This window comes from Archocentrus centrarchus, chromosome 13, assembly GCF_007364275.1.
Source record: "Archocentrus centrarchus isolate MPI-CPG fArcCen1 chromosome 13, fArcCen1, whole genome shotgun sequence".
NCBI classification, from domain to species: domain Eukaryota; kingdom Metazoa; phylum Chordata; class Actinopteri; order Cichliformes; family Cichlidae; genus Archocentrus; species Archocentrus centrarchus.
In genome coordinates this window covers 14,415,592-14,559,770 of record NC_044358.1, presented here as the reverse complement: position 1 = coordinate 14,559,770, position 144,179 = coordinate 14,415,592, and the positions used below count along the sequence as shown (strand labels likewise).

The 144,179-nt window shown below is 43.2% G+C and overlaps 4 protein-coding genes across 8 annotated transcripts; 1 reads left to right on the top strand and 3 right to left on the bottom strand.

The window, feature by feature from the left end:
* Positions 1–73,412: 73,412 nt before the first annotated feature.
* Positions 73,413–81,352, bottom strand: treh (trehalase (brush-border membrane glycoprotein)). Of its 2 annotated transcripts, XM_030743595.1 has the most exons (16): positions 81,204–81,352; positions 80,453–80,553; positions 80,222–80,369; positions 80,046–80,133; positions 79,779–79,879; positions 79,518–79,610; positions 79,211–79,327; positions 78,869–78,991; positions 78,722–78,771; positions 77,751–77,951; positions 77,430–77,647; positions 76,911–77,022; positions 75,210–75,306; positions 74,944–75,056; positions 74,798–74,851; positions 73,413–74,534 (listed from the first exon to the last, which is right to left on the bottom strand). In XM_030743595.1, exons 1-12 carry the CDS (start codon positions 81,341–81,343, stop codon positions 76,981–76,983), a joined length of 1,422 nt encoding a protein of 473 aa, XP_030599455.1. In that variant the 5' UTR covers positions 81,344–81,352; the 3' UTR covers positions 73,413–74,534; positions 74,798–74,851; positions 74,944–75,056; positions 75,210–75,306; positions 76,911–76,980. The 2 variants fall into 2 exon arrangements, with proteins under 2 accessions (XP_030599455.1, XP_030599454.1); XM_030743594.1 differs by lacking the exon at positions 75,210–75,306.
* An 835-nt stretch (positions 81,353–82,187) lies between these two features.
* ddx6 (DEAD (Asp-Glu-Ala-Asp) box helicase 6) lies at positions 82,188–92,751 on the bottom strand. Of its 3 annotated transcripts, none has more exons than XM_030743591.1 (14): positions 92,573–92,751; positions 91,249–91,827; positions 91,063–91,126; positions 90,704–90,808; positions 89,689–89,818; positions 88,942–89,088; positions 88,051–88,145; positions 87,809–87,931; positions 87,594–87,722; positions 87,266–87,382; positions 86,813–86,876; positions 85,933–86,034; positions 85,661–85,840; positions 82,188–84,427 (listed from the first exon to the last, which is right to left on the bottom strand). In XM_030743591.1, the coding sequence occupies exons 2-13, from the start codon at positions 91,443–91,445 to the stop codon at positions 85,665–85,667; spliced, it is 1,449 nt and encodes a 482-aa protein (XP_030599451.1). In that variant the 5' UTR covers positions 91,446–91,827; positions 92,573–92,751; the 3' UTR covers positions 82,188–84,427; positions 85,661–85,664. The 3 variants fall into 3 exon arrangements, with proteins under 3 accessions (XP_030599451.1, XP_030599452.1, XP_030599453.1); XM_030743592.1 differs by lacking the exon at positions 92,573–92,751 and adding an exon at positions 92,369–92,485; XM_030743593.1 differs by lacking the exon at positions 92,573–92,751 and adding an exon at positions 91,911–92,031.
* A 16,012-nt stretch (positions 92,752–108,763) lies between these two features.
* Positions 108,764–111,171, top strand: cxcr5 (chemokine (C-X-C motif) receptor 5). Of its 2 annotated transcripts, none has more exons than XM_030744329.1 (2): positions 108,764–108,879; positions 109,899–111,171. In XM_030744329.1, exons 1-2 carry the CDS (start codon positions 108,835–108,837, stop codon positions 111,006–111,008), a joined length of 1,155 nt encoding a protein of 384 aa, XP_030600189.1. In that variant the 5' UTR covers positions 108,764–108,834; the 3' UTR covers positions 111,009–111,171. The 2 variants fall into 2 exon arrangements, with proteins under 2 accessions (XP_030600189.1, XP_030600190.1); XM_030744330.1 differs by having other exon boundaries at positions 108,811–108,867.
* On the bottom strand, positions 111,095–140,210 carry bcl9l (bcl9 like). Its single transcript, XM_030744328.1, has 9 exons — positions 139,849–140,210; positions 121,124–121,197; positions 120,630–121,032; positions 117,796–117,918; positions 117,325–117,499; positions 117,149–117,233; positions 114,191–116,585; positions 113,815–114,069; positions 111,095–112,880 (listed from the first exon to the last, which is right to left on the bottom strand). The coding sequence occupies exons 3-9, from the start codon at positions 120,943–120,945 to the stop codon at positions 111,721–111,723; spliced, it is 4,509 nt and encodes a 1,502-aa protein (XP_030600188.1). The 5' UTR covers positions 120,946–121,032; positions 121,124–121,197; positions 139,849–140,210; the 3' UTR covers positions 111,095–111,720.
* Between the last annotated feature and the right edge of the window lie 3,969 nt (positions 140,211–144,179).

Below are 144,179 nucleotides of genomic sequence, written 5' to 3'. Positions count from 1 at the left end.
CCTTGGAGGAAGGATATAGCGCTCTGGGGTCATGTTGAATGCATGATCTGTAAGTGTAAATTCTCTGGCTTTATATGCAAAAAAGAATTATTGCTCTATCGTGTGTGGTTGCAATTTGACAGGCATTTAACAGACTTGACTTTGTTTTTACAGTTGGAAGATACACAATAACAGAAGTAAAAGGAAATGCTGGTTTCTTGTTAAGATGTGATCAATTAATTTTACTGCCTCCTTCATATAATTACACAGATATATGTGAAGAATCCCATTCTTACTTAAAATACAGAGAGGCAGTGTTCAGATCTTCTGGTTTATCACTACTTTGAAAAAAAAAACATCTCTAAAATTTAAATATTATATATTGTACAGTATGTACCCTTTAACTTACATAGTCAATGGTACACTTGCTAGTATAGGGTTGGAGCCGCTTTGGCCTCAGAACTGCTTTAATTCTTCATGGCAAGGATTCAACAAGGTGCTGCAAACACTGCTCTGAGATTTTGATCCATATTGACGTGATAGCATCACAGAGTTGCTGCAGGTTTGTCAGCTGCACATCCAGGTTGTTAATCTCTCGTTCCACCACATCCCAAAGGTGCTCTGTTGGATTGAGAGCTGGAGACCGCGGAGGCCATTTGGGTGCAGTGAACTCGTCGTCATGTTCAAGAAACCAGTTTCAGATGATTTCAGCTTTGGCATGTTATCCTGCATGTGTATCCAGGAGAAGATGGGTACATTGTGGTCATAAAGGGATAAAGGGACACAGTAAGCAACATTGCTCAGGTAAAACTGTGGTGTTTAAATGATGCTCAGTATCCCTCCCACACCGTTACACCGCCAGCAGCATTAATACAGGCAGGAAGAGTCATGTCAGTTCAGATGCTTCATGTTAATTTCTGATCCTGCCATCCACATGTTGCAGCAGAAATTGAGACTCATCAGACCAGGCAACACTTTTCCAATCTTATGTTGTCCAATTTTGGTGAACCTGTGCAAATTATAGGCTCAGTTTCTTGTTCTTAGGTGGCTGGAGTGGCACCAGTGTGGTCTTCTGCTGCTGTGGTTTGATGTGCTGTATGTTCAGAGATGTTCTTCTGGATACCTTGGATGAAACAAGTGGCTATTTGAGTTACTGTTGCAGTCATTTTAGCTCAAAGCAGTCTGGCTGTCCTCTGTTGACCTCTGGCAGCAGAACTGCAGCTCGTTGGATATTTTCTTTTTCAGACCGTTCTCTGTATTCTGTAGTTGTCCCGGAACCGTGATTAGGGTTTATAGATGAGCAGATTCAGAAATATTCGGACCATGCCACACTCAGAATCACCTTTCATCCCCTTTTCTGATGCTCAAGTTGAACTTCAGCAGGTCATCTTGATTATGTCTACATGTGCTGGGTTGGTGCTTTGTGATTTTTTTTTTTATTTGCAATAAGAACCTAATAAAGTGGCCAGTGAGTGTACTGTCTACACCCTGAGGGGTGAATGACAGAGTTCACTGTAAAAATTAGATGTTCTGTAAAAATCCTTCAGTGAATGTAGGATCCTGTGGGCGTTACACTTTTCAGAGCTCATTAGATTTCCTGTAATAAGTCATTTAAGAACATGTCCAATTACATTCAGTTTTATGTATACAGCACCAAAACAGCATCTCAAAGCACTTTAAATATGCACAGAGTCGAAATAAGCAGCATCTTTCAATTCAAGCATCTGTGCAGACGTTACCATGCAGGTGGAGTGAGTGTGTAACAGGGTACACTCAAGTATAATTACAATATCCCAAACTATATAATGATAACCTTAACCAACCATAACCACCATGCGACTGAACCAGCTCTGATTAAACAGGCCTCGTTTGTACAACGTGTGTTCAAGGAGTTGGAAATTAAACTTTGCAAAATGAATCATATGTTTAAACCAACAGCTAGCACTTTAACATAATGACAACATTGTCTTTCTAAACAAAACACACGTGCATCATCACACAGAACACACGGTTAGCAAATATTCACAAACATGAATCATTTCTGTTCCTGCTGCTGTGATCGGCACAGCTGTGGCACAAGACAAACAATGCCACTGATATTGATTTGTCACAGCTCTCTCCAATTTACATGCATTTCCCTTCTCTCTTGAATAGTTCACTATGCATATGATTGAAACCTGCAGCAGCAGGTTAGGATGCTGTCATTATCCTTACACGCAGGAACATCTGCTTTGTGCAGTTGTGTTTTTGTACTTTCAGACTTCTCTGTGTTGGCTAGGACCTCGGGAACCCCGGCTGACACAGCTGCGACTCGCTCTTTGCTTTGTTCACACTATTTTTATTTATTTATTTTACCAAGTTTGAGACCAATTTACAGCTCTAATAAAAACTAGGATGCTACCAGACATCTAATTTGTGACTGTTACTGTCTACTGGTAACTTGAGTTGCAGCTGTGATACAAGAAAAGAGTTCATTAAAGCTAAAAAATTAAAAAATTAAAAAAAAAACCTTTAAATGCATGTATACAAAACTTCATTACAATATACAGGGTTCGTACACCTTTTCCAGGATCAAATTCAAGCACCTTTTAAGCACTTCCAAGGTCAATTTTCATGATTTTCCAGCACATTAAGGGGTCATTCACAATTATCAACATTTTCCAAAGTTTACTCTTTTTCAGACCCCCTCCCCAAAAGTGTACAAAGAAAATGTTGATATTTTTTCATGACATTTAATTTCTCCTGGTTTGGTGGTATTTTAATGTAATAGGAAGTATTAAAAACACATCCCGGTGTTGAAAAATTCTGGATATCTTGGTAGTAAATATACTCTTGCCTATCCATTAAAACATTGTATTGCACTGCATGTACGCAAAATGTACATGGTTTAGGGGAAGGATCCAAAAAGCTCTCTCAGAGATTTCAGCTGTCAGTTTCCACTGTGAGGAACATAGTATGGAAATGGAAGACCACAGGCACAGTTCTAGTTAAGGCCCAAAGTGGCAGGCCAAGAAAAACCTCAGATAGGCAGAGGAGAAGGATGGTGAGAACAGTCATAGTCAACCCACAGAGCAGCTCCAAAGACCTACAACATCATGTTGCTGCAGATGGTGTCACTGTGCATCATTCAACTATTGAGCGCACTTTGCACAAGGAGAGGCTGTATGGGAGAGTAATGCAGAAGAAGCCTTTTCTGCACACACGCCACAAACAGAGTCGCTAAAGCATATTTGGACAAGCCAGCTTCATTTTGGAATAAGGTGCTGTGGACTCATGAAACTAAACTGCGTTATTTGGACATAACAAGGGGCGGTATGAATGGTGGGAAAAGAACACAGCACTCCAAGACAAACACTTGGTGCCCACAGTAACATTTGGTGGTGGTTCCATCATGCTGTGGGGCTGTGGGGCCAGTGCAGGTACTGGGAATCTTGTTAAAGTTGAGGGTCACATGGATCCCAGTCAATATCAGCAGATTCTTGAGAACAATGTTCAAGAATCAGTGACAAAGTTGAAGTTGTGCCGGGGCTGGATACTTCAACAAGACAACGACCCTAAACACTGCTCAGAATCTACTGAGGCGTTCATGCAGAGGAACAAGTACAACGTTCTGGAACGGCCATCTCAGTCCCAGACCTGAATATTATTGAAAATCTGTGGTGGGATTTAAAGCGGGCTGTCCGTGCTCAGAAACCATCAAACCTGACTGAACTGGAGATGTTTTGTAAAGAAGAACAGTCCAAAATACCTTCAACCAGAATCCAGACTCTCATTGGAAGCTATAGGAAGAGTTTAGAGGCTGTTATTTCTGCAAAAGGAGGATCTACTAAATATTGATGAAATTTTCTGTTGGGGTGCCCAAAATTATGCACCTGCCTAATTTTGTTTAAATAATTATTGAAGACTTTCTGTAAATCCTGTAAACTTTATTTCACTTCTCAAATATCCCTGTGTTCATCTGCTTTATGATATATTTAACTGAAACTGCTGATCTGAACAACCAATGATTTATAAAGGAAAATCATGACAATTATCAGGGGTGGCCAAACATTTGCATACCACTGTATCATCTGAATAGCGGGTCTTGTGCCAAAAAATGATTTCCAGTATTTTCCAAAAAAATGATTGCTGGTATTTATATAGTTGTAAATTACTTGCTGACGTATGGTCTGTCAAGCATATCTCGAATATTATCTCTCATGAATGATGTCAACTCATTTTGAGTCATAAATAACACTCCTGTCACATGGTAGAAGCTGCAGTTTTTGGCAACACCGGCAGATAGTGTTGCCAACTTAGTGACTTTGTCACTTGGACTTTTCAGACCCCCCTAGTGACTTTTTTTTTTTGTCCAAAAAGTGACCAGCATCAAATTTAGTGACTTTTCCCGGTGTCATCTGGGACTTTTGAAGAGTTTTAGAGATATGCCGTGTTGTTCCAAAAAAAATGATTTCCAGTATTTCCCCCTAAAAAATTATTGGTTGTATTTAAATGGCTGTAGATTAATTTTTGGCCTAACATCTGTGAAACATCTGTATCAAACACATCTCTCGTGAATGATATTATGTCATTCTGAGCGAGAAACAACACTCCTGTCACAGGTAGAAGCTGCAATCACTTCTTGGCAAAGTGCCTTTCATATATTCTTTATTAATGAAGGTAAAAATTATCATTGACATTAAAAATGTCTTTTTTCCTGAGAGATCTGCCAAGAGGGCTGCAGAAATTGCAACAAATGTAACATTATAGTTCTATAAAGATTATAATGCTGATACAGTAATGCAGTCATAAATATATTTGCAAAACAAGTCATTTCTTCATTTTATATATAAGCCCTGTGCAGCAGCACGGTGGCGCAGTGGTTAGCACTGCTGCCTCACAGTTAGAATAACATCTGGAAGGCCTGGGTTCGATTCCACCTTGGCCCGGGCCTCTCCCTCTCTCTGTGTGGAGTTTGCATGTTCTCCCCGTGCTTGCGTGGGTTTCCTCCGGGTACTCCGGTTTCCTCCCACATTCCAAAGACATGCACTTACTGGGGTTAGGTTCATTGGCTACACTAAATTGCCCATAGGTGTGAATGACAGCATGAATGTGAGTGTGAAAGGTTGTTTGTCTCTGTGTTGGCCCTGCAACAGGCTGGCGACCTGTTCAGGGTGTACCCCGCCTCTCGCCCTGTGACAGCTGGGATAGGCTCCAGCCCCCCCGCGACCCTGAACAGGATGAGCGGAAGCGAATGGATGGATGGATAAATCCTGTGCGCCACAGTCTATTTACCGATATAAGAAAGATAATACAGTAAAAAAATAAAATCGGAAATCACTTTTTGGCACAACACCGGAAACATGAAAATTCCGTTGTCGCCGTGTTTTGTGTACATACAGCAATACTGCGGCCCTTCCTACGCTGTGGCATCGCCCGGACCTCTCTTCGGCACCGAGGGGGACACCTAACCCCACCCCCGGTCCTCGATTCGTCCTTTGGCGAGTTTTAAGACAGCCAACAGCGAGTTTTCTTACACAAAACTTGGCAGCAGTGCCAGCCGCCAATCACCAGATTGCGTACAAATATAAGCATAGATGACAACACGCCAGGAACATATAGAATTAATGTACATACCTTCTGAATAAAATCCATCATGGTTTTCTGCGGTTTACTGCGTACGGCTTACATTTTTGATTCAGCTTTTTGGAACAATACTTCCGCTTCCTTGTTGAATTTATCTTCGGCGGTTTTGGCCTCTTTCCACACCTGCTGCGCCGCACTCACAGCTTATTCCTGTCTAATATCGTTATTGAGTCTTTCTGTGAATCGATGATGGCCTATTTTAGAAAATTCAATGAAGCCTTTGAATTGATCCGCCAGATCGGAGGCCATATCGCTGCAGACCACAGAACGGCGCAGTGGTGTACAAGTGAACGAGAGCGCCTCCGTGGATGCGCTGAGTTCTACGCTGTTGAATTTACTCGCGAGGAATGACATTATTTGCGGGGATTATGTTTGTAACTTTTGACTTAAAAGTATTCCATATTCGTCTGATCCATAATTGGAGTTTGCAGTTTTCCAGTGAACACTCATTAAAACGGCCACTCTCTGTCTTCGGGGGAGGGGCGTGGTCACAAACAGACTGACAGATCACATGCAGACGGGCAGGCCAGACCCACGCGGAGAAATTTTCATTTTAGACTTTATGACTCATTTTATTTCTCCGTTTCATAAGCGAACTGTTCAACCAGATAGTTATATTTTTATTTACAAAAAAAAGCGGTTACAATTTCAAGCACTTTCAAGCACTATATCCAAAATTCAAGCACTTTTCAAACCTTGAAAGGACAATATTAAAATTCAAGCATTTTCAAGGATTTCCAGCACCCGTACGAACCCTGAATATATTTAATTTTTTGGTAATAAATGGAAACTCATATTATAGGTCTTTAATAATGAAGTGGTGTCGGGCTCACGGTTAGGATCCCTATAATGAGTGTGTTTGGATCGTCGTCACAGTAAGAAGATGCAGATGATTACGGGTTTAGATCAGAGCTGGAGGGTTTCGATGACAGCGGCACTGCTGATAAAGATATATGAATTAGTTTTCATAACATTTCTGAACCACAGCCTTTAAAAGCAAAACCGGTGCATGGAAAAATGACATGGCTATTGATACAGCACAAAGACCAATGAGGACCTCCAACTCACTGAATTTAAACAGGCCTGATTTCCAACATGGGGACCCAGAAGATCTCAAACACCGTCTCCTTCACTGATACCATCCAGACTCATTTGACTTTAGCAGATTTCCTCACAGTTGGCTGTGAGCAAGAAGAGGAAGTGCAGTATCATAAGAACCTCTCTCCACACTGTTGTAAAACTCAAAATATTCCAAGCAATATTATTTTATTCATGGCCTAATCTACCAAGCCTAATTACAAACCTGGTGCATCTAATGTCAGAAAACATGCCGTGCGTTAAAGGGTTAACTGAAGATTTTATGGTGCTTTCTAAATCCATTATCTTCCTACATGAGCATGGAGAAATCTTTAATTTTCCAAGTGCACCTGCTCTTATTAATCTGGCATCTCTGCAGTTCAATTCCTGGCTAGAATTATTATTCCGGTGACATTTTTGCACTCTGTTATGAAAGTAAATACTGAGGGAAATAAAGCGAGAGTAAGTGCAAAATTGAAACATGCTTGAATGAAAACTGAATGAAGCTGGAACAGTGTCCTGGTGACCTTTTCTAATTGAGTGACGGGGGTCACGCTGTACGACTGTAGATGACATTTACATACACACGAGGCATTAGAATGCAATCCAGGTTTTAAATGAAACCTGTACTGTATTAAAAGCAGCTGAAATATAAAATCAGCACATTTCCTGTGGCGCACAAAGAGAAATCGAAACTACCGTCAAAAAGTAATAAAAAGAAAATTAAGACATTTTGTGATTGTTGTGAATTTCAAATATCATCAGACAGAAGCCCTTTCTTCTATAAACTGCACTTGTAATAAATAGCAAAAGCAATTACTCTGAAGGAAATGACACTTCCTATCAGCATAACCATGGATGCTGCACACATTTAGATCCATCCACTCTCTTCCGCTTGTTCCACTCACACCTACGGCCGGCTCAGAGTCGCCAAACAACCCAACAAATGTCTCTCTGGACTGTGGGAGGAAACTGGAGCGCCTCGAGAGAACATGCAAACGCCACACACAGCGGCCGCAGGTGGATTCAAACTCAGGGCTTTCTCGCTGTGACGCAACAGCGCAATGCCACCACGTTTAAAATGAACCACTAACAGTTCATCGACTGACATGAATTTTGCCTCATGCTGATACTGACAGTATTGGTGATATAGGCCCTTCGACTTTCAGAGACTAACATTCATAAAGGTTTTTTCTGCTGGTGTTTAGGCACTTGCAGCACTTAATTAGTGTTAGAAATGATGCTGCGGTTTAATAAGAAGCAGAAGAGCCTTGAGGCTACGAACAGTTATTCAAGATTAAAATGAAAATATTTAACTCCATATGCAAACCTGTCCAGCCCCTCACCTCGCTCACTTTATTTACCTGCTGTCTGTCTCTGCTGGCAGCAGGTCGTCTGCATCAGTGAAACAGGTTTTAATCTCAGCGACCTAAGCAGCCTAACACGACAGTGTCAGGTTAAAAAGTCCGATTTCTCCAGTTCAGTTAAGAATGGAGTTAGTTATTAGTCTAATACACTGTAGTTATTTTTGTATGTCACTGTGTTGTTCTTACAAGGTGTACAGATGGGATATATTTTACTGACCGTCTTGAATTGGTTCCTGATTCAAACACTGTGTGAATCATATTAACCCCTTAACTGGCAAGGGCCCGGTGACGGGCCGTTTGTAGTCCCTTTTATATGGCAGGCTAGACCCTCCCATTTTTATTGACACGTCATTCGGCCAATCATGTAACTGGCTGCACCAAATCACCTGACAAAGCTACGTGACGCCCTCTGAGTATTATTGGCTCTGGGAAACCCATTTCTTAACATTATTGGCCGAATGAGGTGTCAAGTCAAAATGGGCGGGTCTAGCCTGCCATATAAATGCACTTCATTCGGCCCGCGGACCAGACGCAGCCGATTAATAGGCTATGAAATGGGTTGTTCAGAGCCAATAATAACCAGAAGGCGTTATGTAGTTTTTGTCAGGTGATTTTTTTGCTGCCAGTTAAGGGGTTAACCGAAGCTTTGTTAAAACAGCATCTTCTAAATAAAGTATTATACCCAAATGTAAAGGTTTTTATTTTCAAATGTAAGTGTATGCAAACAGAAAGATTATGCCCGATGCAGATTTCTTGTTATTCTGTTATGTGATTCTTGGGGAGAGCACAGCTGTTTCAGCAGGCAGCCATCATCAGTGCCACCAGATCTGGGATCGGCTTTTTGCTGTTTGCAAACAGTAACTGTCTGAGAGCAGCAACTTAAAATTCATTATTTGTTTTCTACAGGATTGTTTTTGTATTTGCATGTGCCATCAACCCCTTGAGGAAAAAAAAAGAGAGAAGAAATATGGTGTTGACTGAGCATCTGGTTTTGGTATTTAAGGATGTGGTTGCAATCCTAACCCGTCAGTAAAAATAACACTGCTTTCTTTTAATCAGGGCGCAGAGAAAGATGTCATGTTTTAATTTCCTATTTGTTTTTCACTCATTTCCTCCCTCTACCCTGCTTCAAATGCCGTTATCTGCGACACCCACCTCCCTCCACTGTGGTCTTTTCATTTTTCCACAGACAGCCTTGTAAGTGTGCACATGCTGACATTTTGGGGACAGGATTACACAGGCAGACTGACGCTTTCAGAGATGGCCTTGAGTAATGTTGTCACAAATTGAGACAAGTGTCAACCTGTATAAATTCATCACAAAATTAACACCCTGAGAAAGAAAACCATCCCCGTTAGTGTGTATGTGCGTATATATTCTGTAAGTAAAAAGGATAAATGAGGCATCTCTTCACTATTGACTCCCTGTGACCCTCGAGTGCAGTGTGACGCTTCAGCTCTTGCAGTTGACTGAAATAAATGTCTTCTGTGGTGAGAGCTTGAGCTCAGTTCTGCTACCTTCGGTGCCTGAGAGGGGAAAAGCACCATTTGTTTTAAAGGACACCGACGTGAATGAATCACTGCATCGTTCACTCTTTCACTCTGTCCTCATAACAAACACCCAACGTGGTTCTCCATAGTGAGAAATACATTTTAGATAATACTCAATCAAAATCATTTTGCAGTGGCACTGGCATGTGTTAAAGCTCCATCACAGACAAGAGAAGGAAAAAAAAAAAGAAGTAGCTAAACAAAAGGTTTTAATTTACTGTATGAGGCGAGATCATGAAGTAAGACTCGAATTACTAACTGCTTTAAATTTGGCTGTTTTCCCCTTGATGGTCAAATATTTTTGGACTCCTTCCATCATTCCATGAAAGTCCCACTCTGATCAGGAACTATGCTTTCTGTTTGGGGCCCAAACATCAAACTGACCCAACTTTCACGTCAAGGATCATCACTGCTGAGGAGAGCTGGGTCCCCAGCTACAACCCACAGGCTGAGCAGCACTCTTCAGTCTGTAGTGTCCAATCCCAAAGGGAACACGAGTGCTTTCTTCTTCTTTTCCAACATTCGAGGAGATGTGCAACCCCTCAGGTTCAAACAGTGAGGTCAGCGTTCTAACTTCTGCCACGTGTCCTGTGTTGCGTGCCGTTGTGCACACGGTACATGTGTGTTTGACCTCGATGACTCAATTATAGCTCGCTCACCAGATTTGGCTCCCTGCAAATTCATCCCCTTCCCCACAACGGCTCTCAAATGATGAAGCTGCCATTCTGACACAGAGCTGATGTCACAGACGTCCAGGTTCATGTTCGCAGAGCCTCCAGGAAGCAACATGAAAATAACGGCCACACCGAGGGATACACAGCTGCCCGAGGAGAGCACCTCGAAGGGCACGCCGGTCAAGTCTGAACAGGGTTTGGATTTTAAAAATCGATCACTCCTTTTAAGCTCAGCTCACGACTTAAAATTGGATTTTTTTTCCTACCTGAATTTTACTCTAAGAGCCCTCAAGCTTTCAGATCCAACATGAGATTTAAAAAATAAAAGGGACCTTTAGGACACAAAATATTTGAGGTCACATTTGTTGACTGGATGCAAATGAACTTGTTTTTTATTTCTAATCCAACAAGAAGAAACAAGCAGAGATTTATGTAGGCATCCACCTTTTTCTAGACACACACTTGTATGAAACAGGAGTCTCACTCTCAAAGGATCATGTAAAAAAAATGCAGGCACAATACAGCGTAATAATATTCTAATAAAAAATGTAAATGCATCTCAAAGCAGAAGGTGACATCTTCAGATTTCTGCTTTTTCCAAAGGCGCTAAAATATTCAGCACATTATGCAAACATTATAAGTGGTACAACTCCACAAAATAGCACAATATTGATATTAAAAGAACCTGTTAACTCTCGTTTTTCTTACTTTGTCTTCTCTTGCAGTGCAATGTCTATTTGCACTACTAGAAAAATATGTTGCTAGGAAACAAAATTCCCTTAAAGCTAACAGTCAAACTGAGTTAGTGCTGCAGAAAGCTTGTCTCTGGGAGACAAGGTGAAGTGGTTCCCTTTGAAATAACAGCCAAACAATCAGTCATCAAAAAGCAGCTTTCATTTGTCTAATTGATCATTCAGAGCTCAGGACATTTCAATAAACAGAAGACGTCCCCATTTATGTGGGCACCTATTCAATATTTGGAGAGGCTGATCATAGACAGCCAAAAACACAAACATGGGGAAACAACCAAATGACATCATGGGTGGAGGTAAAAAAAAAAACTGCAACAGTATGTTTGGATGCTGCAGTTTGGATTCACAAAAGACAAACCTGAAGCGAAAGGATGAGAGAGCAGTCAGAGCAACTGTAATGTGAAGCGGCGCATCACAACAGCCACCGCAAACAAGTAAACATGTTGCCCCGCAAATGATGATGTGGAGCGGTAATGGGGCAAGAAGCTGAAAATGTGTTACCTCGTGTTTCTTACACACCAGGGTGAGCAGGGAGACGGCGCAGTTTGGTGCAGGCAGCAAAAATGTGCTGATGCACTTCTGCGGCCAATCAGTGCAGTTTGAATGGAGCAGAAAAGATGAATGAGACGTGTCATTCCCCAAAAGCAGTGATAAAATCTGACTGGCGGTGTCCCGAAGATTGTGTTTCAGTGAGTGACAAACAGACGAGCTGCCAGTGCCCTCACCTGATTTTATCATGGAGGACAAAAAACGGGGCTGTGTCACTGCTCTGATGCTGCTGTCTACCCATCACGGTCAGCTCTGAACCAAAAAGCAGAGCATCCTCTGCTGTTTCCTGGAAGCAGATGACAAAATAGTTTGTGGACACCCGCAGTGGAAGACAGTCTGAAAAAATGACACCGGAGCGGATATATTAGTCTCCAACTGATCTCATTTACAAAGTGATTGGTTTTGTGTGATGCTTACATGTCCTGCTGAGATCACAGACTGAGGCACAACCAAAACTGAATTCCTCTTTGTCACATCCTCCTCACTCAGGCTTGCTTTGTGAATAGCAATCACGCAATAACAAAAATACAATAAACGCATTGCTGGAAGACCGAACAGAGATTCAAGCTCAACACAAGTCACCGAGTCGGCAGCGAGGTGGCTCAGACATTCTTATTAATGCCTTAAAGAGATGAGCTTATACCTGCAGATGGTGGGGGCTATTCGCTAAATAAGAATCATCCACACCAGATTTTTTTCCAATAAGTGTAACCAAGCTTTTTGTGGTTGCATATGGAGCCCATCCCTGCCAAGAAGGATAGGTGTTTCTTGCATTTTGTCAGATGGGATGAATACAGTAGATGATATTTGGCTGGAAGTCTGGCCGTGAGAAATGAAATCTGTTTCCTTCCTTAAAAATTTCAAAGTCACATGTCCCTACTGATACATACATACATGAATATTATTCATATTCAAGTTCACATTGATTTCAGCTGTCTTTATAAGCCCTGCATTAGGCTATAAAGATCCTCAATGTGGATGCAGCATAGATTGTGATATATGATGATGGTATTAATGCACACTTGAAACATGTCACACTACATTTATATCCCTTTTTTTTTTTTTAAATACTATTTTTGTACTTGCAGAACTGACGTTGGAGCCAGGTAGCATCTGCCTGACCTTGTTTTACTAATGAACTGGAGCCTGCTGCGCACTCACAATGTTTATGTTCTTTCATCCACCACAGAAAGGAGTAATTGTGCAGAGGTGAATGTTTGCAGTGGAAGTGTCTCAGATGTGTGTACTCAAAAGGAGAAGAGTTAACCCTTTTTCCCCTCACCTTATGTTATCTTCCCTTTATCATCAATAGATGCTGACTACAGTTATTGTGGTCACACAGAGCATCTATGGAGCCTAAATGAAGTCACAAGAGGTGCAGCAGAGTCCTGCAGCCACCCAAATAACTTGTTTTGCTTTACCCCATAATGCAGAGTAGAACTGGGATGATACTGATGATTGGCCAGTTCAAATGCTGGTTAATTTTGGGGGGGTGTAATTTTTTGGTATTTACATTATTGATTATTTAAACAGTCAGTATTAACTACTGCTGCAGAAAGCAGCCATGTGAAAATCTCCTATGTCTAAAAAATTTCCGAGCTAACAAGCTGCCCTGGAGCCAATGCTAGGAGATGTAGATGCAACACCACCACACACACAGTAACAGGCGTTGGTTCACTTACAGTTTCTCAATATGTGGGGCGCTGGGTCACGACAGGTGGGGCGCTGGGTCACGACAGGTGGGGCGCTGGGTCACGACAGGTGGGGCGCTAACGACTTGCGAGAAAAGTCAATTCTCACGGTGAAACAAGGAAATTACATTAGCATGTTAGCAGGTATGTTAGCATAGCAACCAGCGAAATTCTCCACCGTCTTTTGTATACATAGAGCCGTTGTGTTGGACCCGCCCCGACCCCCCCACCACCCCTAACCTTGCTTTGTGTGAGGCATGAAAAAGTATGGCATGACGGAAAAAGTTTGAGAACCACAGACCTGCAGGCTGTTGGGCATCGTTCATCTGATTAAATCATTTACATCCTTTGGCTTGTGGGATTTTTGTCCAGTTTAAAAAATTATATATAGGTGATTATTCTTTGGTGGTTGTTGGATTCCAAATGAATCCATGGTTATGAAGTTGCTGTTTTTTTCTCAAATGTCATCCATCCATCCATCCATCCATCCATCCATCCATCCATCCATCCATCCATCCATCCATCCATCCATCCTCTGCCGCTGATCTGGGTTCAGGTCTGGTCAAATTTTAACAGGTAAAATGATGTGGTTTAAATATCAAACATTTACATTATGAAAGCCCACATTTGGCAATGTGGCACAGCACGAGATTCAAACAGGCATTTGCTTGTCAGACATTAATCCACAGCTCTGCTCATGGCCAGAAACTCCACAGGATATTTTAAACATTGCATAATGCTGTCAGATTTCTTTCTTATCAGCCTCTGCAGTTACAGTATTTGGTTAAAATATATCTGCTACATGTTTTCTTTGGTGTGTTTTTGCAGCAGATCTGAATTCAGATGCAGGTTTTATGTTGGCGTGCCCTCGGTGTTACTCTTGAATGAGGTGAATGTGCTTACGAATAACACAAAAACAAATTAAAGCGGAAGCACAGTTGCTCTTTAATTTACCTGCACGCTCCCCACTGTTTGCATCACCGTTCTGACATCAATCAACTGGCATATTGTTATCGGGAGTTTTCATAATCCATGCCCTTTCAGACAAAAAACAATAGATTTCACCTTGTCATTTTCAGATAAATCATTATGGCAGAAATAAAACGGTGAAACTACAAGGTGTTCATATTTGTTTTTCTTTGTTCCGTAGTTATTTTGTTTATTGGAGTGTTGGCGTTTTCTCTCAAATCAATTTGGAGGGAAGAAAAGTGTTTAAAGCAGAGGTAGCACCACTGCACTGCCACTCACTATGTGTCATCTGAGTGCTGGGTCTTATCTGTGACCTTTCCACGGGGCCCATGCTCTGAGATTCTATCTGCTTCATGAAAAAGGGACAAGTGGGCAGTTTAAATTTGATCTGAAATTGCCTTGATATTGTCTTAGTCTTTGAATGGATTATAGCATCAGGGAGTGGAGTTGTTTTCTCTTGGCCCATTTCTCTCTCTCCTTTTTCCCCTTTATATATAGGCAATTTTTCATTTTTCTATCACTGCCTCTGCAACTTTGTTTTTCTCTGTCCTTGACATTCCTTTGTACCTAAGTGACTTTGCATTTCACTGCCCAGTTTGCAGTATGTTTTCACCACTTACTGTGAACAAAGATGCAGTTGCAAAGCTAGCAATAAAATGGCACTAGTTTTGAGTAGGTGAAGTTTTTTTTTTTTATGCATTTATGAATCATAAGGGTTTCCTAATGTCCCTCCTGTTAAAAAAAAAAGAGGGGAAGAGAAACAAAAGGCAGCAGGCAGATGAAGGACTGTGGAGAACGAACAGGAAATGAAAGCTGGAAGATGTTGAGGGATTTTCTGGAAGTGATTGGCTCGGCTGTCTTTGTGGTCTCAGGTTTTTATAATCCCATCCTGTGATGCTCTAATCTCCCTTTTCTTTTGTACAGAGTAAATACCCTCATTACATGGGGCAGAGCTGACGACTTGTTATAAAAATGGAAATGAAGAGCCAAGAGAAAGCCTTTATTAAATACTTGCCTTCCTATGCACACCCTGTCAGGCCACTGGAACCCACACGATTACCATAAGAGATCATCTCAGTACAGCGCGTGGGAACCAGTGTGCTCAATGAGCAACTTTGAGGCACTCGTGAAACAGCAGAGCAAACAATGGTGGCCCTGGATTTTCTCACCCCACCTTCCTGTCAACATGTTTTTTTGTGAGCTATAATTAAATGGGAGAATTAGCAGTTATTGTACATTTGATCCTCTGGGGAATCAGGTCGCTGATTTTTCTCTTTTTTTTTATCCGCTCCATTTTCTAACTCACAGTCAACCACAACTGCCCTCATTTCTTTATAAATCTTTATAATAAACCATTTCCTGGTCAAAATGAAGTGCGAGTGTGAGTGGTTTTTGTGGGATGAAGGTCAGGGGACCTTGCTAAAGGCAAAGACGGGCTCATTTCCATAATGTTTCATCTCACATCTCTCGGCTTATAATATGAATTGTGAGTGTTAAAGCTCAGCACCTGTGGCGGGAAGTGCTGATGATGAGTGTATATTAACATGATTATTGATTCTGGCTTTTTTCACTCCTGTTAGATTGAACTGCAGCACGTGTGTTTGAGGTCATCTATTCATAGATACTGTATAAAGCACATATATTTCCATTAACCATTAGGAAATACAGCTGAGGTAAATCAATATAAAACTGATATGTGTATATGAAGAAATGGGTAATCATGATATCAGTATACGCTGAGGTGCCAGTTGATCAGGTCACTCTTACTAAAGTAACGCAGAGCATGAAAGCATGCCTGTAACGAACCTTCGAGAGTTCTTCTTCAACTGTAACAGATTACTTACCCTTGAGTTCCTAACTTACAGTGTTGCTTTACACATTATATCGCACGCAGACACTGTAAGGTTTAAAATAATTATTTCCCCACTTTAACTGGAAAAATCAAACTTAAACTGATATTTTGTTCCTTCAGTCTGGTAACAATTCAACATTTAGTCCACAATAATATTCCGCCAAACCAAAATAAACACGTTGCTGGCCTGATTCGGGGCGAGGCCAAAAACTTAGCGGTCGTTTCACTCACTCGGAGCAAACATAAAGAAGAACGGTACCTTCTGCCAAACATGGCGGTGCAAGAGGTCACCAGGCACACGTGATCCGTCCAGGAGCGGGGATGGAGCATCAGGGCGTACCCGTCGAGGTGTCGTTTTCCAGCGTTGCCAGAGGAGCCCTGAGCACTCCTGGTAGCTCAGAGCGCTATCTGGGTGCTTCCTCTCGTCCCTGGGCTTCAAGGAGTCAGACGAAGCCTTTGCGTTCAGCTGTGTTAGCTAACCGCAACTTTCAGCTAATTAGCAATGCTAGTTACCGCTAGCTTAGCCAGGGACAATTAAGTCCAGCCACTCTCGGGAAGAAATACTGCACCTCGTGGAAACCTTTCCTCCTTCCTATTATCTTACTGATATCTGACACGGAGCACAAGTTTAACCAACAATAATAAACTTTTAGCTGACCAGCCAAAGCCACACACAGAAACTCTGGTCGCTCCCCCTCCTCTTTCTGCGCACGCTCACACCTCCACCAATTAGATGTCAGTCCAGCAAACAGGTGACTAAACAGAAATTTGCAAAACGTCTTACATTGATTTTCCCTTTACAACAAATTAAATTAAATATATAATGGCATTTTAACACTCCTAACACAGGAACAGTCATTCACATTTATGACCTTAACCCACATTTGATCATCTTACATTTGTACTTATTATTCCGGTCTTTTCCTAATATGTATTCCTTTCCTACAGGGTTACACAAGTAACGTTCAAATGGAATCATTTCTCATTCCTTTTGTCTTGGGTGACTCTGGGGTGGTTACCACTGTCGCCTCACAGCACGAAGGTGCCCGGTTTGAACCCCGGCTGAGGCCTTTGGAGTTTGCATGTTCTCCCTGTGGTGAATTGGTAATTGCTGAAAAATTCAGTTCAATGTTATTTATATGGCACCAAATCACAACAGTCACTTCAAGGTTCTTTATATTGTGGGGTAAAAATCCCACAATAATATAGAGGAAATGAAGCCAACGTGGAAGTGCCAAAAATTGCAGTTCCTCTAGGTGCCACTTGAGGCTGGATCCATAGACTACCATGTAAAAATACCCAATTTTATAGCATTAAAAGCATATTTGCAGCCTGATACAGAAAAGGTTTCAACCTCTGTGGATAGTTTCCCCTTTTGTAAGAAGTCTGAGTGGGCTGAGTTTTTTTTTTATAACTCATCCACCTGGATACAGGCGTTTGGGGCATGGATGCCTTAATTGACAGGTATCCCGACACAGGCAGCTGGAGCCCATTCGTGTCTCTGAAACCTCATCCATTACTTTGAAAACCTCTCTACTGTGTTTGTGCAGTTGCTGCCTTTTGGAACATTTCATCTAACTATAATATATACCTTGCTGTGTGGAACAGATCATCCAGTAAGTTTGTGCTTCATTTTTGGTGAGTGAAATTCCATTATTTTATGAGTCTGGTGTGTCTGTGCATTGCACCCATACAGTAATACAGTTCACGGATGCAGCTTGCTAGCTAACAAGGCTAGCTGGCATTAGCTGATACACCGTACTGCCAACAGAATTTGTTGTGTGTTTATGGGAATTTCTGACCATTCTTCCAGAAGCACATCTGTGAGGTCAGCACTGATGTTGGAGAGAAGGCCTGGCTCACAGTCTAAGGTTGAGGCTGAGGTCAGGACTCTCTGCAAGCCAGTCAAGTTCTTCCACACCAAACTCCCTCATCCCCACCCCACACCATAACCCCCCCTCCACCAAAGTTTACACTTGGCACAATGCAGTCAGACAGGTACCGTTCCCCTGGCAACCACCAAACCCAGACTCCTCCCTCTGATTGGCAGATGGAGAAGTGTGATTCATCCCTCCAGAGAACACGTCTCCACTGCTCTAGAGTCCAGTGGCGGCATGCTTTACACCACTGCATCAACACTTTACACCACTGCATCAACACTTTACACCACTGCATCAACACTTTACACCACTGCATCAACACTTTGCATTGAGCTTGGTGATGGAAGGCTTGGATGCAGCTGCCATGGAAACCCATCCCATGAAGCTCTCTACACACTGTTCTTGAGCTGATCTGAAGGTCACATGAAGGTTGGAGGTCTGTAGTGATTGACTCTGCAGAAAGTTGGTGACCTCTGTGCACTATGACCCTCAGCATCCTCTGACCCCACTCTGTGATGTTACGTGGCCTACCACTTCATGGCTGAGCTGCTGTCGTTCCCAATCGCTTCCACTTTGTTATAATCCCACTAACAGCTGACTGTGGAACATTTAGCAGTGACTGGACTTGTTGCACAGGTATCATCCTATCACGGTACCACGCTGGGATTCACTGAGCTCCTGAGAGCGACCCATTCTTTCACTGATGTTTGTAGAAGCAGTCTGCATGCTGAGGTGCTGGTTTATACACCTGTGGAAGTGACTGGAACACCTGAACTCAATGATGAGGGTGGCTGAATGAATACTTCTGGGAATAAAGTGCATCTTTATGGTAACTTCTGGCTCCCCAAAACCAATATGGTAGCAGCCAAAATGCTAACATTGAGGCTTCAATATATGAATGAATGACATCATGTCCATTTTTGGTCATTGTAGGTTTAATCAAGTTCAAGATGCCTGAAAATGCTGGTAAAATCTTATTTTTAAAAAGGAAAAATTACATTTCCTTTTGAAAATGTCATTAAAATCAATAGTATTCTACAACTGTTCATGTGTTAACTGTATGTCTACAAAATCTCCTTACTTTAAAATCCTAATGTGCTGTAGTGTAATCATATAAAGATTTTATCAGCATTACCCACTGATAACGAACCTTTATTATAATTTTGTGTGTGTGATTTATTTCTGTGATATAAAGCACATGTTCTGTGTTTCTGATTGTGATTTCTTAAACCATATTCTTCCTGATGTTTTTTGGTATGAAGCTGTTCTATATTAGCTCTCTTTGTTCATGATCTGAATGGTAAATTGTATTCATGGAGATGCTGCTCCCCAAGAGAGAAAAAAAAGAAGATTTAAAGGGATGCGATAGCTGCTGCAGTCCATTACTGCGGTAGAAATGGAAGAGATGCTCTGACTCCTCCAAAGGCTTTTTCATTTATGTGCAGGAGGCTTATTCATTTACACAAACTTATCAAGTGGGTTTTGTCTTACACTGTTTATATGCACACAATCATTTATGCCCCAGTGTGGATTATGAGAAGAATTTCAGTAAGCTGTTTAAATGCATTGCGGTGGAAGTTAATATTTTCACTCAATCATCCACACTGCAGTTTTTAATTCAATAGATTTGTCGCATAATGTCTGCCTTATAGCACACAAGCCCTGTCAGTCATTTTCCCCCCTCATTCTTTCCCTGTAACTTTTTTTTCCCAGAATTATTTATTGCTCAGGCTCCAGACTGGAAGTGTGGATGTAAATACAGATAGTGGCCATAAAAATTAACAGCCCAGTGAATGCTGGGCAAGTGTCGCAACTCGCATGATCGGTGTGACTCAGAGTGAAACATCAACATCTGTACAAACTGTTCAATAAACGGCAGCACTTGATGTCTTAATGCTCGAGTTAATGCTCTGAATATCGCCTTAATTGAAGCTGCATAATTAGATTAACATGTTCACGTGACGTATAGCAAGTCTACCTCATCATTCTCATAATCACATTAACATCAAAGCGTTAGTGTGCGTGAAAAGAAAATGTAGGGATTTCTTTATGGAAAGCGTGCTTCTGTTGAATTTAATATCTTAAAATGCCAAGCTTTACCTCCCACAGCCAGGTTTTCCCTCAGGCAACTTATTATGCAACAGAAAGTGGACCGGCTATGTGAGGCACAGTGCGCTTTGTATATATATATATATATATCATGTGCACTTTAATTTGAAGCTTTAGAGACTGCAAGAGAAAGACAAGGCCACTTAAAGACCCTTTCACCCTCTTCTGACAGCATCCTGTTTTCTCTGCACTGCATTGGTGACCCCACTCAAAACTGTGAGAGAACTGAAAACAAGAAAAAGCTTCTCAAAAATTCCTTTATCTGCAGGGAATATTCTGCTATTTTTGAAAAGTTTTCTTGAAGCAAAAGGAGTAAAAACACTCAAACTTTCTGTGGTTTCAGCTTCACGTCACTGTAAACTGGTATGTGTGAATAAAGCCATGTGGGCATTCTGCTCTCCTCCACTCTCTACTTTCATACTTTCTCTATGTTAAGTGTTTAAAGTTATGCAAAATACACTCACTGGCCACTTTATTAGGTACACCTGCTCAGTGGCTTGTTGATGTGAATATCAGATGGCTGCAAATGAGTGCATTTAGGCACATGGACGTGGTCAAGACAATGTGCTGAAGTTCAAACTGAGCATCAAAATGAGGAGGAAAGATGATTTAAGTGACTTTGAACGTGACAGACATGCTGGTGTATTTCAGAAACTGCTCGTGCATCTTTGGAGCGTGACGTCCCGCCCCTGGGGGTAATCTAGGCATAACGTGAGATGCGACTCTCTACTTCAACCACTCCCAACAAAAGGGCAGCAACACAGAGCAACTGAGGATGCTAAGCAGCAGTGTAGCTGCTTCAGTAGTGAGCAGCACCCAAACAACAAACAAATGTTTCTAATGTTCCCTCTTCTTCCCTAACCAAAAATAAAAGGCAAACAAAAGCTGATTCTCTCACCTAAGCTCCTAACAAAAAAGGCTTCTCACTGCTACTGCTGCTGCTGTGCTAAATATATACACTGGATACATATTTACAATTTTCTATCTACAAAACCTGGTGGCTTACAATAACAATACAAGGAATACAAATGACCTCACACTATTCACCCAAGGATTTCAGATCAGGAGTCACACACTGGCAAATGGTTGCATGGTTGTTGGGTTTGGAGGGGGGGGCGAGGGGGGTGGGGTGGCTGTTAGCTGGTGGATAAGAGGCTGCTGTCCATCCAGTCATCCAGTCCAAACTTGGGCACTTATTCAAACTGGCCAATCAGCAGTCTCCACCTGTCTCAGCCAACACACACACACACACACACACACACACACACACACACACACACGCACACACACGCACACACACACACACCTTGGAGTGAGGAGAGAAAAAAGCACACACCCTCACACTCTCTGGTGGGAGAGGCCAAACAGATAAACAACATGATACATGATCCTGGATCATAACATACCCCCACCACCACCCCCCCACCCCAAAAATCAAACATTTCTGTGGTTTAAAGAAAATGGTCCAAAAAAGAGAAATCATCCTGTGAGCGTCAGCTCTCGAGGCAAAAATGCCTTATTGATGTCAGTGGAGAATGGCCAGACTGCTTCAAGTTGAGAGGAAGGCACCAACAACCACTCGTTACAACCAGGATATCAAGAGGAGCATCTCTGGATGCACAGCACATCGAACCTTAAAGCACCAGAAGACCACACCAGCGGCCACTCCTGTCAGTACAGAGCAGGAAGCTGAGGCTACAGTTCACGCAGGTTCACCTAAACTGGACAGCAGAAGACTGGAAAAACACTGCCAACTCTGATGAGCCTTGATTTCTGCAGCATTTGGATGGTAGGGTCAGAATTTGGATCCATCCTGCCTCGTATCAACAGTTCAGGCTGCTGGTGGTGGATATTTCCTTGGCACACTTCGGGCCCCTTAGTACCAACCGAGTGTCCTTTATGACCACAGTGCACCATCTTCTGATGTACACATGCACGATAACATGCCAAAGCTCAAATCATCTGAAACTGATGACAGTGAGTTCATTATACTCAAATGACCTCCACAGCTGCCAGATCTCAATCCAACAGAGCCCCTTTGGGATGTTGGTGATGATGGAAGACTGCAGGCAACAAATCTGCAGAAACTGTGATGCTATAAAATCTCTGAGGAACGTTTCCTTCACTTTGTTGACATGAAGATATAAAGCAGTCCTGAAGGCTAAAGGGATTCAACCCAGTACCAGCAACATGTACCTAATAAAGTGTCTAGTGAATGTACATATTCTTGAAAACTTCCCACAATTAGGGAATGGCAGCATTCAAGGCATGTACAACATGTTCTGCTAAGATTCTCATTATGCAGTATAACTGACTGTAACTGCTGCTCTCAGTGCTCAAGCACAACAATCATGACTGAAAAGTGTTTTAATTTGCAGCTTTTAAAGAGGGAATTGTTTTTACATCTGTTCTCTGCTGCTCTTCTTCTAGAAGCAGGTCTCAGCTGAGATGAACAATTTCTTTCCCCTAGAAGTTAAACCTGCACCGCCATCTTTGCAGATGATGAATCCTCCCATACGTCTCAGTTCAGGATTCTTTGAACGTCTTTGTTTGTAGCTTCATTAAGTCTCATCAAGAATGAACAGCTCCAAGTTCATTCTGCATCACAACAACAAGTCCAAACGTACAGAGTCGTCACAATGAGTCATAAACATCTCCAGAGAAAAGAAACACAAGGAGCGCAACAACAGATGGTTTTGCCCCACGCAGAGACGAATCTCAACACCGTGCAGTCGCTTTGGGATTATGAAGAGAAAGAAGACATGAAGACACAGTTGATCCGTTACTTATAAAACATTTTAAGTGCATAATTTGTGCTGGTACAAAAAAATGTGGTTAATCACACGAATAATGATTCAAGTCTGTTTTCTTTCTGTTTACAGTACTTTTGTGTGAGGTTTTGGTCTGTTCTACTCTATTTGATTCTATTTGATTCTACTCTCTCTCTTGCTCAGATGTGATTCAGGCTCTAATATTGGCTGTGGTCTGCACTCATTTGCTCTGTGTGGGGTGTCTGTATGTGTGGGTGTTTGGTTAGGAAGAGGATATGAGAGAAGTTGACATTATAAACTTGAATGTTGTTTCTACCAGACACTGTATTAATCATGCATAGAATGAGCTGCAATACCTGATATATTTTTTGCTCCTCATTCTGTGAAGCCGGTCGTGGCCGTTGCTCGAAGTGCACCTATTGCTCGGATGCTGATTTCTGTGCAGCTCGTTTATTTGCTGATCATAGGATGCAGTTTCATCAAACTCCTGCTGATTTACATTCTTGTCTCTCTGGAAACTTAAGCGCCTTTATTGGTGAGCCTGTTGGGTTTCAACTCGCAATCTATTGAGAATCACTCAAAGAAATCTTTGCTTTTTAATTAGAAATTCTCACTTATAAAATCATCATCCTCTGACTATGAAGTTTACTGTGTTGGGCTGGGTACATCTGGGGTACTGGTATCAAGGAGGGTAGCTGACATCAGTTTATATAAAAGGTGATGATGGCGATTAGATTCTCTCACTGAATTCTAACTTATACACCAGGTTTATGGTGCGCAGCGGTTGGAAATCACCCATAAAGCTCACGTAACATCTGCTTATGTCTTGTTGAATTCCGATAAATCCAAAAAGGGCAGAGAGAATCGGAGCAGCAGCACAGGTCAGCCGATCAAAGAAAAATCTACTGGAGCTCCAAAAACAAATGCTTATGTGACTTATTTCTAAGTAATTATTTTCCCCATACTGCATCACTACACCCGTCTGCCAAATCCCACTTTAACCCCTGCTAGTAAAGTGATGGAATAAAAATATGGAGCTTGAAAGGGGCATAATAGGTCCACTTTAAGTGATCCTCATGAAAAGTGTTTTTCTGTGTTTATGGCAACAAAATATTTTTGACTGAATTTATTTTAATTCTCTACTGACTTCACAAGTTTTAATATTTAAGACTGTTGAGTGGTGTTGGAAGTGTGTGTCAGTGTGTGTGCGCGCGCGCACAGACATTAAACTCAGGTTCATGAATCAGTCATTTGGATTTAACACAGTATCATAATAATGTGACTCTGCTGAAAGTAAAGCGGCCTGTTTCATCACGGTCTGCCCCTTCAAACATGTGGTTTTATATTTAGCATCAAAATTAACTCAAGTGCCAGATCCAGATCAGAGTTCCCGACTCTGTCCCAACATCGCTTGAAACTGTTAAACATTTCTGTTAGATATCCTAAAAGACAGACAAACAGGATGGATGGATGGACGGACGGACAGACAGATGGATGGATGGATGGATGGATGGATGGATGGATGGATGGATGGATGGATGGATGGATGGATGGATGGACGGACAGACAGACAGATGGATGGATGGATGGATGGATGGATGGATGGACAGACAGACAGATAGATGGATGGACGGATGGACGGACAAATGGATGGATCGACAGACAGACAGACGGATGGATGGATGGATGGACGGACGGATGGATGGATGAATGGACGGACGGATGATGGACGGACGGATGGATGGATGGACGGACGGATGGATGGACAGACGGACAGACAGATAGATGGATGGATGGATGGATGGATGGATGGATGGATGGATGGACGGACGGACAGACAGACAGACAGATAGATGGATGGATGGACGGATGGATGGATGGACGGACGGACGGATGGACGGACAAATGGATGGATCGACAGACAGACGGACGGATGGATGGACGGATGGATGGATGAATGGACGGACGGATGATGGACGGACGGATGGATGGATCCTATAGCGTATCTCCTGTAGGGCTCTCACTGCGACGCTCTCTCTGTTTTCTCCGTCTGGTTTCCCTCCAGCTCTCTCTCTGTGTGAGGGGCTCTTACTCCTTATTTGGCAGTGCTGTAAATTGTTTCTGTCAGCTTAGATAAACGGACCCCTGGGTTTGTCCATCTCCCTTCAACACACACCTTTACACACACATCCTAGCACAAACATACACACAGCAATCCTCTCCCACACAGAGACACGCGCACACACACACACACACACACACACACACACATATATATAGATTATGCAGTAATCAGCCAGCAAGGGTTTATTCTTTATTCACTTGTTTTCAAGGCTTGTTTACTTGTTTCCCATACTATTAATATTCCACCCTTCTGCAAGGTATCAAAAGGTTCACCTTCCTCAAGCAGATAAGGATGATGTTATTTATTCAAGCTTTGCCAGTGTTGTGGGAGTAAAATCTCTTAAATGGTCGTGAATTGACCTCCAAAACCTGAAAGTGTAGATAATTATCTTAAAATCTTCATCCAGCGTGATCGGAAATGTCTTCACAGCAACTCGGGTGAGATCAAACAGGAGAAAAGAAATAACACTTAAAAAAAAAAAATCATGGCAGCTGAATATGACACAGAGAGAGAAGCTGAAACAGAAAGCAGGAGGGACAGAGAGGTCCCCAACTCAAAGTATCCTTCCATCATTTTCACCCAAAATTGATTTTCTTTGAACAAGGATGTCATCCTCCTTCATGGTTGTTGCCATAAACCATTGTGCTAACTGATTTACCTTTCCTCTGGTGCAGTGCGGTGGCAGTGATAATTTCTTTCCTTGCTTATTTTTTCTTTTTCTTTAGGGACTTTATTATGTCATTTCTGCTGAGATGCAATTCAGGCAGACAGTTTTGTTCCCTGTTGATCTGATATAATGAGATGAGGCAGCATTTCTCTTGTTTGTCGAAGCATTTTTGCTTTCATCCCAGATGTCTCCAAAAAAAGAAACATTTAAACAATAAAAGCACCGATGCAAATTAAATTTCATATGCAGAAACTCAAACGGCACCATTTAAGGTATGGCGCGTCAGTGAGCATCTTTACAATGCCTTCAGATGACAAATCTATTTTAAATGGTCTTATGAAAATCCTGCTTCACATGTTGACATTTTTGAGTTGCGTTTCCTTTCTGCAGGATGTTTTCTTGAATGTAAGACAGAGATGTGGATGAGCAGATAAAAATAGATGTAAGGGAGGTGAATAAATGAACTAAAAACTTTAGCAGCAGTGCTGCATTATACAGTACTCAGCTGTTCAGGGAACAAGAGGAAACATCTCATTTATTTTCTCTCACTATGATTTGGGCTTTCACAGAATGAATGCAGCATGTAGCTTATTAATTAATACCCAATTTGAAAACAGTGCTGCTAGAAGAAAAGGGTCAGCCATAACATAATGATCGCCAGAGGCCACGAGTTTTCTTAATCATCAAGTCCCTCGTCAGCGCTGGTCATAGGAAGTAAATCCTTCATTAAACTTGAGTTTCTCGCAGAGGTAGCACATTAGCACTTGTTTACAACAAGCCTCAAAGCATTGTGTAGGAGAGGTCTTCTTCAAACAGGAAGTGCTGGTAGGATTGCACGGCACTCCGTTTCTGAGGGACTGAATTGGAAAGGATGAAAGTGCCGTTTGTTGTCTTTTGACTGAGCACAGCTCAGTGTATGTGGTTCAGTGTCTGTCACTGTCTTTGTGCCTCTCGCTTTGTTTCTCTCTCATACATACTTAGCCACATAAACAGTGGCACTGTGATCTGCTATTATATTATACACAAACATACAGGCTCATGTGCTCAGACTCACAGCTGCCAGGTACGCTGGAGATGAAGCACAACGAGGGAGTGGTTTCTCCCGAAGAGCTTAGCTGGGCTGAGTGTAATTGCATAGGTGGACGGGAGCCTAATAACAGCCTTATTGCACCAAATCTGTGCTGCTCTGCCTGCAGAGATACTCCAGCACAGTCTCTTTCATGTAGTTGTTACGTTTTGTCTTGAGGGGGTACAAGTCACCATTTTCTACTGCTCTTTTTTGGCTGTGCTGTCCTCCACCCCCTCAGACAGGCGCTCTGTTAGAGCTGAGACGAGGAATGAATTGAAAGAGGTGTGAATATTATATAGTACAGCGTGGGATCATTACAGTGATGACTTCAAGGTTTTGTGCCTCTGTTCCCTTGCATCTCGCATAAACGCGAACTGTCCTATTACAACAGCCCAGATTTCTTTATTTGCATCGTGTGTGTAGGTCAGTGATTGCAAACAAATCCTCTTACATCGCTTCCTGAAGCAGCTTCTGTGCAGGGGTGTATGTTTGACAAAAGAGCCAAACTGTGGACCAGATTATGTTTTCTAATGGCTCATCTGGGAATGGGCATTGTCAGTATTTGTGTCCCTGTGTGCGTGTTTCTGTCAGCATTATCAGCCATGATAGAGTTACAAAGACACGGCTTCCCAAAGTTTAATATTTATCATTAGTTACAAACATGAAGCAGCGCTCGTATCTCTGAGAATATTCACACCGACATTTTTCAGACATTATTTGAAAGCTTAAAAAAAGCAGTATTAGACTAGTTATTTTTAAGCAGTTTTTTAAATTCTAAGATGCACCCACAAACTTGTCAGCGCCCTCTCATGGACAAGTTTTAGAAACGTTGTTTCCAAATGAATGCTCATACCAATATCTGCTATACTGTCCTGACTAATTTATCATATCTTTATGATAACAGGAGAGTTAAAGCAACAGCAGGAGAATCAAAGATGTGCCGTAGAGACTGTGCTAATAATAATAATAAAACGGCTCTCTCAGTACAGCAGATTATTACATAGCAGTCCAGTCCGGTCTAGTTTCTAGTTTCAAATCAGCCAACGAGAGGTTCAATAAACAGACTAAGAAAACAATAATAAACATTAAATTTGTGCAGCCACGGCTGTGATGTAAGAGTCACCTGATACGTCCAGCTGGGACAGACAGAAACAGGCTGTAAACGCTGCCCAGTTTCAAACACTCAAGCTCTTTCAGATGACTGAATTGAGTCAGAGGTATCGACTGGTAAACGGGAGAGTGGAGGAGACCTAGGGGGCCACTTCTAATCCACAGTGACCTACTCTTATCACGCACAGCCAAGGTCAAGAGTCTAATGAGGATGGAACGCCATTAGAGCAATTAGACCAAACTACCTTGTTTCTGGGGCATGCAGAGCCATGGGAGAAGAGGGAGAGGAAGAGAAAGGGGGAAGAGAACTGCAGGAACGACAGACTGATGATCTGCCCAGCAGCTGCCTCCTTTCTGTCTCTCTTCCCCCCCCACCTTTCTGCAGACAAACAACGGGTAGGCGCTCAACAGCAGCAGCAGCAGCACGGCGCTGCAACAGTGACACATGGTGGCAGAGGCGCTCCCTGACAGAAGCATCAAGAGTGGCTGCAGGGAAGTTTTACATGAGCAGAGCACTGGGTTATTTATGGAGAGATGATGGTGGAGTCTCACAGTGTTACTGGAACATTTTGGGGAATACAGTTCAAACCAAGGCGTCTGTGTTATTGTCATTTACTGCAGGGCATCATTGTGTGAACACAGGAAAATGAGTAATATATATTTTTAGACCATTTCCTTTAGATAGCTCACAAGTTTTATTGTCATGTGCACAGTGGAAATAAACATTTCTGCTTGATACCCACAGAAAGTCTCACTGCTTCCACTTTGTCACATTGTCTGCGTATTATCCCATTTCAGACTGAATGTGTTTTGATTTTGGATTCTTAGTGATATAAAAGCAGGTTTTTGGCAGACTTCATTCATCCACCCGCTGTAACTGTTTTTGGACAAGATGGACAAAATAATCATATCATTAACCCCCAATTAAAAACTCTTAAAGTTATTATGTATGTCTTAAGGAGCTCATCTAAAAAGCAGGTCTTAAATATTACTGCATCACATTTCTCTGAAGGTGTGCTTTGTAACAAATCGATTTTTCAGATTTCATTTAGACTGCATGGCATTAGCTTTTTTTATTATTATTATTATTACAGTAAAGTCTTGTTTTTCTCAGCCATTTGGCCTAAAAAATCTAAATGTCTATGAGCGGTTTGTTGAAACATTGAGAAGCACCTTTTGCTGCTTCTGACCGTGTAATCAGAAAGCAGCTTCTGAACACAGACAAACGTGTCCCGGGGACGCGAGAATACATTTGCAAGCTTGAACACAGTAATTTTCACCTTTGGAGGTGGATCTCTGAGGGGACAAGGAGCCCCAATTCCAGGCATCACATGGAAGAAGTGGAGCTCTCTGAAAACTTCAAGAGTGACTTTGATAGAAAACTGGATTACTGACACTCAGTGCATGAAATGTTCTTGAGGTAACCTGGACTTCTGCGAGGCAGCAGCAATAACACGTTTTATAATGTGAAACCATTATGGAGGGGGTAAGCCGTTGCAAAGTGTTGCACAACCGTAATCACATTACATTTATATATGTAACAGTAATGAAATTCAGTACAAAGTCAAGCCTTTGTGTTCTTCATCTGCATAACGGACAGATAGAAAAACACCATCAACGGGCTTTTAAGAGATCTTTGTAACGTTCTGAGTTCATGCAGGATGCAGCTGCTGAGGAGTGAAGACACAAAGACACAGCTGTGATCATTTGGTACACACATGTGTGAGGGGGTGACCTTTTGTTTGTTTCTGCAGAGGACCGATTTTTCTGCTGATTTGTTGGATTATATAAGTTTTAATTTGGAGGGCGTTGCAGCTCAGGTGATGTGAAGGTGAGTGTAAGACATTAATTTCTAACAGAATAAGTAATGCATTGTTTTTCTTTAAAAAAAAAAAGAAAGGTCATGTGTAATCGTGACCTTTTTGAATCAAACACTTTTTGCATAAATATTTTGAAACTGAATTCCAGAAAGATCAATTAATGCTCTTTATTCAGCGTCGAACCTCCACCTGCCCGACTCTTCTAACCTGACAGGATGGAGGGCGTTTGTTAGCGAGGTGAGGATCACTTCAGCGGTCACACATTTCTGAACGAGTTGGTAAGAATTGAGAAAAGTCAGCGCTGCTTGAGGGATGAACCAGAATCACTCGGGGCAGTGGTGGAGAAAACGATGTTTGCGGTCTGCTATTATGGACAATGTCCTCCACCCTCTCGATGACAAAATGTCAACGCAATGAAGCACTTTTAGTCGGCAGCTTTTTCCACTGAGGCGTGCCAAGAAGCACTTCAGGAGTGCAACTGACTGCCTTCCACTACAATGCCCCCTCCCCAGAATCAGCTGCTAGCCTTTCGTTCCCCCTTATCTACTTGCCTGCAGTCTGTCATTTACTTATTTCTCAAGTGTGCTGCAATGACATTTCATCCCCTCACACATATATGGAGGACCAAAACTGCCAAAAAAAAAAAAAAATGTTGAAAAAACTCAAAGTATCGAGGCAGCGTGATACAATACTGTTGTTGGCTTTGCTACAATTTACACAGTTAGACGAGCGGTCTGGCAGCCTGAATGTTCCTGTGAGGTTCACAGTGAGATGGGAGCTAAGGCAGCAGCAGCAGGTGTTTTTACCTTTCCTCAGACTGGGTTTGTGCTTCCTCCCAGCTGTGAACCAGAGACCGCTGGTGTAAACGTGCTAACCACCTTCTCATGGAGCCCTGCCTTTAGAAACCAAGCTCTGCCCTTACTAAGCAACAATGTGGCTACAAATGTTTGTGAATAACGCTGAGTTCAAGAAGAAGATGACACAGCTGATTGATACATGGTTTATTCTCTGAAACATCACATGGTTCTGAACAGGTACAGTGGCCTTAAGTACAATATGAGCTTCAGCTGCTTCAAAAAATTAATTAAAATTAAATTAACTGTTGCATTTTTTTGCACTGAGCTGGGAATACCATGTCTCAGTTCTATCTTCCATACTGTGACACACGAGCAGCTGCCGAGTTGTCTGATGAAAGCAGAAATGTTTGCAGAATGTTAAAAATTAAACTGGAAATTCATCCAATTAATGCCGTTTATTTTATGGTTCAGTCCATCACGTGATCAGGCTGTTCAGTTTGTTATCGGGTGACTCCTTCCTGTAAAGAAAAACCAAGATATCAACAAAAACTGCGGCCCAGCAGTGAACTGTGGGGTGGAGAGTTGTTACACCCCTAAAATCTGCTGTTTGGCCCATTCAGGTTTGGTGTTAGTGAAAGTGAAATGTTGGTGTTGTACAAAACGGTATTAATATTAATAGTGCCATAAATTTCCTTTTCAAAGGCAAACAGAGCATTCATGCTGAAAATGAAAGTGTGTGTGTGCACGTGTGTCCATACACTTTTCTATGAACACTAATCACAGTGAGCAGCTAAAACTAGCACATACATCCACTCAAGTTTTACCAGCAGTCATTTCGGTTGGGCAGTGCAAAGTGCATGCTCACACAGTCACAGGGACGCACACGCGCATGATGCCATTATCTATGTACATGACTCCAGGGAAAACAGCACTGCCTGCAAATCAAAACTCCTTACTGTGCAGCTTTGAAAAACATTGTTAGGGCAACAGGAGGGAGAGTTTTCTTGGACTGAGAAGCCTTTCTTTGTTGCTGTTGCCACCCAGAGTCTGCGGTCAGAGGGGCAACTGGCTTCCTGTGCCAACAACAGGTGGCGCTGTGGTGAAGAACAGAAAAGGCACACATGCTGAGCTGTTACCCATTCACACACATTCATACTCCCACAGTGGCATCGGAGAGCAACTCGGGGTTCAGTATCTTGCCCAAGGATACTTTGGCATTCAGACGGGAGCAGCCAGGAATCAAACCATCAACCTTCTGATTAGTAGAGGACCTGCTCCACCTCCTGAGCCACAGCCATCATTTTAAAGCGGCTGTACTGCCTGATGTCAATCAACCAATAGCCAAACAGTAAACTGAACACTCATCTGAAGCCAAAATGAAGCAAAAAAAATCATAAAAAGATGTATATGTATATATATATATATATAATCCAGAAACAAATAAATTCAGGGCTTTTGACAGTTTTGGTCCTCCATACACAGACATACAGACGAGCATCCATGCACAGACCTCAGACAGAAGATCTGCCTTCATCTGCTGGATTTATTCACGCTCTTGTTTTTGTCCCGTTTTATTTGTGTTGGCTTTCTGATGCAAAGCTCCGTGCAGTAATTCATTTATTCGCTCTTTCACAAAAACAGGGTTAGTTAATCTGCCCCCTAGTGCCCATTAGGAGGGATATGTCGCATCTACAAAGAGCGCACTGAGCCAGCATCAGTCTGAGACACTGTGTCCTTGTTGTTTATCTGTGTTTACTGTCTGTGAAGCTCTTTGTCACCGACATTTTTCTGGAAATTGATTTGGAAATAAACTTGACTTGATCAGTGCCTCCATTTTTCTTAACCATCTGGGAGGCAGTTAAGGACTCTCACAGTGTGCACATCGCCCGGCTCGCTCTGTCTGTCTGTGTCCTTCTTTCAAGGAGAAACTGATCAGCTGATCAATAAGAAATATACCACTGATTATACATTATGTCCACTACCTTCTCCCTAACCTAATCTATAAAATCTCATCCTCCCAGTTTTAAGAGGCGTATTAATTCTTATATAACAGTAATAATGCATTAATAAAAATATGCTCATTCGTGAGACACTTTATTCAAAACAACAACTTTCAGGGGGTCTGCTGCATCCAGTCTGGGAACCATTAACGTCTGTGCAAACTTTCATCAGCTTGGTTTGATTTCTTTGAGCTGACCAAACGTAAACACAGCATTAGCCCCCTGGAACGATCGCTGTGCGATTTCCATCTGGGACTCATTGCTGTTTGACTTAATCACAGACATATTCATCTGCTCAGGTTGGTTTGTTTACATGTGTAAGGCTGACTCTGTTGAAAGTCCACAGCTAAGTGGTCTCCTGCCTCATGGATACACAGCATTTCATACTGATGGCCAGCCACGTTCAGGGGCCCAGAGACAACAGGACTGTCCTGAGACATGATACTCTGGTGGCATTTCTTTATTTGCTGCACAGCTAATCTGAACGAGGAGACGAATGTCTGCTGCAGAGTGCCGGGTGCTTCACACAGCAATGAATGTGGACTGACCTGATGCAGGGGGAAACGTAAGTCAGCAGGTTGTTCCTGGTGCACGTCAGGAAATGGCTGCTCCAGGAGCTAGCTTCTCTTTATCCCGTCCGTTAGACTCCAAACATTCTTTTAAAAGCTGTCCACATTTTTTGAGGAAGCTGCAGCTCCCTGGGGTGATGACCTCTGACCTGTGAAGCCACACCAATCATATTATTACAGCACAGGGAATTAAACCCATTAAAGCAGCTGGATTTATGCTCTGAGGACCATGAATATTTGGACCTGTGGTCCATCCAGCAGTCCGGACCGCAGGTCTGCAGCACTGGCTGAAGCAAAGCCGCAGTGTGGCTGAGAAAAATGAAGACCACTGTGCAAAAGCTGCTTGATTATAAACGTGTGAGTAATTTTAGAAAAATGTAATCACACTTTAATTCATCAGGATGTATTACTTTATAACCTCGTCATGTTTCCAGTCGGTTCGCCTGTCATTGTAAATGATTGCTTTTATGATTTGTCTGTTTTAACCTGCTCCTTTGATGGTGTTTGGTGTTTGGTGTTTAATTGGGAATTGAAACGTGCTCTATGAAAATGAAAATTATTATTATTACATTTGTTAGCATCTTGAACTGAGTCACACCACAAATACCATCAAACTCTCAGAAATAACCAAAAATGGATGATGTGCAGAAATATGCACCTGGGGGGGGGGGCACAGAGTAGGCTCAGGGTTCAGTACTCACTTTGTCAGCGTCGACATTTGGTATAATTAACTGTGACCCTTCAAACAAACTCCACAGTTGCATTCATAAATCTATGTACTTGTGCATAATACTCCCTGTATTGTTGAAAAAACCCTCCATATGGGACTGTGAGTGGTCAGCCATGCGGACCTTATCCTCTGTGGAGCTGTCATCAGCACACACACACACACACACACACACACACACACACACAACACACACACACACACACACACACACCCTGCATGATGCTGAAATCCTCTCCTTGTAGCACATTTGCAAAGGGGGAAGAATCCAGATCGTGGGTGGTGCCAGATGTTCCCTGCGGCAACAGCGCTGAAGCTCGACAGTCTCTGAACATCTGTGGAGGTGTGCTGACTGAAAAGAGAAAATGTTCCACAAAGTTCGAACGTCAGCTTCACATTAGCTATTGTTACATCTGGTCTGTGTGCGAAGCTTTTCAGCCGCTGGTGAAAACAGTGAGCGTGCTTTATTTGTGCAGCATGCTGGGGGTTCATTACAACACTGCGGTCCACCCAGGAAGGCCTGCATATTCAGAGTTGTGTGCCCGTGAAGAAATCAGAGCTGATACCTGTCCGTCAAAGAGACTGAGGAATATTTCTGCATGTTCAGAGTGTGTTCTGTCACGGGCAGCTGGCCACAGGCAGTTGAACTAGCAGCAGCAGATCTCTCCGGTTCATCTGTGCTGGCCTTTGCCTTCCTGGCTCTGCATATTTTGGCAGCGATTCAGCCCTTGTCCCACAACATTAGACTTCTCAAATTAACATTTCATGTGATGGCATCGCGGTGTGGGTGTGTGACAAAGCTTGCCAGCACAGAAATGAAGCAAGCTGGCACCAAACGCTCGGTTCGCTCGCTCTCCTTCTCTCTTTCCGTCCCACTGCAACAACCTTGAACCAGTTTGTTAGCATCCCAAATGAACAGCATTGGTGTTGAGATTTGAATAGCATAAATAAATGAATGAGCAAACAAACCAGCACAAGCCTGACGCTGCTCTAGTGGCAATCTAGGGCCTGCACTCCCTGTGTAATGATCTGCAAATAGCTGGCTGCTGAGATAAAATTCAATTGAAAGTAGAAGCTGCCACTGTCGACCACATGGCAAATAGGCTGTTATAATTTCAACCCAGAGATTTGCCATGCACCTGTTAAAATCCAAACACTTTAAGTCAATAGGACTGCTGGGTAATATCATAACAAGGCCACATGTTGCCTGGCATTTTGCAACCTTATAAGGGTCTCATCTCATCATCAGGGACACAAAAGCTGCAAACATTAAATGGTATTAAGTGCATTTCTGGAGTGGATGCATTTAAATTTGATGTAGAAATTTAATCTCTAATTTGTTACTTAGTGTCATTTAAATTATAATAAATCTACATGACACCCAGCTCCTACTGCTTGCTGTGCTTGGAGCCCCAGGTTGTTTGTGTTTGGTTTTATCTGCCTTTGCGATCACGAGGCAAGATCTTAAAGGGAGACGTCTTTAAAGATGACAAAAGGAGGGGCTGAGTTAAGCTGACCTCTAACAAATGTTAAGTATTAATCTTTTTTTCTGGAGCTGTCAGTCTTTCTCATATTGTAGCATGTTGTTCACGGGCGTCTGCTGTACAGCTTCTCTGTTTCTGTTATTGGTGTTCAGAGTGAAGACAGCACGAAGCTGAATAAAAGCTCAGTTATCACTCTTTTAAAATCAAAGCTGTCTTCACTGTGACCTCAGCTCTCCGGCACAGCAGAATAATGTAAACACGGCCTTAAGTGTTATATTTAATCATGAAATGAGGTCAGCCTCCCCATCGCTGATCATATCTCAGAGTAACCGAGGAAGGACGTAAACACAGTTATTTGGGAATATCGTCAAAGAAGGTTCAATTTTTATTTATTGAGGTTAATATTCTGTTAAAGAGGGCACGTCAACCTGGAATGACCAAAAACAAGCAGGCTGTACTGCCTTTGATTATTGGCGATTCTATATTACATATTACAGTGACCTTCACCGCACTGTGTGCTTGAATGGCCATTTGTGCCTCTGATAGGCTCTTTAAGCTGGCTGACCTCGTGACTCGCTTGGAGAACAGCACAAAGATCGAGTGTTTGAATGAATGTTTTCCCAGGAACACTAAAGTAAAGGAGCTCTGAGAGGCTGATACTGGACCCAGCTGGCTAATATAGTTATATATTTATTATCAGGCAGACTAAATGTAGATCTGTGACGGAATAAACAAAACTGCTCTTTCAGCAGTGGTCAGAGGTTTGTAGTTGCAGTCCCATTAAATGCAGCATCAGCACATATGTATGCGTTGCTGTTTGGTTCCAAAACAAACATGTTTGTTTGTTTTTCCTGGTGCAATATTATTTTATTCTTTCGTTGTGTATCTTGTGTTTCCACAGCTTCAGAGAAAATAAAGTGGATTTCACTTCCTTCTAAGTGAAAAACCAACGTGGTGATTGAATATCTGGCAACAGAAGCACATTTGAATGTGTGAATTTCAGCTTCTCTCGCTCTGATGACAGATTTAAAATTTATCCTTCCAAATGGGCGCCGTCATTATCGGCTGTTTGTAACTCATCACTTTTGCCATGACAGTGCTGTGAAAGGGACTTTTACAGCTGAGCACTCAGAAGAGGACTGATACAGAAAAGCATGTAAGCTTCCATTCTTGGTTGACATGCATACAATCTCTCGAGTGCTTTAAATGGGGTTCGTTGTATGGATGTTTTTATAGGGTTACATTAATTATTTACAGATGAAAAAATAAAAAGGAAGTGCAAACCTTTGACCAAAGAAGCACAAATGATTTGGTTTTATTACAAAATAAGGGCATCCTGTTAATTATTACCTAGAAAGCATGAAGAGAAGTTTCTTTCATTTATAATTAGAGGTGAAGCTCAGTCAACACCTGATATTTGCACAGACCTGTGATGAAAACACGTTGCTTTTAGGAGGCGTCTTCCTAATAAAGCAGGTGATTGTTTTAAACATCTGGAAACAAAAAGGCACTCAGAGCGTGCATCCACCCACCGAGGGCAAAGCCCTGCCTCAGACTTTTAAAGAAAGTGATCGGCACCAAATTTAATGAGTTCCTCCTCTGCCGATGCTCCAAGTTTCATCAAAGTCTGCTTGGTTGCTTTTGCTTAATCCCTCTGACAGACATGCGGCACTGAAAATGCACCTCTATCCCAGCTCCAGCCTTACTCAGAGAGAAATACTTTAGTGATCCTGAAGCAGCTGAATCATCCAGCTGACCTCAGAACAGTTTCAAGCCAACCTGAAAGCTCACAAAGAATCCTTTCAGTCAATGTTTGTGTTTAATCTTCAAGAACTTCTAAAATTACCAAATCTAATTATATGAAAAAAGAGAAATGATGTGTCAGCAAAATCTGAATGTTGGTTTGTTCTTAATTAGGCAGGCATCTCGCCGGGTGCTGTGTAGTCTCCTTAATTATCTCTGTGTGCATTAAGTGCACTGCGAGACTAAATCTTAATAAGATGGGATGAGATTAAAATTTATTGATCTCTGTGGGAAAAGTTGCAAAAAAAAATAAGAAGATGGTTTCGCTCATATATGTGATATGTTAAAATAAATAAGCTTAAAGGATAATTCAGATTTATGCTAAACTGGAATCTTAATAGCACTGTCTCTAACTCGGAATTTGCTGTTTGCATTTCTGAGAGCAGGTTAGTCAAACCCATCACAAAGGACACGTTTTAAAACTGCCACCAAACACAAACATCCGTCTGCTTGTAGGCAAATTTCCTGATATAGTTTTCATCTACTGTGCACAGATTCTCTGTGAAATTTCCTGTGACGAGTTCCATCCATCATCCATCCATCCATCCAGCAGCCAGCCAGCCAGCCAGCCGGCCAGCCAGCAGCCGGCCAGCCAGCAGCCAGCCAGCCAGCCAGCCAGCCAGCCAGCCAGCAGCCGGCCAGCCAGCCAGCCAGCCAAGCCAGCCAGCCAGCAGCCAGCCAGCCAGCCAGCCAGCAGCCGGCAGCCAGCCAGCCAGCAGCCAGCCAGCCAGCCAGCCAGCCAGCCAGCAGCCAGCCAGCCAGCCAGCCAGCCAGCCAGCAGCCGGCCAGCCAGCCAGCAGCCGGCCAGCCAGCCAGCCAGCCAGCCAGCCAGCCAGCCAGCCAGCAGCCAGCAGCCGGCCAGCCAGCCAGCAAGCCAGCAAGCCAGCAGCCGGACAGCAGCCGGGCCAGCCAGCAGCCAGCCAGCAGCCGGGCAGCCAGCCAGCCAGCCAGCAGCCAGCAGCAGCCGGACAGAAGCCGGCCAGCCAGCAGCCAGCCAGCACCAAGCCAGCAGCCGGCAGCCAGCCAGCCAGCCAGCCAGCCAGCCAGCCAGCCAGCAGCCGGGCAGCCAGCCAGCCAGCCAGCAGCCAGCCAGCCAGCCAGCAGCAGGCCAGCAGCCAGCCCAGCCAGCCAGCCAGCCAGCAGCCGGCCAGCCAGCCAGCAGCCGGCAGCCAGCCAGCAAGCCAGCAGCCGGACAGCAGCCGGCCAGCCAGCAGCAGCCAGCAGCCGGCGGCCAGCAGCCAGCCAGCCAGCCAGCCAGCCAGCAGCAGCCAGCCAGCCAGCACAGCCAGCCAGCCAGCAGCAAGCCGGCAGGCCAGCAGCCAGCCAGCCAGCAGCCAGCCAGCAGCCAGCCAGCCAGCCAGCCAGCCAGCCAGCCAGCAAGCCAGCCAGCCAGCCAGCCAGCCAGAAGCATCCAGCCAGCCAGCAGCACACTGCAGCCAGCCATCCAGCCAGCCAGCAGCCAGCAGCCAGCCATCCAGCCAGCAGCCAGCCAGCCAGCATCCACACCATCCAGCCATCATCCATCCGCCATCCAGCCAGCAGAATCCATCCATCGCCATCATCCATCCATCCATCATCATCATCACCATCCATCCATCATCCAGCCATCCATCCATCCATCCATCCTCCATCCATCCAGCCAGCATCCATCATCACATCCATCCAATCCATCCATCCATCCATCCATCCATCCATCCATCCATCCATCATCCTTCCATCCATCATCCATCCATCCATCCATCCACCATCATCCATCCATCCATCCACATCCATCCATCATCCATCCATCCATCCATCCATCCATCCATCCATCCATCCATCCATCCATCCATAACCCTAACCCACCCTAATCCAACTGGATTTTGTTTAGTGCAAATTATTAGCATTAGCATCTGCACAGAGAATTAGGTTAGAGCCAAAACCAAACAAAGTCATAGAAAGCTAAAGTTGGAGCCAGGACACCATACCTACAGCTGTTTTGGCTGCGAATGTTGCTGCTCTTCGGTCTTAAATAGCAGGTGCTGATGACCCCATGCACAACAGGTGAGTTAACCAATGAATCCCCGCCAGGGAGGCCAGGGGAGAACACCTCTGAAACAGGTGAGTAACACACCCACTGACACACAAACACAGACAGAGGAGAACAGAGAGAACACAAGAGAGAGGCAGCACAGGAAGATCCGGGGACCAAACAGCCAGAATACTGCAGCGACTGCACTCCCATAAAACCACCTGCTTTATGATAAACAGTTTAAAAAGATGTGAAAAGAAATACAGAATAGCAATAAGTGCTAACCCTCACTGCAACTCAGCATCTAAATGCTGGGTCAGAGATCTGAGGGCTTTATGCAAAGAGGCATTAATATAGCCTTAACCTGCTAGCTTCGAGCTCAGGGAGTGTGCCACAAAGGTTTTCTTTTTCACTAAATTCTTTCTCTTATCCAGCAGTTTTTTTCTTCTTTTTTTAACATGTGGAGCAGTGCACCTGAGACCTGATGACAGGTGTTTAAATCAACACTGGTGCTGAAAGTGGCTGCAGACTTTTAATCTTGTTAAATGGATTACTGAGACTTTTTCAGCCAGAGAAGAAAGTGAAAAACAGGAAATCACCTCATCAGAGATGCAGGCTTCTGTTTATGGGATACATGCAGATATGTGTGCTAAATATAAACGTTTGTATTACCAGTAACCGATCGGTAATGAAAACAGTAACCACGCTGCTCAGCACCTAAACTTGGTGTAGCTTTCTAAATCAAAGCCTCAATCACCTCACTCTGTGTCAGACACTTAAATCAGTTTTTCTGTCCTACTTAATCTTAATCAGCATAAAGCTGCCTGTCATTAATCCTCTTTTTCTTCATTCACTCAAATCAATGTTTCCTTTTCCTGAGCAAAGATGGTAATTAATCCCCAGTCCAACAGAGCCTTCAGGCATGACTATTCGACAAAGACCCTAATCAATGCCTCTGCCCATTCTTCTACCTTCAGAAAATGAGCAGCCTTTTTTTCCCTTTTTTTTTTGATCATGTTTTACATTCCATCGGGGGAATCAATGATTCTTATAAAAGCCAAATAATTAATATTTGAGCACAATCCCTCGAGAAAAGCTGAACTCTTGCAGAACAGTTTTAAAACTTCGACCTGGGAGCTCATAAATGTGGTTGGAAGGGGTTTGAATTGATATGCTTCCTATTATGCCTATTAGAATTATTTCAGCAATAAATGGTCTATACGGGTGTCTTTTCACTTCATTGCCCCCCCACCCCCACCCCCCCACTGACTCGGCATTAATGACATTTCTGAAGAACGATGAATAATTGATGTTATTATCGAAGAAACTTATATGGGAGAAGTGGAACTCGGAGGAATGGAGCAGACTGGAGACTGGCAAGGCTAGAGTAGCCTGGGCACAACAGATAGGGAGAGGGCTAAAGGAGTTAAGGGGCTACTTCCTATTTATCAAGAGTAAGGTGCATGAAATTGGCTTTTAACCTCACAGTTAGAAGGTTTAATTAGAAATCATGCTTTTGCTACAGGAGGGGAAAGGGGGGGGTTGTCCAAACAGGGTGATAAATGACTTGTGGGACGGGAGGCTTTGGAGAGATGGGAGGAAACAGCTCGGTGAGAGTGAAGTGCGGGTGACAGCTCTGGTCGAGGTAGGTGGTGAGACAACGGGTCGAGGCAAGCAGGAGATTGCAGCCGAAGTGCGAACCGCACCTCGAGAGCTGTGAGGGGTGTTATCGACACAAACAGCCTGCAGGTCTCCCAAATACTGACACACGATCTGGATGCAGGAGCAAAAATATTTATGTTTAATAACAAATGTCAGTGTCGTGTTTTCAGTTCTCAGGATAATGTTCAGATATATTTTGTTAGTAGAGTTTCAGCTCATTGAAGCATTTGTGCTGCTTTGTGTTGTCTCACATATAGAACTATCTGAACTACAGACATGCTTTAATATGATAATATTGAGCACTTATTGCTTCCTATAACCCTCCACCAGTGTGTAATTGTGTGTTACAGGGTTACCCACCCAGGTGTTGGTGTGAGCACGGATTGCAAACACTATATGACTCATCCTGTGTGCCAAAGGGCACGGTGGCAGACGGCTGTGTGGCTCAATGCACACGTCTGACCCAGGGACACAGATACTGAAACAATGCAGACTTTTTATTATTATTATTTTTTTTACAGGGCTGCCTCTGCACCAGGTAGCCATGTACAGTTGTCCAGCATGTTTTTGCTTTTTAAGCCTCTGGGTCATAAAATCTGTGCTGGCAGCACTCAACAGTTCCTCCTGCTGATTGATTTGGCGTGACATTTAGATACACCCTTTAAAGGACTTCAGCTGTGTGAGCTAAAATAGGTCACAGCCTTTATGGCAGCACAGTGAGACTTTCTGCTGAGAGCGGAGAGAACGAGTGCACAGCTTAAACCAACATCCTGTTCAAAACCTGCTCTGTGTTTAAATCTCGCCTCAGGCTTAAAATCCTACTAATGGAGCGGGCTCATGTCAAATAGATGGAGGAGACAGTGCGAGGGATTACAAGGCCTGATGGGAAAAATGTGGTGTGCTTCTCGATACTTTGTGGAGAAAACTTTCCTCCTCTTGGAAACACGTTGTCCCAAATTGAGTCTCTGCAGCACTCTGCGAGTGACGCCTCTGATCTTGCCACAATGCATCGTGTGAAAAGGTCGGCGACTGCAAAAGGGCAGACGGGTGATACGATTTCAACATGCAGAGAGAATGCAAAATGGCTTTTGTGCCGCTCGAAGTGATGCTCCAGCATTTTTGCATGAAGCTTTAAACACTTAAAAAGGATTTATCAGATAACAATCCCATCTTGCCTTTTTCTGTGGTCAGTGTTTAGGCCGTGCGTGCACTCAGACTGGAAGCCCCTGATTAATTTTACCACATTTCCACCTCATTTGCTGCGATATGCAGAACTGCCTGAGGTACAAACCTGACCGCGGTTGCTTTTAATGTGAGGACCGCATCACGGTTGATCAATTCATCTGTACAGTGTGAGCTTAAAGTCAGAGGCTGTGCAGAAAGGCTGATAGTGAACCTGCAATGTGAGCCTTCACCAAATAGAAGATTAATAAAAAAATGCGCAGGGGCTCCGAAGCTTTAATAACAGGAAACGGATGCTGTAAATTGCATAAATAGCACAGCTGGTTTGGCATCCCACTAATTCTCCTCCAGCCTTGTCCCATCCCTGCTTAACTCTACCAAAAAAATAAAAAAAATAACTGTGTGCTTCATCATTTAACAGATGACACATCCTTGAATCAATGCCAAAGAATAATCTGTGAGTCTCATATCAAACAGAGCCTCCAGCAGATAACTCAGGGGCAGTGATGACCAAGACGAAAGCTGATGCTCTTCATATGAACGCCCGACTCCCTGAACTTCCCCACTTTCTAATTATATTAGGATTAATTGTCTTGGTTCTGAGGGACTCTGGTTAGCAGTGTTAGGGTATTAATGTACAGCACACCTTGTTGGATGGACCCTGTTAATTAGGCCTGTGGTTAGGTGTGATAAAAAAGGGAGCAGTACATAAACAGGCCCCAGCAGAGGAGGGATGCATAGGTCACCTGCTCCTGGACCGCCGACGGCCTCTGCCCGTATCACAGGGCGCCACATGCTGCTCCTCCGTCTCCGGGAAAGGCTGACTGTGAGACTTCACACACAGGAGAGCTACAGCCTCGCCTAATCTTCTACCTGTCCGGCTGATTTAGTTAGAGGTGCGTTTCCCCGCCACCTTCTTCAGTATGTATCTGCACGGTGCAGAGATCTAATGTCCGTCATAAAGTTAAACACTGGCAAGCCACGTGGAGATTTTTAATGAGACTTTTGTGCTCATTTCACGCTCAATATCTGCCTTTTTCTTTTTTTCCTTTCTGCTGATCTTTCCCTCCATCCTTCAGCAGAGAGAGAAGCTCTCACCATCAATCAGCCTTTAGCTCCTGTGGACTGAGACAGTGTCACGCTGGGCTCTGTGTGTTGCCAGATAGGACCACTGTGCCCTCAGGTTACCCTCACACTTCCAGTTTGACACCCCTGATATTTACTAGCTACAGAGAAAATTGAAAAATACATGGAATTTTGAAGTGGGCACACAGGAGTCAAACTTTTGAACCGTGTTTTCTATCAGGGTGAGGTGCCAAAGTGGCTGTTTCTGTCAATCATTAATTGCAGTCCTTTACAGCAAAGACTTTAGAGATGCAGCCAACGAGAAACTGTTTTATCGAGATCAGTCATCTGGTCCGCAGAGAGGCCGTCGTGATCCATCATTTAAACAAAGAAAGAATCGGAGCAAAATTGGATTTTAGCTGTTGTCACAGTGAACAGCAGTTTATTAGCGCCTCAGTGGGATAAAGAGAATTTGCTTTATATATAGCTCTTAGTGAGCAGTCTGAGGCTGGAAAAACTCACGTCTATAACGTCAGTAAGACGAGTTTATGTTTGTTTATATAACATGTTTGTTTATATAACAAACAAATGCTTTAGTTTGGAGTCAGAGTGATTAACAGATTACAGCCAGACAGTCGAGTGGGTTTCAAAAGTGAAAGACAGTAAAAATTATTGAGCAGCACTGATGCGGAAGGCACTTTGACACTGGACACAATCATGTCCAGCGGTCATTATACCTCAGTGCACTGATCATCCCAGCTAATATCAACCTCTAAAGGAAACTATTCACAATCAGACACCATCAGCCTGAGAAGCACATCAAGCTGTTTTGCTTTGAGTAATGCTCCTACTGCATATACAGCCACATGCCCAGAGTAGTCAATAAAGAGGGCAGTGGTATCACGATTTACTTGCTCAGCTACTTAACTTCTCAGCCTCTGCCGGACCCAGTTGTGTTTCCATCAATACAAACATAAGTGGTGCAGCCAAACCAAGAGATTTCTTTCTTTATCTATTTATTTATTTGCACCTTCTATTTGAAATTCCAAACATTTGTAAACTTGCAAGTATATCAGGTTGACTTTTGAGAAATAGAAGGCATGTTATGAAAATAAATAGTATGAACTGGAAGTGCAGAGGATGTAAAATCTATCAAATCTTGGCTTGGTTCCCACTGCAGGAATCAACACACACGCTCACATGTTGAAGTCATCCATGAATGTTGGAGTTAATAAAATCTAAAGTGGTATAAATCTGCTCTGAAACATCCAGATGTAAGCTTCCGCTTTCTTTACTTACTTGTACGTTTGTTTGTTTGAATTCGTTTGGCTCAGCTCTGCAGTAAAACCTCAAATACAGGGTCGCTCCGAGGCCGTGCAAACACAGCTGTCACCCTTCAAATTATTAGACTGAATTCGCTTCCAGAACTCATCCACTTTGGAGAGGCTCCACCAACGCTCTCCAACAGGTGAAAGCTTTGCAGCATGTTTGTCCAAGGTGCAACTTCAAGAAGTGATTTGGCATCAGTTTTCCAGGGCAAACCAACTGGAGGTAATCAGCCCCCCACTTGTCTCCACACAACATGCAGCCCACTGATTGCTCCTCCTGATCCACAGTTATTTTCAGCCTGTAGGATCTCTCTGTGGTGCTGTTGATGGGCCTCCTCGAATGCACGTTCCTGACGCAGTATGGACCGTCTGTGTGTCATCAGCGAGGTCCACGGACTTTAATTGAAATAGTTTGTGTGAGTGAGCTTTTACTGTTGAATAATTATATGCCCCAACAGGATGGTTGTTAAAACCTCTTTTTCAAAACATGCACATAAAATTTGTTCTGCACAATTTAGGTCATTATTTACATTTGCAATTACCCGAACCTACCTGAAATTAATGCGCGTGTGTGTCACTGTGCAGTTTCTTGGTTCTTTGAATTATAGATCAGAGCTGTAAACTGTCATTGAGTGACTCTCTGGCTCCCTACCTTTGGATGTAAGTGCTTGGCAACGGAGAATATCGTGCAGTGCGTTGCAGCAACATTCTGGTTGACAGACTTTATTCTTGCTATAACTCCACTCCTGAGGCCTGTTTCACCCACCTACACAGTGACACACATTTTCCACAGCTCAGTCTGGCTTCTGCTACGACTGCATAAGGTAGGTTGGAGGAAGTCCTCACCCAATGCTCCTCCACTTATACATGCAGAGGAGAGAATCCTCCTCCCAGCCATCATTAGCTACACCTGGTCATCTGTCCGGCTGAACAGAAAATAGTTTGCAGGAATACAACGTCCCAAAGCTGAGACACCAAAAGGTCTTGAAATCTCTTTCTTACTGTGTCATTTTAAAGAGACACTGTTATAAACTTCTGCCCCCCGGTGTAACCTCCAACTGTTGGACAGTTCTTCTCCAACTGAGTCTTTTTACAATCCTCTGAGCGAGAACTCTTTCAGGCTCAACTGTTTTCTTCTTCTGACCTCTCGTCTTATCCTTCTGTCAGAAAAAAACCTTCATTCTGCTCTTTGTGTGAAAATGCTTCTGCTTTGGGTTCATTCAAGAGATATTACATTGTGGTCTCCCTGTAATAGATCATCATATCTTCTTAGTTGAACTTTTATTTGATGACCACTGTGTATTTAAGCTTTCCATTTATTCAACTTAGCTGTGCTCATTTCAGGTAATTTATAAACGGGCGGCATCACAGCGTTACCGTTTTCACCTGAAGGTCTGTGAACATTAAAGGTGAAGAGGCTGAATGGTGTTGGGTCTGAGTGGCTCACTGGAGGATTTCTGCCCACGCCCTCTGCTGTGCAAGCTTTACACCGAGGATGATGGTGACGGAGGTCACGGAGGAAGTAAAAACAGCTGAGGTTTATAGTTCTTAACAAAAGAAGAAAACAGGTTTCATAAACCTCACGCAGGCCTGCCACTAAAAAATATTTTTAAAGAAACTGAAAAAATAATTAGTGGCTGCTCTGTAAGTATTAATTATGACACCGCAGTATTTGAAGGGAAAAAAGACAGCCTGAAAAACAAAAGGAAAATCCAGAGCTGTACAGTATGTGAACAGCTTCATCCATCGAGGGCCCTGCTTTCCAAACCTAATTATAGAAGAACACAGCAAAGCAGCTGCAGTGAACGTGATCGTCCAGCAGACAGGCTGCACTAACGTGTTGGTAATCCTCACTGAAGTCCCCAACGCGACGAACACATTCAGATACACTGACGGCCTCTTTTTGCTTCATGTCTCATGAAACGCGTGCAGCAGATCGACCGAGTCGTTCTGCTTGCTCAGTCGTTTTCAGCTCCGTGTTCGTGTGATGTGTTAATGGCTTTTGTACGTCTCGTGTGTACTTCCATTACTGTGAGCTTGCGCAGTAATACCAGTAAGACTTGTTATTTCCAGGGTCCGTGCAGTTTATTGTATATGGGGGAATATTTCATGTGCAGAAATAGTCGGTGGTTCAGACGTTAGAGGCATTTAAACTAGTTTGACCCTGCTCGGTCTATGCACAGGCGTGTTTGGGCTTTCTTCTGCAGCCCAAACACACTTTTTCCTGATATTTGTGTGGTTCTGTCTTTATTGAACCATCTTTTATGTTTCTTCCAGGCAACGAGTGTTGCAAAAGCAATTTTTCAGGTTTGATCCTGTCACTTGATTACATTTCCTGCTTTAGTGCACATTTTAAATTTCCATTAAAAAAAAAAACAATCCGTTAATGCTGTGGGGGAGAGCGAGTTATTTTTCTGCTCATGTCAATAAAGAAGTGATGCAATAAAGGCTGGTGGAAGCAGTTCTTCTCAACGGGCTTCTGCTTCCTTTAGTACGAACAAAACTTCACCATGGAGCCTCTGCAAGACTCCACTTTACCTGGGGTGGGGGGGGGGCTTAGTGGATGGTGTAGACCTGTAATCTTCACTGCCCCCGATGACCTTCGGTTTGTCAGCCTCCTCTTTTCCCATCACAACTTACAAAAGCCTCATAAAGTGCATAAGGACACGGGAGCCACATTAAATCATTTAAATTCCCCGTGCATCATTTTAGCCGGTTCCACTGGACACTGAGGGAAGGTTTTCTGGATGCATTAAAATCTCCATTTAAAACTTCAGAAGCCGCTCATAATCCACTCCTGTGTTTTCCATCTGTATGCACAGAACGTTCCAAATGCTCAGCGTTTAGCCAAAATATGACAGAATATTGCTGCTTACATGTTTGCTTTGATCAGACCTCAGAAGCTCAGCCAGAAATGGGATATTTAGCCATATTTGAACAAATCTATGGCTGCCTGCAACATACTGAGATGGACAGCTGACAAGTTCTGCATGTGAGAACAGCTTGAGCTTGGTTTTAATTTGAAAAATTGATTTCACGTGATTTGAATGCTCATGTCACAGCAGAGCGTTAATAAAGGCATACCGAGGTAAACCCGCTGCGCTGACATGTGAGAGTGAAAACGTAAAGCCTTACAGATACTCGAGCAGCCAGTCCTGTAGCTTCACTGAATTTTAATTCAGCAGCTCAGACTCATTCTTGCTTTAAGCCATGTGGGATACCACAGGGTACCACACAGACTTTGATCAAACAGAGCAGGAATTAGCCTGAGTTAGCTCCACTTGGCCTCCAGTGAAAACACATAGCAGTGATTACACCTTATTTAAACAACTGAAGGGATTGGAGATGCTGCTTTATTTGGACCTGGACGAGTTTCTTTATCTTCTCAGCTTCGATCTCTTGCTTAGCCTTCGTGTTTGGAGCCAGAAGGCTCGATCTTCCTCAGCGGTGGTGAGAATTATTCTCTTTGAACGGGTTGCTGTCAGTTGCTGCAGTGCATGGATTTGCTCATGGCTCGACTCCTGATGTTTAATGTCGAGTTATGACCATGAGGTTAATATACAGAAGCATATTATTCAGAGCATTTTAACCAACCTGAAAAATGTTACACTGACAGTGACATTGTTGTCTGTGCACTGCCATGTTGAATCCAGGAGATTGAGAATAATTGACTGGAGTTTGTACAGAAATTCATACATCAGGAAGATTACTAAGACTTCCCATTTATTGGCTGTAACTCAGTCTGTTTGACTGCACTGGATTGGCACATCAGCTGCTTACAGGCTTCAGAATATGGGCTATATAAATGCTTGAGAACCCAGAGGCAGCCATGTGAAAGTTCACGTCTAATAAAAATAGCAAATGATGTATAATTTCTTGTACTGCACCAATATTTTTGGCCAATCAGCAAAACAGGCGTTTCCCATTTCCCAGTGTTTGTTCGCTTGCGTCACAGGAATTTTATGCTGTTAAACCTTCATACTCGGTGTGATGGAGAGCTGTGAGTTATGGTGCAAAGAGGAAGCAAGTTTGTTTTAAATATAAATACTGACCCAGAATTTCATCAACACAAGTTCCATTTACCCAGATTACACCTTCACTTTTAGCTCGTCATATTTTCACTCCTTTCCTGAGTTTTTTTTTGTATCATTGTATCAATTTGCATTAACTTGCATATAATAATGATATTGTTTTTTTTTGCATTTTCTTCTCGGTCCGAAGAGCTAGAGTTTAATGCATTTAAATATTCATTAGAGTCTCCTCAGTTAAGAAAATCATCATAATGCTGTGGAGCATATGCAGCACTGCAGGTGAGTCAAACAGCAGCGTTTTCAAACATCTCTGAACCTCCTGAGACGCCCTCATACGGGGACGTTACATTTTGGCTTTGCTGCTCCTCATACTTCACTCTGCTCAGTGGTGTTTTGTACTTGATGCCAAAATGAACTCACTGTCCCCATCCGAGGACTTTTTTTTTCTTTTGACAAAAATATGTAACAAAATACAACTTCCTGTTTGAAGAGGAAGCTCAGTTTATACATATATCTATATCTATATATAGATACATAGATCTATATATAGATATATAGAAATATCTCAGGTCCATCTGGGAGAAATTAAAAAGGCATCACAAACAGGAGCTCAGGTCTCAGGAGGTTATATAGTCATGCACCTGTGTTTACTTTGCAGCTAAATACAAAAATGCAGATTTAGAATAAAAATGATGAATGATGCACAATATGAAATCATAAACAGATTTATCGCTGTACATGCTGTTGGGTAAACTAGTATGCTGTTAAAGAGAAAAATAAAGTCCTATTTTTGGCTTAGCTTGCAGTCATCCAGATTAATTGTTTTCAGTCTTTTCACAAATCGGTTGCCAGGAGCGTTTGTGTATTGACCCATCAGAAAACCATCTCTAAAATGTGAGCCTTGAAATATCAGAGTTCACGCTGCAGATGGAAAATTGGGGGACTTCTTCCATCAGTCAACATAAGCCAGAGAGGTGTTCTGGTAAATAAGAGCTGCAGGTAAATAAAAGAAAAGTCTTTGCTCTGCCTGTTCTGATGTTTGCCTCCTCAGTGATTTAACAGCGACGGGTTTTGGGGTATAATCGAGCTTCAGTTTGGTTATCGAAAGACATTTTTGCTCTCTGTTTTATCTGTTTTGCTCCTGAAAATCCATTTTAAACATTATTGGCTTCAGGAAAACATGGAACTGTCAGCAGCACTTTTGCTCAGTGTGATACGGTCCTTTCTCTTTCCTGTCTCCTGCTGCTCCTTCCTACTCCTACATCACCTTTTCTTGACACTAGATAATACGCTGACAGCCCATTACTGCTTATCACATTCTGTCCTCCTTAATCACTGATGCCACAGCCACATCAGAATATCTTATAATGAAACTTCAGCCCTTTCTGATAGAGGCTTGGTCACATCATTAGAGCGCAGTCAGAAGTTTTGCCTAACCCTCTGATAAAAGTGTGTTGCAGACTTACCTGATTTTAATGTTAAATACTAACAGCGAGCAGTCTTGATTCTTTTTCCCTGAAATCTTAAAATAATTATTGGATAATATAGCAGTGCAGAGAAAGACATAACGGAGGCTCGCTGTGTGATGTAATAAAGTTTATTATCCAGTGCGTGGAGGTAATAAAGTGGACACGCACTGCACAGCATTACTAAAATAAATAAAAGCGCTGCCTCACAGTCACAGCTACCATCACAGCTGAATGCTATCTACTGCTGCAATTACATGAATAGGCCTCATAGCAGCTGCTGAACTCCTTCTGCAAGTGTTCAGTGGTTGCTGAGCAAACAGCACAGCAGAGCCAAAGTCGGGCAAAGAAAGTGTTTTTGTGCAGCAGATCTCACTAATATCAGCAGGTCAGAAGGAGAAACACACGATTCTGTTTCTAAAAGAGATTCTTGTGACCGTCTCTGCACTCGTGCTGTCACACATACTGGCAATAATGTGCAACGAAACTGCCCAAGAGTGAAACTGTCCCAAAAATCTGGATAATCTGTTTCTTTTCAGTAATACGAGACATTATCTGTGGAAGGTAATTAGTGTGTGACCTGCAATATACGCCTATACCCTACTGCTCTCCTGTCTTTATGGTTCCCTTATTTTAGGGAAGGCTCAATCCAGCATGTTTTGGTTCCAATCCAACCTTGGCTGCAGAGAACCAATCTGATTACCTGTGTTTAATTAATTAATTAATCTGTATCCCTCACTGTGAGGAAGAGACTGGGGATTGCAAAGTGAAATGTAACAAAGAAATAAATCCAAGAATATAAATGTGCTACATTTTTATATATTTATGAAATAATAAGCATAAAAAGTCATGAAATTTGTCTTTGGTGGATAATCTCGTTGTTGCTTCTTGGTAATAAATCTCCTACTGCTGAAAGTCTGTTTATATGGAGCCACTTTTGTGAGGAAATGCTTTTGTGGGCTGGCAGCAGAGTTGTTCTGCTGTTCCCTCGTGTTTGGTGTCGTTTGTTGGATTGTATGATTGAAGTCTGCAGAAACAATTTACTCATGTAACAAACAGGAGCCTCCGCAGCATGTGGAAGAACCACACACAGCCACAGCAGCCTGGCCCCTCCTCCTCATGCTGGTCACACACTGCTGTCTTTGTCTCAGATTAGCCAGTGTGGTTGTGTTGGTCACTCTGGCACGAACAGCACGACCAAGCTGATCCCACAAGTGTTCAGTGGGGTTGAACTCAGGACTGCAGGCAGGCCCTTCCATCCTCTCCACTCCCAAAATCTGGAGGTAGTCTCTGATTAACCCACTCTGTGGGGGTGAGTGTCGTCATGTTGGAGGACAGAGTTCGGTCCCAGACTGTGGACATATGGGATTGCCACAGCTGGCAGAATCTCATCTCGATATCTCGCTGCACTGAGATCGCCTCCAATGATGATGAGCCTGACAGCAGCATGTTATGTTACCATATATATAATGAAAGCTTACAACAAGTGTTACACCGAACCCACATCCTTCCAGCTTCTTGGCTGAGTTCTCTGACTGAATATGATGAGAGTGTAAGCATGTTGTTGTTGTTGGATGTTTCCAGACACATCAGCTCATTTTGACCACAGTTTACAATTAAGTAAAAACTGCAAACTGTGGTCATACAGGCATGAATGACCACAGTTTGCAGACACACCAGCAGCTTCTGTTTGTATGCAGACATACAAACAGAAGCTGCTGGTGTAGCAGCCTGAAAAGCCTCCAAACTGCTGGCATTCTGCTGTTAGCTCCCTGCACGGTATGTTAGCTCTACTGCTAGCTGCTACTGTTGCATCGTGAAGTAATCACAGAACTGACTTGAACGGATAAGCTCATTTTCCTAAATACCTGATCCAGCTTCTGGGTCAATATCAGACCAATATCAGATCAGTCTTATTTGCATCTTACCTCCTCCCACCGAGAATGTGTGGGAGAGAGATGGAGCTGCAGGGATGCGTCTGCCTTTTCTCGCTCTAAAGCTGCGTCCACACATGGAGCCATTTACTCGTTGCACATTAGTTTGAAGTGTTGGTCGCTAGCAGACGTTCCAGGTGCCGGTTGCCTGCCTAACTTTCTAATTACCAGTATATCCCGCGCTCTCATCTGTAATCACTTGCCCCACAGCTGAGAGAAGTTTATCTCAGGACCTGTCCATTTTGCATGACCATGTGTTTTTTCCCCTTGAAGCAGTGGAAACCATTTATCTCCTTCGCTCTCTTTTCAGCATGTCACAGTGCATTGCTTCCTGTGTGGATATAGTTTATGCTAACTGGCTAGCCTGGTTCTGCTGGAGGTTTCTTCCTGTTAAAAGGGAGTTTTTCTTTCCCACTGTTGCCAAGTGCTGCTCACAGGAGGTCATTTTGACTGTTGGCTTTTCTCTGTATTACCTTACAATATAAAGTGCCCTGAGGCGACTGTTTGTTGTGATTTGATGCTATATAAATAAAATTTAAATATTATTCAAGCACAGATAAATAGATTTTTTTACTTTGACTTTTTTCTCACAGTTGTCTGGCTTTACAGAACAGCACGAGTTTCACATTTTAAACCATTTTCTAAACATGGCATTTATCATTGTACAAAGAAAATGAATGAATGCACTGAAATGACCGAATTTTGTGTTGTACTGAAGGCACCACAGTTACACAGGCATAAAGGATAAAAAGGAGGCTGACCTCAAGGCAATTGCTACTGAGGGAGAATCGGCGAATCAGTGAATGTGGGGAGCGTGTAGGCTGTCCTTTTGAAGGCTTGCAGAGAGCAAAGTGGGCAATTTCGATCTAAATCTTCAGTTTTGTTGTCGGTCCGCTTTCTTTGTCTTTGTTGCTGTGTTTTCCATTATCCCAGATTTTGAGTGTGACTCACTGCATGCGTGTCGCCTGAAATCATGCATTTTGATATCAGTTCATCTGCTATGAATTTGTTCATCATATCAGCATACAGTGTCCTCAGCTGCCACTATGCTATCATGTCTAATATCACATTTAAAGAACATATGCATGTATGTTTTGAAGGGGACTTTAATGGTAATAGAAAAAAACTGTGTGACAAGAAAACTGGAGCCTTACTGCTGTTTGTGGTGGTCCACAGTGATGTCACAGGTCAGCAGGTCTCACTTTGGAACTCTGTTTCCCCCACTTTGATTCTTACTTTTCACTTTCACTTCTGGAGGAGTTTTTGCACGTAAAACTTTGATGGGCTTCATGCATCAGAAACCCCTCGGTGAGGTTTTTGCACTTGGAAGTATTTGGCAAGAATTCGACACTAAAAACGCTGCCAAGATTTTTTGTGCCAAAGTTTAGGCACTGACAACTACTTAGTGAGGTTTAGGAAAAGATTGTGGTTTGGGTTAAAAATATCCTGAACGTGTGTGTTACAGTACAGTCACTTATCTGTGAGGTGCTTTGACAAAGCAGCAGCACGTGACGCTGTGGAAGTGAGAACGGGCCGGAGCGTGGGATGTTCCACTGGGGTTCCCGTCATACGGTCTGCTGCTGTTCTGCGTAGGCGCCTTTGTTGACCGGGCATTGCTATCGATAATGAAATAAATTCAATCGTACAGATGTAATTTAAATGAATGGGGGGACGAAGGAGAGAGAGAAACAGAGTGCACACGTGACTTGTTCCTGAACCCTGGAGAAATGATTTATTTGAATAAACATGATGAGCTCACACCCATGGGGGCAGGCAGATAAAACTTATTCCTGAAGCATTAATCTGAGTGTAAAGTAATGACGCTTAAATGAAAAGTACTTGCAGGGCACAGTCTCTGGAAGGTTAGCACCTGTGTTAATGAGCAAAGTTCAATGGGTGCAGTTATAGATCGGTTTAGGTTAACTATATTTTGGGGATGTGGGAAACAAAGATCTCGACTGTACAACGTAGAAGTCGTTTCACTTGATGCAATTATGACTACTGGATACATCAGCTGATACTGCATCTTCATTTCACAGGCCCTCGTGCCTGGGTGAATAAGTGGCCTTCATATTGAATACGGGGCACGGTATATCATTTTCAAAGGAAGACTTTTTCAGAAAATCCTCCACTTTCTTCCCTGAGAGGCGGTCCGTCTGTAGAACCTGGGTGTCTATCAGCTCTGCCTCCTCCAGGACTCAGATGGGTCTGAAACTCTCCATGAACCCTCATGAATAATTCATCATCACATATAATGCTGGCAAATTATTTTATGTAGTGGGGAAAGATTCATCTTAGGAGCAGGAATTGGGTAGGGAGAAGCTAATGTGTTTATTATGCCAAGATAATGGCATGAAATAGAGGCCAGGGGTGGAGAATTTGGAGGAGTGTTTATACTTTATATTCATTGGAGGGTAGCATCTGAATGCCTCGTGGTCACATGACGGCAGATGTCTTCTGAATGGAGTATGTGAATGTGTATTTGTGTGCAAATATGTGTGCCCACGTATTTGCACGCAGTCGAACCTGTGCAGATGCTTCGCATGTGTCGGTGCGCATGTGCAGGGCATGTTTATGTAACGTATGGATTTGCCTAATCGAGGTTTCATTCCACAGCCGGCGTCGGCGGCGTTTATGGCTGTTGTTGAGAAAGGAGTTCAATAAGCATTACGCAGGCTCTCCTCTCCCAGTGGCAGAGAGCACCATTACAGGGAGAAAGGAGGTTGCTCAGTAACTGCTGTTTGCCTTGCTTAGCTGAAAAGCTGGAGCTAATATCTGTGCCATAATGGCATTGCACCATCAGGAAGATGGGCTGCTTTTGAACTCGAGGCTGACGGCTGCATTGAAAAGGAGAGACAGAAAGCGCACACAGATGTCAGGAGTGTGAGGAAGGAGATGCCATCTTGCTGCTCCGTTGTGTGGAAATAAAAGCTTAATGAATTTATCTTTAGATGCACCTTTTTGATCCAGTGCGGCTTCTCTGACCAGTCAGACTGTTTGTCCTTCTTTTTGCATCCAAATAGACTACTTTTGTCTTATTTAAGTGAAGGCACATCCTTCAATATAATCCTGAGCACAGGGCAATGCGGGACGATAATATATTCATATTGTGCTGCAGGAATGTGTCTCTTCTGTGCCTTTCATAAATTGGGGTCAGGTGATATCTGTCACAGCAGAGAATGTGCTTAGTGCTGACAAAGTCATGTTGACATTTTTTGGAGAGGAAAGCGCAAAAAAAAAAAAAAGTATATAGTCTCCCAGGAGGCAGGGAGAAGAAGAAATTAAATTGCCTCTCCGCAGCCCTTGTTAAAAATGAAAACCAATCAGCCAGCCCTCAATTCACACTCACAGCTCCACAAAGATTATGGGGAATATTGATATTAATATTAACAAATGCACTGTCCTTTTTGAGTCTGATGCTGTGGGTCCAGTTGCAACTTTACTGATAAGAATTTTTTTTTCCTCATTGAAAAAGCTGTTTAAACTTGATGGATTCATGGCTATTTTACAAATATGACCATTAGGCGTGCCTGAACAGGCTGATATTCATTGTGAATACGGCTGCAAAAAGGTTTGTCAGTGTTATTCAGATTTGTTAAGGTTCCAGATTTATTAGGATCCAGAGCTCCTGTAAACCAAGAAACACTAATTGCAAAGCTTTGTTTGGGCATTTCTGTTTGAAACCCCTGTGATGATTCTCATTTAAGGGAAAAAAACTAAACTGTCAGCACTTTTAACCGTATCCCGACGGAGAGCTTTGTGCTTTTGTTTGGCCTAATTCGGGAGTTCTCAGGCTTATTTCCCCATGAAATCCCTTCCAGTAACACGAGCACACATTCAAAGCAGTGGGAATAATGAAGTGTACGGACAGAGAGACAGTCGCAGGGCCTTCAGAAAGGAGCATTAGCAGGAGTTATCGCTGTTAATTTCACAGTGATCACTTCACACAGAATTCTGTGGGACTAAAATGGTGTGATGGTCAGTATACAGTAGGCTCAATATGGTGCGCTGATGGAGGACTCGGGGTGTGTTAGCAGATGGGAACTCGACTTATCTGAGCTGGCCAGAGATCAGTTATTGCTCAGCAAAGAGAGGAGCTGCGGGGTGAAGTGCTTAAAAGGGGAGTTTAAAACTAGGCACAATGACCAACGACCATGCTGATAACCATGAGAGGATCTGACTGAAACCAAGGCTGTGCATGGTTACATGAGACAAACTGTGAGTCTGCTTAAAGGGGAGGTATGTACCAAAGTCTTTGGGGCTTTTTGAGACAATAATAGTTGAAAATCTTCAGGTTCAGGGAAAGCACTGCATCATTTTTACCCAGTCAGGATAAAGATTCCTAGATGGATAATAATGGAGCTGCTGCTCTGTGATGTCTTATATACCACAGTATTAACATGAGAAATGAATGCAGCATAATTCTCGCTTGTTGTTGGTCTAACAGTTAAGCAGCAGTCTGCTAGAGTCGGGAAATTGCATTATTTCTGTGGATATTCTGTATCATAGCAACCGCAGCATCCAAGCCAACAAAGACAAAAAGACGACGAAAAAAAAAAAAAAAGCGCTTCATGCGCTGCAGCGCTCTCAGGCCCTCTCAGCTGGACATTTCAGAGAGGCCATTTTTAGCTGTCAGTCTACCTTCATCACAGCCTGCTCTCTCCTCCTTTTTGGCTCTGATGGAGACACAAAATAAGCCTCATGTTGTATTCAGTAACACCTGAAACTGAGGCCAAGAACCAATCAGAAGAGGGGTTTTTTGAGGTTTCCCACAGACACCTGGACTTCTTTTTTTTTTTTTTCTGAAACCAGAGGAGTCGCCCCCTGTCTGCTCTTACAAAGACTGCAGGCTTCACTGTGTCCATCTTTCATATACAGTCTTTGCAGAATCCTCCCGTGAGGCGGAAGTTCTTTGATCTCATGCAGACGCTCACAGCGATGATACAGACACGCTGCTTTTAATTCTCAGCCTTAACATGAAAGTTGGATAAAAATGTCATTATTAGCACTGAACAAAAGCCGCGTTAACACTGATGGATAACTAGATTGTGTGGGTTGCTTGTCACGAATCAAATTGTTACCGGCTTGCAGCGCAGCCATCAAAAGCCTTTAATTGTTTCCCTTGAGTAAGTATAGAAAATAAAAAAATTACATTCACTAAAATACTGCCTTTGATCAGTATCAAAGCTGAATGTCAGACTGCCAGACCCATAAAAACACAGTTATTAATGGACAAACAGGGAAACAGTTTTATGTCTTTATTATTAAGATTTATCTACGTCCACCACTGACTGTGTGCTAGGAACCTATTAATACAGTATTAAAATGGAAGTATATTAGTGTCCAATGTTTTAAAAATATGTTTTCATTGTTGTAGTTATTTAAGTTAGTAACTCCTGAGGAAACCACACTACAGACCAGCTGATGTTATATATGCATATAAATATGTATTTGTATGTGTTAATAGGGTGATAACCGCGACCCCTTGTTCTTTAAATGCATTCATTTCTTTATTCGTGATGTGTTGCTTCGGTATGGGGGGGCTCAGGAGAGGGCAGGATGTGGGAGGGAGGCCGGGTCACCGTTTCCATCTTCTCAGCTACACACATCAAAGTCAGGAGCATGCTAGCCCACCAACGAACAGGCCTCCCCCTCAGAGTGCAGGCAGCTCAGCCCTCTCCTGTCGGGGTCTGAAGGGGGCTTAGAGCTCTGATCTCAACAAACACATTAAAATAAGTAAAACTGAGAAAATGTCTTAATTTTAATCTTTATTTGACTAAGAAGTGAAATTTTTGAAGCTTCTGTTCCCAGATGAGCAGCGTTCCTGAAGGTTTGTGAGAAACCAGACTCAGCACAGCAGCGCCCGCCAGGACTTGAACCCAGGACCCTTTGGCTGTGAGGCAACAGTGCCAACCGCTTAACACCATGTCTGACTGTCCTGTCCTGGGAATAACAAACAAGTATCAGCGTCGCTTCGTCTGGTCTGGACCAAAGTGATAAAACCATCAGCTGTCACTAACACGACGCAGGACCGCGGCCACCTTTGTCACAGAGCCTCTCAGAGATCGTCTTCAGCGACAGTCGCCGCCTCTGCTGCTCATCTTGATTTGATGTTTTAGTTCAAATTAAGAGATTTAATTTGGTGTCGATTTCCGAGTCTCGGGGGAACCAGCTGCCTGCGATTTGATGAAAATCCGGCTTAGCTGTTGTGTCAGACCTGATGGCGCGCACGTTACTCTGTACACATCATTGTGCTCATTTGGGATAGCTTAGGCAAATTCCAGGCACAGACGGCTGTTTGGGGCTGAATAATAACCGAGATGTTGTGTTGCGTTATCTGCTACAGCACCTAAAAGGAGATGGCAGGGATAATCCATTTTCTGGTATGTTTCTGAAAACAACAAATGGAAAAGCCTGAAGAAGTTCTTTAAGATTAAATTGATTAGTTTACAGCTGTGCATCAAGTACCTTAGAGAACAAGATCATCTTTTGTTACACCTGGAGCTGAGATAGGCCCTACATATACCACGCAGTCAGTGAACGCACCGTCCCTTCATACGGTACCACGCTGGGCTAACGATGGGATGTAGGAATAATGAGGGAGGGAGGTGAGGTTTACTGGGGAGGGCGGATGAGAGGTGGGTGCACTGATATCTAGATCAAGCAATTTAAACAAGTTCTGAACCGGAGCACTTGTCAATCATAATTGATCTTGAGTTGCGGGGGTGGTGAGAGGTGAGGATGAAGACACGCAGCGAGCGAGCGAGAGGGAGGGAGAGAACGAGCATCTTCCCTGGAGGCTACAAGCACCTTTTTAAGAAGGAGAAGCCCTCAGGGCCCCGGCGCCCTTTCCCCACTTCAAGATCAAACCCATTCGTTCCCCATCTCGCTCGCCTCGCCTCATCTTCCTTATCAGGATTCCTCTTCATTACGGTCGGAGAAAAAGAACCTCTTAACAGCTGGATATGAGAGCCCTGCATTAGGAAGCGCACACGGACAAACAGCTATTCAGAATTCTGGAGCCGCAGGAGGGCCACGCTGGAGTACACAGCCGCTCACTTTTATCCGCACATTGAAATTCTTCTTATTTCCCACCAAGAGAACTTTTTTTTTTTTCTACAAAATGCATTAGCAGCTGCTTTTGTTAAGCTGTGCTTTGGTAAAAGGACTTATTATCCCAGATCTTACACTGTCACTGTAATTAGGCTTTTACCCCCCATGCAGTCACATCTGAATATGAATCCAGCAGGGCAAGAATGCACTAAAACATCATTTTAATGCTTTCAGTTACTGCAAAGTTAGATCATTTCTTCTGTCTGAGACCTCAGAGTGCTATAGTCTCATCACATGCATGGATTCTGCACTTTAGGGTGAAGGATGTGAGCAGGTGCGGTTTGATTTTTACTGTGCTCAGAAGATTAATTTGAACTGACTTTTCCTCCACAGTTCTGCAGCTGCTAACAGTTAGCAGCTTTAACTGCAAGTTAAATAGTTTAAGGTCAGAATTTTATGCAGTGCACTGTATTATCAGATATTAGAAAAGCATAGCTGCCGTCACCAGCAGCTTATATGAAATGAAAGTATGTCATCATGCTAAAAGGCTGAAAATCCAAACGCTGCAAACATCATGTCTGCTGCATGTTTCTACAGTATCTCCTTCCTCTGCATTTCTTAATAGCTCTGAAAAGCCTTCAGTGGAGTGTAATAACACCAGCTTCAAAGAATATATATTCCTTATATTTTCTCAATTCACTCCATTTAAAGTCCTCAGTGATAACACCCTATCATGTCTTATAGACCTTATAGTGCCATATTATCCTGAAGGAGCACTCTGCTCTGTGAGTGCAGGCTGACTTGTGGTGAAGTAGAATGGGAGGCAGAGCTGTTAGCAGTCAGGTGTGGGACACAGACGGCTTTGCTGCTTTCAAATGAGTCGGAAAATGTTGCTTTTGATGAAGTTTGTAGTGTTTACAGGGTTGAGGTGACGCTGACCGGTCCCTGAGTTTTGCTGCTGTAGGTTCAGGATGCACTGAGCACATCTGTCCATGGACGTCTACGCCACTTTATCTCCCCTCTCCCTTCTTTACTCCTCACCTGTAATGACTGTGGCAGATGGTCACTTGTTGTGTTCCATATATAATGTTCTGGTCTTTATCTTTTAATATAAAGTGCCTTGAGATGCTGAGTTAACGTGATTTATTGCTACAAATTGAACTAAAACATTTAGCCCCAAACCAGCAGCTATGGCTGAAAAAGAATCAAACCAAGAATACAGAACACAGAGCATCAGAGCCAGATATCCAGAAGCACAGGCGAGAGGTGAGAAGCATCATTGCTATTTTCAGATGCTATCCTGCAGGTCTGATGAATCAGTGCAGCACGCTGAGCTCGTACTGAACGCGCACACACACAAAAACACGGATCCTCGTGAAGAGGAAGTCGTGGTTTGGGCTGTAAGTCTAAAATATTACAGCCTTCATGTGGGGAGGATCTATAGTAACAGACAGCAACAGTGAAAGATACAGTACAGTTCTGTTCTGCTAATAAAAGGATAAGCATAAGAGGATGGATGGATGGATGGGTGGATGAAGTCCTTTCTTGTATTTGCTTTAATTTCACTTTTGAATAACGACTGTATCAAACCTCCTGCACGTACACACTGATTCAGCACGTTAGAACAAAATATGTGAGCCAAATATGAAAGGTGTATTTTCTTTCATCTTTATGAGATTTGTTTAAAGTCGCAGTTGGCAGGTTGTTTTCTTTAATCAGAGAAACTCAAAGCGACTGCCAGTGAAGTTTGCTGAAGTTTATTTACCTCACAGCCATCCTGGCCGGCGTCCAGCAGCGGCTTGGAGGTTATTTTTAATCTGAAAGGTCAAACTTTGCTCTTGAATGTGAGATTCTGAAAGCTGCTTTGGCCTGTGAGCAAGATAATGGTGATTCTTTTTCTCTTGCCTGATGTGAATGTTCATGTAATGTTGGAGTTCAGTTTCTCTGAGAAAACTACAGCAGGAAAAAGGCTCAGAAGTAAAGAGCTGCTTGTGAGCTGCCAGAAAGCCTCACAGAGATCTGAAATCACTCTTCAGCTGCCTCACATTCCCCAAATAAAATGACCACCAGCAGAAATCACAGAGCATGTCTTTTACCAAACAGGAATACTGTTCGAGCACAAAGACTATCCCCCCTCCCCAGTCTCTTCTCCTGGTTAATTTCCTCTGAGCCTGCAGGGCCAGCCGGTGGGGGGATTTGACAGAGGACTTCTGACAATCCTGAGGAGAGCTGACACCGAGAGCACCAGTCTCTCCAACACTTGGGGCCAGATTGGAAGATGCTCAGCGTGTAGAGAGCAGATGAGACAACCAGAGGAGCCAGGAGGGCTGTCCATGCAGAGCTGGCTCAACTTGAAATGCCTGAGTGGGGTACTGTGAGCAAACAGTGCCACACAGAGGATCTCACTGATACTTCAGCCACAGCCTGAGACTGTGTGGTCAAAATCAGTTTCAGCTCCTATTCAGAAATTAGATCGCGGCAGCGAATGGATGGCCACATATCCTGGATGTGTCTTTATCACCCTACTCCAACATCCAAGGCCACATATGAGCTCGGCGAGTGTGTTACTGTGCCTAGAAAGGCCCATTTGAAATGCAAGGACCAACTGTCAGCCTTCAGTCACTTATTGTGACCTTTCAAAGCAGAATTTACATTTAAATTTATATGAAAAGTGACTTCAAACATTCAAAGTGAAATTCAAAGGCATAAAAATCAGTCTTCACTCTGCCCATAATTCTGCTCCTTGCAATATAAATGAAATGGAGGAACATGCATCCAGCCATTTGCCACTATCGAATCACAGATTTGTGGTAATACAAACCACCGTTTGGTGCAGAGAAGTGTGCAGCACTCAGAGGAGCACAGCCTCAAACAACAGCGTGAGGGTCTCTGGGCAGAAAGAGGAAAATGTGTCACTCAAGTTGTTGAGTGTGATGAATTTTTAGTGCTGGCAGATCAGAATCTGCACGGAAGTGAAAGAGCTGTTTGGATCCTTGTGAAGAGAGAACGGAGGGAAATCTTGGAAGGAGCGTTTTTATCGTGTGCGTCGCTAAGCTCATCAAAAAATAAACAAAGCGAGACCTTTGTCTGCCAAATAAGCTGTGACACAGTTATTTAAATTAATACCAGGACAGCTCTATTAAAACCAGGTATCTAAACGCACAGACGTGTGAATGAGCGAACAACAGGACAGCACACAGTTTGTGTTACATGCACAGCAGTGTGATTTTATTCCTGCTCTGTAGGGTCACAGAGCCTCTCTGTTCAACTCAGGGGGATCAAACCTGTGATTTAGTTTGACTCCACTAAATACTTTATCTCAGAAACAACCACTTCATGGACGGTGTTCAGATTTAAGTTTTCATTGTTTCTTGAGGTCATATCAGAGCAGAATGGGCAGACTGCTTCGAGCTGATAGGAAGGCACTGGTTCAGCAGAGGTATGCAGAAGAGCATCTCTGAACAGTCAACATACTGCAGCAGCAGAAGACCACACCGGCTGCCGCTCCTGTCAGCTAAGAACAAGAAACCGAGGCTACGACCTGCACAGCCGACCTGAGTGTAGCTGCTGACCGTGTCCATCCTTTTATGACCACAGTGTACCCATTTTCTGATGGCTGCTTCCAGAAGGAGAATGTACCACATCATCTCAAACTGGTTTCTTGAACATGATGATGGGTTCACTGCGCTCAGAATACAATCTAATAAAGCACCTTTGGGATGGGAGAGTCGTATTGCGGATGTGCGGCCGTCAAGTCTGCAACTTTGTGACACCAGCGTGTCAACATGGACCAAAGCTCAGAAGGCAAAAGGGAGTCCGACCAGGTGCTAGCAAGATGTACCCAATGTGTTAGGAAAAGGTACAATCAAGCTATATTTTCTACTTAAAGTATTCTTTCAAAAGTCTTCATTGTGTTGTTTCCGTACATATAAATTAAAGTATTGATCAAAAACAGTCGTTCCTGTAACAGTTTATAAAATCTGGAGCTGAAAGTTTCCACATGGTTACGAACTTTAAAATTTGCTCTAACATTTCAGCACTTTAGCCAGAAAACTTTTCTAATAAGAGGAAATTTGCAAAATAAATGAAAAGGAACATTTTGTAATTGTCTCTCAAAGGCTCTTTTGTCCTGAACTGCAGGAGAATCGAGCAGCATTGTGCTGAAATGAGCAGCTGATTAAATGATCAGTCATCCACCTGAAGTCTAACAAACCAATTTTAAATTTCTTTCTTTAGACTGAAAGTCTTTTGACTGCCGGTCCGACAAAACGAGCCAACTCAACAGTTTGGAAACTAGTGACTTAACGTTTTCTGACACCTTTAAGACAAACATTTTCTTCCGTTTGTCCTTTTCAGGGTCACGGGGTCAGCTGTCATAGGGCAAGAGGTGGGGTACACCTGTACAGGTCGCCAGCCTGTCGGAGGGTTTAAAACAATGAAAACAAATGACAGGCAGGTAAGAAAGATGCCACCAGCACCTGAAATGTACCCGAGACTTATTCTGATGCAGAACTCTCACATCTGTCCAAACTGCAGGTGTTTAATTGGGTTATGGTTCCTTTAAAGGCCAAAGCATCATATTTGCATAGATATGATTTGCAAGTCTGGGATTTTTTTCCCTTTAATTTTTCACCTTCTGCATTAATGAAAATAATGGGTGAAGATGAAAATATGCTTGGAGAATCAGATGCAGTAAAGAAATTTCTCGTGTTTTCACAGGTGTTTGCTCACTTGTGGCTACATGTGCGAAAGATTGTTGTTCCTAAATTACTGTCATCATTAATGGGGAAATAACAGGCATGATAATGAAGCCACATTAGAAAAATCTAATACATTTTTGCTCTAATTGTGATGATTTCCAGTGAATCGAATTTAATTTCTAATTTAGCCAGAAACCTCCTGGATTCCCCCTCCAGGATCCCTCCCGGGGCTCCCGAGATCCCGCTCAGGGAGCAGCTGTGCTACCTGTGCAGCAACACTCTCTGTGCACCCCCCCGCTAATCTGTGACACTCACCTATTCATATTCTAACCTGATTAAAAGCTGAGCTTGTTTCACATTCAGAGAGCAGTTAGTCTTGGTATGAACCCCCGTGAGGCTGCGTCCCTCCCTTTCTCTCCCGCTTCAGATTCTGTACATTCACACCTGGCTTCAAGGTGAGGAAGCTGAAAAGATGGCCAAATAATGATGTGTGGGAGTGAGAAAGTGTCCAGGGCAGCCCTGGCCGCTGTTCCTTCGACTAATGGTGGCCGTGTCCAGCCGCTGATTAATTAAACATCCCTTGGGGTCAGGGAGTCATGGAAGGCGATGTAATTTATCATCTGGCCCATGTGTAATGGAGTGTGGCCTACTGCAGAGTCTCTCATTAAGAGTGATAAACTCAGTAACTGCATCCAAGGCCTCTTCGCAATTCGGCGAGGCCAGAGAGGAACAATACGGAGACGCCTCGATCTGCTCCTGGAAACCAAATGGGTGTAATTGTAATGGCCTGCCTCTCACCTTGAACCGAGCGCTCTGCCCACCCGAGCAGGATTTAGAATCGGTTGCAGATGGTTTGGGGGGGGAATGTTTTGCCTTCGGTCGCCATTGACCTTCAGTATGAGAGATCATCCAAGCCCTAAATCCCTGTTAGAAACAAGCACGGGCACAATATCTGCCAGGTTCACCTCGTCAATAACCGTGTTCTTTGATGCAGGTCATGTTTGGCTTTAATGATGTATGAGCTGACGGTGTACCGCCAGCGGCTGTTAAGAACCGGCTTTAGTCATTCGGGTGACACGGACCTCTGAGCAGCCCACAGGTGTCATGTATATTTAAGAGGGGGGAAAACACCTCAAGTCTGACAACACAGAGAAACCTGAAGTCATTTATCAGCACAAATCTGTGTTCTTCACCAAAATCACATCATTAAACACGCATGAAGCATCTAAATACTGCGTACAAATATTTACCAAGTTCAGTTATTCATTGTATGTTTCATATTCTGGTGCTTTGGCAATACATTCATTTAAACTGTAGTGCTGATTTAGCCAATTTAGCTTGAATAGTAACAAGGTTGTTATAGCAGGCTGTTTATTTATATAGCGTCAAATCACAACAAACCGTCACCTCAAGGTGTTTTATATTGTAGATAAAGATCCTACAATAATACAGAGACAACCCAACAGTCACAACGACCCCCTGTGAGCAGCACTTGGTGACAGTGGGAAGGAAAAACTCCCTTTAACAGGAAGAAACCTGCAGTAGAACCAGGCTCAGGGAGGGGGGGGGGTCATCTGTGCACTATAATGATGCACTAATCACTGCGTATAATGAACTTTACTAACTCCACCGCCCCAGGTTCGGGTGGTTGTGGGTTCGAGTTCCTGAGCGATTCTCTTTGTTTATGGATCCTGTGAAGCTGCGGTTTAATGAAAATAGCTGGAAGCAAGAAACAACTTCAGCTCCTGTTAACATTTCTGATAGTTCAGGATTGGACTCCGTTCATTGCTGAGTCTCGTTTCCAAACTCTTACTGACAGGTCTGTGGGCGCCTCGAGCACCTAAACTTTACTTCCTGCTCTTCGGTGTTTAAGGACCGGTGTTGGCGCTGAAACGTGGAAACAAGCCTCACGCTCAGATTTGGGAAAACAGGAACAGAAAAACATGCTGAACTTACCCGTGTTTGCTTTTTTTCCTTATTTGGCTTTATGGAGATTTGTTTGGGCAGCATGACAGCGAAGGTGAGAGTGTGCGCTGCAGTGAAAGCACAATATTTGTCATGTGGGTACAGCAACGTGATGCTCATAATTCACCTGTGGTTTCAACACTGTGTCAAAGTCTGGAGCTTCCCCTCATTTCTTTACACACAGCTCCAAAAATTAAAGGAACACTTTGAAAACACATCAGATCTCAACAGGAAACAATGATGCTGCATATCTACACAGATATGGACTGGGTGATGCGTCAGGAATCAAAGGATGCCACATCGTTTGATGGAAATGATTATCATCAACCTACAGCAGCTACAACCACCTGTATGAGCACAGCTCTCACCCCTTCATGTTTCAGCACTGGAGGTGAACGCACACACGCATCACTCTCATACCAACAAACAGCAGCTTGTTTCTAATATAAGCCAAACACAACCAGAAGCAACACAATGCAGACGCCCCAGTGTGCGTTGAGTGAGCAGCTTAAAAAGTGTCCTGACTGCAGCAGCTTTTCTGTAGCTGATATTCTGGTATTGGCACCCCCCCCAACAGCCCACCTCTGAGGTCCTCACATCACATCCTGTCTGTAGGAAACCACCATCAGTTTCCGTCTGATGAGTGACAGCTGATTCTGAAACTCCTTCGGTGGATTAAATCTGCTGATCTGATGCTAGTCAGAGACACAGTTTAACATTTTTCTCTCACTTCTCACATCCTGCCTCATTTACTCCAACATAATGGAAATTTAACCTGATACTTCAAAAGAGCCAAAGAGATGAACTGAGACCAATACTGCGAAACTATTACAAGAAAGGAGACTTTGAACTGTGTAATTATGAGGAAAAGCTCACTCTGGATGGGCGTTTTTCCCAGGTTGGCCTTCTGTGCCCTGGGAATATCAGTTCCACCGGGAATTTTACTTTGTTAAGCAATTAGAGATTCACAGCATCAGCGCCGGTAAACTAATTAATAGGCTTGAGATTCCACGTCTCGTCTTCCTGTCTCCTCGGCTCTAACCGGCCTCTAATGAACCTAATGACTCTGTTGTTGTGCTGAAGGGTCAGAAGCCAGAAACCATTTGCTTTATTGCACATTTGAAGGCGCTGAGCAGCACACAGCCCCCCTGACACCGTGAATTATGTAGCACAGGCGGTGTGATCGCCTCTTCCTTCTTGCCCTCGTTGGTAAATTCAGCAACGTGACCCGAGAAGCGCGCCGCTGCTCACCGCCTGCCATTTTCCCGGCTTCTCCCGCTGAGCAGCGTGGGCTTGACTCAAACGAGCTTCCCCCCCGCTGGGCAGAGAACCACCGTGAGGCCCCGCGGCTACACTCCTGCTGGAATATCAGAGCATCTGCCCCCCCACCCTCCTGCGGCTCGCCTTTCAAACGGCATAAGGCCATCTTCTCCCAGCACCGGCATTTTTCAAAGGCACAGCCGACGCTCGGGGAATACGTTATCATTGCATCCCGAGCCCATCTGCTCGAGCAGCACCTGGGTTTCCACAGAGGCCCACACCCGAAGAGGACGCTGATACAGAATCTCTCTCATCACATGCTGTTAATTATTAAAAGTCATTTTCACTCACCACCTTTCTGCTGACTCTCATAATTGACAAGATGACGCCTGATAAGAAAATTGCTTCTTTTTTTAGTCTGCGTCCTGATATCAGATATTAAAGTAGATGAAATGAACCAAAGGCTGTTTCCTTTTGGCCAAGAAAAAAAAAAAAAAAATCACTAAGATGCAGCAGTGAATAGCACGCTGGGATACAATATATCATAAGACCCGGCAAATTTTCCCCATTCAGAATAGATGGCAGTCAAACACAATAAAAGCTGTGAAGCTCCAATATTTCCTTAAAATGAAATCGGCTTTTCTTCCCCTCCTGAAGGCTGTTCTGGAAGGATTTGCTGATTACATGGTTCACACAGCTTTGACAAAAGAGGAAATTGCTTTCTTTTTATTATTCCTTTCCAATGGGACGTAACAGGTCCCCAGTGGACAAATATGGTTCTGACCTGACCTTCGTGAATATTCAGATGTTGTGCATTCCTAATGAGGGATATGAAAGAGTGGCAGAAAGCGCATCCTTTGTTCTGTTTATGCAGAGAGAATGAATTAGCTTCATCATCAAATACAGAATTTGCCGGCGTGTGCATGTTAATCACAGCCTGCACTTGACCACAGATATCTGGTTTGTTCATAAACAGGTACAATAGCAACAAAGTAGCAGCTGAATACTGATTAACTCGATGGGGAGAGGTAACCGGTATAAGCCTGAGACACAGAATGGGGCATGTGCAAAGGAAGTGCACTCCCCTGTACGTGCACACAGGTATATTCTAAATGTGTTGAATCATAAAATCAGACGGTGGGAACTCAGACTAAATCAGAACGACCGCTTTTGTTCTGCATGTTCATATATAAAAACTGATGCTGTTTGCTGTTCCTGCTATTTACTCTCAGCCAATGAGATTGTGTCGAACCTGCTGTCGACCAGCTCGGATTTTTCCCTCTGTCGGATCTATGCTGCAGTAATGTGGCTCACATCCACCACCTCCTGTGTTCATAATGAGCCAAAGTGGAATTGAGCTGCAGGAGCCGCTCAGCATGCCTCTCAGGAACTCCTGCTCTGGGTCTGTGCAGCCCTCCCCGAAGACGGCCACCACCACCACCCCGAGGATCGGCCTCGGCCACCAGAGGGTCATCCCTGGATTCCTGCAACAGGCTCACCCAGCACAAGACCGCTTTCACCTCCGGGTGGAAGCTGCATGTCCTACAGTCAGTGTTCCTTCAGTGTGACTAAACTTCCTGAATGATCCAAATTCAACTTTGGTGCAAGTTTCATCCTTTCAGAACGTTTCAGCTTCACTTAGAAAAACACAGGAACCTAAAACTGACATTTGCATATTTGACTTCTCAGTGACAAAATACTCGCTGCTGCACACGCTGAGTTTCTCAATTTGTTCCGACACTCATTTTTTTCCTGTTTCCATCCTTCCTGCTGTCTTTATCCACTGCTGTGTCATTAAAGGCTCACTACACCAGACTAGAAACGGTTATGTTTCTTAGAGTGATGCTGGTGCACCCCCGACTGTAGCTTTGGGGCATTTTTCAGTTTTTGGTAGATGATGATGACGAAGAGGCTCCTTCACCCAACATAAATTCATTGGAGAGTGAATTAATGGTTATTTTTATTACCGATGAAGCCCCAGATTAGAGAACTTATTGCAGCCATGAGTTAAGATCACAGAACTCTGCAGAACTTGCAGAACCCATTTCACAGTCTCCAGGTCCAGATTCTGTGATTGATTGATTGATTATTGATCCCACAATGGGGAAATTACATTCATTATCTTAATGCATATTTAATCATCAGAAAGCTTTCAGATGAATTTGTTTCAATCTGATGTCATTTTCAGGCTGAAGCTTAAACTGTATTTTCAGCATTTTTCAGTCTTCATTATTCTGGTAACTTTATTTATTAAGGATCAGTTCAAAGTCCTGAAAGGATTCAGATTAAATCACTGCAGACTCCGTTCAGCTGGAATAACAATGCACTGATTAAGCCCCAAATCTTATCTTTAAACTGTGTCTGATGCTGCGTGTTTAATACTTATTAACTTGATCTAGGGAAGAGACTCCTGCGGTGACCTTTAGCCCACCTGCTCGGCCAGGTGAGCTCTAGCAGCAGCTCATAAATGCTCGTTTAAAAGACATGCATTAATGTTATTTCCTTAAAAGACAGAGGGTGGAGAGAGCGGGACTGTCATGTCTCATGACCCAGATGTTCAAAGTTTATTGATAAACTCCTTCATGTGGTGACTTTATGAAATGTGCACTAGTGTGTGAGATTTCCCAGGACCTGCGAGTCTCATGAAGGAACAACGTCCTTTAATTCATCATTTTGGTGCCAATTTATCATAAACTGTAGTTGCGTTTCACTTCTATTATTTAATCATTAAATTGTATGATAACTAATAACAGGCAACTTGACACCCATCAGGGTTTAATAGTAATTGAACATTTTTTATGGAGGACTGTCAATAGGCAGAACATGTACTTGAACTATACATGTAGGATTTTCTGTCCTAATGTTGCCACAGGCGTGTTTGGAACAGTGTATTTACTTGCAGCAGAGCATCTACTGTGAATTTATGCATGCTTTTAAGTGCTGCATACAGATATGTGCAGTGAACATGTGTCTGCTGAAGGCGACGTGCTGAGCTGAGATCATGAACTGTGTGCATTCACCGATTACAGGACAGCATACTGAACACTGACGGCTGCAGTAAAAGCAGCTTCTCTTTCCTGATTGAAGCAGATCCTAAATGATGCCAGTGATACACAAACTGAGCTGGCTCTAAGTTTGAATGGGTGGGAAGTGTCTTTCTGCTCTTTTTACTTCTGCATTTCTCTCCGGTCGACACACAATGAATATTGACTGTGTGAAATAATAGCTTGCAAAGCACAAAATCTGGGCTATTCAAATATTTCTCCTCTGCAGTTGCAGACTCACGGGCTCCACTAAATCCTGCTCCCAATCATTTAACTTCCTTTTCCTCTTCCTGCTCTGCCCGTGCGTCCTCACTGCTTCGACCCTTCCTCGTCCGTGGAGTTTTGAGACCTGGCGGTTTCCCCCCCCCTCAGGACGTTGCGTCGTGTGCCGCTCTGTACCTTCTACCTTTAGTGCTGCGCTTCTCTGCAATGGAATTAATAATTCACAGGCGTTTCCTCTGCCATTTTTCTTGCTGACGAATTGGAGGTAGAAAGAAAGTTTCCAACTGGCCACAGCACAATAAATATTTAAGTATTTCCTTTGGAACTTCTCCAATTGGGAGCTCCTTATGTACACTGTCAAGCACGTGCTTTGCTGCCATTTCTCTCTTTCCCGTCTTACTCTCATTCCTCATCTATCCATCCATCCCTCCCATCTCATCTGCTGCACCATCTGTGCAGCTGTAATAAGCAGAGCTCCTCGTGTGTTCTCTTTCACTCCCTTGATTTCCATTCCCTCCTGATTCTGGCTCCCCCCACCCCCCCAGGCATGGCCCCCCTGCTTGGCTGTTTGACTGACTTGTTTGCATCCCACGTTGGAGCTGCCATGCCGTCGAACCCACTGTGAGCTCAGCCCGTGTCGTCGCGCAGCCCAAGTTAGCACAACACTGCTTTCATCTCTGGGTGGAAGCAGAACTGTGATGACCTCACACCCTCAACATGTGCAAAATGCACGATCACTCGCAACTCCATCAAAACAACACCGTCTCCCTCTCAGAGCGAAGAGGGTGCAGTCCAAATCGAACAATTCAAGTCCTCAGCAGCAGCAGAGTATTGATCTGAGCCAGTAATCATACTGACACCTCACTCAGCTGGTGATGGAAAAAAGGGCCCGATGGAAAAAGACTCTCTATGCTTATGGAGTGTGGGATTAGGGGTTTTATTATTTTACCATGTAAAGTTCCCAGTAAGGACACTTTGCTACACTGCAGATACCACGAGGCTTTTGTGGGCTCCATATTGATCGCGTGCCTCCCAGAATCAAAGGGCATAGCTGAGTAAACAAGGCAAAGAGCTCTGCTACCTCACAGTGGCACGCTGGGACAAAGGTCCTGAGTGTTTTGGACGAGGCAGGGGGGGGCATCACATGGAAAAGAAATGCATTTATCCCGCTGACGTGTGGAAGCTAAAAAGAAGCAGAGCTTCAAGTTTGTTGAATCCTTCCAGGAATTTATCAAAAATGTGTTTGTGCACAACCAAAATTTCCAAATTCAGAAGATTGATGCAGGATGATATTTTAGCATTTCCTCCTTAAACGTGTGGAGCTCAGTTCCTGTTCGCCCATCGCCTCAGCTGCATCTGGATCAGCCTGCAGTGACAGATGTGGAGCTGTTTGCTTGCTGAGTAACTTCTAACCACACCCACACAATACCCAACAGATAGCTGAACATTTGAGTGTTTTATATAAATAAGTTGTTGCACATTTAGTTCTGAATATTTAACCGACACTCTGAAACTAACTTTTCGTGGCCTTTAACTTCAGATGCTGCAGTTGTAGATGCAGCCAAAGGGATGTAGATGCTAAATGTGAGCAAACCAGAATAAATCCAAAGCTGCAGGAGAAAAAAAAATGAAATGAAAACACGCGTCAGAGCCTCACAATAAAGTTTATGGAATTCAGGAGGAAGGCCGACCTTTCACGTTTCTGAAAGCTTCCTCGATTTCTTGTTCAAGGTTGCAGATCAGCTGAGACATTAAACTCTCACTCCTCGAGCAGGAGAAATTCTATAGGAACGATTCCTCAGGAATTATTGATTATAAAACGTCCGATAGCGCTGGACAGTGCAGGATCAATATTACTAAGCTGTCCCTCCTCTATCGGTATAATGCCTCCACGTTAGCCAATCCTTCCAATTTCGAGGTCAAGGAGCCGACTTCATCTACAAACAGGTTCACGGCTAAGCTGGAGACAAAGCCAGTTTGTGGAGGCCGCAGCCATAATTAAAGAAATATTACACAGGCACGATCCCAAAATGAGCGACTGATCTGCGGGTCTTGATGGGGAGTCGGTGGCGGCCAAGGAATCACATCTGGCTCTTTGATTGGCCATCAGACGGCAGCCAGCCCCCCTCCCTGCACAGCTCCACTGTGGGTCTTCACAGATTGCAGGGATGTAAGTAGGTAGGGTGGGGATTATGCTGGCAGTGCTCAGAGTGGCACCATGAGGACTCAGTGCAGGCTGTGATGTGTGCTGTAGAGGCCGGTGAAAGCTGAGCCAGGAGGCAGTGCTGCAGCACAGGCTTCCATTCAAAGCCACAGACACATCTACTTCTATTGTCTGCCCCCCCACTGCCATTTGATAAGATTTCACACATTTCTGCATATCATCCTGCATCTTATTCCTATTATGGAAATCAGGAGCCGCCTCTGTGCCACCGGTACTATTAACATACCCAAGGCCAGAGGTGCACACAGCAGAGAAGATTAATGGGATTACACGTGGAATTTTAACAGATCCTGAATTCCACCACGTCGCTCTGAGTGCATCTTCAGGTGAAAACGTCACAAAAATCAGACCGATTCAAAAATGTGAACTTTTTAAACCAGTTAGTCTGCAGCGGCGTTTGTCACTGGACCTCTGCTGACCTTCGTCACCGCCGCTTCACATCTCAGGCTCCGCCCATCGAATGCTCTTAAAATAATGACCTGAGGTACTTAAACACAAACACGCTGCGCTGTCACCTCTCTGCCGCTTAACCGCCGGACGGCTTCTTTCACACTTTGCGGCTCGATCTCATTAACCGTGCACGACCCATCTGTGCTAAAACAGCACGACGATGTGGGAGCGATCAAATCGAGCAGGTTCTACTCGAGTTACTGCTGTCAGCGAGCGCTGGAAACACAATGACTGCCGCCCGCTGCTTAAACAGCTCCCAACACGGCACAATACACACGGCTGCCGCTGTATGGGTGTCTCAGTTATGCACAAGAGTTTAAAGACCTGCCAGCTATATGCCTTGTAGATTGAGACCCACAATAGGACATTACTACAGTGTGATCTTTGGGGTTGCACGGGCTGCTGCACCTATTGGCCTTCTGCCTTTTTAAATTGCAGTCAATCTGTTGTGTTCAGTCGTGCTAAAGAGGGATGCAGTGAAATCCCTGCGTAGGCCTCACATCTTCACAGCAGAGGACGACTCCATTCCTTCTTTAAAAAGGCAAATTTCTCATTACTTTTTTGACAACCATTTGAATATCTATATAGACTTAATTTCATGCTTGACCAGGATGTCACCACAGATGCAGGCAGTCCTGGCAAAAACAGAGCGGCTTCCTTGGTGCAAAAAAATGTTGATTTTTCTTTGTTTCCCCTGAAATTATTCAGTTTCTTTTAGTCATATTCAGCAGTTTATGATGCCTTCACACACTTTAAGACTTTTTCTAATATTGCACAAATTTAATCTAAACCCACAATGTCAAACTAAATGATTTTAATGCTTTAACTGTAGCAGTTCATTCAGAAAGGAGAAAACAGTTACATTCTTTCAGATTGTCATATAAAGAAACAAGATACTGTTGGTTTTTCTGCAGCGATGCTTAATTAGCTCTATAATAATATCTCATTGTTAGCGGCTGATTCTGCTGCTCCCATGATGGCTTTAAATATCATTTACACACTGAGAACAATTCACATCCACTTCTTCCTGTTCTGACGTCTCTCTTCGTTCCAAACACTTTGCAGCGTTCACACGTTTACTGCGCATATTTTTAAAAGGGGCAAAGGTCATTCTAACATTCAGTTATGCTTCTGACGCACAGCTGGAAAATTAATTCCCCCACACTTTATTAAAATTATAGAAGTTCTAGTCCTCAGACTGTAACATTGTTTTTCCCCCCTTGTTTAATAATTTGATATATTAAAAATGTCATCTAACATTCATTGAAAAATGAATTAAAGCAGCTTTATGGCTTAAAAATATTTAATGCAGTCAGACCACATCTGATTTCTCACATGGACTCATTTCCATTCCAACTTGAGTTTGCATGCAGATAAAGGGGCTCCGTGGGAGCTGAGCTGCAGCACGGCAATAAAGTTTATAAGTGAATTTATAAGTGAATTAGGTGAAAAGCTGTTTGTAATGTCAGTTCAATATTTAGGACGAGTTAATGTTGTAATCTGAGCAGCAGCCTGCATCGCTGGAGAGAGGCCAGGCATGCCTAAATGATCTGTGCCTTCTGATAACACCATGCAGCACTTCCAACTAAAATATTCATCAGTGTAATCCTTAGTTACAATAAATTCTGCCCTCTTCCCTCTACAAGTTATCAGGATCATAGAAGATGCAGCGTGAACGCTGAAGTCTTAATTCTGTCAGTCTGTGTTTGTTTAAAGTCGGTCAGCTGCAGGTGTGAAAGCAGGACCAATCAAATCCAACCTTCACTCAGGCGCCGACACCTCCGACTCGCTGAAGCATGATGCTAACTACGACCAGCGGCAGCAGGAGGCCAGAACAGACACATCTCCCTCCTGAGGTCAGAGTCGCCCCATATTGGTGCAGAAGCTGCAGCGCCACGCCGTTGGTCCAACCGAAGCCCAGCTGCAGACAGCAGAGCAGAGCTTTAGATTCTCACTAAAGCAGCAAAAGACAAGAAATGCAACAGCTGCTTTTCTCAACAATTTTCTGTCCAAACAATGTTACAAAGACCAGAGGAGGAGCGAGAGCGCGTGCACGGGAGCATGCAAATGTGTTCAAGTTAAAGAGGAGGAAAGAGGAATTTCCAGGGCTTTGCATGAAATTAGAAAGACTTGTGTGACTGTAAGCACATTAGTTTTACACTGTCAACACATGAAAGCAAATACCTGAACTTCATATTCTCCTCCAGCTCCAGGTTTCCCATCTCCGTTCACATCGTACTGTCAGGAGGAAGAAAATTGCACATTCTGAGCCAGCCGTGTTATCACGCTGCAGCATGAGCGCCGAAGTGCTGAAGCCTTCAAAAACTCACCTTTTCAAACATGGCTTCATACTTAATGTATGCCAGCCAGTTTGTCTTGATCCAGCGCTGGGCCAAATCGAAGGAGAGTTTTTTAGCATCTTCTGAAGGAAGCCTGGATAAACCTGGAAGTACAACAGGATTTTAAAACAGTCAGAACGGCTTAAAGCACAAACAGTTGTGTTGTTTCACCTTTATGTTGCACACCGATTTAAACAATGGCTACATTCATATGAGCACTAATATTTTGGAAGTAAACATATTCAATTAGGCCTCACCTCTGAATGAGCCTTTTCTCATGTGGGATCCTAGTTTTAGAAGCATTCTTTGAGCATCTGTGTGTGCTAATAGGCATCTCAGCTGGGAAATCTTTTACTAGCAATAAGGAAAAAGTAATATTTTATTCATCTAAACTGTCACTTTTAAACTGCTGGCCTTCTTTGGTTATTCAGAGCTTCGTTTAATACAGTGAAGCAAATCAATAGTAACGCCAACAATTAAGGGGAGCAGACAAACCGAGGAAATGTTTATGATGCAGCAGCAGAGCCGTCTCTACCGGTCCCATCAGCCACCTGATTTCAGTGCTGCTGAGCGTGCATTTCACTTGATGAAGAGCGAGCTGAGGGCAAACAGACCCCTGCAGCAAGAAGGTAGTTGCTATGCCAGCTGATGAGAGCATCATCAGGGGAGATTCAGATTGTGTGTGTGTGTGTGTGTGTGTGCGCAGCAACTCATTAACACTCGAATATAACCAAACTTAGTAAACAGAGCTGAAGTCCTCAGTGCACAAGTGTTAAACTGCATACGGCCATTATTACTTCTGTTACCAGTTCATTTGTTCTCGAGGAGGTTAGACCAGGAACGCCGCTGCACAATAACTCATCACAAAAAGATAAATAAATCACCTCCATTTTTTCCTCCCAGTCTAAGTAATACTAGTAACATTATGACAGTGTTCTGGAAAAAAATAGGTGTAATTTTAACAACAGATGTCAGTTTTCCCATATTCAGCCTTTCCAAAGTAACATTCAAAGATCCGGGTCAGGACGGCTCGGCTAAACCGCCTGACTTCGGTGCTGCGTGGAAGGTTATTGGTTATGTCTTTAAGGAGGAGGTAAAACTGATGACGGCTCAGACCTCTGAATGTAACAGCACAGATAACCACTCCAATGATTTTTGGTTCAAAAATATAACATATTTACTGCGGTTTGCACGCTTCACACGGTCCAGATCCTCTGGGTCTGATTGGACCGTTTGGAGGGGACACCTCTGCCAGGTGCTCAACAATTTGGTTATATTTGAGTGTTAATGAGTTACTGCGCGCGCGCGCGCACGCACACACACACACACACACACACACACACACACACACACACACACACACACACACACACACACACACACACAATCTGAATCTTTGAGCTGGCAGTGGTGCAGTGGGCAGGTGCTCACCTTGCAACCAGTTTGAGTCTTCGTCTGAGCGCATGCTGCCATTGTGTCCCTGGGCAAGACACTTAACCCACATTGCCTAAGTGTGAATGTTGTGTGTTTGGTGGTGGTCAGAGGGGCCGCGACGCCTCTGTCAGACTGCCCCAGGGCAGCTGTGGCTACATTAGTAGCTTACCACAACCAGGTGTGATTGAGGTGTGAATGAATATTGCATGAAATTGTAAGGCATCTTTGGGTGTCTAGAAAAGTGCTATATAAGACTAATGCATTATTATAATTTGCTGAAAACTGCCTAAATCTGTCGAGGACGCTATGATCCAGAGCTCCAGATAAGCTGCTGAGCAGACCTCCTGATGAGGTTTCCTCGGCTAAAGATAATCAATAATCAGTCCTGGAAATGTACCATTGAAATACACTGCAGACAGTGTTTAGCACTTTTCATTTTTAGAAATAATTGCACTGACAATAGAACAGCACGCTCTTTTAAGAGCTGAATCATCACTGTGGCAGATGACGTTCACGGTGCCTACCGTCAATGAGCATGTGCTGCAGAGGGGGCCATGCATTAGGGTAGTCCCACTGCTGCCCAGACTCTCTCAGTTATGTTGGAACTCCGTTGGGGAACTGCAGAGCTCCACTTCCCTGTGCAGGTATCAAAAATAAGGAGCACGCATGGATGGAAGCTGTGTAGTGCGTTTGTGCCATCTGCTGGTGCAGCTGAGCATCAGTTCTAAAAGGATTTTACATCTACTGGAAGCTGGATCTGAACAGAGACCATGGCTAAAAATCAAAGTGCTTCTCTCCCTCAGCGACCGTCGAGAAGCTCTCGAGCAAAATATTTAACGGCCATGAGAAGAGAGGAGCAGACATGTTGGGCAGCTGGCTGAGATTTGTAAGAATCTCCATCTCAGTCATCCATGCTCATTAACATTAGCAGGATAAATTCAAATACTTCAAAACCTGCTAACAGTATGTGAACAGATACTAATTTGAGGCAAATATGTATCTTTTCTGATTTAGATGGACCATTTGAACAAACATCCACCGACCTTCAGATACTGCACCGCCTTCTCAGCCTGAGGTGGCTCAGAGTAACACTGTGCCCAAACAGGTGCCAGGTTGGAGGGGTAGAAATCAAAGTTTTTGGAGTGCGTTACCAGGTTGTAGTCAAACCAGGCTCCCCTCTCAGCATCCCAAAGCACAGACTCTATCGCCTCCAGTCTCCGTGCCGCAGCCTGTTGGTACACTGCAGCTGAGTCACTATCACCTGTCAGGAAGGAGCACATCACCGTTATGTAACGGCAGTTAGGAGTGAAAAAAAAAAAAAAAACATGCACAGACCCAAGTTAGTTTGGAGGTCAAAGTCTCACCGAGTACCCGATGAAATGATGCAAGGGTTTTCTCGTTGCGGCACAGCAAAGCGTTGAGGTCAGCGGGCAGGATCTGACTGGTGCGGGTGTCTCTGAGGGTGCCGTTGTTGTGGTCGTCATCATCTACATACCAGCGGGAACTAAAGTCCCAACCAGACTCTGCACCCGCTTTCAGATCCATCCACAGCTGCTCTTTCTTGCCTCGGGGGGAAAAAACAAAAACAAAAAACACTAGTAGAGCCACAACAAATCACCATCTAAGCTGTGGTACTTATTCATGCATCCTTTAATGGAAGGCCAGTAAATATGCAGCCGTGCGTTTGTTTTCTAATACAAGCCTTCACACTCATCAAAATACAAGAAAATGATGCGTTTCCTTGAAACTTTGATTCAAAAACAAACAGCCTGTTTGCTATAAATTGCTAATCCTACTCAGTCATATGTGTAAAGACAGGAGCAGCAAATATAGGTCAGAGTAACGAGGAACATCAAACTAACCACCTCCTGTTACCAGTTCTAATTCACTTTTTTATAAAAACACATTTATATAAGTAATTGTGTGTACTTGTGAGTAATTTCAAACTGAATTTCTGTCATTACTGTGCCCCTCCCCCTCTGCAGTACCTTCACGGCCCCCTGATGGGCCGCAGCCCACACTTTGGAATCCACTGATTTATAGATTTTAAAAAAACAGTTTCAGAGGAGGAGATCATTTAAATAGTCTTAAATAAAAAAGTGGCTCCAGTATTTCCCTGCAAACAGGTTCTCTTTAAAGTGTGGTAAAGCTGTTCAGTGAGCGGGCTTTAACATTAAATATTCATTCGTATTATTCTGAGGTACTTTCAGAGGAAATATGTTTTGCACAGATGATCCTTGAGTCTATGGGAATACAGTATTATCCATTTTCCCTCTTTCAGCTGGAATAAAGTGACCACAGTAGTGCCATCTCTCAGACACTAAGAGGCCATTACCGTCAGTGAGCCCCTCGGCTAATTCCACATCATCTGTGTACGACTCGGGCCTACAAGGACAGACACGTTAGTGTGAGGACATGCACTGCAGCAACACTACCCAAATATCTCACTGTCATTAATACCACAGACTTATTTTAGACCTACCGAGGCAAGCCCACCTCCACATAATACCGGTTCAGTACGTGTTCCTTCCCTTTTGCTTCCAGAGCCACAGAACGGTTCTGCATCCAGAACCGGTACTCCACCTCCAGGACTGGCAAAGCCGCTCTAAACCGAGTGATGGAGACATCAGGAGGAACTTTTTAAAATCACTTCTCACGGAGCTCAAAACGCTTAAACACAAAACTTAAGGTGTCACAATTTAATTAAGGATGGTAGGAACAACAGAAGGCTGGAGGTGCTGATGTTTAATATGCTGAAAGAGGCAGAAGGCAGCTGAAGAACGATAATGTGTCTGGCAGGACGTCAGCTGGGGCTAAATATCACCTGAGGAACTCTTTATCCTTGGTTGCTTGATAGTAGCTCTCCACCATTAGAGTGAGGAATGGAGGCTGACTGCGCCTTTCATAGTAAATCCGCCCACCGTTTGGAACAAAGCCATATCTGTGAGAGGGTGAGGAGGAGGAGAAATCCTTTATTCCACAAATCTTGAATATCCCCCCGAGAGCTCCATTTCCAAAGAGCACAACTTGGACTGCTAAATGACTCATTAAAATGAGCATGGTGCACCTCCTGCAGGTGGACCTTTGTTTTTTTAAGTGCTCTGAATGATGAAACAAGTTTTAAGGCTCACCTGTTGACAAGGTAGAGGAGGTTTTGAATCATTCCACGGGCTGTATCTGTCATCTCTGACAGCAGGAGCCCGTTGATGACCCAGTAGGAGTCCCTGTTGGACACACACAGAGACTCACATCACTTTCTGCACATGGCACGTAGGTGGGCTATCAGCATAGACCCCTGCCTGGGACTGGCTGTGATCTCCGCTCTCTCTGACCTTGTGATCTTCTACCACAGCTGCCACACGGCTCGCTGAAAGGCTTCATTGTTCACTCACCAATAGTAGAGCTCCCTGAAGCGCCCCCCTGGCACAACAACAGGATGTGGGGTGTAGATCTGAGAGTAGAGCTCTGGGTGATCTTTAACACCAGAACGGATCTGGATGAGAAATCATAATTTAAAATGTTTGAAGGAGACACGGGATGAGGATGCAACAGAAAAACTAAATCTGAGTATTTCCTAAAACCTCCCAAAAAACTGAAAAAAATCAGGAAAAAGTTTAAAGTGTGTGAAAGGGGTGATCAGATGGTGTGTCAATCATCACCTTTCTGCCCAGAGACTTCCACAGACCGTGGATCTCCTCTGCCCACGCACGTAGTTTATCGTCCACTATCCCAGCGAGGAAGTGAGGCCTGAAAAAAAGTCAGTAACGTCACGTTAATGCAGCAGAGTCAGCAGGACGGCACAAACCGAGGAGCAGACCAATCAGCTGGAGCTCACTTCTCACGCCAGTCTGGAGGAGACCATGACTCAAACTCAGTCCCCGGTTCATCAAAGCTCACGTTGAGGAACTCGTACAGTTGGGCAGGCGGGACGGTCGTATTAGGAAATTTGCTGGAAAGGTTGCGAAAGGCCGACAAAACGTCACCTGCAGGGAGAGAGAGGGGAAGGCAGCGGAGGCGAGAAAACGGCAGGAGCCTCGAGAAAGAGTTCATGTACAGGCAGACTTACCAGGAGCTGACCTCAGCTTCATGTCAACAAAATGTTTATCATCATCAAACAGTTTAGCTTCCTGGACCTGGTGCAGGATGGGCCCAGTGCAGTATATGTCACTGAAATAAGTCATCATATTAGTGCAATACACTCAGTTCATGTTAAAGTCCAGCATAGAAGCAGTAATCAATATAAGAACATTTTAAGGTGAAACAGGCCAGCAGCTGCGTTCAGTTCTTTTACCAAAAAATAAAAATACTGTAACGTTGTAAACACACTTCCACAGTCGGCGATGTTCACAACAAAGGTCGTCTTTATTAGCAGAAAAACGGCTGCTGTAGGCCACAGCCACGCCAACCACAACTACAACAACGGAACAGCAACACACACACACAGGCAAGCTCTCGGTCTTTTCTCTCTCTCCATGCTGCCTTCACGAACCTCCCGAACAGTCCGAAATCCCACAACATCAACACGCTCTCTAACTAAGAGAATCGCTACAATACAAACCAGGAAGTTGCCAAATGACTGCAATGATATCGCCGCCCAGATGAAGACAGAACGAACCACCAAACATGAAAATGACCGCAATCATTGCAGCAATCTGACACATTTTTGAAGAACTTTAATCAAATATTCAATGAAAAGATGGTCTAAAAAGGTGCCTGTGGTTAGTTTTCTGATCAGGACATGAGTAATGCATTTTCATATTAAAGGGGAAACAAACAGTCCAACACACAAAGTTTAAGCAACACTTAAAGTCTCGTACCTGTCACACGGAGGAGGAACTGCACCCTGCACACTGGCAAAAAGGGCCAAAAACAAGGAGCAAAACACCTCCAACTTCCACATGTTGAGCTGTGAGGTAAGACTGCAACACAACCGCCTCCGGGTCAAAGTCTGTAACATAAGACTCGAACAGCTGCTGCACTCTGACCCCTAGCTTTGGAAGAGCGTCTCCCAGCTTATTAAATAAAAACACGTGAGACACGATAAATTTCAGTGAGCTTTATTGAACACAACTTTTAATCCAATCCAGTAATATTCATGACATCTCGCATCACTGAAAAATCTGCCAATTAAATCTGAAAAAGAAAATTTCACTTAAATTTGGAGACTAATGAAAGGCGTACTCCATTGAACACTTCATTTTGAAAAGAAAAAAAGGGCAACTTTTTCCAAACCTTTTTGTACCCATTTCCTAAACTTTGGATCTTTACATATCCTGTTTCTGAAGAACCCACAGGCCCCTCCCACAGACTTTTACTGATGCATCCGTTCTGAAAGAAATCCTAAAAAGGACTCCTCTCAGTCTCCTGACGGTCGATAGATGGGACGGCCTAATTGGACACAAAAGCTGTGTCATCATGAATGTGTCAACAATCAAGAGGACGAACGTATGCATCAGGGCAGCAGGTGCACCAATTCACCCTCCTCACAAATTTAAAACGACCTTAAAGAATGAGACAATTTTACCAATTAGACGCCCAATCTGGGGCAAGATGCTCTTGTCTCAGTCATTAAGGTTCTCCATGACAGCCACCGACAGTAAAACCACCTCCATCAGAAGGCAGCCAGACGCTGGACCTCAAAGGTCGGCGAGTTCAGCCTCAAAGCTGCGTCGATTACTGCCGGGCTGACAAACAGGCAGCTGCCGAGTGCCTGCACGCAGATCCCTGTTGACTCCACTAATGCTTACGTTTAATTTAGACTTTAAAATTTAAAAAAAAAAGAGAAAACCCACCCACCCTCCCAAAAAAAGCTACAGCCTAATTATCAATTTAGATGTGTAAGTATTTCCGGGACAACAGCAGAAGTGTGAGAACAGGGATCAGAGTCCTAACCAATGAGAACACACGGGGAAATCGTCACTACTACGCTCACCTTTGAAATGAGCTTAAATTAAAGGAGCAATGCTTCTCATTGGTTAAAACAGTCGAGAGCATCTCGCCATATTAAAGGGAACCTCGGTTACAAAAAGGCTCCGGCTGAACAAAGTGATCAGAGGACCTTTAAGTCTAAGGTTGTCATGTTGCACAGAAATGCAGATAAAGCCCCAAAAAACAAAAATCAACCAAGGGCAGAGAAATAAGCCATAAACTCAGCAGGCTGGGATGCCCAAGTTATTTCCTCAACAAGCAGTCCGACAAACTAATTTTATAACCCCCCCCCCCCGCACCATCATACACTTCACACCCATTTGGGCACCGAGTGTATAAAAGCAGTGCAGTAAGTGTAGCTGCATGAACCATCTCTGCAAGTGCTGCTCAACTTGCTCAGGTCGTTTAAGTATCTTGTTAGCTGATTTTAAGCCAGCTAACTTGCAAAGCACAATTTATTCCTGCTACATTTTAGGTCAGATGGTTCATTTTGATGCATTTGGCCAACATTCGTCAAAAACAAGGGGGAAAATAAAACAGCCCCCCCCCCCCCCCCCCCAACTATCAGGAAGTGATGTAGCTGTGCTTAAACAGGGCATAAATCAACCTAACAGCTAATACCGTCCCCACAAAACAAATTATCTGCCAATTCAGCTGCACTGCAGCGAGTAGTACGCGATAGAATATCATTGTCTTTTCCAACACCAGCACTCAGTGTAAGCACAGATCTTAAGAGTGTTTCAAGAGTTTCACAAGTCAAGGCTGGTGACAAATTCATTACTCAAACGCACAAGCTTCAGAAAGCCATCTGTCTGCACTCACACTTGTTAACACTGGGAGCAAAAATCAACGAGGGCGACAAGTTAAACAGTGAAGAGCGTCTGAAGAAACATTCCATCAAATCTGGATGGGCTAAAAGTATCAGCAATAACTGTCTCTAAAAACATTTCATGAGCAAAGCCATTTAAATGTTTTAGATTCTGATAAATTCTGCAGTTTCTAAAATTATAAATAAATTCACAGACCAATATTGCTGATCAAACTAACCGGCAGTTAAGGAAAACATCTCCAGTGCCAACAAGAGAGAGGGGGCGGATAGCTTTGAGTTGTCAGGCAGCCTTTTCAACTTGTTTAAAACAATCTTAAAATGAAGGTATATACACAAAGTGTAAGGTGCACCCCAAATGTCGGCTGCACATCTCACAGAATTAAGTATGGCCATCCATAGGAAGGTGAAACACAGGACAAAGAAAAAAAAGAAAAGGGCATTGACGCCAAATAAACTCCACCAAAACAGGAATCCTCGTGACTCGCGGTGTTTCCGCTGGCTGCTTGTTCATTTTTAGTGTTCTGATGCTGAAGACGGAGGAAAGAGTTTGGGTCTCTCAGAAGCACAAGCTTCTTCACAAGTTACTAACAGTCTGGCTGCATCTTGGAGAAAACAAACAAAAAAAAAAAAATCCAGCATCTCTGTCCACGGAAAATCCACGTTTGTCCTCAATCAGCCAGACTCAAGTTCAGCTTAGCCAGCAAAAAGATCATTCAGATCAGCCTGCCTCCAATTGCCTCCAGTCGCTGCAAACGGATGACCCAACCAAAAACAGTTATGAATTCACCCATTTTAATCAGACATTAAATTAGTGTAGCAAATTTTCAATTAGGTGAACAGGAATATGTGGTATGAAGTGAGCAAGATGACCGATAATGAAGGGTTATTACTTTAGAACTGGTCGAACTGTTTAAGGCACTTGATATAAATTGGTTAAAACTTCCAAACTAAAGAGTGGAGGATGGAGGGTGTCCCGTCTCAGTCAGTCGGTGCTGGCTGTGTGTCAGTGGTGGATATGAATCATCACAATGTGCGCTGATAACTTTTTCGACTTGGTCCCACTCTTTCCTCCCGGTGCCCGTGTCTTCAGGGTGTGGTGTGCAGCACAGAGCCTTAAAAAGGCAGGTGAGTTCAAAACGCATCCATCAAAATACACATTCCTAATGGTGGCATCCAAAAAAAGACAGACAGCAACTGTACATAAAAAAAAAAAAAAAAACAAAAAAAAAAAAATCCAAAGACGTGGGGATGAAGGATTACAGGGGGAGTGGAGGATGGACTGGTCTGTAGAGGAAGAACAGGAAACTGCATTAGGCCAGGTGGTGTTCAACAAGCCCCACTTCAGTGGTGCCTCCATGTTAATGCACAACATTCAAAACACACAACAAGTGTGTATTGAAAGGAATAAATTAATGAAATGGTGATTATAGTTATAGTGTTATAGGTTATAGTGTAGAGATTGTTAAACATTCATCTTTGCTTACAAACTGATTTCTCTCAGATCACCGGGGTCATAAGGTTTGAGAGAGCAGGCAGGATTTAAACTCATGTCCAACTTATACATGTTTACTTATATAATGAAGGATATTTCACCTTATGGGCAACAGCTGCAGTGTTAAAATGATTACCCGAGGACTGTAAAATGCACCTCTCATTCCAACCAAATAGATTCTTATCTGAGTTCAATGTATCACCTTTCCTCCTCTTTAAAGCCTAAGAAAATAACCCCCACCCCTACTGCCCCATCCCCCCATTTATCCAAATCAGGGTGGTGGGCATGCATGTGGTGGGTGGGGCTGGGGGCCTGGAGCTCATCCCAGCTGACCCAAAAGTTTAACAGTGGCAATGACTGAACTACAGCAAACCTAACTTAACAGCTCATCATTTAGATCTATGTTTTTACACACAAGGCAACAGCCTGATGAGATTTTACTACAGCAACATTAATGTTCATAATTCACATGTGGCTTTAACAGCCTGTTAATGAAGCATGAAACAGGAAGTGCCTTTAAACACGTGCATGATCTGCTCCACTTTGTTTTAGTGACCGTTTCAGTGCCTCCTCTGCTGAAAGGAGGCACTGAAGCATCTCTGCAGTATTGTGAGAATTCGCTCCGATTATGGACGCCACACTCACACTTACCAGGTCACTTCAGTTACAAAGTGACCTCACAAAATTGACTTTGCCTACATGCCATGCGTAACAGAAAATATACAGTCTTGCTACTGCACAGTATTGAAAACCTTTATTTTTCAAGATGATATACCTTCCTCGCAGGAAATCTGTTCACTTAGAGCAGCATGAAAAGCACACTCTGGGTAATAACAGTAATCATGGCTAAACTGCTTTCAGTTGTGTCAGTAAGGTACCAAAGTACCAGCAAACCGAGCAGCAAAGCACTCGGTAAGAATTAATATCAGCTTATTTTAAACCTCAACTGTCAGGATGAAAAAGATTAAGTAGGAGATAAATTATCTTTCTAACATGAACAAAGCTGATCACATGTCTGTACTCACTGGTTCATGGCTTCACTTCTTCACCACTCTCACTGTGGTACTCTGCCACGTATAGGCTCTTGTCAATGATGCCTGGGATGGGCTTAATTTCTGTTCCAAGCTGCTCCTCAATTCCCTTCAGGTTGAAGCGGTCATCATATGTGATGAGGTTGATGGCTAGACCCAGGTGTCCAAAGCGGCCTGGAAATTAGGACAGAGCTTAAATAGTTGCTTCATCATTGTTGTCGCATGCTGCATAAAATACAGAAACCCTCATCACTCATGGCTCTTACCGGATCTACCGATGCGATGAAGGTACGTTTCTCCCAGCTTAGGAAAATCAAAGTTGATCACAACATTCACAGCTTGAATGTCAATTCCTCTTGTGAAGAGGTCTAGGAGTCAAAACAAAGACCATACAGGATATAATATTAAAGAAATGAAGCAGCAGGTTTGTGCAAGACAGTCATTACAAACTGAAACTAAAGATGTACACAGTTCAGCTCAGCGTGTCACTGCTGTGGCTGTAAAAATGTGAACACACCTGTGGAGCGAGTGAAGCCTACAGGGAAGTGTGCTCAAGTATCTTTAATTACCAGAACCACAGAGCAGGAACGAGTTACACTTCAAACACTTTGGTTTCCTGCTACATTAACTCATTCCTGTCAACCAATCAAAACACTGGGGGGGTATCAGTATCATATTCAGTATCAATATTGATACTGAGTATGATACTGATACTAGTTTCCATGTTCTGGTACAAAATAAAAAAGACTCAGTTATAACACTGAAATAAAAACATGTAAGGTATGAGGGTGCTCAGCGTGCCTCTAGTGATCGAGGTTTGTAGTAATCTCTGATCACAGTATAGAAATTATATCTGATACATTGTGGGGGGAAATTTTGTCCAAAGGGCAGTAAAATGTTCCCACTGTTTGACCTTAATGTGAGCCATTAAATATGTTTTTTTACCCAGTTTCTTTTACCCTCACTTTGTGAGTGAGAATGAGTGATGAGTCCGGATGCTATTAAATAATTAATACTCAAAGCAGTGGTAAACCCCCCCCCCCAATTCTGTGTTCCAAGTTAAGCCAGTTTCATTTTTAATTTGGCAAATCCAGTCTCAATTCTTTAAACTGCTGCTGGTAAATCGTAGCCGATGCCTCCTCTTACCAGTGCAGACTAGATTCCGGCAGAGGCCATTTCTGAAGTCGTGGAACACGCGGTTACGATGCTCCTGGAAAGCAGGTCAGAGAAACAGGTTGAGGACGTCTGCATTATATAAAATACATCTACATCACAAAGATAACGCAGCCAGGACCCACAGAACATTTTACATACGTGACAAACCTCATTAGGTGTTTTATGTGCACGCACGTCTGTTAGTGTCAGTAAAACTCCAACTGAGAGCAAAAGCCTCAAACTGTCACATGAGTACATTAAACAGTGGAGAAGCTGTCCAGTCACTCAGGTCTCAACAGTAATATTAATCATCCTGTAGTGAGTCTGAGGACTGGCAGCGCTGCATCAGCAGGACGTTAGAGTAAACAGCTGTTGTTGCACAGAGCGACTCCCACCTGTGAATTTAGGTGAACAAGCTTTTCTGAGGCAGCGCGTCGAGCTCACCTGTCTCATCTTTGCATGAATGTAGAAACATGAATAACCAAGCTGGGAGATCTTCTTGGCAAGGAGCTCCACCCTCTGAGATGAGTTGCAGAAGATTATGGACTGGTTGATCTGGAGCTAAAAAAAAAAAAAAAAAAAAAAAAAAAAAAAATTTTATTTATTTATTTATTTATTATATATATATATATATATATATTTATATATATATATATATATATATATATATATATATATATATATATATATATATATATATATATATTATTCCTAGTTACAGTTTTCCTCTTACATTTATTGGATTGTTAAGTGCAGAAAGGCAAAAACTTACCCTGGAAAACAAGGTGTTAAGGCAATGGACTTTTTGCCTTTCAGTTACATAAGCATAATACTGAGTCACACCCTTCAGTGTAAGCTCCTCCATTAGGTTGATTTCATAGGGTTTCTGCAAGTGAGCATTCTACAAAACAAAAATAGCAGTTATGCTCAGGCTGAGCTGAGAGTCTGTTTAAGCTCATTAGAAGTGACAAATAGACAAATATGTACCATGAACTTCTGCACGCTGAGGGGGAAGGTTGCAGAATAAAGCAAGATCTGCCTCTGCTTGGGCAGGAAGCCCAGGATCTCCTCCATCATGACCACAAAGTCCTGAGACAGGAGTTTGTCAGCCTTTTAAATAAGAGATGGAAGAAGAGGAAGGCACATTTAGCTGCATCACCTGGCTGCTTAAATCACCACGCTGAACATATTCAGGAAAAAGTAATGAATGAAAAGTCAGTTTAACTCACTTCATCGAGAACAATCATCTGCACTTGACCAACTTTGGCCACTCCTTTCTTGATGAGGTCTAAAATCCTCCCAGGTGTGGCAATGACCACATGTACTGGAAAAAAGAAACGGTTAAAAAAAATAAATAATAATAATACAGGTTCAACATCTCCAGAGAACCGAGCCAGGCTCACATCCATCTATGTTGGTCTCAGAATACACCTGTGTGCTCATCTTCTCCCATCAGCTTTCCTTATGCCTTCTTTTGATGCTCTCGTGTTTTTAAGCAGATTTCATTTATTCCCATCAAATGAGGTTTCGTAGCAATCAGTCTACACAGCCTACATTTAGGATTCAACTACGGATGTACCAAAGATCCTGGAATATTAATTTATATCTCTGCTAAAATGAACTTAACTGAAAGGCAGTTAAGCAGATGGTTCACATCTGTGTGGAAATCCATGCAGATCACAGATCCACATGGACTTCAGTAATGTTGTAATCAAGCATCAACATTACTACAGTTAACTTGGAAACCTAGGTGTTTTTGTGAGGAGTGTGGTTAATAAAAAAAATATGAACTTGCTAAACTAAAAATGTAACAGATGGAGTTCTACTCTGGTAACATTTGCCAAAACAACAAGCTCAATAATGCTTTGATGTTTGTGTTCACTGAAGGTGTGACCTCGACATTACTGAGAGTCAACTGCCTTCAAACTACTGTGTTGTTATTGAAATTATATTCCTGAATCGTGCTGCTGACAAATACCTTCTATATAAAAATAAAAACAAAACTCGCTTTTTCCAAAAAACTAAACTGAAAGTGCAAAGATGCTCAAAATCAACTTAACCTGAACATGTACTCTAGAAGAAACTAATTAAGAATACAAAATTATAATAACTGACATTACCCGTTTCATCAAGTCTCATGATGTCATCACGGAGATTGGTTCCACCTGTGGTTGCCATGACCTTCACACCACCCATGTGTTTGCTGACCTGGATACATATTTGGCTTACTTGCAGAGCCAGTTCTCTGGTGGGCACTATGACCAAAGCTGGGGGGAGAAGAAGACTGCTTTAAAACCAAATATTTAAAATATGAGGAAGTGATTAAGAGCAGGAACGTCACCTCAGTTGTGATTTCTAAATACCCAGGTCTCACTGGACGAGACGCTGGTATTCAGGCAATGACAGTCCTGGTGCAGTGTGTGTAGCTGGGCATGTTTGTGCAATCTAAGGTTTTGTGGTTAAAGTGTGAAGCTGGTGGAAACTGTTTTGGCAGCACTAACACTGTTATACAAAATTAACGCGTATTGTGTCGTCATTTTCATTTTGGAGCAGCTGATCCTCAACTGTCAAAATACAGCAGCCATTTTCAAAGCTACGCTTTTGTTCTCTCGTTATCTAAACAAGTGATGTCATAGTTAGTGTTAGGAAAAAAAAAATTATGTTTAAGATCTCAGTGATGAGACTTTTCCATTTCTACTTTAAAAAAAAAAGTTGGTTTTTCAGTCTAATCAGTACAGACTGTTTCACAAAGGTTCACTTTCTCACTTTCATGCCCCTTCTCCAACCCACGCAGCATCTTTGCTCTTGGTAAATGTCAAATTTTAACTTTCCTCACATGAAACTGTGGTGCAAAATGAGCCTCTCACCTTGTATGCAGTCCTTCTTCAGGTCAATGCGTTCAAGTAAGGGAATGAGGTAGGCTCCACTCTTTCCCGTGCCATTCTTGGCTCTGGCCAAAATATCCCTTCCTGACAGTGCAATGGGGATGCTTTCCTCCTGCACACAGAGGGGTACATTGTTGGCTTCCAACAGTCACATATTACATCTATTCAAATATATATTCAACATTCAAAACCAAATTCCTGAATGGAAAGTAAAATATTAATATCCCAAGTTCCATTTCATTTGCCTACCAATAGCCCATACATGAGTCCACCCACACTGAAGCTTTTCAAATGGGTAACAATGCATCAGCATCCTTTGTTTACATCATTCCCTCTGAAGGACAAGTGTGGTGAAACTGAAACCTATTCAGTGCAGTCCAGAGTGATTTTCGAGCTTATAAATGAAGTGTATTAAAACAAATGTGCTAAATGACACTAGAAATGTTAAAGTCATGATGGTGCCAGATGACTGAGGAGATCAGAGCTGGAATTTATAACCTGGGTACCACAAATGTAAGAGCATTTTTGTGCCAGTCCATCCACTAAGTTACCAGAATGGTTTGAACAAAAACAGGCAGCATTCATCAGAATTCATCCTCTGAGGATCAGGAACGTCTGCAGCTATTAAACTTAATTTCATACAAAGACATTTCTGTCAGGACCAAAGTGATGGAACCGTAGACTAATAGGCGCTGCAATGCTCCAGAGCCATACTGCTGCAACTCAAAAAAAAAAAAAAAAAAGGTTTGTGTACATTTCCATTTAATTTTCCCCTAAAGCCCACACATTTACACTGTTCAGTTTTAACCTTTAAGACACTGGAATAAGACATGGGGCACAGACTTCCATGACATGAACTGCACTACTTTAAAGTGACATTTAACAGTGATTTAGCTACTACTGCTACTATTTTTAGTCATTACATCCTACTCCAAGCATCAAAACATACATTTCCTTATACGCAAAAATGCCTTCATGATCAGCTGTCTGAACATACCTGGATTGGAGAGGGCTTTTCCCAGCCCATCTCAAAGATTCCCATAAGAAGCTCCCTCTTTAGGCAATAATCTTCAAACTCATTGCCTTTAGTTGCAGTCACATCCTACAGTTATCACAGAATGATGAGGTCAAAATGAGCACTTAGTTTATAAAGTGACTGTTGGCTTGTTTCAAACTGAGGATTTATTAAAAACAGCACTGAAGCAGTTTTTATTCACTACCACAAAAAAAAAAAAAAAAAAAAAAAAAAAAAAAAACAAAACCCTGCACTGAACTTCAAAAAAAATGCACAAAAATATTCATAAGTTCCACAAAATTCATAAACTGAGCACAAAATATCAGCCATGTGGTACCAACCGAAGTTTTCATCCTCATGTCCTTTGGGGGTAATTTTAAATTTTTCTTCCAGTCATCTCCAGGCCTGTGGAGGGAAAAACCATTGTAAACAAGCAGCATCACAATGTACTGCCAGGAGCAGGCGGTGAACACGAGGAAATCAAGACAGTCAAAATTGTTTAATTTCAGTTATTAAGAATAACTTACTTGATGACAGCGTTTGTCGTCGGGGCTGGCTGGGAGTTTCCATTGTTGATTGTGCCTTTCATCTGGTTAAGCTGCTGCTGTTGAGGCCCTCCTCCACCTCCACCTGGTGCTCCAGCAGGCTTCACCGAGCCTCTGAGCTGCCCGTTCTGGTTGGGCAAGCCCAAAATCACTGGGTTCTCTGTCCTGGCGGTGCTCATGTTGACTTGGCCTAGCTTTTCTATTCCAATAGCAATGAAACCTTTAACAGTTTCCAGATGAAGTGAGTCCACTCCAAACGTAAAAACTGCCCTCGCCTTTTATTTTTTTTAACTTTATTAACTAAAGGTAAATAGTAAATCCTTTTCTTCTCAATATTTTTTGGGACATCAAGTGTCCAGAAACAAATTCCTCCTCTCAACTTGTGTAAGACTTCTATGCATGGAAATTAAATTAGGGTTTAGCATAGATTTATTCTGTCAAAGTTATCTGGAAAATAACACCAGGAGGGCTTCGCTAGCGTTCAAGCACTGGCCGACTGTTTAGCTAGCCATCTTGATTAGCTAAACTGGGCCGCTGTGTCCTTCCTCGGGCTGTCCAACCCTGAAACACACAGGACAGCGTTAGAAATGGCATTCCCACCGAAAAATTAATCAGCGAAATAACGGTTCGCCGGTATGCAGTACTTGAGTGTGATGAGACTTATGAAGTGTCCATTTTGCTAACGGACAGCAGAAACACCGGATGGCTGGCCTAATGTCAAAAGTTAGCCGACGCAGCGGTGACAGCGGCTGTTATTTAGCTTCGCAAACGTCGAGAAAGCAGCGCCGATAAACTCGAGCTCAGCAGCAGATTCACTGCACAGTTAGATAATAACGCGCTGTGCGGGATTTCTGCTGGATAAACGCTTTAACCTAACATCCACCGGGACAATCGGCTGCTCGTCCAATAAAAAAAAAAAACCTCCCACCGAAGGAGCGCTGGGCTGCGTACCGACACACGACTTCCCGGCACATGAAACTTCATGTTAATGACATGTTTATTCGGCACTCAACGCACAGAAACCAGATTCATAGATATTTATTCAGTCACTGATACAAGTTTAACCTATCTGAGGATTTCAAATGTCAGCCCAATAACAAACCTGCCTGGCTCTCCGCCATGAGCCATATTAACTTCAGCCGCAACGAGACAGCCGTGCTACGGCTACTAGCAAGCTAACACAGGCTGGCTAACGACGGCGACACAACATAAACGGAAACCTCTGCTGTTAATTCACACGAAGTAACTGAACCTACGACAGCGAGCTGTCCGAGAACTGACAGATATTCACTATGTGAGTGTTTACCTTGAACTATTGAAATAGCCGGTTTCGTATACGGTGTTTGTGAGCGATCTTTAGCTGACTACCAACGAGCCAAGCAAACGTCCAAGATGGCTTCCACTCGTATTTGAACCCGCCCCCATCCGGCGGATCAGCTGATTTCATTTCAAATCAGCGACCTGAGCTGCTCAAACGTTCCTCCTAACCTGCTAGGCTGCAGCAGGGCCAACCTATCTGCAGGGCCTGTGCTGATGCTGTTTACCTGCGCCTCATGTTTCTGTACACATAAACTCTGCAGCTGTGATACGAGCTGTGTTGCTGTTGTGTTGCTGTTGTGTTGTGTTGTTGCTGTGCAGAAATTGTACAAAACTAGTTATTGAGTGTCCTGGCTTCATGTCAGGAGCGAGCTTAGTGATTTCAGTTCAGTTGTACCAATGTCTGTCAGTCTGTAGCTGTTGATTCTGGCCTAACTAATGAAGCACGTGTGTGTGTGTGTGTGTGTGTGTGTGTGTGTGTGTGTGTGTCTGTCTTTTGTTTTTAAAGAGTAAAAAGAAAATACTATGTAACAAGTTCACGTACATAGAGAACTGTAAAAAATAAACTTGAGTAAATTAATTTGCTCCTCTGATCCTTGAACTGATTCAGTGAAAGGTTTCTAGACTGCTTTTAATGTGACCCTTGTTGACCCTTGTTGACCCTTGCTGACCCTGAGCTGAGGGAAGCTGAGTTCAGGGAAACTCGGCTTTTCCGTTGCAGAAAGAGTTAACTTAAACTCTGAGTCAGTTACCATGGTAACAGACGGTGAGCCTAACCTGACCACAGGTTTAGTTCAACAAACTCTGAGTGTCTCTCTGACTCCTCCCCTCCTGCTGCACCTGAACCACCTGTCTGACACTCCGATTCATGTCCTCATTCATAAACTTGTTGTCAGAGTGAATTCATTTGCACAGGTTTACTTTTTTACAAGCGCTGATACTGGTTCAGGTCAGCTTCAGGTTCAGTAGCATTTCTCCAGTTCCTCCAGTCTGATACCCAGTGGTCCCCCCGGTTAGTTCAAACAGCCGGGCCCGCTTGCTAATTGTGGTGATAGTGATGAAATTCTCAGCACGGGGCGAGCAGCCACTGGCTAGAACCCTGTGGTCAGTTTCGTTGATAAGATAAGATAAGATAAGATAAGATAAGATAAAACTTTAATGATCCCACGACGGGGAAATTTGTGCATTACAGCAGCTCAATACAGAGAAAAAATGAAAAGGATGAGTAAGAACAAATAACTAAACTAAAAACTAAAACTAAAATTCAATAGAATAAAATAAAATAGCAAAAAACTATACACATATACATAAGCACTATATACATATATATATATATATATATATATATATATATATATATATATATATATATATATATATATATATATATATATATATATATATATATATATATATTTACATATACACACACGTCAAACACTATATACAGATATCAAAATATTATATACATTTGTAGCCGGTAAGGTACACAGCATACACGGTATGCATTATATGGGTGAGTGTAATAAATAAAATGTATCTGACTGTATGGATAAAGTGATGGCAGAGTAGATAAAGTGTCCAAGTGACTCAAGACATTATGATGTGTTATACAGTCTAACTACTGTTGGGATGAATGACCTGCGAAAGCGCTCCTTCCTGCAGCGAGGATGTTTCAGTCTCTGACTGAAGGAGCTGCTCAGTTCACCCACGGTCTCATGAAGAGGGTGATGGGGGTTGTCCATGATGGATGTCAGCTTTGCTAACATCCTCCTCTCACCCACCACCATCACAGACTCCAGAGGACATCCCAACACAGAGCTAGACCTCCGCACCAGTTTGTCGATCCTGCTCCTGTCCCTTTCGGTGCATCCACCCCCCCAGCAGGCCACTGCGTAGAAAAGGGCAGATGCTACCACTGTGTCATAAAAAGTCTTTAACAGAGTCCTGCAGACACCAAAGGACCTCAGTCTCCTCAGCAGGTGGAGTCGACTCTGGCCCTTCTTATACAGGACGTCTGTGTTTGTACTCCAGTCCAGCTTGTTATTGAGATGAACACCCAGGTACTTGTAGGAGACCACTGTCTCAATGTCCTTTCCCTGGATGTTCACCAGTGCTGTAGGGGGTACATTGATGTTCCTGGAACAGCATTAATTAGTATTTAGTAATTAAAAAATAGTAATCAGTATAAAATATGGAACATGTAAAGGAAGGATAGACACAGTTCAGTCTTCATGCACCTTTTGCTGCACCTGCCGCCATCATTACACCAATTTGGTGCTAATTGTACTTTGTGGTTTGCGCTGCCGTCTGATGGTGTTTACTGATGTTTACTGCCATCAGTTTATGAAATCCTGTCTGTTGATAGTGATTTTTTATTTGTGTTTTGCAAAATTGTTTAAAATAAAGATTTTCTTTTTAAAAAGAAATCTTAGTGTATTTAATTTTTGGAGTAACAACACTGTAATATTGTGTCAGGCCAACTTGCTGTCAGAGAAGAACAATGAGTGAGACCAACAACTGCAACAAACTGAGCTAACTTTATTTTAAATAGTATTAGAGCCGGGCCCGCTGGACCCAAACAGAAACATCAGGTTATGTCAGAGATTTATAATCAGCTCAGAATAAAATCTGTAGTTGCCGTCTTGTCTGGATCTTGGAGATGATGTGAATGTTTGAGTGATTCACAAGGCCTCACCATAGCGGTAGCTGGGTCAGTGTCCCTGCTGGTAGCATATTATTCCAAAAGAGCACTCTGATCTCAGAGTACAGGCTTACTTGTTGTTCACAGTGGTCCCCCCCCCCAGTGGAACCAGCTCCCAGATTATGTTCAGGAGACACACACACCCTTTCTACCCGACATTATATATTAGGCTTGAAACTGAAACAGACAGAAACGGGTAGTAGTGCTTTGGTCAGGGAGAGAAGCTCCGTTATTAATCACAGATATTTGACTGTGCAGTAATGCACAGATATGGATCTGTTTGTTTTGGCTCATTACTGCCACCTGTTGGACAGATACGGTATTGCGTAATCCTCGGTGAGGGGGAACATTAAACTTTACCAGAGGTCTCTCTTCTGCACTCTTCATGTGTGACACATACAGAATGCACGGCCACATTATAACTTTGTTGTTGTTGTTGCTCATTTTATTTTGTGTGTGGAGAACACTATGACTCACAACGAGTGTAAATGAATGGCTATGACATGGTTGTGCTGTGGGACATCATTTTAACTGCATGCCATCAGGTGGCAGTGTGGCATTTTGCAGGACTTGTGTGAAAGTGTGAAAGGTGGATTTGCTTTTGATGAGCAAGCTGTAAAATCATTTTCCATACTGCCTCCTGGACAGGGTCCAGACGGCTGCTGTGTTCCTACATGGATGTAGTCCTGTTAAGATGCGGCTCTTTAGATTAGTTAGAAACCTTTACAGGATAAACAGTGCAGTCCTTAGCTCAGGCACACTGCTTGTGTATAAGGCTGACAGTGCTTTACTTGATTACCCATGTGGTTAGTCTGATATCTGCACAGACCCTCTCCATTCAAACCACCTATATGACTACTGTGGACCAACTAACCATCAGACTGGGAGAAGCAGAACATTTTTTTTTTTTTTTTGCGTTTTTGGCCACAGCAGCTTTTGTTAGCAGTGGAGAGAGACAGGAAATGGGGAAAGATACAGGGGAAGACACGCGGGCAAATTGGCGACAGGCCGGGACGCCGCCCGCACCGCAACGCGGCATATGTATGTGGTCGCGGGCTTCACCACTAAGCCACCCAGGCGCCCGAAGCAGAACATTTTTAACAAAAAAATTATTTCCAACCGGATCCCACAATTTTCACTCACTCATCATGTTATCCCCAAATTGCAGGAAAATCAATCTTTCAAGCGAGATTTTCCTGAAAGTCAGCAGACGTGTGCTTTTTGATCTGCACGTGTTAGTGTGATGCACCCTTCTCCCAGTACAACAGGCAGTCTCAGCTATGGACAGCCTGTTGTACTTCTTAGGCACCCCTTTCTTCATCACCTCTTTCTGCAGCTCTGATAGCTGGATAACTTCCCTTTTCCATCTTATAGCTCAAGGTATAGATCAGCTGATTGGTTTCAGCGATGGTCGGGATTGTCCGTAGTGCTGCGTTCACATCTTCTAGTAGATTTTCAGAGGGTACTTCATGCGGTCTTGGTAGTCGGCTTCGAGGGGTCCAGGTTTCCAGCTTAGCCATGATGTCATCCTTCAGATCAGCTGCTCTGGTATTCAGCATACTAGTTGTTATTATCGGGGCCTGGCACCCAGTCTCAGAGTGTGGGGATGATGATGTCTTCCTGTAATCATCATAGTATATATATATATATATATATATATATATATATATATATATATATATATATGTTTATGTACCCTATCTCCATCTTGGGCCAATCTTAACGAAACTTTGCACAAACATCATAACACACACAAAAATTTTTAGCATCTCTATGTTTTTAAAATAGATTAAATATCCCAGTTCTTTGGACTTACATATATATCTCGTTCATTTCATCATCCTCCTGCATTGCAATGTTACATTCTGTGTCTGGATTTGTTTAACTATTTTTTGCCCGTACATAACTTAACAGGCACCAAAAATAGTTATTTTTGTTTGTTTGTTTATTAAGTTACTTAACACTGATCCATGAATCATTCAAGCATAAACAAGCCACCCAACTCAAAGGCTGACCTGGTGTTGTGTCTGCACATAACAGACAACTTAGCAAAGAGCCCATTTTAAAGTGTCTCTTTAGGCACTTTGTTACTTGCAGCCTGTTGCAGAAACAAACTTTGTTCCCATTTCATTAGTTGAATCAATGAAAACTAATGTGATTATTTTTGGTGCAAGCTGAAAAATTTGCACATCAGCACTGTGCGCAGTGTGTCCTTAAAAAAAATGAGGAAATGGAGAACAAAAGAAGAAGTGTCAGTCATAAAAATGTATTTGCAGCAGATAAATAGTATCTGAAAGTCTTAAAAATAGGGGGAAAAAAAAAATCCAGCAAAGATCTGACACAGGACCTGAGAGGTGATATTAGATGTATCTGACCCTGCAGCTGATCCATCTCCTGTTCACTGCACCATGCAACAACACCTGAGGATATTCAGCCAACATTAAAAACAAGCTTTGGAGGACCGTTCCTGAAGACTGCTCAAAGAAAGCTTGCCTAAGAGAGTTCAGGCTGTGTTGAAGAATGCAGATGATCACATTAAATATGGACTTGTTCGAATTAGAAACTTTTGTATTTCCATGTGTGGTTGGACATGATTCACCTACTTCCCATTTTCCTAACAAAACATAAACAAATGAGGGGTGTCTCAAGACTTTTGCACAGTACTGTAATGTGGGAACTGGCCAGTCTGTTGATTTCTTCTTCTGGGGGTCATTTTGGATGATCCTGGTTTTTGGATACAGCATTTTCAGGTTTGGATTTCAGTTTCTGTTTGACTTTGTTTGTTTTTGCAGTGTTTTCTAATATTGTGCTTTTATAAGATAAGATAACTTTAATGATCCCACGACGGGGAAATTTGTGCATTACAGCAGCTCAGTACAGAGAAAAAATGAAAAGGGTGAGTAAGAACAAATAACTAAACTAAAACTAAAATAGAATAAAATAAAATAGAATAGCAAAAAAAAACTATACACATATACATAAGCACTATATACATAAATATATATATTAGGCTGTTTCCTTTAATGTGCAGTATTTATGCCATTATCATATTCGTATCATTATCATGGTCCTGGTCCTGGTTTAGTTACTCAGTGGTTTTGAGTTTTTGAACTTGTTTCAAATGTTCTGTTGCTTCTTGGTTTGTGTGTTTCTGTGTTCCTCCGTCTTGTGTCGAGTCTCTAGGTTTATGATCGTTCACGTGCCCGTGTCTTCCCATTTAGTCATCGCACTTCCTGTCTTTCTTTGAGAGTTCCTGTTCCTTGTGTTTTGCTTCTAGTTTTGCTTCCCGTCTCTTGTCTTCAGTGATTTGGTTCACCTGCGGTTTGTCCTCCCCAGCTTGCCTCCACTCCCCCTAATTATCCTTATGAAGCTCAGGAGTAAGTTCAATAAGGAAGATCTGAACTCGCTCATTTGCATTCTTTCCCAGGCGTTTGGCCACTTCTCTGTCTGTCATCGCCTCCGCTTTCCCACGCTGTCAGACTCAATGCTGACCTCATCTCTTCTAGTCCAGTCATCTTTCTGCCCACATTCCTTGAGCCAATCACTCAGCATTTTAAATACGACTGCTTATCTGTCATTCTCCCTTCCAGATTCATTTGTACAACCCACCTCCTCCCCTTCGCCACCCAAGAGCTCCTTCCAAGCCTCCATCTCGGTCTCCACCACCATCACCCAGCTTCACTGGGCCATCAGAGTCTAACAGCCAAACGGCTGTTTGTATTGTCGATAAATCTTGTTGAGTTTCTCCCAATGATCTGTCCTCATTGAACTGTTTGTGTAACAGGATGAATGCTGTGTCCAGTGTTGCATTATGAATTGCTTGTCTGGTGGCCAGTTGCAGCCTCTTGCTCTCCTGTTGCCGTTGCACGTCCAAGTTTCTGCTCACCTGACTTCCGTAGCTGTTACAGGTCGGAGTTTTGTCTTTGTCGCCTCGAGCTGAGCTGGTTATGTTGCTCCTGACTGATTTTATTTGTGCTTTTGTAGAAACTGCCTGCAGATTCTTACTTTGTCAGAAGTATTTTCTCCTGCTGTGAAATAAAATCAGGTTCTTCTACCTCAGACTGAATTACACATTAGCTAACGGGGAGTAATGTTAACAGGAGCATACGGGCACGTGTAAAAGGATTTAACATATTTATTTGAACACAGTAAACAAGAATTTAATGTAAATGTTCAGACAAAGGTAGATAAAAAATATTAAATAAATATTAATATTTGCAAATATTGGTCACCAACATCAAAGACCCGACTAATAACAATTTATATTTCAACACAGCGTCGAGCTTACAAAGCTCAGAGGTTTCAAATGACTGTTCTGAAGTGTGGTTTAAAACATGCTGTCACACATGGCTAACTGAGTGTTTCTGGGTACATCAGACGTTTCAGATCAAACAAATTAATAATATTAGACAAAGATAACCTGAGTAAATACAAAGTGCAGTTTTTAAATGATGATTTCATTTATTAAGAGGGAAAAACACTATCCAAACCTACTGGGCCCTGTGTGGAAATTGTAATTGACCTTATTTGTTGAATCGTGAATTTAACACAATTTTTTGAAAGCTGAGTCCAGTTTCAGTAGTCACACCCAGACTGATCCCTGCCAGACCTGCTGAAGCAAGAAGTCACTTAAATAGAAGCCAAAGTAGAAGCCAAAGTAAAGTAGGCTAAAAATCTCAAAACGCAACGCAACACATCATAATCAAAGGAAACTCAAGAATACATGAGAAACAAAGTCACTGTCATCCATCAGTCTGGAAATTCAATTCAACTCAATTTTATTTATATAGCACACGACAAACAGTCGCCTCGAGGTGCTTTATATTGTAGGTAAAAACCCAACAATAATTACAGAAAAACTCTGCACATGGTGACAGTGGGAAGGAAAAAACTCCCTTTGAACAGGAAGAAACAAATTTTCTGAGATTTACTAAAAAAAACCTTTTCAAATGGATCGATGCAGCAGCAGCTCCTTCATGTGTGGGTACAATCTCTGTACAGCCGTTGCACACACATCATGAGTACAAAGGGAGTTTCTTCTCACCTGGTAACAAACACACAAAGCACCTCATGGCCACAAACAGCCGACAGTTAGTTGTTTTCAATCTTCGCACACACTCTTTATACAAGAAGGTGACAATAACATACCAACGGTAGAGGTTAAATAAAGGGGAAGATTAATTTTCCACCTTATTTCCATCCATTTATTTTCTTCTGCTTATATTTAATCACTGATAAAACTTGCATGTAAAACATAGTAATAACATTATTATTATTATTTCAAAAATATCAGCGCTTGCATGCCTGGGATCTAACACGTCATGGAAAGTGAACTGTTTATTTAAAAGCTTACACATGTTTTTCTCTTTTTTACCGTCTGTTGCATCTTCACATTCGTGACGGGGGGGGCATCGAGTCAGGCGCAGGATTCAAATCAGGTTCATTCGTGAGGAGCGAAGTTCAGTTAAGGAGGCACATTCTAATACAGAGCACACACAGCCGACGCTACGACGACTCCTGTCACCACAGAGACTAATAAAGTTTTCCATTTTCCAAAAACTCTGTCGAACATGGAACTTTCTCTTTAAATTCATCAGCCCATGTTTCCAGTTTCTGCTCTTTTAAAGCAGCCATGATGTGCAGTACTGGTTAGCGCCAAACATCACACACCACCTTCACCAGCTAACATGCTGGAACAGACCTGACCTCTTCTCCTGGGATCACTTTGTGTTTGTGATGTTTGGAGAGCCATGTGGATGCATACCAAAGAAAGGCCACACCATCAGCTACCAAACTAAAAAAAAAGTGCTGAACCTTTCAGATCTCACCAGCTCGGATGCTTTAACAGGTGTTTTTCTGCATTCCATCGTCGATCCCTCGTGGGCGACAGTCTCGTTTTGCATGATAGCCTGCAGATCTTTGAGAGATGGCGTTTGTGTGGTTTTGGTCTGGTTTCACAGTCTGCTTAGCTGCTGTCTTCACTGCTGCATCTGCTCTAGAGCTGCACAAACATACAGAGTCTTCTGAGTAAGTGTGAGTTTCACATTTACAGACAGCTATAATCTTGGGGAATAAGGCATCCAGCCATGCAGCCACAAGCTTGCTCTGTACAGTGGGCTTCCCTGACGCAGTTAAACTGTCATTGTTTCCATAATGTGCCAAAATCATGCACCACCCTAATGCATGGTTTGAATCATGGTGACTGACCCTCGTGTTAATGCTGCAAGTTCAGCAGCATGAGACACTGATGTGCTCGATGCTACGTTGTCCTGCTCTGTGACCACTTCTCTTTTTTTGAACGGTGTTTGAGTTGCGTGATGCCGACCCGTCTACACACACCACCAGATCAGAGTGAAGCCTGCAGGTCAGTTCTGGTGCAGCAGATTTCAGAAATGTTGTGGTTCACCATCTGTGCGGACAAGTGAAGCTGGTGTTAGTGCATCTGTTAGCATTTGGGATTTCCAGTAATACAGTGTGATGCCTGCCTGCTTCTGGGGAACTTTAGCATTTTTGCGGTAAAGCACTTTGTGCTGTTTGTCTTGAAAGTTTCCATATGAATATGGTTTTAATTTACTTGAGCAGCTGATAATTAAATAGTTTTATTTTGTCCAGAAGGATCAGTGACACATACGGAAGCTTGTTTCTGAAAAATTGAGATCATAACTTGAAATTTCAAGTTATTTTCTTCAAATTTTGACTTAATTTCTCTAAATTTTGAGTTATGTAACTTGAAATTTCGACTTTCAAGTTACAGATGGGTTAGTCCACTGTTATGTGCATGTATCACTGCTGACTGTGGAGCCTCTCCTGCAGCATAGTTGTCTATCCGCTGGCACCAGTTGTTTCTTTGGTTGTGGTTTTGGATGGACTGAATCGCTGCAAACCTTTTATGGAGCGAGGGAGTCTAATGTGGTTACGTGCCCCACACAGGTGAGTTCCTCTGTCATTTGGAGAAGTTCACCTTTTGACCTTTCAACTGTGCTTTCATGGCGGTCTTGCAGGTCTGCTTAGAAGAACAGGCCATTAACCCGTCCTGTTACTGCAGCAGTGCCGACGCCTCTGCAGGGATAAATGCTTTTCTTTTTTTGCACTGTTAAACATCATCAGCTCATCTTTTCAGCTTTTGAAGGAGAAACATGAATACCTGATACTGAGAAAACCTCGAGGCTCATCAGTGAAAATCAATCTGGCTGCACCTTTTATTTTTTCCGATATACACCGTCTATTCACACCTTTTCAGTGTGTGTGTGTGTGTGTGTGTGTGTGTTGTTGTTGTGGAAGCTTCACCGTTCATCACTAATGGCAAACACAGCAGTCTGTTGCGGTTTCCACTCATATGCATGCAGCAGCGTATGTGTGCCGTATTTAACGGTCTGCAGCGTTTTCTTCACTCATGTTATTATCGACCATCTTTCTCTGACGCGCTCACAGTCAGCAAACATCACAAATCTCTTCTGTGTTGATCAGTTATTGGAAACCAAGATTTCATGTGTCTAAGTTTTTCATGTCACTAAGTTTAGTTACAGGATCAAATCATTAACTAAGCAAAAAATCAACCTGCACCCCGACTAACCGGGTTTGGATCGTGTGCACTTCAGTTCAGCTGTTTTCAGGTGGTTTTAGCATCACACTGAAAACAGCCTTCAGTATTTCTCCCTCCTCCTCGCTGCCATTTCTAATTCTCAGACGACCTCGCCAGCTCAAACTGGCGTTTCTGCAGGTCTCAGTGTTTGTGCTTCTGGTCCTCTGTGAGGTTGTGCTGTTGATGCTTTGTCTCCATGTTAAAATAATCAGTCCTTTTTATCTCAGGTGGTGTTGGTCTGATTACCACTAGAGTCGAGTAGAGTAGAGTAGAGTAGAGTAGTCTTTGGGGTGTGTCAGGTGTTTTTGTGGCTTCTTTCATATCATTTTCAGACCAAATTCAGTGAACCAGGACATTTTATTGCTGCGACCGAGTTTGTGTTTCATAAATTGGACATTTGGACTACCTTTGATTAAAATGAATTTCAGCCAACTGTTTTCAGCTCCAGTAAGGCCTCATTATGTAACCCTCAGAGCAGTTAAGCTTTGGCCATCAGTCCAAATCAACTGTTTACAGAACTTTTCTCTGAATGGCAGACCCTCACACCAAACACAGAACAATATTTCAAGTTCTTCAATCAAATGTCCTTAAAAATGACAATACAATCAGAAAGATTGGTTTCACTGATCAGCAGTGACTCTGCTCTCGGCTGTCAGGTGTTGTCTCTTCGATGATTTGATTGGAGTGAAGCGCTCTCTCAGACTCACTGAAAACAGGTTTTCCTGGATCAACAAAAAAGCAGAGAAGAAATGATCCGAGAAATCCCGCCCTCATAGCCAAGATCGCTTTGGAAAAAGAAACCAAGCCGATTTCTTCAAAGGGACGAACACAGCACCAGTGCTTGGCTGAAAAACGGGTTCAACTCGGGCCGCAAGCTAGCTGGTCTCGAAGCAAGAAGGCGTGACTCTGCCGTCGCAACGTCAAGTTTTCTACCACGATTTCACTGCATGGTGTGCATTACAGGAGAAAAGCGACTTCAGGGCTGTGAATTAGGTTGGGCTCTAAGGCTGAACTTGCTGCTTTGTATCAGTTCATATCACAGATAAAAGGACACAAAGTGCGTACTTGTCGTCTTGCTCTAATCGCTGTCTGTGTTTCCCTCTGTGCTGCACACAGATGCTGCAGTAGTTTGGTTTGGACCCTAAAACGTGTTCGCAGCACAGAAAGGGGAGCGTGTTCTCCCACCTTTGTGCAGGTGTGGACCCGCCCACGCTCATATGTAAAGGAGCAGTTCACAAAGCGTTCTTAAGTGTTTTGCCGGTTCATTGAAACCGACACCAGCACCGGCACCTCGGCGGTGGAAACGTGGTATTTGTGCTTAAGAGACAAACATAAACTCATAGAGACAATACAAACCATTAGTTTTAGTTTCCTTTGACTTGTTGCTTCTGTCACACGTTAGCCAACATAAACCAATGTAGCAATACAAGGCAACAAACCTCACCTTGAGGTTAATGAGACAGTTACCATGGTAAAACTTAAAAAAAAAAGGCTCTTAATTTTAGAAAATTAACAGGAAGTTCAGAAATAAGATAGATCCAGTTAGGAGTTTTTGAGCATTCTTAGAAAAGCCTCATATATTTACAATATAAGTAAGAACTGCTGTTTCCCCCCAGCTTTTTTAGCCAATCTATTGCCAAATTTTTAGCCACAAACCACAGAAGCAGAAGCAGCGATCCTACCACAGTTTCTTCGGAAACTGCATTATCTACAGTACTGTGCATTTCTTTACATTTTGTTTCCAGGAGTCAGACATTCTTGTAATTTTTTAAAGTGCTCTTGAGCAATCGTTCTCCAGGCTCTCTGAAGGGCTTTCAAAGTTTCTCCTTGGACATTGGCTGCTTTTTCACTCATTTTCAGTCCAGTTCTCATACCTGATGATTATCAGAAGAATGTTTTTCAAGCAAATAAAAGGTGCCAAACTCGGAGCATGAACCAGTGTTGTCTGCAAAACCCCCCCAAAAAACTAGATCTTAAATTATATCTTTAGGCACTTTGTTACTAGCAGCATTTTGTAAGAATGCATCCTTTATTCCCATTTTTTAGTTGAATCTGTGATAAATGCCAAAGTGTGACAGGCATAAAATAGAATTTTTGCACTAATAAGTTGATTCCCAAAAAGCTATTAGCTGGAAACTTGGTGTTCAGTGTGTCCTTAAAAAATGTGAGGATATTCGACAAGTGGAAGACAAAAGAACCAGCAGGCCTGAAAAAAATACCTACAGCAGATAAATAGCATCTGAAAGTCATCCAGCAAATCCAGCAAGGACCTGACACAGGAGCTGAGAGCTGCATCCGGCCCTTTAATTGATCCACCTTCTGTTTTGCTGAAGCCTCATCAGAAATGGTCTTGTTACAAGGGCCATGGCCACATTACACAAGAAGTGGACTGAAAACACGGTGCAGGCTCTGTCACGGTTTGGGCTGCATTTCAGCCGGTGTTATTGGAGATCCTGACAAAATAGATGGAACTATGAATGTAGAAAGGTACCATGAGATTTTGATCCACTGTGTAACACCATCTGGAAAGCTTTAGATGCAAAGATGCTGCCAATGCAGTAAAAGCACACCTGGATAATGCAGCAGTATCAGCACGGATCGGCCTCCCTGCAGCCCAGGCCTCAGCATTATTTTAGCAGTGTGGGATCATCCTGACAGAGAACAGAACCAAAGGCAGAAACGTCCAAAGAAGAGCTTTGGATGTCCTTCAGGAAGTCTGGAGAACAGTTCCTGAGTTCAGACTGTGCCGAAGAGTAAAGGTGGTCATAACAAATATTAACTAGCTGTTCATATTTTAATGTAAGTGGGGAGAACATCAGCTTAGTGCTTGCCTTAACTAGCTCCATATTATAACTGTGCTGGACGACACGAAGACTGTTTATAGGATCCTCTCATCGGTCGGCGCAGAGCCGTCCTGTGAGAGGCTGGTGAAGGGAACAGATTTGCTGTGTTGCCGTTGGCTGCGGCCCACACTGCTTGTTTTTGTAAAGCGAAGTCCTCTTGTTCTTGCTTTTGCAGCAAGAATGTACTTTCCTGTTTTGGGGAAATTCTTCATCTGTAGTTACACGCACACAGACGGAAATCAGAAATAAGACCTTTTAATCACGCTGACTTTGATCACTTGTGTGGAGAAGCATCCTGCCAGCTGCTGCGTGTGCAGCGTACTTCCACATTCACATTACAGCAGAAGCTGTGACTGTGCCCCCACACACACACACACACACACACACACACACACATTTCTTTTTCTATGGAAACAGATATGATGAAATGTAGTAATAACAATCCCACAGGTGCACTGAACCCCAGAAAAACTGAAGCAGGTTAAACAGGGTTTGCAGTATTACACAGTACGTCGCTGTCATGTACATGTGTTTTACTTTGAGGATTTCCTAGATGGTATTTTACTTTTACATCATTAAATATGCTCTGTCTGATTGCCACACAGGCGTACATGAAATCAAAAACAGCTGCATGTCCTGATTGTTGAAGTTTTGTGGTTACGGTGGAGCTGAGGGGCTCCTTAAACCAAACACTTTAAAGAGTTTAACCTTAGACTGGGCCGTGGCATTTGCATCATAATTACTGCCATTAAAAACATACGACTGACACCAGTGACGGAGTTGGATGATGTTTATCTGATGGTGTAACCGTAGATACACGTCAACGTCGCCGCCGTATTGGATGTGGCAAACGTCGGCAAACATACACTGTAAACCCGGATAAGTTGAATCTACTTAAAAAAACCAAAGTAACTCGTTGCCTTAAATTTTTTAAGTAATGAAACAGTTCATTTAACTCAGCCTGTTAAGTAAGCACTACTCCATATCCAGTTGAACTAAATTGTATGTTCTAATTGACCAAACTTATCTTTTATAGTTCATGAAAAAATAAAATGTCTTTTGATCAATCAATCCCCCTATCCTTTTCATGGTTGTGTGGGGGTGGTGGGGGCTGGAGCCCATCCCAGCTGCCAAGGCAGTAAGATGCAGGGTACACCCCATACAGGTCACCAGCCTGTTGCAGGGCAGACACAGACAACCATTCACACCTATGGGCAATTTAGAGAGACCAATTAACCTAACCCCAGTAACTGCATGTCTTCAGATTGTGGGAGGAAACCCACACAGACACAGAGAGAACATACAAACTCCACACAGCAAGAGTCCCAGGCTAAAGTGAAATTGAACCCAGACTATCAGATAACTATTCCAGCTGGGAGGCAGCAGTGCTAACCACCACACCACCATGCTGCCCAATAACACAAATATTTTTTATAGTGTTGAACTGTGTCTGTTTAAATTTGGTAAATAAACATGATAAAACTCAGCCCTGCTGAATGCTGGTACATTAACATTTACAAATAACATTTGTCCATGGAACAATAAAAAACTATACGAGAGAGCGTTGTGAACAAAAGCCAAACATAGAGACATAGACATAGAGAAATCCTACCAATGGCTGGACAAGGCTGGACTGACAGACAGCACAGAGGCACTAATCATGGCAGCACAGCAACAAGCTCTGAGCACAAGCTCAATACAGGCTGGGGTCTACCAAACCAGGCAAGACCCCAGGTGCAGGCTGTGCAGAGATGCCCCTGAGACAATCCAGCACATAACAGCATGGTGCAAGATGTTAGCAGGCAAGGCATACATGGAGCACCATAACCAAGTGGCCGGCATAGTATACAGGAACATCTGTGCCGAGTATGACCTGGAAGTCCTGAGGTCAAAATGGGATACGCCCCCAGGGGTGGTTGAGAACAACAGAGCTAAGATCCTGACTTCCAGATACAGACGGGCAAACTTGTGGTGGCTAACAAACCGGACAGAGTAGTGGTGGACAAACAGAGGAGGAAGGTCGCAGTGATAGACGTTGCAATACCAAGTGATGGCAACATCAAGAAGAAGGAACACGAGAAACTCGATAAGTACCAAGAGCTCAGAGAGGAGCTGGAGAGGATGTGGAAGGTGAAGGTAACAGTGGTCCCCGTGGTAACAGCTAAGATGCTAAGATACTGTGCAGGACCCTCAAGCTCCCAGGCCCCTGGTAGAGGACCCGGGCTTGGAGGGCAAAAAGACCGCTCGTAGGGGTGTACTGGGATATATATATATATATATATATATATATATATATATATATATATATATATATATATTAGGATGTGGAGTGGAGTGATGGTAGACATCCGAGGTGCGACAGCAGTAACTTGTGCAAAACAGCAGTGTGTGTGTGTGTGTGTGTGTGTGTGTGTGTGTGTGTGTGTGTGTGTGTGTATGCAGAGCAGTGCAGCTACACATCCACACCAGAGTTTCTGTCTAATAATAATAAAACATTGAATTTTTAAAGCAATTAAATTTGATAAATCAAAAGTTGGAAATAGCTTTGTTTGTTTTTATCATTTTAACCATGAAATGTGATTATCTATAACAAAACAAGGATATACAATTGTAGTATATAGTTTGACAGCTAAAATAAATTGAGGTAAATCACTGCCAGTTGCAGTCTTATTTTAGTTTTTGTCTCAAAGATTGCCATTATTACTACTTTAAATTGATAAGTCACTGAAAAAATTATATATAAATTGAACTGAGGGAACCTACAGATGTCATATGTACATGTTAGGATCTGGGTAGACATTTATCAACACAGTCACCACCTTACCAACATTAGCACGTGTAAACACAAAAACATGTAACATGGGTGTAACTTCCAGAATCTGACCAGCTGAGCGCAGTGGTCACGTGCTTGTCGGAAGCTGGACTACATCATGGGGCGCAGTTATTATAGACGACTTTAAAGCCTTGATTTTGGGTTTTTTTTCTCCGTCTTCTTTCATCCCACTGACACCCCAACCTAAAAAAAAAAATCAGCATAGCAAATACAGAGCAGCTGTCACCGACAGGAAGTTCAGGGATATTTCAGTGCTGCAGTGTGACTCAGACAGAGAAGATTAATTCGCATGGCTATGACAATGACTTATACAGTATTTGAGGTAAGCTCTAAGGTAAGAAATTGTGGCGTGAATGGAAAAATTATTGCAAATATCCTGCAAGACAATAATAACGAGTTTTTTAATTATTTTCCCAGTATACAAGCTATTGTAGTATAGTGAGAGACATGCTGTCCTAATTTAATCTGACAGATTTAAATGTAGATTAAACTTAGATTAGGATCAATAAGAATTTTTTGTTTTGTTTTTACAACTATAAAGGAATAAGTAAACAATAAGGTAGACTCTGTTGTTATTTACTCTACAGTCACACGTTCTGTAAATCGTAGTTAATCCTCACATTAATATAATCCCGTACTCTCAGTTTCCAAGTCTCAGCTCATATTTGAAAATAAAAGTTTTTAAATCTAATGAGCAACATGTTCCTGCTGCCTGTGATTCCGGCTCAGATATTAATGTTTTGCGCAGTTCAGAAATGTAATTCACAAATTTGGGCGCGTTAAACTGGCTGAAATCTACTGTAATACATCCCACATGGAAGCAAGTGTTGGTTGTGATTTGGTGCTATATAAATAAAACTGATATGAACTGAAGAAGAGTGAATTATGTAATGTTCTATTAATACCCATTTGTCAGCGCACAGATGAGGGAAGAAAAATGTAGATAACAAGTCTGTTTGTGATAGTTTCTTATTAAAAATTGTTTTTATCGGTCAGTGGTTTTATTTAGCAACACTGATTTAACAGTGAGACATGGTGCCACCTTCTACATGACCAGTTAGTTATTTTTAGCCACACTAGAATTTTTTTTATCACGTTCTGCTCAAAATGCCTCCGAGTCACCGTGAAAGGGAAGTGAAAACAATCTGGTGTGTTCGCAGTTTCCTGCATGATCATCACACCGAGAAAAGTGCAGCGGAGAAAAAGTACTTAATTATTACACAACAGCATCACACTCATGTAATGACTCATTTCACTTCATCGTGAAATAAATAATAATCAGAATGAGTCCGGTCGATGCGACAGAGCGAATCTCTGATCAGATGATTTAAAGTAAAACTGTCTCTTTTCAAGGCGGAGTCTGATGACGATAACTGGACCAACTGCACCTGGTCCGACTGCACCGGGCCCGACTGCAACTGGACCGACTGCAACTGGACCGACGGCACCGGGCCCGACTGCATCTGTGACTACACCGCGTCTCTGCACAGCTTTTACACCGTGTTCCTGCCGGTGCTTTACAGCGTCATCTTCCTGCTGGGTGTGGCGGGGAACGGCCTGATGATAACGGTCCTGCTGACACGGTGCCGCCGGCTGCGCATCACTGAGATCTACCTGCTGCACCTGGCCATGGCTGACCTCATGCTTCTGTTTACAATTCCTTTCAATGTGGCTGACAGCGCCACCGGCTGGGTGTTTGGGGTATTTGTGTGCAAGCTGAACGAGCTCCTGAAGAGCCTGAACCTCATTTGTGGCAGCTTCCTGTTAGCGTGCATTGGGTTTGATCGGTATTTGGCGATCGTTCACGCAGTTCCCAGCATGCAGAGCCGCTTTCCAAGAACAGTGCACCTGACGTGCGCGGCGCTGTGGCTCATCTGTCTGGCTTTAGCCTTACCGAACGCAGTGTTTGCTACAGTGACGCAGAAAGATCAGAGCTCAGACACCCTCATCTGTTACTACCACAACTTCGGCATTCATGCACACAACTGGGTTTTGACCAGCAATGTGTTACATCACGTCTGCTTTTTCATCCCTCTGGCGATCATGAGCTTCTGCTACACAATGCTAATATTCACCCTGTGCAAGAGCCAGAAAAGCGAGGCGAAAAAGGGAGCCATCCGAATAGCTTTGCTCGTCACGCTTGTGTTTTGTTTCTGTTGGCTACCGTTTAACATCAGCCTGATGGTACAGACCCTGAGGGAACTGGAGGTGATCGCGGAAGACTGTGAATCTGGAAAAATAATGCTGCAGGCGCTCGAAGTGACAAAGAGCCTGGGGATCACGCACTGCTGCCTGAACCCTTTCCTGTACGCCTTTGTCGGGGTGCGCTTTCGAAATGAGATGATCCAGCTGCTCTGCAAGCTGGGCTGCAGTCGGATCTGCCTGCCTCTCCTCAGAGTCCACCGTCACAGCCGCACATCCACCTCTGACGGAGCAACCACCAACAGCTTAGTGCTCATTTAACACAGTGTCCATACGATGGGAGTGAGCGCCCCTCCTCTGTACAGCATCCTCATGATATAGTACTCACTGCTGCTTTAACTGCATTGTTTTTTTATTTACTCAGTCAACAAAAATCAGCCTTGTGTTGTTCTGTAGCTACAATTCAATAAAGTTTTTATCTTTCATACAACACCCGTGTTCCCTTGTTATCAAATTACAAGAATTAACACAAGAATCAAAACAGAAACCATGTTAGAGATCCTTATTATTCTTTTTTGGAAACTCCTATTAAAACACAGTTATACAGAACAACTGCAAACAATCACAAATTGCATCTTATATACAGCAAGTATATATATATTATATATATATATATATATAGAATTCCTTTGCACAACAGTTTGGTAGTTGGAGAAAATAAATCAATGATATTAAAACAAATAGAAATTTGAGGCACTCCTCTCCTGACTGCCGCGCTGTTCCCACAACAAATACACACATTTTTGAAATATACACATTTTACAGTTTTTAGAAAATGGCTTCAAACGTGTTATTGAACAGTGTTACAGTGATTTCATTTTTAATCAGTTGGAATCCTAAAACTTTTTTTTTTTATTATTTCCTCCTTTTTAAAACAACTACAAGAATAACAATGAAAAATTTGGACACAATGGGGAGGGGGGAGGGGGGGGGCAGTGAACACACTGCTTCATGAACTGTCTGCTGAGCTGGATCAGAATGGCATATTGGCCATACCTCCGGGGCCGTAGCCAATGGAACTGTCCAGAGACATTCCCCGCTGTCTGAGAGACTGTGGGCCCATCATACCAGCCTGTGGATGGGGAGGGGCCATCATGGGGCCCTGAGGGGACATGAGCGGGCCCTGGGGTCCAAAGGGTTCCCCTGGAATTGCCATGCTTCGCTGCTTAGCCTGCATCATCATAATATTTTGCTGTGCCATCAGATTCTGTTGGTGCTGCTGAGAAGGCATCATTCCGGGGTATGGATTGGAGGGATGATGGAGGAGGCTGTTAGCCATCATGGCTTGCTGTTGCTGGAGTTGCTGCTGGGGCATCAGGCCTGTCCTTCCCATCATATGTCCAGGAGGGCACATAGGGCCCATGCCCCCGGTAGAAACCATACCCCTGGAGCCCCCCTGAGGAATGCCCATGCCCTGGCGTATTCCACCGTGTGAGGGGTGAGGCGGCAGCTGCTGTTCAGCCATCATATTTTGCAGGCTCGCTAAGTGGGGGTTGGACGAAGGGCCGCTGCTGTGTGGAGGGCCAGAAGAAGACAGCTGTTTAAGGAGCTGCGGTGGTGGCTGCGATGGCATCCCTTGATGTGGATTCGGATGTGGCTCACTCTTGGGAAAATACTGAAGAGTGCTACTGGGCTTATCAGAAGGAATGATGCGGGAGAGATCAAACTCGGGAATCCCTGTGTGAGTGGGACGTATAACTTCACTTAGATCGGGTCCTTCGCCTATGGGAAGCGAGGCAAATGAGTCTGATGGGTGAGAGGGGCGTTGGTGAGGATGACCTTTGTTAAGAAGGTGTAACTGCTGATGTGGCAGAAGATCTTCAGCAGACTGAGAGAAATTCTGAGACATTCCTCCAATAGGTGAGTGCATGGGCCCGTGCGATGGTGGCTGCATGCGGGGAAACCCTGCTGTCTGGGGTATCGGCGATACGTTGCAGGGCCCCATCCCCTCAGGTGTGCCTCCTCCCATCATGGCAGAATTCATGGCAGGCATGCCCATTTGGTTTGGGGAGGAAAGCACAGGTGCTGCGGTTTCATGGGACAAGTGCTGCGGACCCTGGCTTACGATACCCATGGGGCTTTGGGGGTCACTGTGAGGACCGATCTGCGATGTCTGGGGATTCCCCATGGTTCCTGTTGACAAAACAAGATCAACATGTGAAAAACGTGCTATCAATAATTATTATTTTACTAACCCATTAGAATTACAAAGTATTAATTGGAGGTTTATTCTACTCAAAATTCCACTATTATAATAAACTGCTCAAAGAAATTGAAGAAACACTTTGAAAACACATCAGATCCCAATGAGAAAATAATAAATCTGGACATCTACACTGATATGGACTGGGTGATGTGTGAGGATTGAAAGGATGCCACAGTTTTGATGGAAATGAAAATCATCAGCCTACAGAGGCTGAATTCAAAGCAAAATGATGCAGCAGGTCAGAACATTTAGCTGAAATTTCACTGCAGCAACTCTAAATGGTCCACAGTAGCTTGTGTGGCCCCCACATGACTGTATGCATGCCTGACAACATCAGGGCTCCTAATGAGATGATGGATGGTGTCCTGGAGGATCACCTCCCAGATCTGGACCGGAGCATCACTGAGCTCCTGGACAGTCTGAGGTCCAACCTGGAGGTATCAGATGGACTGAATCATAATGTCCCAGAGGTGTTCTACTGGATTTAGGTCAGTGTGGGGGCCAGTCAATGGTACTCTCACCACATGAGGCACCAGGAGGAACCCAACACACACTGCTCCAGCGTAGGGTCTGACAGTGGGTCCAAGGACTTCATCCTGATACCTGATGGCAGTCAGTTATCAGGATGTTTCACTGACTTGATACCAAACTCTGATTAAAGTGTTCCTTTAATTTTTTTGAGCAGTACATGTGAATTTAAGCTGACATAAGGCTTTCACAGACAGGATTAATACACTTCAGATATTTCTGTAATGGCATGGAAAAATGATCTTACACCAGCACAGTGTAAGTACAATCCTCAGTATACTGTCCGACTGTAAAAGGTGTTCTTTGGTCTGTAACATATGCCCGTTTTCATACCTCCAATGCTGACACCAGATAGAAGAGGACGATCTGGTAGCATCTCATCATCAGAAGTAGCGATGGTTTTGATGGCATCATGATAGAGAGGAGTAGAACTGGGAATGGCATACTTGGACATTTGAGACATGATAAGAGATAATGGATTCTGAGACGGTGGAGCATCGGGAGATGAAGTAAATGGCATACTAGGATTCATAGAGCCCGGCTGGGAAATGGGGGTAGAGCTTGAACTTCTAGGGGGGAGTGACTGACCTGCAAAAAAAAGAACAATGAAAATTTTGTGTTATCACAGCAGGACAAAGAAAATCACAGAAATCAAAGATGCCATAATTGGCTTCACTGATGTTTGTTTTGAACTTGGATCGGAGTCTACCTGTTTCAGTGGAACTACACCCTCCATTGCCCACCACCTTTCCACCGGCTGGACCACCCGGACTCGGAAGAGCTGGTTTAGGAGACGTCCACCCCGGAGAGCCTGCAGCCAAGGCGGGGGACTTCAGTCGTCCGGGGGAGGCAGATGGAGAATGCAACCCAAGGCTGGAAGATCCCATTACCTGGGGAGACTTCATGGAAGAAGAGGAAGGAGTCCCAGCACCAGATGCAGGTGGAAGAGGGGGATGATGCCCAGCAGAGACCTGTGATGGTGACTTCAGCCCCGGAGCAGAGGGCGAAGGTATCAGAGGAGATGACTCTTGATTGAGAGATGGAGACTTTAACTGATGAGGAGGAGGCACTGAAGGAGATGTCAGAGGGTTAACATTTACTGACAGGTCAGAGGTGTGCCTAGAACCGAGGTCCGCACCCCTAAGGCCTCCGGCCATCGGCATATGACTAAGACGCGATGTACCTCCCATTTGATTAGGCCCTTGATGGTCAGGCCCAAACATCTCTGGGCCACTTTGTTGAAGATAGGGGCCTTCCATCTGTCCTCCAGAAAAAGGACCTTGATTTGGAAACTGATAAGGACCTTCAGGTCCAGGGATCATTCCCTTATTTCCTCCTCTTCCATTCTGAGAAGCCCTGATTCGTGGACTCTCTCCAGCGCCAAACATCTCTACTAGAGGCCCCCCTCCTCCATGGCCTCCTCTGAGCTTCTGAGACAGCATCATCTGCGGTTGCTGCTGAACATTCATTTGTGGGTTCATATTCATTGTCATGTGGCTCCCCAGAGGAGAATCTACCAACTCTCTCATGTGAGGACCCCCTCCAGGAGAGCCCATTAATTCACGTGAACCAGGAAAGTCCATGGGGTCACCTCGACCAGAGGGTTGACCCCGGCCCATAGCTAAATTGGGAAGATCTGGACCTCCAAGATTATCCATAAGCCTTGGGCCCAGGTTGCCTTGTTGTTGCTGTTTAGCCAGTCTATCAAGTTCAAACCTGGAAACGCTCGGCATGTGCCGTTTCTCCATGATGCGAAACACTTCCTCGCGTGTTAACAGATGCTCCGGGTCACCTTGCAAGTGTTGAGGAGGCCCACCAGGGTAGCATCCATGAAAAGGACTTCCACCACCGATATTGTTGGGCATATCATCTAGCCAAATCATGCCTGGACGGGAGGGCCTGTGCGGTCCGAGTCCTTCAATTGATAAAACTCCCCCTGGACTACCAGGGAAGCCCCCTCCTGGTTGCCCCCTCTGCATTTGTCCAAGGAACCTTGGGCCACGGGGTCCCTCTTGCATTTCTATTATTCGTCCATTTCCACCCACTCCTCCTCCCATCATATTGGCAGGACCCCATTGCTGGTCTCCAGGCTTGCTGTGGTATGGCGGAGGGGGTCCTCTCATCATCATAGGCATGCCCATGTCAGTCATCATTCTAAAGTTCTGGGGATGTGCAGCGGGGTGAATTTCCTGTTGTCGTCTCTTCTCCTGGTAGTATTCCTCTTGAAGTTTCCTCCAGGCCATCTGCTCTGGGGTCAGTCCCTCTTGTCCAAGTAAGGGGCCCATGTCATCCCCAGGTGAAGACAGATGGTGGTGTGGAGGCTGTGGTAGGTTATGATGAGAGTCCATTTGAGGGATATCAAGGGCAGGTCCACCAATGGATTGTGTCTGAGAAATTATCGACTGTAGGGGTTCTTCATACTTCTTCATCTCTCCGATTGCAGCCAAGGCTGATGATAACATATTACCGCTACTACAATTTCCAGAGTTATTATTACCATTGTTATTGTCCTCAAGAATACCGCCCCTGTCAGTATTATTAGTATTTGTGTTGGAGGAGTTATTGAGAGCGCTGTTGTTGGCGCTGGTGGGGTCTCCAGAGCCTCCACCTGACCCACTGCGCAGAAGCAGCCTCTCTATGTCTCTCAGTGTCTGCAAAGAGCGCTCCCTGTGTTCCAGCTGCTCTTTGGAAAGACCGTCTGCGTTTCCTTGGCCGCCCCTCTGGACCGCATCACTCTGCAGGTGTGTGGCTAAGATGGAAGGACTTCCCGAGGGAGAGACACTAGAAACAGGAAGAGGCATACCCCCTGTACCTTTCGCATTTCCAGTTCCTGGGTCTGCGCCAGCGAGCGCTGCCGTGCTCCCTCCCTCTGACCTATGGGTGATAATGCTGTTATTGCTGGAAGCTACGCCAGGTCTGGTCTGAGGGGATTCATTATCAGAGTGCCCTGCTGATGACGGTGTCCCTGCAGTATGCATTGGACCTCCAACACCTGCGGAGGCTGGCCGTGGAGTTCCACTTTGGGATTTAGGGGTGCCTGTGGGTGGTGAACTACTGGTATTTACCTTCTCAGATAAGTTAGAAAGCTTCCCTGATGTGTGGCCCTGTGGCAGAGAAAGGGATGAGAAACACGAGGTTAAGCGTTTAAAGCGCTATTACTCATATTCATTTCCATTAGCAGCAGTATGATGAGGGTTTTCTGCTATCAGGTATTTTGGTTTAAGTTGTTCTCTCTATGTGAGCTTTGGCAGTTTGTCTCCTGCTGGTATCGCCTACACCAGTAGTCACTGCTGCATCTGCAGAGTTTCACTGTTGTCTGTTACTATAGCACTGCACACCTGCCATAACCCAAGGCCTACTGAGGCCAGCAGTAAATCCCCATCCTCCAGAAGTCTGCAGCAGTTGGACCTAAAAAACTTCTCTGACAAACCTCTGACTATACTCCATAGTATAGCGTCTACCTGCTCAACAATTTCACTTTCGCAGTATTATTTACAGCAGTCGTCAGAGGAGACAGAAACAGGAAGAGAGAGGTATCCGAGATTAAAATAACTAAACAAATAAACCTTCCCACGCAGTTTGCACCTGTGACCTTTAATGTGGAAACACTTTTACTCCCATGTGGTTTAACCAGTTTAAACCTAAGAAAAAGAGAGAGCTGTCTGACCTGCTCCAGCTTTGAATGTGGAACGTTTTGCTGGTGAAACAGAAGGATGGAGTCGGTCTGCCCTTTCATTACTGCCTCTGCAGCGCTGTCGAAAAACAAAAAATGGGCGCCGTTACGAGCTGATAATCTTGATCTCCTTTTCTACTATAAACATCGGGACAGAAAATACTTCTCACCTGTTGGCAAGGCTGGTTGTGAAGACATACACCACCTGCTGTGAAGGCTGAGGCGGCTCTGCTTTTAGCCCCGGTCCCACCCCACAGCCCATTGCTGGACCTCCAGGTTCTGGCATGGATCCTGCAGTCAAGCGATCAGAGCGTCCCTGGATAGGACCTGGCAGCCCTCGCTCCCCTTAGAAAAAAAAAAGATTAACACAGTGCTTTAATTTCTCTAAAATAGCTTGAATTCTTATTTTAATACCAGCTCATCCACTTGGCTGCAGGCGCTCAACAGCAGAGGGCGCTAAAACACATGTGAAGGGATAGTATGTCATCTCTATTTCACAGTGTTTCATACATGCAGGATCTCCCACAGCTGAAGTCTAGTCTACATGGGATTCATGTGGCTTTCACTGTTGTGGTCACAGTAAGATTACTGCCACATTCAGACAGCGAGTTTCACCACAGCGTCGAGGTGCACAGACTCACGGTGGGCTGCAGTGTGCGGCTTGTCTTCATCTTCCTCCGTGTCAGGTCCAGAGCACCATTCATCTCCACTGTACGGCTGTTTCTTCTCCAGAACACAGCGCCGCTTACTGCGCATAACACCCTCTACAGGACAACAAGCACACACATTCACATTTATGCATCTGCTATTTCCTCTCTACTGTTAAAAGTAATGGTCTAAGCCCAGCATTTATTTTCCACAGTCATTAGTTCAGGAGCTCTTTGTTCAGATGCAGCGTGCTTTACCTGCTGGAAGTTAATAGGATTCAAACTTACAGCTGCCTTAACAAATAGAGCCCATCACTGAAAACAGTGTTTCTAATGGCAGACTCACCTTACAATCATTATATGGTCTTAAAATGGTAAATTAGCTGCACCGTGAAGTCACACCAGTAAAATTAGGCTCAGTTAGAGTTTAACTGGAGCTACAGTGCGCATCTGTGATACAAGTGGTAGGAAAACATGAATTAATACGGCCATTCTGCAGCTGCCGTTAGCAGAAGGTGCACCTGTGTCTCTAACCTGAAACAATGTCACATATGAAGCACCGGGAGGGCTGTCACTGACTGTCTGCCTGTGCAAAATTTAAAATATTGGTAATATGAGGTGGTTCTGGCATCTGATGGGAACAGCACCTGGACACCTCCCAACAAGGTATTACAGGCATTTCCACCTGGGACAAGATGGTGAGGAAGACTCAAAATACACTGGAAGGATTATTTCCCTGCTGGCCCGGGAGCATCCGGGGAATCCCCCTGCTTTGCTTTGACCGCTACTTCCACAGTCACTCTGAGTGAGTGGCAGTGGATTATGCTCCTATGACTTTTTGTAAAACAAATAATAATTACCTCATTGATTCATCAACATAACCTGCAGGTAAAAATTTCACTGGCACTCCTGTCATCATGTTTTGTGTAACGATGTTCATCACATCTACATGTGAGAGCGTGAGCTGCTGTGGTCCAACCTGCAGCAGACGTGGAGAACCGAAAACCAAAAACAATTAAAACTCTAAAGGGCGAAAGCAAAGAGCGGCACGGCGGCAGTCTCCCCGATTACTGACATGCTTCCAGATCAGCTCTCTAACAAACCAGTGAGGATCATCATTAAATCTGACCGATTTCAGAGGAAAACGACCTCCAAATAAACCACAGACCGGAGTCTGTACATTTACAGTCAAACTGCAAATTGCTGTGACAGTACAGAAAACCCAACAGCAGAGGGAGGACTGCTACCTTTTTTCAACCCAGTAGTTACTGGGTTGAAAAAGTTAGTGAGCCAGTTCTGCTGCTGTGTACAGACCACTGTTCACTGCATATTTCAAGGTCTGGCTAATATAACACGCAGAATAACCACATGGATCTGAATATGTGCGCATGTACGGATGTGGACAAATTAAAGGAAAAACTTAAATGCTAACGTTTGTTCTTTTCACCTCCATCACCAGAAACACAGAAGAAGAAAATATCTGGCACTGCTTCTCTGCAGCTCTGCTGGAGGAACCAAGAGGCCCAGACCCTGAGTCTGCTTCATCATCATCATCAACAGCTGCTTAACTCACATTCTTCATGTATCAGTTGAACTCATGCCACTGCATTCACTCGCACACATTATGATCATTTGTGTCTCTGATGCATCCTAAGGTACTCAGCTCAACCACAGACATCACAGGCTGAGTGAATGCTCTCAGCATGAGTGTAACATTTGTAATGTCACCGTCTAACCGAGCTAATCTCTAGAAAGCATCAAAGCTCCTCATTTAAGAAAAAAAAAGTGTCTTTAAGGTTGAAGTCGTTACAGCGATGAAAACAGAACAGGAGCTGTGGCTGCTTATTACACACCTGCCACATGAGACAGCATCAGAGATCAATTCATTATGAAAGTTACCCCCAAATCTGAGCCCGGATTGAACAGGATCACCTGTGACATGCGGTCTGTCCCACACAGTCAGTTTAAAAAAGGGCTTATGGATGACATTCACATGTATATGAAAGAAGCGGCCACTATCAAAACTTATCAAATATGTCAGTTGATGGGAAATAAGTGCAGCAGTGAATGAATCCACCCCATCTTTCACGGTTTCCTCTGCTCTTCTGTGTGCTGAACCACACCTCTCCTTCAGAGTTTTTATGTGTTCATGCTCATTATTCACATGTGGAGACATTATTCTGTTTACATAATCACACCGTGGGGACTTCCCTCCCCTTGTGGGGACAAAACGCAAGTTCCCATGATGCAAATCAGCAAATCATTAACTTTGATAGCACAATTCTGGTTCTGTGTGTGTGTGTGTGTGTGTGTGTGTGTGTGTGAGGTTCAAGTAATGTACAGGAAGCCCAGATGAGTTTCACAGAACACATTATGAATTCTTAAAATAGCAGCAGCAAACAAATGCAAATCAAACACTTTGCTCTGAACCACATGAACTAAAATATTTTCACCTCCTGCTTTAGCAGCACCCTCTCTGGGACTACCAAGCTGTCACAACCTCAACCTCTTCTTCTTTCTCTCTGAGCACTACAAGAAAGCCCAGATGTTCTCTCATCTGAGACACGTCACTGTTGTGCAGGCTTGGCAAAAACAATCAAAAGCCAGGGGGAAATTCTGATGCTTCAGTGAAAGGTCAGGGCATTTCAGCATGAGAGAAAACAAGTTCTTCTGTCCTCGCAGTCCTTGTATTCACTTCCTGCTGTGGAGGAGGCGAATGCACGTAATCTGGTATTTCGGGTAAAGATCTGGCTGATAGGGACGTAAAGGAAGTGAACTTTTGCATAATTAGAACAAAACAACACTCCCCATATTGATGCACATCTTACCCCCTTTGGCATCTGCCTCCAGGACTGGAGGAACGGCGTTTCTTAATTCACCAGAGTCGATGGAGACGCTTCGCTCCCGCTTGGATTTGGTTTTCAGCATCCCTCCAGCGCCGCTGCCGACTTTCAGCCCAGGGTTGCTCAGAGACATGTGATTGGTTTTGACTCCATGGCTGCAGGCGCCAATGCCCTTTGACCCCAGGTGGGGAGCAGCTCCCGGCTGCTGCTGCTGAGCCTGCTGGTTTACACTGGGCATTTGGGATCGGCCGTCACCGGTGACCTGCTTGCCATGACTGGCTAGTTTATTGTCTGGGTGCATTTGATTGGCTGGTGATGGAGGTGAAGGTCAGGTAAGGAGAACTACTGTGCCTGTCAGTCAGTGGAGTCACATCGCTTACAGGCGACACTGATGGAGAAAAGAGAAATCACGGTGATCAGTATTTCAGCGTCTGGTTCTGGGTCAGGCCTTTAAAGCAAACTTTAGTGTGTTCACTCACCTCATCTCATCTAGACACTCAGCTGACACACTGCCATGCTGCTTTTTAGGATGCTTCACTGACCACACACAGACCTAGGGGACAAGCAGAGAGGAATATCATCAGCAGAGGCAGAGGGCGACCTTTACAGCCAGCACTGCTAGTTATGTGTCCTCAACCTGTGGGTCAAAACCAGCATCATGAGACAGAAACGAGAGAAGAAGCCAAAGACCGATAAGAGAGGAAGGCCAAAGAGACACTGAGGTAACTGTCCCTTTAAGGCAAAGAGTGCAAAACTGAGTCTGAGCTGGGGGAGGGACCTGAAACTCAGAAGTAGCTCAGTATCAGTGTTGAAGGTCCCTCCCTCTGCCAAACACTTTGCAAACCGCAAAAACTCCACCACATATTCTACACTGCTGTGCAGCAAAGGCCCCGTCTCCCTCACTTACACACTCATTCCTGTTTCACACTTGAAGCACAAACCAGATAAAATAGTTACCAGATACTGACGCGTTTTATTTTTGGACTATTCAGACAAACAACCAACTCAAGAGGTCATCGGTACTCTCCCACCTTTGCTTTACTTTAGGGCGACCCCAGAGCCCAGATGATGCCGCCCCCCCTCCCAGGCTTTCAGCCGTTTGCTTATAATTTATAAGCAAACGGCTGTTATTATATGTTAACCTTTTAATAAGAAAAGGTTAACATATAATAACAGCCGAGCAAGAATGAAGCTAAGCATTAATAATGGAGGTTTTAGTCTGGGTTCAAACCTGCTGCTGCAAGCTGATGCCCTTTTGACAGCCACCTGCCTGTATCCATGACCTCAGGTTTTTGATTTTAACCTTTCTACTGCAGCGAGCTTCTCGCTATACAGCCTACAATCCAGTTGTACACCAGCGGACTCCGAGCCTATCCCCTCAGAGATGCCTGCACAGAAAGCATCAGTTATTCAGGATCTGCAAGTTCCAACATGACCCCTCCAGCTATCATAGCCTGTTCAAAACAAACATCTGGGCCAGATATCTGGGTGACATCACGCAGATGGCGCACAGACATTTCTGACCGATGACACGATCCCAGTCGATCAGGTCAGCTGTCCCGCTCCAGAACAGCCATCTGTAGCACTCACTCACCTTCACAGGTAACAGTAAACACAATGCTCCCATTAGTCATTAACCAACACCAGCTCAAGTCAGCACAGGAGGGTGCCTTGTTCACTGGCTGAGGATTTCATCATTCATTAACTCAAACAGGGACAGTCAGACGTTGCAACTGTTGACAAAGTATGACTCACTGCTTTGTGCAACACAAAGGGGAGGCAGACTAATCATATGGTGACAGGCTGACCTTCAAATGGACACTTCTGAAAAGAAAGACCCAGTTAAAAGGAATACCCGTCTGGTGGTTATCAGGCCAACTCTGTCATTTATTCTGCAGCTGCCCTGCTGAGGCAACCCTAACCCTAACCCCGAAACTGAAGAGTCACTGAAGTAAATCTTGTGCCTCCCTTGAACATTGTGTAAACAGTTCAGCATCACGCTGTCATTATCCCCACCTCATGCCACATGTATGGAGGAAACAGTGTAATGCTCCATGTGACCGGAGACTGGATGCATTTCTGTTCAGGAGGATTTTATGTATCTGTTACGTGCTAATATTTTAGGAAAATGGCTTTTTTTATTTTTCATGCATTCCTGCAAGAAAATAAATATTTTCCCTCATCCCAGTAAAATGACTCTACAAGTCCTTTTTACTGGAGACATTAATGCTTAACTCAAGAAAGCATGTTTCCCTGTTCAGTTAAAAAAAGCTTTTCTTCAGCGCTTCAGAGACAGGAGAGCACAATTAAAACCATAAACAATCACGAGTTTCCTGTGACATGAAACTAGCCCAAGATTAAAACATAAAATCAGCATACAAGTAAAATTATTTAGTTAAAAAAAAAAAAAAAGCAATGCAGTAAGCTATCATTTAAACCTTTAAATTTTAAAATCACGTTACAGATGATTTCTATTCAAATTATGTGGCACGGATCTCATCAGGTTTTTAACTTTAACACATCCCTCTGTTGCTCTTTAGATGGTTGAAGTCAGATTATTAATACAAGCCACAGATTATTAGCTGTTAAAGGTTGTTCCTCTATACTCATTTCTTTCCGGCTCAGATTGAGTAAATCAGACTCTCTTTTTAGCTAATGAGCGGGTAGATAATACATCACATCCAGTTGTTTCCAACCAAGACAGCAATGGTGGAAACTTTCAGCTTGAGTCTTCAAACTGGGACTTCACAAACCAACAGGTGACATCAGAGTAGCTACATCCACCTTTCACGCTGTCTATGGCATGCACTGCTCTTTGCTTCAGTCCTGTTTCACCGTGCATGGATGTGTGTGCATCTCCTGTGCTCTAACACAACGGGAACAGAGCAGAGAGAAGTGAAAGGTGAAGGTGAAGTGAAAATTAACGTTATTAATGTTGTCTTATATTACCACAAGTGCAATTAAAGCTTCCCACCAAGCGGTAACCCTTGTGACTGCTTTGTAATGACCTTTATCTTTAACAGCTAGCACCCGGGTGCTCCACAGAGCTGGACTTCCTGACCTGCCACAGCACAAAGCCCTGGACCTCCGGTTTCACACATGAAGCACCAGATTTAAAAAAAAACACACTTCAGTAGTTTCTGTTAGTACAATCCTGTTTCTCACATGTACGGGTAAATACCTGCAAACCATATATTTGACTTAAAAATATTTTAAAAATGTTTACATAGATAAGAATTTATTTGAAAGACATTTCCACAAAGTCAGGACCCGGGGATGTTTACCGCTATATTGCATCATATCGTCTTTGGCAAATCTCTGCATGTGTCTAGTGACTCTGACCGTGGCATGGTTACTAGGTTGGTGGAGTACCTCAAACTCTAAATCCCAGCAGATGAGCAGCATCTACTGAGATTTACCATCACAACTGTCTGTAGGGTTTACAGAGAACTGTCCGGAAAGGAGAAAATATCGAGCAGCAGTTGATGCCAGAGGCCGATAGGAAGGCACCGGTGACTCAAATAACCACTGGTTATAACCAAGGTATGCAGAAGAGCATCTCTGAATATCATCAAATCTTGAATGCAGCAGCAGAAGACCACAACAGGTGCCACCCATGTCAGCTAAGAACAGAAAAATGAGGCTACCATTCACATGGGCTCAACCAACCTGGATAACAGAACACTGAAAAACGCTGCCTTAGTTTCTGCTAGCAGGATCAGAATCTGGCATAAACAACATGGATCCATCCTGCCACGGATCAGCGGTTCAGCCTTGGGGTGGTGTCATGGTGTGGTGGATATCTGCTTGGCACACTTTGGGCCCCTTAGTACCAGCTGAGCATCCTTTTAACGCCACAGCCTACCTGAATATTATTGCTGACCACGTCCATCACCACAGTGTATGCATCTTCTCATGGTTGCCCGCAGCAGGACAGTGAGCCATGTCTCAAAGCTCAACTCTCTCAAACTGGTTTCTTGAACATGGCGATGAGTTCACTGTACTCAAATGACCTCCACAGTCACCAGATCTCATCTCAACAGAGAACCTTTGGGATTAGGTAAAACAGGAAATTTGCATCATGGATGTGCAGCAGACAAATCTGCAGCAACTTTGTGATGCTATCACGTCAGTATGGACCAAAATCTCAGAGCAATGTTTCCAGCACCTTGTTGAATCTGTGCCACGGTGAATTCAGGCAGTTCTGAAGGAAAAGGGAATCCTACCCGGTACTAGCAAGGTCCCTAACAAAGTGAGTGTATGACACTAACACAGTGCAGCACGAGGAGCGGAAGATCAATGCCATTCAATATTGATTTTCAGCCTTTGATTCTCAAATCTTTTAATGACATTATTACTAATAAACCTAATTAGATGCTGAATCCTTTTCAGCACTGTTCAACTCATCTAGTTTTTTTGTTGTCCCAACTTCCAAATTAATAAAAATCCAAAAAGCTCATGTTTTAAAATCCTTTAAAAAGGCAAATTAATTAAATCATTCTGTTACATTTTACAAAACATTTCTACTTTTCTGGAAACAGGGCGGCCGTCCAACAACCCAAAGTCCACGCTGATCCCATCACACAAGCGTAATACATTTTAAAAGTCAAACTTCAGATATGGTAAAGTACTTAATTATGCTGACATTTGAACGATGCAATAAATGAGATCAACCTGGTAATTAATAAAGGTAGTAAAAATCAGAGGTAATAATCTTTAAGGGAGACCATCTCCCTTTTCCTCCTACCGCGTCATTTCTGTCAAGTTTAACATTTTAATTTCAGTCTAGTTTTTCTGTCCACGCTGACGAGCCTGCAGCGCTCCATCTGCTCACACAGACCGCGGCTTTCCTCATCAAACATGTCTCCTATAGTTATTTCTGGTGTTTTCAAATATGGTGTTCTCATGTGTATCCCAAAGTCTAAAATATTGGTCCTTTAATAGATACGTTACTAGAAAGATGCCGATGAATTTCACATATAAGCTTCTTACAAGGAGTGAGAAATGATGTATAATGAAGTCTTCACTGTGCAAAAGAACATGCTAACACACTCTGGAAATGTGTAGACACCAATGTACTGTAGCTTGTTATGTAAAAGGGACTGTTTCCTGACTAATCACATATTACTAAACTATTTTATCAACCACACAACAATTACACAAAACATAAGAAACAGCTGAATAATTGCAGCAACTTTTGTATTAACGCAAATACATAAGGCTTAGTAAATGACAACACTCTAAACTGCTAGCCATAAAAATGCAAATGCGAGGTGTGACTGCATGGAGGTGGTGTGAGTACCTCGTTAGCTGATTGCAGAAAGCGTGACTCAACAGTTTTAAGAGATTTAGCAGTGACCATTACTTCATAGATCCACGAAACATGTGAAAGGCTGTTGGCCAAATAAAGCAAAGAATACACCAGTGAAAACTATATTTAATATTTCTTGAAAGCCACCAAAGCTCAGAAGACTGCAGACGTAAAGCAAATAAAACTGGGAGATTTATGAAACTATATCCACACGTTTCCTGTCCAGGTGAGATATTCTTAATGATGCTGACTGACAGATATGAAGCAATAATAAAAATATAGTTTCATTATATGCACTGTTTCATTACAACAGGACACAAACACTGTTGTGTTTTATTGTATGATGAAGAGAATTATAGTGTATTTATGTAGCCCAATCAGAGTTAACATAATTATCAATTAAACTCAAACGTCCATGACTCAAAAACCTTTTCTGCTTTTGTGATACGACAGTCAAGGTGTGGATTTGGGTGGTGGCACAAAATTAAACATGAGTAGACAATCAGTGTGCACAGGTCTTATTTACAGTTTGATATTTCTGACTATTTGATAAAGAAAATTTGTTTTACGCTTAAATAAATAAACCCAAATTGACAGAATGAGAAGAGGCCAAGAACGGGCAATCCAAGGCAAATTGAGTAAAAGACATAAAATATTAAACGCGATCTGGAGGCATCAGTTAAACAAAATTTTTACACTTATTTATGATCCCAGTTGTCACCTTTGGTGAAGTGCAGAAAAATCCTTGTCGGTGCTCCATTTCTGTCATTTAGGGCTCATTTATATTTTGAGAGAAGCCAACTGAATCTAATCATAGATTAAATGTGTTGAGGCTATTATTTTATACATCTACATGGATACTAAAATCACCCACTATTTTATCTGAACTGAGCACTAAATCAGATAAAACATCCGAGAAATCAGACAAACTGGTGAACAATAGATAATAAATAAAACTGTTTTCCAATTAGGGTGGACAAGGCTAAGAGTCGGGATTTCAAATGAATTAAAACTGTCTGGGTCTGTGATTGATTGATAAGCAGGAGTGAAAGATTGCTGCTACTCCTCCTCCTCAGCCTGCACTTCAAGGATTCTGGCTTCCTCCTCACCTTCATCCAGCCGGACCGATTTCCTGGGATCTGCTGGGGGAGAGCTAACGGTGGCTAAGCTACCTTGGTTCGCACATACTACATGAGCCCGGCGCTCTACAGAATTTTTAAGGGTGCAGAACCGAGTTTCCATTTCACTGAGCCTGCCTCCAGAGCTACAGACAGACTACATTTATTACAAGTATTGTTACTGCTAAAGGAGGCCGAGGAGTAACCAAACATCTGACACACAGAGCAGAAGAGTGCAGGAGGGACAGGAGAAGAAGCCATGCTGCTAGTGAGTCAAATAAAACAGAAAAATAAGAGCTAAGCGCTGGCTCTCTTCTACACTGTGTCTTTTGTCCTGCCCCCCCCCTCAGCAGATGACTGCCCCTCCCTGAGCCTGGTTCTGCTGGAGGTTTCTTCCTGTTAAAGGGAGTTTTTCCTTCCCATTGTCGCCAAGTGCTGCTCATAGGGGGTCGTTTTGATTGCTGTATTTTTCTGTATTATTGAAGATTCTTCACCTTACAATATAAAGTGTCTTGAGGCGACTGTTGTGATTTGGCGGGATACAAATAAAACTGAAATGAATTGGATTGAATTAATAGCTACGCTAAGCTAGCGAAGCCCTAAAGACAATAAGTGAATACTATGCATATAACTTTGAGATTGTGCTTCAGATAAAGCACATGAAGATTAAATTATGAAATAAGTCATCTAATGGTTTGTAATTAAACGAGCTACTCAAAACACCACTGTGCGTTGTAACAGGAACAGGAAGTGATACAATGTTGCAGTTTCTTCTACTGTGCCAACTCTGATGCAGAGGTTTTTGTTTTCTTTCTGAGTTATGACACTTCAGCTTTTCATCTGAAAATTCTGCTCAGTCCTCTGAAAATGTCAACAATTAAGCCTCTGTGAGCAGCCATTTAAAACAAATGTTCACTCAGTGGGCTGATGGAGACTGACAGGAAGTGTGTCTATATTTGAATTGTCTCTTTTCAAATGTCTCAGTGTTCCAAGAGTCTGAAAATGCCTGCTTAGTTTCAACTAATGCACTCTATTATACTGCAGTACTACAATACAGCCTTCCTTCATTGAAGCTATAAACTTCAGCTTTTGTTTAACATGTGCTTGCAGCTAATAGAGGAAGTCATTTATAGTGTTGAACTGCACCACAGTGATGCGTATGTAGCCCGTCCTTATGTATGGAAATAGGGTGGCTAAAATAGCCAATAAATAAAAATTATAACATTTATTTAGTTAATGAGTTCAGTCTCATTTAAAGTTACTGATATCAGTGAAGTCATGCCATGTGTACTGTAGCCTATAAAATGCTATACCAGTCTTTCAAAGTGAGACAGGAGAGATAATAACTGTATTTTAAAGGCTGTCCCCTTTGGCTGCAACAACAACAAAAAAGAGTTATTGTCTTACACTGAGCATAGCTGTCTGTGTGTAGTTAAAGGATTTATACTGATGTACACAATATTTACTGCGTTACTTTAAAATTACAGTGTGCAAAATCTCACTGCTAGATTTCAGTCGAGTGCAGATTGGGGGTCAACTGAATTCTGTTTTCGCACCCCTCCCAATTATGTGCCTAATCCTCGCTACGGTGGCCGCTGTAGGACATGTTTTAGTGAGCCAAGAAAAAAGAAGTTTAGACTGCACCCCATATCAGCCACGGCCAGCCAGCATGTTTCTACTGCTGTTTGTTTGAATAAATAAATACAATTTGTACACACTATATTGTAATGTATTTTAATAATACCAACACCTAGCAATAAATTAGGGATAATAAAAAAAAGGGTACGACATGGGGTGATGAGTCAGTGAAGATCACCTTTGGCCGATGACAGCGATGAACGTGAGTTGTTGAGGATATGCTGCTGTTAGTGGATCTAACTGTCAGACTCAGATGCTCTACGATGTGAGCATGTAATCAAACAGTGAAAGTGTGATTTTTAGGACACGCGAGCCTGGCATAATATTAGCTTATAACCAGCTGTTGTTGCTTAGCCAGCTAGCTGTCAGCTGTCCGAAGAGGACAGGGTCACATGTCTAATCTACTGGATGTAATTGTACACTGATCTATATATATATATTTATGAGTATAAAATTATTTTTTTCCTATTAAAGAACCAAAAAAATTACTGACTGTATCTGTATCCAGTCCAACTGACAGCCTTTGATCAAGCTGAAATCAAACTGAGATTATTTAATGTGCATTCATACTTTTATAATAGTGCACAATGATATACAGTGTTAACTTCAGTCATATACACTGCAAATCTGTTGGCGTGGGTCTGTAATAAGAGTGCATCCACCACCCGTTACTAACCTGCAGCAGCAGCTCATTTTAGCATCATTTAAACAGATAATCCTCAGGAGCATGCTTCACTTCAAAGTTTGTGTACAAATCAACATTTTTCCATTGCTAACGTTCCTCACTTTTATAAAGAGTTTTATTTTCATGCACACAGGCTGCTGTCTGCAGCACAGCACAGAAATTAGGGCTGACATTGTGTTCATTTTAATGTTGTTTGCCTTACTGTCTTCCTTATTAACACACTTTAGATTTAACATGTTGCTGGAGTTGCTGCTGTTTTTAAAGCAGGCGTCAGCTGGGCATGTGCTTATGCAAAGGCTAGGACTAATGTAGTAAGGAATAAAATGTTCCTCGTGTGCCATTTGCACAAGTTGTTTGAGAAGCAAATTCAGTTTGAAAATTGGATCTGGTCCAGATGCGCCCAAACGAGTTAGGGGAATAATTCAATGAGTTTTAAAATCCACAAAACATGATGTTTACATGTAAAGCCAGTATACACACAGCCATGATAAGTACACACAGCACAGGCCATCACACCCACACATATGCACTTACACTCTTTCAGACATCACTGGAAACAAACAGCATTGCTCTCAGTTCAAGCTTGAGGTTTGCTGAGTGTTTTGAATATATTTGCCAAAAGGGATTTGACTCCCAGTGTGGAAAATGCTTGTTATATTTTACTTTTTAGCAGGAAATCCAGGGATGTTCTTTGCTGTACACTCAGAAAAACCTGCGGTGAAATTTAAGATAACAGTGCAGCAATCACAGGTTAGTGCTGTGTATGCATCCAATCCCAGTGTGGGTCACACAGAGCTTAAAAAAGCTTTAAAGTCATTTAGATGGTACAATGACACCTCTTTCTTTCCTCCAGTGCCTGTTCTGGCAGTATGCAACCTGGGTAAGCAGCTATGATCTCCTGGGAAACGAAAGAGCCAAACTCTGCAGATTACAGCTTACAGGATACAAGGCCCTGCAAGCACAGGAGAGGAGGGGCAAAACCAGGGGGGGGGGGGGGGCTGGTGACTACTGTTTGATCACTGTTTGTTAAAAATGTGTTCACACACTGCATCACCCTGAAATTAAACTTGGCTTAACTGTATGAGCTCAGCACAATTTAACAATTCAGCAGCAGCAACACGTTTTACAGTGCTGACTGCTTCATGTTTGGTTGTTAGCGGGCAACTTGATAGCTTTTGCTCATAAGACAAGTGAGCCCATGTCAACAGAGGTTTAGCTGCTTGTTAAAAGAGATCAAATCTGCTTTACTCAACTGATAACAGAAATCTAAAGAATGCTTTCCGTTACACTGAGCTGCCTGTTTATTGTGGACAGTGTAATTGCTGGTTTGTACTGAGATGCTCCTGTGCCTGGGAGATTTTAATACACCACAGCAAATGATGACTTGCGGCCACCGAGGACACTGTTGCGACTCTTCTGCAAACGCTACAAACTTTCAGCGTTCAGTCGCAGTTTGGTTCAGTTTGGGCAATAAAAATATAAAGTTGGGCTTAGGAAAAGATCGTTGGGTTAAAATACACCCTTTCAATGCTGTTAGCCATTTCTCTGAGTCTGGAAAAGCCTTAGTGCAATCATTACCCATGCACAGCCCGGCAAGGTCATGGAGAGAACAAAAATATGAATACACAGTACTGCTCTGTTGGTCACCAGCGGTAAACACTGAGGCCAACGTGTTAATGAATGAATGTGTGTGAGGCAGGAGCACATACAGTTACACTGACTCTTTATTCATCAGTTGTTCAACAAACTGCATTTGCACTTGGCGCCAGTCAAAACGTATTTAAGAGAAGGAAACCAGGTTACATGTGATTTGTTGTTCTGTGCTCCACCTGAGGACAAGGCCACGCTAACACAACACGTGTGACTTCACTAAATCTCTCTTCTGTGAAGGCCTAATATAACTAAAACCCTCGCCTTACACAGCCTACTGGCAAAGGTATACAGAGTTGGAGGCTACTAGCTATAAATGCAACAGGCCCAGAGTATAAGAGTAACACTGTTGGAAGTGAAAAAGTCTGCTGTGACTTCTCCATTAGGCTGCTGGACTAATGACAGACTTCTCTATTCAAATGACTCCTCACCATCTAAGACAGTTTTCATTTAAGCTTATGATTAGCATGCTCAAAATACACCACACCGCCAACAGTATTCACTCGTCTGACTTCACACACACATGAATCTGAGTAACATCCATTCTTTGCAGCTTTAACAGCTTCAGCTCTTCTGGGAAGTCTTTCCACAGGTTTTGGAGTGTTTATGGGAATTTCTGAGGATTCCTCCAGAAGCACATCTGTGAGGTCAGACACTGATGTTGGAGAGAAGGCCTGGCTCACAGTCTCCGCTCTAATCCATCCCAAAGGTGTTCTACCAGGCTGAGGTCAGGACTCTGTGCAGGCCAGTCAAGTTCTTTGGTGATGGAAGGCTTGGATGCAGCTGCCATGGAAACCCATCCCATGAAGCTCTCTACACACTGTTCTTGAGCTGATCTGAAGGCCACGTGAAGGTTGGAGGTCTGTAGTGATTGACACTCCAATGTTTGTAGAAGCAGTCTGCATGCCTGGGTGTTTGGTTTATACACCTGTGGAAGTGACTGGAACACCTGCTTTAATGCAGATCCTCAGTTCAACTAAGGGGCCGAGCCCAACTCCTGAAAAACACCCCCACATCAGGACTGGACTTGTTGCACAGGTATCATCCTATCACGGTACCACGCTGGAACTCACTGAGCTCCTGAGAGCGACCCATTCTTTCAGTAATGTCTGTAGAAGCAGTCTGCATGCCTAGGTGTTTGGTTTATACACCTGTGGAAGTGACTGGAACACCTGAATTCAACGATTTGGATGGTGAGTGAATACTTACAGACTAAATCTAACCATCTGTGCATATTCCTTTACAATAACAGCAGATGCATTTTAAAGGATTCACTCAGGACTGAAGAAACTTCTGAATCAAACACACCATCATGAGATGGAAAAAAAGATTTAACACCAATTTAGCATTTGAAAGAATTTAACCTTCAAGAGTGAATTTAAAAAAATCCACACACTGCCCAAAAACATCTCTGATGCTTGACTGTGTTTATGTTAAAAGTGTGTTATATGCTAACATAAAACTCCATGTACAAAGGTTTTAAACAAGCCCCAAACCGTCACCTTTATCACTACTAACCACTTTCCCCAGAGACTATTCCACAGGGTTTGCCCTGGTTAATCTACCTGTGAGTTATATAATGGGCAGTGACCCAGCTAGCTGTGCAGCCTTTTATTTAAGAATGTAGAAACAACCGTGACAGCCAATGATCACAGTGAAGGTGGGTGCGTAGGAATGCTTTGATTGGGACATACTGTGATACTGTTTGAGATAGTGGAATAAAGAAAAGAAGAAAAAGAACTGTAAATGCAGAGATACACAGAACATACAAAGTGTTACTGTGGAAAGCAAAGCATGTAAAAGATTTCCAAAATGCATAAGATTAAGCTCCTAGAGTAGTTATCCTACTTCACCCAAGCTCTCAAGCAAGCTGTGTTAGCTGCCTTTAAGTTTCTGATTGGCTGCCCCTCAAAAATGGAAGCTTTGAACAGCAGATGGGTGGGGCTATTGTACTCAGGCAGAGGTGACCATAGTTGTTCTCAGCACAACACAAAGAATCCACTTGGTCATGTTCTTACTGCCTTCTCCTGGTTTGGGGTTATGAATCACTTTAATTTTCAGAGTTTTTTTGTTTTTCAGTATTTTGGACAGCCACTTAGAGAAGCCCATGGATGCTGACTGCTGGAACGATTCGAGGACTCCTAGTATTTATAAACCTGACCTTCCCTATGGGCAACTGTGAAAAAGCCACAGCTTTAACAAGCTATGTAAGACTGGAGATCTTGGTGAGCATTATCTGAGAGAGAAAGGGTTGCTCGTATCACCTACAATGCTACCAAGAATATTTCCTATTTAACTTTATGCCTTTTGGAGATCAATTCATCTTCTGCCTATCTCACCTGATACTCCTCTTAGCTGCTGATGGCTAATAAAAGCACAATCAAAGGGAAGACACAAAGCTGAAAGGCAAATACAACATTGCTTTGTCAGCGTCCAGCATCCAAATTGATCTGCAAGCCATGCAACTTTAGCAAATCAACAGGAATGACAAGTGCTTAAAATGTTGAATCAGCCATCACGTCCTGCCAACCTTCACTTAAAAAAACTAAATAAGTGAGAGCAGTAATGTCGAACTGCTTCCAACTGACAGCCATCATTACATTTTAAGTGAGTATTGTTCAGCACCACATAAATTACAGCCTTTAAACTTTCTCCAGTGAGTGACGTTTCCAATTTTGAAACTTCTGTTGCAATTTAAAAATGTGTTCACACAAGTTTTTCCCTCTGAGGTCTCAAACATTAAAAGGTCACTTAATTGGAAACCACCGTCCATATGTGATGATGAAAAAACTGACAGCATATCATCAGGGAAACCACCGTCCATGTTAAAAAGTGATCTGCTGGTGATGAAGCTGATCTGAATCCTGTTTGCACAGGGACAGTAAAGTCAAATTTCATATTTTTGAAGGCAAAAAAAAAAAAATTTTTTTAAATTTAAAAAAAAAAAATCGCACAACTGGAAAATGTTCAGAGGTTTGCCAGGAGGAAACAAGAAGGATAAATGTACACCGCATTTTTGTTTAGAGCCCTCCCCAGTAATTCATATACATATACATTATACAAAGATCTTTATTATCCCCTAAGGGCAATTGTTCCCACAGCCAGTAGTACAGTAATCTAAAAAACAGTTATACCATAAAAACATACATAAAACAAACATTGAATCACAACAAATCATTTAAAAACCTAATCGCTGTTGGGACAAAAGATTCCCTCAATCTATTTGTCCTACAACCTGGTACCCAGTATCTGCGTCCAGAAGGAAGCAACTTGAACTCCTGGTGCAGTGGATGGTCTAAATCTGCTAGGATAAGTCTGGCCTTTTTCACTGACCTCACCTTTTGTAGGTCAGTGAGGTTGGTTAGGGCTGTGCCAGCAATTTTTCTGCACACCTTTACAACTCCTAGCAGTTTATTTCTATTCTTAATATTTAAAAAAACCAAACCAGCCGATGAGATTAAAAGTGATAACTGACTGAATAAAACAAGAATAAAACATTTTCATAAAAGTTGAATCCACATTAAAACCACGGAGCTTCCGATAAAATTAGACTCCCTGTTTATGAATTACTGACCACATTCGACCATATTAGCATGCGTTTCTTGCTGCAACAGTTTTTCCATGCCTCCTCCTGCCATTATCTCGTGCTACAAACGAGAGGATTCTGCTTGTCTGAGCTTTGATTAAAAGGTTCAGAGCTGCCTTCAGTGTCACTCTGCTTATAGTACCTCTAGTGGTAAACTGCAGTGCATTGTGGGACAGGGCACAGGTGACAGCCGCTGCTGTGGCAGATTGCCATGGAAACAAAACATGTCAGAGCACAGTATAAATATAGACTAACCATGTGCAGAGCAAAGGTCCTGCAATAGTGCAAAGGCTACAAAAAAAACAAACATTTCAAGTCAAAGGAAGTCGTCTCAAGACAAACACTTCCCCTTTTAATTTTCCAACTTACGCAGATGTAACAAGCAACGACTTATAAGGACCAGCAACAATCAAACAAACAAAATGTGGTTTTTAGTGTTTTTAGTAAGATGTTATATGCACATATTAGCATTCATTCTCAAAGTCTCTGGAACTGCAGGGACAGAAAGATGCTAAAAAGATGTCCAAAAACCTTCCATAAGTATTCAGTTGAGGTCTGATGACTGTGAATGTATGACTCACATCACTTTCACTGTAAACCCACGAACACGATGCCCTCTGAAAGGGGGCAATGCCATCCTGGAAGAAGCCATTCCCATCAGGACAGGAACGTTTCAGGCTAAAGTTGAACACATCTTTGGAGTAAGGACGCTCTGTAAGTCTTACACAGAATAACAGAGCAACCATCCCTATCTCACTGCAGGGATCAAGTCTTTCCTTTAATTAGTCACCCCTGCGTTCACACATACACATGTGCAAATGTATAGGAATACATGTATGTAATTACCATATTCAGATCCAAACCAAAGGATCTGTGAAGCAGCGAGAAGAGAGGAAAACCCCCAAACACAGCTAATTAGACTTGGAACACTTGATCAGTTAATGGGTTAGCAGATCTAAAGAACATTAACATGCATCATACCAATGTCCAATGGAAACCCACGTTACTGGAGGATGGATGGCTTTCAAACAAATGGCCTACAGTGACTTGTAAAACTCTCCAAACCATTTGGTGAATGTTTTGAAGAAAGTTAAATCCCTGCGGGGATGAGGGAAGTTAGTCTGTATTTTTTTTAAGCTTTTGGTTAATTTTAAAAACAGAGATCAGATTTCTTTTTCTTATTCAGTGAGCTCAGACATGTTTTCAGTGTATTACAGTAGAAAGGTTAATTTCCTGGATCAGCCTTGTAAGCTGCTGATAATGCTGTGGTAGGTGGAGCATTTATTTGCAAACCCCTGCAGCATTGCTGCCTCTTGATGTAGCAGGCCTAACTGAACAGTGACAACAGGAAGGAAGACCTGAGTTCATTTGTATGAGCCAGAATCAGAGTGGATATCCCACATATCTGCCTCGTGCAGTCTGAGCTGGGAAGGCCTGGAAATGTAAGCATTTACCCGTTGCCTGTTCCATACAGTGGCAAAGATCTCCACAGCAGTTTGGAAACCCTTTGGTACGAAGCCTGCAGGCACACAATTCATGGTTTTGCCTCGGCTCATAGGGAAATTCTGGTCTCATTTTGCACAGAGGGTCAAAGGTTGTATCCTTTCCAGCACATTCTGGGAAGAAAGCCAACTGGAGCAAAGAAAAAGAGTGAACTGCAGACAGAAGGCAGGCATTACAGCACAGAAGCAGCTGGAAATGGAAGACTGAGGGACAGAAGCCTTTCAGTGTCAAGCTGAACACACATTTCCCAGTCTGCACAGGAGAGGACGACCAGTCCGTGCAACCAGACACGTTTATCCATGCAGGTCAAAGAAGACTATAATTAAAATAGGTTTTATGCAACAAATGGTTTATCATATAGGATATATTAACATCCATCTTTTGAATTCCTCCAAAGGGTGTCTCGGCTCTCCCTTTGATTATACACTGTTGCAGACGATGGCTGATGGAGACACGTCTTTCCTGATATACTGCTTTGACCTACGCCACCTGGGGTGTAGCGTAAAGTCTCAGAGGAAAGTCTACACAGTCACAAAAATTGGAGTGGAGGTAGGTAGACCGCTGCTCGTCTACATTGGAAGGAGGCAGCTAATGTGGTTGGGGAATGTGAGCAGAATGCCTCCTTGGTGCATGTTATGTGAGAAGAAGGAGACTCTGGGACAGACCCGGGACACCCTGGAGGGATTACGTCTCTCAGCTGCAAAGGGAAAGCCTCGGTGTCCTCCCAGAAATCCTGGAGGAGGCGGTTTGGGAGGATCGAGGTCTAACAATGATAGGATAAGCAGCAGAAAATGGATGGATGGATGGTAACAGAACTGGTGTCCCTCTAGAGACCATTTGAGGCTTTCTTCCCCAAAACAGAAATGAACTGACCATAAACAGCGACCAAAACTAAACAAAGGTTGGCCTTAATAATTTGCCCTTTAACTAAATTGGTACACAGAAGGTCTAAAATGAGAGAAACGTTAAAAATGATATCACCATAAGCTTCAGCTGGTCAGAAGCAGAAAGGTGACTGCCCTGAAGCAGTGATAGGAGGGGATAGAAAACCCAGAGGAAAATCCACTTGACTTGCGATTACTAGAATCAGGGTGGGAAACTACCTCCAGATCATCTACGCATTGGCACATGTTCGGCCTTCGCTGGCTAAATCATAGTAAATGTTAGATCTGACTAAAGTTCAGGACTGACTGGGAAAGGAAGAATGTAAGCTCTGCAGCACTTCTACGATTGGTTTTGTACTACAAATATTTACTTTGATTAAAAAAAAACTTCCTCTTTAAATCATCCAGAATAACACTGAGCTTAAATCCTGTAAGTCCAGCTGTAGTGCTACAATTCCCAAGTATAACAGGAGCAAACCTGACAGCAAAAATATCTCTATAGAAGCATCTACTAAACTTTTAGCGAGGATTTCTGAACCTAAGTGCAGGGAAAAAAAAGAAGAAAACAGATGTGAACATTCATGTTCTCGCATCAACGGTTTAAAGCATCTAACCTGTAGCTGGTTCAAATTCCATTCTCACATCTGAGCAGCATCCCGGTGTGCATGGAAAAGGACTAAAACCTTAATGCTCTCTGTTGTCATGTTGTGTAGAGTTCAAATGGCACCGTTCTCACCTGACCAAACAAACTAAAGTTAAAAGAGCCCGAATGCACAGCTCTGAGTGTAGCTAGTGTGAGTAAAGGGTATTAATGTCATTTGAGAGCTCTGAGAACCAGCAGACACTGGTCAGCACGATCCACTGACAGGACTGTATGCAAAACATGCAAAAGATAAGCACACGGAAAGGCACAGAAACACAACAGCACTGTGACATTAATATGAACTGCGTGCCTGTCTCATAGTGTGCTTTCACTTTGAGTCTTTTCCCCTTTTTCCCCCCAGTGGGCCTATAGATTGTAGTACTAAAGTGTCTTAGCATATTCAGCGGTGTGGAAACGTTCTCAATGTCACATTATTCTTTCATAGCTCACCTTAGCAGTGCTCCCTGTAACTCACCCCAAAGTTCTCAGATCACCTAAGCAGATAAGAAACACTTTGTCAGCAGGTCTCCAAATCTGTGTCTGCATGAACGTGTTCATTCAAATCAGCTCTGGACTAACAGGGAGACGGGAAACAGACTTTTCATTTATGCCTAGAATATAACCAATCAGTGCATGCGTACTTATGCCTTCTTTCCTTTCTGTTGTTACAGGAAGATTGCCAAATCATCACTGGGTGCTGTCACTTGTTTTATACTTGTGTACTTAAGTGTGTACATGTAGTGAAAAGCAATGGCAATAACATTTAGTCCATTAAGCCTTACATACTGGATTAATTGCTTTGCACAAAGTTTCCATCATTATCCACCACAGCCTCATTTAGACAGCCCCAAGGACAAAAGGCACTCAAAAACAAAGGCACCAAAAAAAAGAAACAGGCTTGAGTGAATGAAGGGTGACAGGTGAGCTGTGGATTAACCCTCAGGTAAAAAAAAAAACAGAAAAAGGAAAGATGCTGAGAGATGTTTCACTTCCAGTGGAAAGAAACAGAGGGTACTGAAGTCCTGAAAGACAATTCGGATCAAGTTGCAAACTCTGTTAGGTGCTATATATAGCTCACCAGGATATTGTAGATACACACACACAGCATGGAGCGCCTGTGCACACATGAACAGAGGCTAAGCACCGAAAGAGAAAAGCTTTAGTATCTTTTTCCTGCTTTACTGTCACACCGTATTCAACAGGCTGAACTGGCAGGACCATGGGATAAGTTTACTTGAGACCAAACACACACACACACACACAATATATACATATATATGTAGAGAGAGGAAGAAAAACAGGGGAAGGGAAAAGTGTGTGTGCTTAAATAATTATGCAAACACTTAACAAGCCGCATCACAGCAATTAGCTCTAAAACTATAATTACTGTTGTGTTTTAACAAGGGTACGCGTGTTATAATTGCATTAACATAATAATAATCTTGCTATAACACGCTTCTGCTGCCGTTGTGTAACTGAATCACAGCGGAGCGAAAATGTCCATTAAAGTAAAATAATTTAAAACAAAGGTCATTTCCCTACATTAAAATAACGCTGACCGGGGTAACAGCGCGGTGGCAGGCAGCGTTAGTTGGGCATTAGCGGCACGTCGGTGCCTACATGCCCCCGCCGTGCTTCCACTGACAGGTATCGTTACGCAGCCTGTCACCTACTGAACGCGCTTTAGCTGTTTAGCACAAAACCATTCAAATGCAGCTCAGTCTCTCAGATTAGCTAGCGGTCAAGCTAATATTGGTAATTTACACATCTGGATTAAAGTGTTCCCGTCGGCACACGGGGGCCGGTGAAACGCAAAGTTGAGCAAGCACCGTATTCTCGTTAGGAGAATTTAAGGACACATGCCCCTGATGTGAACCCCAGCCAGCGCTCCTGAGCGGAGACTTGCTGCGCCAGCCAGATCCACGGGCTAACTTAGCATGCTAATTCATGTCTTCGCTAGGCTACTCGCTCGTAAGCTGACGTTGCTGTAGCACACACATCTGCAAGCGAGCCAGTGCTAGCTAATGGGATTTGAACTTTGTTATTGGCTTGCTAGCGACCCGAAGACTTCCTAAAAGGAAGGGAAAGTTATGCGGGTCCACACGTTACGAAGACAGCTCCGAAATACGTGTGAACAGCTAGCATGCTTCGGCAGTGACAGTGTTTTGAAATGCTGTGTACTCTACCCCATTTGGCTGCCGTCTGAGATCAGAAGAGGCCGATGACAGGACTGACGGCCAATCGACATTCCCCGGAGTGGCCGCTGCCGCCGCCACCGCTTGCTCCGTCCGCCGTACCACTGCGCAAGATGGTCCCGATCCTGTTGTTTGATAGGGGAAACGAGCTGGTGCCGTTTGACGGCGGTTCGGATGATGATTAATAACACGGCGCGTCTAGGTTGAAGTTTCGGTGGAAATCAGAGGACGCGTCACCTTGCAGCGGTTCATGACTCCCACTATTCAAGATGTAGAAGGGCAGGACGTTGCATTTCTCTGCGAGTCCATATCACTCCCAGCCGCTGACAATAATTAGTGTGGCCACACGGGCATCCGTATGTCACTGTGCTGATATGTCAGGCTGGACTTGTGGACTTCTGCGCTGCCTCGGGGTGGGATGCGCCCCACTCCCTTCAAATGATCTGAATATTTATTTTAATTTAAGACGATGCTGAGCTAAGAACTCTGAAATAAAATTTAGATTTGCAGACTTCAAATGCCTCAAGCTTTTTCTTAAACTCAGTCAGTTAAGTGTTTTATTTCCATCTGATTAGACCTGTGCCGTCTTAGATCACCATTTCCATCTCAGATCTCACACCACCTTCCTAATGGACACCATAATGCAGCAGAAACCTCTGATTCCAGCCACCCATCAGCAGAAACAAGTTAGAAAGAGCTCCACTGGATGTTTGGGGCACCATTATAAAGTTCCTCAGAGTGAGGATCCAGTTGTTGCACTGTTGAACCCTCTCTCTTTCTCAGCTGAATGCTCCCTCTAGTGGTTTGGGTAGCAGAAGTAGGCTTGGTGAAGGTGCCTCAGGTGAACTTTAAGGCGTTTCTCACTGACGGTGTTTTAAACTGAGATTGGACCTCAGATACTTTTATCAAAGAAATGGTGGGTCATATCCAGGAGCAGCAAAGACATCCGCAATTTCCCCCTGATGGCTGCTGCCAAACCTCACCCAAACTGCCATAATCAAGAGACATTGTTCAGGAGCAGAGCACATCACACAGCTCCCCTGTCCAGGTTTACTCCATTCACTGAAATTGCACCTTCAACAGTTGCCTCTTTTTTCTTTTTTTTTGGTCACAGGCAGTGTAGGTATAAAGACTGTCATGCTCAGGGTGAGTAAGAAAGAAATCCTACCTTGTTTTCATAAGACAAACAGTTGAATATTAAGGAAGGGCGCACCAAAATCTCAGAGGAAGGACTCAAACAGACCGGAGGAGGACTGGAATCAGAATGGAGCTGTGAAAATAATCACATATCAAAAAAATGTTGACCTGCTGTGACTCCGTGACCAGCAGACGTGGAGTCAGAGGTGGCACACCATCTTCGGCTTGACCTTCTCTTTCCAGACGAGACAGAAAGGTCCGGCATTAATAAGACGAAGGAGCGCCGTCACACCTGTTGGCAGCACTGAGAAATCAAATAGCTCGAGGTTTTTGATTATACCACTTGGTAGGTAAATTCCAAATCCTTTCACTGCAAATGAAAAAGTGGATTTAAATAACTAATTGAAGCAAATATACGGTTATTTGATTATGGCATCATGCTTCCCTTGTCATTCTCTTAGAGTGCAGACACACTAATTGTCAAACAAGTGTAATTTATTAATCAAGAGGGGGGAAAAAAAGACCTTCTGCTGCACATTGTTTTTAATTCAGTCATTTTAATCTCCAGGCATCACCAGCTCAAAGATGTTTAACAGCCTGCAGGCAGAGCGTGCTGCGTTTGTATATTATGATGAAAATGTAAAAAGATGCTCTGCACCCCCCCCACCACCACCTCCCTCCAGAGACATGTTTTATCTGAGCCCATTATTCTCTGCTTGTATATGGCAAGCAGAGGAATGAGCTCAATTAGGTGAGCAAGCGAGAGGAGAGGAGGAATTTGGGTGCTGGTATTTAGAGAGAAAGAAAAAAAAAACATTGGAGGAAGGTCAAGAGAACATAAGAAAGGAGCAGTGGGAAATGAGAGAGAGGAGGGAGACAGAGGAGGGAGACAGTGGGAGTAAGACAGAGAGGATGAAAAAGTGAAACTATGTTGTCATGGAAACTGGCATGGATCTGAAGAGCAAAACAAGAATGTAAATTGGTTTACCCTTAGGGAATGTGACGGCGCTACACACAAAAATAAGCAGGGAGATGTATTTAAGGGGGGACCTTCCATAGCATTATATACACATAAGGCATCTTGAGACCAAAATAACAGTGATGATGATGATGATGGCAAAACTGTGGCTTTTACATGTGGAGGCTTAAAGCATCGAGTGGCTGAAAAGATCACTCTGCATTTCCTTAGGCTGAGCAGTAGCTTAATAATGACTAATTAAAAACGGCATCAGTTTGGGAGGTGCAGAGGTCAGTCTGAGTGGGTGAATCACTAATATGGGTAAACAACTAGTGGCTCAACTGCTGCTGCATGCCAGGAATGTTATTTTACTTTAATAGACTGACATTTATGATGGTGATGATGCACGGTATCCTTTTAACGCTCATCATTTGAGACCATTACACATGACAGGACTCAACCGTCTAATTATGAAGCACATGTGAGCAGCTGCTGGAAGTCTCTGCAGTTTTTATTTTATTTGAGAGCAGAGAAGACAAAGTTTTCTGTGCAATATCACCCCCCCCACACACACACACACGTGTGTGTTTTTATACGCCACCAAAGCCATTACCAGCACTTTGCTTGCCAAGATTCTCATTTCACTCAACTGCTGAAATGCCATCATTAGATTTGATTTTAAACTCAGCTAGAGATGATCGAAATGTTGCCAAGAAACTAATGGTTTCTGTGGCGACAGAACGCAGCCCCTGCCATTGTGTGGAGGAATGTAAGGAGTCATGTCCCTCACCTACAGTCCCTGCTGATGCTTTTAGAGATAACACAGAGTGCATCTGAGAACACATATATTCATCAGAAACAGCTCCTATTTGATTTGTGTGAGCTTGAGCAAAAACATCATACAGGGTGTGTTTTGTATCCAATTCACATAAATATTCTACACGTGCAAGGTACACGTTGAAATTTATACCCACAACTTAATGATGATATTTGCACACAAGGCTGTGATCAAATTTATGCATGTATGATACCTTACACTTAAAGAGGTATAAGACCAAAATGCAGCCTGAAGCCTGAACAAACGGGGAGGGTTACATCAGGAAGAGCATCCAGCATGACGGATGGATGGATGGATGGATGGATGGATGGATGGATGGATGGATGGATGGATGGAAACATTGCATGTTTGTTGGTATATGCCTCTTGTCATATTTTTCTCTTATTTATAAATACACTATATTGCCCAAAGTATTCACTCACCAACAAAATCATTGAATCCAGGTGTTCCAGTCACTTCCACAGGTGTATAAACCAAGCACCTACACATGCAGACTGCTTCTACAGACATTACTGAAAGAATGGGTCGCTCTCAGGAGCTCAGTGAGTTCCAGCGTGGTACCGTGATAGGATGATACCTGTGCAACAAGTCCAGTCCTGATGTGGGGGTGTTTTTCAGGAGTTGGGCTCGGCCCCTTAGTTGAACTGAGGATCTGCATTAAAGCAGAGTAGGATAACTACTCTTAATCTTATGCATTTTGGAAATCTTTTACATGCTTTGCTTTCCACAGTAACACTTCGTATGTTCTGTGTATCTCTGCATTTACAGTTCTTTTTCTTCTTTTCTTTATTCCACTATGTCAAACAGTATCACAGTATGTCCCAATCAAAGCATTCCTACACACCCACCTTCACTGTGATCATTGGCTGTCACGGTTGTTTCTACATTCTTAAATAAAAGGCTGCACAGCTAGCTGGGTCACTGCCCATTATATAACTCACAGGTAGATTAACCAGGGCAAACCCTGTGGAATAGTCTCTGGGGAAAGTGGTTAGTAGTGATAAAGGTGACGGTTTGGGGCTTGTTTAAAACCTTTGTACATGGAGTTTTATGTTAGCATATAACACACTTTTAACATAAACACAGTCAAGCATCAGAGATGTTTTTGGGCAGTGTGTGGATTTTTTTAAATTCACTCTTGAAGGTTAAATTCTTTCAAATGCTAAATTGGTGTTAAATCTTTTTTTCCATCTCATGATGGTGTGTTTGATTCAGAAGTTTCTTCAGTCCTGAGTGAATTCTTTAAAATGCATCTGCTGTTATTGTAAAGGAAGGTGCACAGATGGTTAGATTTAGTCTGTAAGTATTCACTCACCATCCAAATCATTGAATTCAGGTGTTCCAGTCACTTCCACAGGTGTATAAACCAAACACCCAGGCATGCAGACT

Bases quoted from the DNA above. Each gene is read 5' to 3' on its own strand.
- treh (XM_030743595.1), bottom strand. From the start codon at position 81,343: ATGTTACAGACTTTGACCCGGAGGCGGTTGTGTTGCAGTCTTACCTCA. The intron at 79,880-80,045 runs GTGATGATTGAC...TTTCTCATCCAG, and splicing joins GGAAGTCTCTGGGCAGAAAG to ATCCGTTCTGGTGTTAAAGA. The intron at 79,611-79,778 runs GTGAGTGAACAA...TGTGTCCAACAG, and splicing joins TTCAGGGAGCTCTACTATTG to GGACTCCTACTGGGTCATCA.
- ddx6 (XM_030743591.1), bottom strand. From the start codon at position 91,445: ATGAGCACCGCCAGGACAGAGAACCCAGTGATTTTGGGCTTGCCCAAC. The intron at 87,723-87,808 runs GTACATATTTGT...TTTGTTTTGTAG, and splicing joins TCAGCGTGCAGAAGTTCATG to AATGCTCACTTGCAGAAACC. The intron at 85,841-85,932 runs GTAAGAGCCATG...CCTAATTTCCAG, and splicing joins TCATCGCATCGGTAGATCCG to GCCGCTTTGGACACCTGGGT.
- cxcr5 (XM_030744329.1), top strand. From the start codon at position 108,835: ATGGCTATGACAATGACTTATACAGTATTTGAGGTAAGCTCTAAG. The intron at 108,880-109,898 runs GTAAGAAATTGT...TCTCTTTTCAAG, and splicing joins TATTTGAGGTAAGCTCTAAG to GCGGAGTCTGATGACGATAA.
- bcl9l (XM_030744328.1), bottom strand. From the start codon at position 120,945: ATGCACCCAGACAATAAACTAGCCAGTCATGGCAAGCAGGTCACCGGT. The intron at 117,919-120,629 runs GTAAGATGTGCA...GTTGTCCTGTAG, and splicing joins GGAGGCAGATGCCAAAGGGG to AGGGTGTTATGCGCAGTAAG. The intron at 112,881-113,814 runs GTATGAAAACGG...TTTTGTCAACAG, and splicing joins ATCTGGTGTCAGCATTGGAG to GAACCATGGGGAATCCCCAG.